A 132,745-nucleotide genomic window follows, 5' to 3' on the forward strand; every position below is an offset into this window, starting at 1 on the left:
AGCCCATGTGACAATTGAAACAGTGCGCCAACCCATTAGAGAGCACATAATGACCCTACGAGGAATTGTTGTCAACTGCGCACAGACGGAAACTTCGGCGATATGGTCAGGTGACAATATCATCAGGACTGACCAAGAGAAGTCTCCGGGGTACAGTCCAAGGGGATAAGAGGAGAAAAAGACCAGAAAGGAATGAATGTAATGGTACCAACTTTGCCACGCCCCAAAAAAAAAAACAGGCCAGGAACCGTCAACAGTAGAGAAAGCTGTCCTATGTTGCATCCTCATTAATGCCATGACGACACATGCGGTCAAGGGATGCGAAAACCGTGATTCATCGACAAAATAAAATCAACATTACACGAGTCCCATATTTTAAGGCCAGCACAGAGGGTCTTGCAGTCCCTAACGTCATACCTTTGCAGTATTCTAACAATATCTCGAATCCTGTGCAATACGACTGAAGTACGCGTACACTGTACGTCGTACAGTATTCTAATTATACATTTGCTTATGTATTTTGTAGTTTTGGAAAACTACTGAAGAGGGCAGTAGTACACAACGATTGACAAAAGATTGTCAAGCAGGCTCTACCGCACACATGTAAATCAAAGCACTTGAACTTTACGTCTATCGTGGTATTTTTTAAATCCCAGATAATATTTTGAAGTATGCTACCTGTATGCATTCATATATTTTATGGTACATTTACGAGGTTTATTTTTTGCCCTGAGTGTAACTTTGACACGCCGTCTTTGAGCAAACAGTAAGCGGCACCTCCCGCCCCCTTTCCTCCACGCGAGTGATTCTCCCTTCGGCTTCACTTCCGAGGAGGGACCCGGTGCTACCGGTTCACCGTTTCTTTCACAATGAGCACAATTCCGCAAATGGAAGCACACAGATGGCAAATCTTGCTCTTAGAATACAACTGCACCACCCGCAGTCTTTCATGACGCTTTTGACGGCCGCAGAGGGGATTTTTATTTTCTTTGATCATTTTAACCCCCTTTTAGAAATCTAAGAGCAAGCTCCAGGAGTCGCGGTCTGGGCAACCATGAGCTCCGGGGAAGGAGCAGATGAGACGCCGACGATGAAAGACGCCGTGGATGGAACGTTCAGGACAGGTAAAACCAAGCCGACCGTAATGAGCTTCATCGGACATGATGATTGTCATTTATCTCCGAATGTGGTGAATATTTTTGAGGGTGCCAAGCAGTTAGCAACCGGGTGAAGACGAGGAGGGCGAAGGACAGACTGTGTCATACCACTGTCATTAATACAAACAATAAATTCACTGTTTTTGTGTAAAACTCATAAGTGTGATTGCATTTGCTCGTTTTAAATGTTTAATTAGTGACACTAGCTTACAGTAGCACAACTAGCTACGCGCTAGCTTTAATGCTAATGTTTCGAGCTCCATCTTTTCCCAAGATGTGGGAACGTTTAACGATTCATTACAAAACGGGACACCACTAGACGCATACGGACTCAATTTAGACCAAATGTCTCCTTTTAAATACACTGTGAACGGTGTGAATATCAACCTAGTAAAAGTTGGAAAGCACGAAGTAACCGCGTGCATTGCACCTTCTAACACGGAGGAAAAAAGATCTTATTATTACCTTGCTGAAAGGGGGGTCCAGCTACATAGGGATGCGTTGACCGGTTATTCGCAATCACGCTGTTTATCAAGCCTGAGTTAACCAGAGTTGGCTCCCTAAAACCACCCAAACCCTGCCTGGGGAACAAATGCTAATGTAGCATCGCTAGTTAGCACGCCAGTGAGTTGACAAAGCCGGCGTGTCCTTTGATCGACTTTCCCCTTTGTTGATTTAAACACGAGTAAAGAAGGAATTGTTTTGATTCAACGTTTCCATGTGCAAGTTATGTTTGGATCTTTGTGCGCGTGTAGTGTCAATACGACTCAACACTGTGAGCAATGTAAACAATACATGGCATGGGCCGATTCGGCATACTGGGCGTGTTAGGCTAAGCTAAGTGGGGCATTGTACTATATTAAGGCTATAACACTGTATTTTCAAACTGTTACGATTTGGCATTCCGCATGGCAGGTGCAGGAAATCGATATCCAGGAGTTAGTCACATTGGCTTTGCATTATGCACACTGCCAATATATTATTTTGCCACTTACTGCATAAATGGCACTTTTTGCACTACTGGCAGTTTTTTTTTATAGCTTGCCACTCCTTGCACATTGCTCTCTGCACTATTGTAATTACAGCGTTATTGTTACAGTGTTAATGTTACTGTGTACCTGACTTGTTAACCTGACTGCCCATTTTGCACATCTGGTTAGCTACTCTTCTTGCACTATCGGCACTATGGTAAAATACTATACGTAGCCAAAATACAATACAACATTATTTATATCTGTACATTCAAGGAAACTGTGGGGGTCAGATGCATCGACATTTCGTTCTGTATACACGTGTACTAGAATGACAATAAAGTAGATCTGAATCTGAATCTGGAAAAGACAACAACTGTCCATAAACTACATTTCAAGCTGGTATATGTCCATTGGTAGTGTCAAAGTCAAGTCCTGTTTATTTGTATAGCCCTTAATCACAAAGAGTCTCTAAGGGCTGCACAGATGAAGTTAAATTCTATTTTCTGAACAAAAGGTGATAACTACTAACAAAGACGTGATGTGTTTACTTTGATTGCTCAAGTTATTCCACTGCCCCTCATATGCCTAACGAATAGGTCCACACCTTACAGCAGGGCTCAGGTACCTTTTTGAGCTATGATTTTTTTTCTTTTGACAACGCCATATATTTTAAGACATAGCTAGACAAAAGCAAATTCTTCAGCACTTCTTATTTCACTCTGTGACATTTGATGATTTGATAAAATCTATGAAATCATAATAATGCCAGAGCCTGTGTCCTATGCCAACAAATATATCACTTAAAATGTCTCTCTTTTGCAAGTACTTGAGATTATGAAGGCTCAATTGGACCGTCATTTATGTCTTAAATAATTGTTTGAAAAACAAGTGCGAGCCAAGTATCATTATATGCACCGCTTATTCTCAGGAGGGTCACAAGGGTGCTGGAGCCCATCCCAGCTATCTTCAGGCAGTGGGCCGGGGACACCCTGAACTGGTTGCTAGCCAGTCGCAGGGCACACAGAGACGGACAACTCACTCGCTCATTCAAATTTATGCATGTTTTTTAGGGGGGAATGTGGGAGGAAACCGCAGTGCCTGGGGGAAACCCACGCAGGCATGGAGAAAACGTGCAAACTCCACACGGGGGGGTGCTGCGGTAGCTGGACTTGAGCCCTGAACCTCTTCACCATGGGACTGGACGCTAACAACCCATCCCCCGTGCTGCGCGGACAGTTGTTTTATTAAAAAATGTCACAAAATACTGCAAACGGGAAGGATTCAAACGTATTCAGGCAAAGGCGCTCGCCGTGCAGAAAAATGCACGTGCCGACCGCTCACCCAATTAAATTGCTCTGGATGCTTGACTGGCATTTTCAGGTGTTCGTCCTGTGGAATTTCACCATGATGTGTCTCAACAGAGAACAAAGATTGTTTAATGAACTTCCTTATCAAGGATTCCTCAAAGACGTACAGTCAAAACGGGGTCTGTTGGTTCAGCACCGTAAGTGTAAACTGTAATTGATACTTGGCCCTATATATTCTGGACCGAAAGTAGAATATATGGGATTTGCATTGTCTTGCTTTGGCCATTCATACACTACAACCGTAAAGTCACAGAGAAGATACCCTCAGCCCCTATTTTATCTCCCAGCCAGATGTACTCATGAAAATGAGCCATTGCTGGCTCGCGAGCAAAATGTTCCTGACCCCTGAATAATGGAATTATATGGTGGATTATCTGAATAAATTGGTAGGTGTGGCTGAACTTTAATTTCCATGCCAAGTCACCCCCAGTTCCGGTGACTCTTTGCAGGTATTCAATTGCTTCCAGTCCCTGATGTCATGTCTGCTTGTGTCATTATTCCTGAGCTTCGGAGCTTAACTCATTCAATGCCATAACGTATAAATAAGTTTGCAAAAGCATTGTCCCTGATTGCTAAAGTGTAAAAATCTGTTTTTATTTTTTTATTTATGGAGAGTAAATACCGGCAGTTAACTCTTCATCAGAGCTTTTTCCTTAAAAGAAAAAAGATGATAATTTCCCATCACCATCGTCTGGTCAAAGAGAGATGACGGTGCATGCACGTCTGCAACAGCTTTCTCAAATTGAGAAGAACTTCTAACATTGAATGAGTTTAATGTGTTTGAAATATTTTCCTTCCTTTGTAGTCCAAGTAGATAATGGTATAGTCGAAAACCCTCATATAAAAATAGATAGATAGATAGATAGATAGATACTTTGTTCATCCCCGAAGGGAAATTCACATTTCCAGCAGCATCCCTGAGCTGAGAACAATCGAGAACAATCGAAAATAACACGGGAGCTGAACAATCGAAAATAACACGGGAGCTGCTGGAGTGGCTGCCATTCGTGACGGCGCCGGAAGAAAAGATTCAATTTGAATCATGTACAAACAAACAAACAATTGAATCATGTACAAACAAACAAACAAACAAAATATTCATGTTTCAATAAGTGGAGTGTTAAAAATGGGCAATTGTTACACCCAGAACAAAACGTCTTAAATCCTCTCTAATATTAGTCTTAAAAGTTGACTACTCGGCATTAACTGGTATTTGCAATAGTATTAGTTTTTTTTTTCTGCAGTTTGTAAATGAAGCGCGCAATACTGCGGTTGATTATACGGGGCACTAGTGCTGACAATCAGCCCCCTGCAATTTCTTGCCTAGTGTGATTATAGGCCACAAAGAAAGGAGTGCATCTTTTACAACATCCGTTGACTTCTGCTTTGCAGTGCCCTGTAAGCTTCACACTTTGGTTGTTTGTTTGTTGCTGGGCAGCTGTCGTTATTCTATGGAACCACGGTCATTTTTTTCTGTGATTAGACATGGTCACATCTATCTCCATTTGTTCTTACCACAAATAGGTGCAGTGTTATTTTTAATTCTTAGGTTACATACAGTACATAAGCCGTCACCCACCAATGAGGGGGCAAGGTCTTTTCATACGGCGTCTATATCACTGGTGGACAAGTGATTATGGATTCAGTACGCTCACCGCTGTGACCTGGGTTTGATTCCCATTGCATTCAATGTTTTGCGATTGTGTTTAGGGACATTTTGGTCTGATCAATCATTGTAAGAAATACATTAAAACCTTTGGTTTAACTTGCAAACAAACTTTTGAGTTCTTTTTTAGGTTAGAAAAATACGCAAATAAATATGGTAATTTGTCAATTGCTGAGTAGATTTAACCTGCCACAAGTTTACAATAAACACAAGGAATTCATGTTAGCTTATTTGAAATGGTGCACTTTGTCAAGGTTGATGCTTGATTAAAGAAACCGTACCAAAATAATAAACACAGTTGGGTAACAGACATTTGAGAGCTGTATACCAAATTCAATAAATGTTTTAAATGTAAAAAAAATGGAAAGGAATCTTGAGTTGAGTTGTATTTTTTATCAAAATACTTGAATCATTTTTTTCTCGCATTTTTACTGTATAAATTGTCCACAGAATTTGAGAATCATTTTGGCCAAATGCTTAGTTTGAGGCCCATGGTTTAAACGTCCTTCCTTTTGCTTTTTAATTAGAGTACAAACTCAATGTCACATATAGGCTCTTGTTTTGCACTCGTAGCTTCCTTCTCCATCTTGGGACTCATGTTCAGACTTGCAGTTTCGCTTGTCTCGCCAGAGGCAACGCACCCGTTGACGAACGTTCCCTACATCCTCTTCGTCCCCCTCGTCACCCTTTTCCCTTGGCATTGATTTGTCAATCCGATGTCTGTTTTTGTCCCTTTCCTTCCACTTCTTCTTGTTGCATTGTGTCAGAACAATTCCCATTAGTGCAAAAAGATGATAACAGAAAAAGAAAACCTTCCCTATCTTGTTTATATTCCCTGTGATTAGACTGGGATTAATGTTTTCTTGGCTTTGCTGCATGAAGACTGGAAGGTTTGTTGTGGCATTACATCAATCATCCACTTTTTCCACATTGCAATTGCCGATGTTTGTGTAAAGACCAAAATATTGATACCAAATGTTACAGTCGCTTCAATATTCCAGTGGTCCACATGAAGTTCCCATCATCCCGGATTCATGAATGGACATTTCCGGGGCCCGTTCACAAAATGGCCGTGTGTACAGTACATTTGAATGAACTCTGGTTTGTGTGTGTGTGCCTGTTTAGCCAAGCCGACAGGCCACGGATGGAAATTGGATCTCAAGCTTTCATTTATGACTCAGGCCGATTCAACCAGGAAGAGGTTTGCAAACATACTCATCCTCGCTAATGGGTATTGATCCTGGAGATGGAGACTTGATTTAGGTTTCCTTTCCGGCTCAAACCAACCACGTCAAAATGCAAACAAAAAATAATGGAACAAGGACATAAAGATCATTTGCGTCCTTTCCTATCACATGTTGATATGAAACAATGACTGGTCATCTCAGTCAGGTTTATTTGGCTTTGCAGTGACGTATGCGTCCTTAGTTTTTGTGTAGCTTTGGTAAAGCTTCACTCAAAGAAGAAGAAGTTTAATGTTCAACTCACTTTATCTTGACGTCGTAGTCTTGCGCAGTAATGACAGGGTTTGCTAAACCCCTCAGTTTTCTCCAAATGTTAACTTTAAGGCTTATGCAGAGATTCTTGGACAATTTTATTCTTCAATCTTTGTAGGAACATATTGTCTAATGCCCTTTTGTGTTCCAGCAGTTTCAAGTGTGAACCTGACAAAATCGTTTAAATTTAAATCAGGCCCCAAAACCGAAGAGGTACGGCTGGGCAATATGCCACAAGAATAAAACATGATTTTAACTATCACTCTCTACGATTATGTATTCAATGGACCAGAAACCAAACCGTAGAAATAACCTCAAAATATTTTATTTAGAGAAAGTAAATACCATGGTACCTCTACTTACGAATTTAATCAGTTCTGGGAGTAGCTATGTAACCCGAAACATTTGTAAGTAGAGACGCCTTTTGAATGTAAATGCGTGGATCCGTTCCAAGTCCCACAAAAGTACAATTTTTTTTCAAAAGTGCACCAGAACATGAAACAAATACATATTGAAATTAGATTACTGCACAACAGACTTGAAACAGGAGGCATATAATGTTAAAAACAAAACAAAGAATAAATGAAATAATAAAAGATAGTCGAAATTGGCCCTTCCACACGCTTTTATTTAATCCACCCATTCCAGTATTATGATAATTTTCGATTTTATTAAAGTATTAAATTCCTTGAATTCACAATTAGGCAAATTATTATTATTTTCAAATGACAAATTCACGAAAATAAGTTAATTTATTGCTCGGCCTTACCAAGAGATGCTTTCCCAATCACTACATCAGTTTACTAATTAGTTTCTTGGGGAAAAAAGCTGATCTGGTATGAAACTATAAGGGTTCACTAGCATTAGACTGAGCAACGGCTGTTGAATTATGCAGGCGTGTAAACGGCGACGTTGTCATTGCATTCACATCAAGATGCGACTGCTGACACCCTGATTTGGTCGCCGTGATGACAACGGCCGAGCAAAACGGGGGAAAATGTTTCGACCTCACAGATTGAGTTCCATAGCCCCCATCAAAAAAACAGTTGGAAAATTTTGTCCCACATGCCTGGCTGCGCCACACACTGTAATTATTCAATAAGAACATGATGAGCGAAGCCACACGGCGGAATGAGTGTCTGCTTTGGAGTCTCCAGGAGCCCGGAGCACTCGTGACGTCAGTGTGAACCTTTTGGCCCACCTCAACAATGCAAGCCTAAACTAGAAAGAAAAGCACATAGGATTGAATTACAGACCTCGGTGTGAACTATTTGCCATCCGCCGGATGTGTCCTACATCCTGGTTTGAGGAATGGCATCGTAACTCTGGCGTGTCAGGTGATGTGGACCAAAAAAAAACGGTGACTGATTTAGTAGGCTTGTCATTTATTTGATTTCCTCAAGGAAAGCAGTGGAGTAGCAATATAACTTGTGGCAGGCCAGTGTAGCCAAGCACAGAGAGCCTCCTGCTAGTCCGAGGTATGAGAGTTCATTGGATTACACACTTACCTGAGACAGACGGTTTGTGAAGTGGTTATGTGTGCTTTTGCGTGGATTTCAGGATCTAAGCCTGTAATGTGAATTTTCAGGGTAGATGACACAATGAGAAACACCGCTTCTGAAAAACCTTTTTGAAGTTGAAAATGCATGTTCTTGTTGTCATGCGTATTTTTGTGACGTAACCCCTATCTAGCGAAAAGGAAGCATATTCACAAGAGAAAAAATGAGCCTATTAGTGTGTAACGTCGAATTTATTTTCACCTAAAAAGAACTCAAAGTTTGGGTGCGCGCTATGCACAAGGTTTTACAGTACTGTATTTGTGGAGTGATTGATCAGTCGGAAAGAAAGTATCACGAATCACAGCAGCAAAACTTTGGGTGCAAAGAGAATTGAACCTGAGAGCGCTGAATCTTTACCACTGGTCCACTAGTGACTGAGATGACGTGGGAAAAGGCGTTATGTTTTATCACATTACCACATTAATGTAAGTCACGGTGCCAGAGATGAATGTTATAGAATGGAGAAAACACAAAGTCTTCCTTGGAAGATATAAATAACTGCTCCAATACACGACGAAGGAAACAACTCTTTTGTGTGTCTAATAGTAAATTGGACTTCCAGGCATATTTAAAAAAAAAAATGCATTGTAAACAATGTTCCCTCTAATTTTCCACGGGTCTGAGCGTTCACACAAAGTCGTTGAGCAACGCTTGAAACAACAGTGAGCAACAGCAATCCCAAGTGTGGCAACTAAGTCATTATCAAACATGTCCAAAACTTGACATCATGTTACATTTTGCTGAGTTTTCGGCAATGGCAAACATTTTTTTCACATTTGAATGAATTGACTAATGTATTATTGCAAAGGTTGTACGGCCTACAAATGTCATTTGTTTTCACAACAATTCTTTCACAAGATTTCCATTTCTTTTTTTTCCTGGTATCTTTTGTCGCATAATATTAACATTTTTGGGGGCTTATTTAGTTGGTTGCACGATACACAACTGTATTTAATCACATTTTCTTAGTGGAAGTACAATGTTGGCAACAAGATTGACTTGGTATAATTGGAAATTATTTGAATGCAACACAAACTTTTTCTTCTTTTTCCCTGTTTTTTTTCTATTTTTTCAATTCCTTTAAAAAATCTCATTGTGTTTATTTTTTCCTAGCTGTTACTTTTTTCTCTTTGTTCTTTATTTACTTTTTTTCCTTTGTTTCTTTCACTTCTTTTTTTGGGGCTTTTTTTCTGAATTTTTCCTTCTTTTTTTCTTCCTTTTGTTTCTTTTTTTCTCAGCTTTTCACGACTTTTTGTTCTATTCCCCCTTCCTTTAAGTCATTTTGTGCATATTTTTACATAATATTTGGTCATATAGGGATGAAAGAAGCAAAAACAACCTGAAGAGCTGTTTAGGACCCGAAAGAGCCGGTTCCTTTTTGTGAGCCGAGCCGAAGAAGGCGGTTCTCGAAAAACTCTACTGACTTTACTCAACTTCGTTCTACTTCGACCTTGACCTCAAAATACCGCATTTAGAACACAACGTCAGGGGAACCCTTGTATTTTTACCTTCATGCACTGTAACTTTGACTTGATTCGCTTCTTAATTAGCAATTTCGAGCCCTGATTTTTGTGAGCTGGCTAGATTTTCTTGTGCGCGGAAAAGCTCTGGGTAGTGCGCAATTGTGCACACACGCAGGTTAGAGGGAACATTGCGCTGGATAAATTTTCTTGTGCGCTGAGAATGTGCGGGCAGTGCGCTATTTCGCACGTGCGCAGCTTAGATGGAACATAGATTGTAAATGTTATGTTGGTACCATAAATAAAAATGGTGTGATGATGAGATAAAATGCTTTTTTTGTATGTCGTATCACTGGTGGTCCGGTAGATAAGATTTGGCGCTCTCTTTGCCTCGATCTGGGTTCGATTCCCGTTGCATTTACTGCAAAGTTTGAGCTGAAAAAAATGAAACAATATTTTACCATGTTTTTGATTAAGAAATGATGGGTGCACGTTTTACACGAGTTTGTGTTATACATAAATATGGTACCAAAATAGTTTGTTTATACACATTTAATTTGTCCTTCTTTCATATCAAATAAATCTCTGCAAAAAAGGCTGAATATTTAGCTGTGTAACACGCACTCGTGTATAATCCGCCCCCCTAATTTTTTATTACAAATCAATATGAAAAAAATAAATTCTCAGCTCATGCTTTAAATTAAAATCAGTGTGGTTCGCAAGGGCAGGTGCAGGTATCTGTCGGGTGGTGCAACCGTCACGATTCCCGACTGCCAAAGATACAGTTTAAGATGAATCAAACCAAACTTTTGAGCTTATGACCTTTTTAGCTTAGATGGAACATAGATTGTAAATAAATCGTAGCTCATTTTTTTAACCCCCCGCAAATAGAGTCACAAGTCACAAATGTGAGTCACAAATGTTGAATACATGCGGCCATGATTAAAATCATTCGTTGACAACGCGAGCTATAAACACAAGTGCAACATAAAATTTACAACATATTTATTTAATTCCCTTTAAAGTCTGATTCACTAAAGTTTTCACCATTATCTAACATTTGTCTCTGGTACTAGGAATAAAAATACTGTGATCACGAGATAAAATCAAATGCTTTTTCATCTATATCACTAGTGGTTAGAATCCAGCGCTCTCACCGACGCGACCTGTGTAGGATTCCCGTAGAATACAGTGGTATAATATTTGACTTATCAATCATTGCACAATTACAGTAGTATACTGTAAAAGTTTGTGTTTAACGCGCACCCAACTTGAGTTATTTTTGAGGTATAAATAAAAAGCGCCTTGGAAGGCTTTAAGGATTGTAATTGGCGTTGAATGAGTTCGTCAGTCAAGCTAGCTACAGTTTACTCCTGTAGTATATTTGGCTGATGATAAAATACATGCGTTAATGTCATCTGCTGTCCTCCCGTTAGCAAATTTGTCCTTCTTGGTCAGTAATTGGTGCTGGCTTGGAGTGAGTTTCCTGCCAAAGCTACATGTGAAATGAAATGATCTGCATTTTACATAGCGCTTTTCAAGTCAAGACTTCCCAAAGCGCTTTACAGTGTGCTTCACATTTCCCAATAGCGGCCGTGCAGCCATGTAAGGCGCTAACCTGCCTATTGGGGGCATTAGGGGTTCAGTGTCTTACCCAAGGACACTTCGACATGTAACACGGAGGAGCCGGGATTCGAACTGCGATCTCTTGATCCCAAGATGAGCGCTCTACCTCCTGAGCCACTGCCGCCCCATAATGTCTTTGTTAGATAACTTGGAAGGAGCCTGAGACTAAAATGCTAAAAAAAATCACACAGGAGGGGGTTGAGGAATGGAAGCAGGTGGGAACATGCTTCAAGGTGTCGTGACATCATGACTGGATAACACCTTATTTTCTGCACTATGAGGCACACAGCATTATAAGGCGCACCGTAGGAAAATAGTTATAGTTTTTTGTTATATATGTATATATAGGGCACACTTCACTATAAGTGTTGTACAATTTTCTTTACCGCATTTGTGCATTGTTTGATCAGTCAGAGTATGTCACTGATGACCATGGCATAACATTGAATGCAACAAAAATCAAACCCAGATCGCAATGGGGAGTGCGCAGGATCACAGCCACTATGCAACTACTGATAGAGACGACACATGAAAAGACATTGGGTTATATCTCATCCTTACACTATTTTTGGTCACGGTACCAATTTGTTGATGTTATTATTGGGCCGGGTCGCAACAATACTGTCAAACATCAATGCTTTGCAATTTTATGTACTCCTCTCCCTTCTCACCTTTTCAACCCCTGACTAATTTTCATGCCTGACATTTCCAATTTTGTCTGCATATAAGGAGCAGCATTAAGGCGCACATTCAAAATACTGGCCAGTTTAGGAGTTTTGGTTGAACCCCATAGTCCAGAAAATACGGTAAATTTCCCTTAGAATTCTTGTTGCTGAAGCATAAAGAAAAACTCAAATGAGCCATCTTCACTGTAGTTTTTTTTTTTTTTTTTTTATGTTCTTTGTGCTTTACTTGATTGTGATCAGGATTTAACTGTGAGGGTCTCAAAAGATTCAGTGAAACTAGAGCAGGTCCTGAAAGACCACTGTACTCATTTCCCTGTACACTAGCCTCTAGAGTATTCACAAGTGCAATGTCAGTGTTGCTCTTTACTCTCGCTGTCTCACTTCTTCTTTTTCGGAGGGTTCTGTACCTGATTATTTCTTACCCGTGACTACTTCTAATCCAAGAAGCGTAAATAAAAACTGTGGGTGAGGGTCCCTTACCTCCCACAGGGATGCTTTCTAATTGTGGCTTGTACGGCTTGTTCGTTTTTCCTTTTATTGAGATGTTTGTGGATAGTTCTTTCATTTAGAGGACACCTGCAAATAAAGATGATCTAGAATCGATGTGTAATGGTCTTAAGTGGTTCAGGGTAATATTAGAAAGATTTGTTCATTAAAAAATACAGCTTGTGCAAAATATTAAAGGGCTTCTGTGTTAATATTTGATCAGTAGATGTCACTGTATAGTTTCGTGCAACGGAGAAGGAGTTCTAAAATCACACGGAAGAATACAGACTACGGAGACTCAAAGTGACCAAACTGCACCATTTTTCTTCTAAAAATGTTTCTCAGTCTTCAAAAATTTCCTTGTGACTTCTCTCTACGTGAGCTTCATATTATGTCAAAGAAATAGAAATTTGTTGACCTACTAGTATTTTATTTTCAAAGCATAATTTTATGAAAGTTCATGCGATTTTGCTTATTATTCAAATCAATATTGTTTTCTTTTTATATGAAGTAATTTTATGACTCAAGGCGCAAGATAATTTCAGCCAATTAGATTATAATTTCGTTTTACTGCTAATGTAACTGGTGCTCCAGCAAAAAAAGAATACTTCTGTCTAACTTGCTTGCATGCCACAAACTAGTTAACTGGTTAGCATTTGTTTAATAATCAGCATCTTTAGCTGATTCAAAATCAACTCTTAAATTCCTACCATTAATATAACAATCCAGCAAGTTTTCAGTTTGTAATTTTTTAGAAATTAATTAAAATAAAAACCTTTACTGACATTTGTCATTTTAACAAACTGACATTTGTTTTTCGGACTGCATGCATTAAATTTTTAATATGTTGGTTTGGCACAGTGTAGCATATCACTTAAGCGCTCTATTATCTCGAAATATCTATCCATCCAATATCTTGACTGCTTATCCTCAGTAGGGTTGCGGGGGTGATTGAGCCCATTCCAGTTATCTCCGGGCAATGGGCAGGAGACACCCTGAACTGGTTGCCCGTCGCAGGGCACACAGAGACAGACACTCACTCGCTTATTCACACTCAAGGACAATTTAGACCGGCCAATTAACCTGAAATGCGTGTTTTTGGAATGTGGGAGGAAACTGGAGTGCCCGGGGAGAAGATGCAAACCCCGCACAGGAAGGCTGGTTGCTGGATTTGAACCCATGACCTCAGAACTGTGCCATGAACTCGCTAACCACGGCCTATAGCGAACCCTATAGCGAAATATCCATCTATTAAATGTACAGTGCATGTCATCAAAAATCTATTGGCTTGAATGTTACTCGAATATTACCGAGGCATGTGAGACTTAATTCTGTTCATTTGTCTGACTGGTCTCTTTAAATGTTTATTTATCACAGAGATACTGACATGATACACAAAGTTCGCTTAGTAAACTTTGCAAGTAGTCATTTTATTGGCTGTTTCCAGGCTAAAATTCCTCCCAAACTTTAGAAGTTTTGGTACGCGTACTTGATGTTGATGGCATTTCTGTATGGTACCGCTCGAACTGAGATACTATTGCGCATGAGCGACTCTCAGCCATGATTATGAATATGATAATGTAAGATGCCTCACTCGTTGGGGAAAAAGGTGTCAATTATCAATTTTTGACTAATTATTGCAGCCCTATTCAGTAGCAGGCCATTAGGTTTCTTTCCCCCCAGCCTCATATCTCATTTTAATCAGCGTGACAAAGACATTAGGTATCCACAAACGAAAGGGGATCGTCCATGCCTGCCTGTGAGTCAAGCGATGAGCTTGTCTGCCTAGAAGGGGCCCACAGTAAGGGTGGTCTTGTGCTCACGTGGGCCCCCAAAGAGTAAACGACTCCAGCGAGCGTCGCGGACAAGTAAGAGCGTTTGCTCATTTTGAGGCTACAGTTCCGCTGTCAGTGTGAGTTCACAGTATCTAAGAGCACTTTTCATACACACAAGACGTCCGGTGTTTTATGGCATCATGCTCGTTGGATTTTTGTGTCTGCGTTGTCATTTCCTCAGCGGTTGCTGTAAAAGAGTGTGATCAGTTACATTTTTTTCCAAGCACTTTGGCATGGTGTTAAAATGCGTGCGTGTGCACGCCTGTGTTTGTGGTTTGTATGAGAGGCCAAAATGTAAATCATACTTTCTCTCACATATAACATCATACTCTCACATGCTCAACTATTCTCTCATAAAGACATAGTCATACCCATGAACAAACTACTCTCATACTACTACTCTAGTTACTATACTCTCTCACACCAAATTTTATACTCTCTCACACACACACACACACACACACACACTACAATGCTGTCACACACAAACTACTATCATACTCACTCTACTCTCTCACACATACTACTATCCCCTTATACACACACTACTATACTGCCAGTATACTTCCGCACACACTACTCTAACCAACACACTATAATACTATCTTAGACATACTAGTGTAATCTCAAACATGGACAATTATAAGCAGTATTAAACAGAAAGTTTGTTAAGTCTGGAGTAGTAAAATTGTGCATTTTGATCTCCCTAGTTTTTATTCTTCCTTGCACTCGTTTTTGGTTGCACTACATTATACAGCAACATTGAATGGTCAAGTAATACACATTGTGCCTTTTAATGTAAGTAAATCCATGCATATTACGGATTTCATTTATACTTTTTCACGTTAAATTATTTATAGTTTCACCTTTGTTCCTTGTTTTACCAGATCTTATTTTGTGTAGGAAGTAAAAAATGTATTTGAACAGTGGAACGTTTTAATGCAGAAGTTCTCTTGTGGAAAACCTGATTTGGCCCAGTTTCACCCGGAACGTAGCTCCAGAAAAGTGCTAGGAATTAAATGGACAGAACTATTTCAAGGCAGTGGAGTATTTTAGATGCTGTGTTGTTCACATTTGTGTTTTGTGTTACTTTTTTATTTTTTCATCTAGCGTTTTCATCGGATTTAAGCTTATCTTGTTCTTTATAAAGGAAAATAAGAGTTTTAGAAATGCTATAATTTTTGGGGGTGCTTGGATTGAATTTGGGGGTCCTTAAGCATCCTCCCTAAAACAGGCTGATTATGCACATGGGTAAAAGTTCACTGTAGATTGAAAGATAACGCCATGGGGATTGCATCATTCAACTACTCTCCCGACCCCCCACCCCCAGAAATGTAGGAGCGCACCATGTTAATCATCCAATCAACTATAGGTGGCACGAATTAGAAAATAAAGTAGTGTTTGGGGAGTTTTACTGTCTCGTTGTATCCTGACTGCTTTTATAAAGAGCTCGGAGTGGCAATTTTTTTTTGCCTGAAAATTGCTTTACCAATAAAATGGAATTGATTTGAAATGTAAGAACAAGTAGGATCTACTTCTCAAACGGCCAAGAGGTTCCCCAGTTGAGTGGCTGAACCCTATGTCTGTGCTACTGTGTTTTATCTACACTGTATGCTTTGCTGTTGTTTATATAGTGATATCATGTGGTCAGTCGTACATGTAGTCCAGCATTGCCTTGTTGCACGCTGTGGCTTGAGAGGACGTTACGCGCATTGCAAATATGTAGAGAATGTTTTTTTTCCTCCTGTGCGCTGTCCCATTCTTACTTATGTATCGCTGACTTCCCTGAGAAACCTTTCAACTGTTTGACAATAGACTACACTTTCCAACACAGCGGTTGCGCGCCAATTTAAAGTTTCAGTGCTGTGCGGTTTTGAGGTAAACTACACCACGGACGGACAAAACCATAATGTAGATTTCTGGCAGTGCCCAAATGTGATTTGTTGAAAGTAATGAAATGAAGCCTACTTGGCATGTAGTTCAGCATGTTGAAGATCCATTATCAATTTTCTGAAATAAAAAAGAGCAAAAGGCCATTGTACTTTTAAAGAAAATATGTTGCCTCCTTAAATCCAATCCAATTTTCAAATGATGATGCACACCAAAAACAGTAACACAAATTTGCTGAAGCAAAGTAAAATCACCCCATTAATACCCCATTTATACACACACACACACATACACACACACAGACATTCGAGAAGAGTTGCTTCAGCATCCAAACAGTACATTTACATGCGTGGAAAAGTCGGAATATGATCTGTATTGCAGATAGTCTGGTTTTGTGAAGCAATGCAAACGCGCACAGAAATTAAAACAAGATTTGTAATAGTCCAATTAAAAAGGGTTGTATTTTTAATTCAAACAATGAATTCTCATTAAGGTAAGAACCAGTTTGCTTTTGCAATACGTGATGTGCATGCTCGGTCTCTCCTGCTTTTTCTTTTGCCCTCCTTTGTTTCTTGCAGTACAGAAACAAATCATACACGTTATCTAGTTTACTCTAAATAATCCTCATGAGAATTGCTTGTTTTTTTTTGTGTGATACTTTTTGTTATCTGTTGCTTTGTTGAGAATGCCACATTTGGATCCAATTGCATTTATTGTTTAAGTCCGTGCTTTTTTGCAAATCAGGAGCACCACTTGTAAATATATAAGTCGCAGTAACAAAGGACACTATTGTAGCAAGGAAGAAACAACTACAGTACTTGAATTATTGTTGTCAGTAAAATTTAAAAAATGGTCTGTTATTCAGGGCCGCAACAAGAAATCCATAAAATTGACTAAAAATTATGTAAAAGCGTTAGCACCGACTTAGATCATCGATTTATGCGTCGATCGGCACGTCAAGTCAATGCAGTGCCTGCTTGTAGTACCCTCTTGGTCCGGCGGAGCGCACCATATGACGGTATTTTGATGCACCAGGCCATTTTAGAGCCAAATCCAAATTAATTTATTAAGCATTTCTCAGATACCCCTCGCGACCCTACTGAGGATAAGCGGTGCAGCTAATGAGATGAGATTTCTCAGATACCGAAATTCAACTAAAAGTGCTGCATAAAAAATGTACAATAAGATGCAGACATTGTGGTTATAAGTAGATAAAGATATATTTGACCAAAAAAACCTTCATATACAGTTCATTAATTTGCCTTACGTGCGTTATTGTATAGAGATTTAGGGAAATACGTATAAGAGCAATATAGAATTTCATATGTGATTATAGAATAAAGCTATTTGGATTGTGTTTAACACTGGGTATGAAGAACACATAAATGGTTTATAAAATCTGACATATTTAAATTTGAAGATTTCATAAAACTTAAATCCTTGTTATTAGTATACAAAGCAAGTAAGCAACAAATATGCATTCTTTTTTGCTCTACAGAGCAGATACTCATCTTGTTGGAACAATCCACAACTTCAAGGTCCAATGTTCTCGCACAACATTAAAAAAAACAATGTGCCGTCTAAAAAGCTATTTATTTATGGTACAATTTAAGATGATGACCGTAAAAATGTCCTTTGTTTACATCAGTTTAACAAAAAAAATCATATGCCTAACATATTTTGAATAAATATACAAAAGAAGATGAATATATCAAGACTTTCTTTGGGTCTTATATGTTGTATGAGTAATAATAGTTTGAAAAAAAAATCTTAGTTTTCCAAATTTCCTTTATGGGGTAAAGTTCTTGTTTCGATTTTTAAATATGTCTTCCCTGCTTGGATAAAAAATTGAACAGGAGTAGGCATTTAAAAGTTTCAGCTTCAGCTTTACACCCTTAGGGCACATCTTTAAGTACTGTATTATTGTGATAAATAAAATGCCACAAACATACGAAGACATACTCTCATTCCCCTCCAATCTTGCCTCTCTTTTTTTTTTGTCTCTTTCTAAGAAAAATATCCTAAATATTTGCTCGTCTACATATCTTTACAAAAAAATCAGATTAATAAAAAAAAATTATTGACCGATTCATCGATTATTAAAGTAATGGTTAGTTGCAACCCTACTGTTATTTAGTTTTAAAAGTAAGGATCGACCGAAAAGAGCTATTCAGGGCCAATACGATACAAATTATTAGTATAAAGAGGAGCCTCATAACCGATATTTGAAGCCTATATTCCTTTCCTGTAAAAGCTCAAAAATTGTCATAAGACATTTTAATAATGCAAATAGAAACAAAGAATATTTGTCTTGAATATGAACAAATCTAATGGCTCTCTGAAACCTTTTACAGTATATAAATTAGAATTTCAACACAACTAACATGATTAATCTTTCGCTTTTAAACTAAAACTACAGTGTAGGATAGAAATTTAGCCTAAATAGCCCCCTGATTTTCTTGATTTTTACACTAATTAAATAAAAATATAAATACAACCAACATGACTTAAATTCTCTTAAAACAATAAGTGCATCGATATTCCAACAGAGCTTGCGAATTGAAAAATGTGGGCAGTCCTGTTTTGGATTTAGATTGACTAACTAATGTTATCGTAACAGCTAATCACTCAGCCTTCCATTTTACTGTACTTTTTATGCACTCTCTCATTCACAAACACACTCATTTGATTGCGGAACTAATGTTATGTTAAGAGCTAATATATCAGTCTCTAGTACGCACTTTTTAGAATATCAATATTATCAGCCGTCTTTACTAACACGCATGTCGAGACTCAGGAGTTAGCATTGATGCTGCTTTTTTTTTCCGCTCTAACACTATTCTTCCTGCTTCACTGGCTCTGCCCCCAGTCGCTTATCTAATTAGAGGGCGCGGGGTGGGTAGCGTGTGAGACAGAAGGCAGGAAAGGGGGAGAGAGAGGCTTGGCTGTGTCTGAGCCTGAATAATCAGCCCGCCCAATAATTGCTCGACCTCTTGTCAAAAGTTAAACGCGGAAACGAAAACCATTTGTGTAATGACTTCGCTTGACCTTGGTACCCTGTCCACTCAGGACGTTCCCAAACACTATGTATACAAGGTTAACTCTTCTCACTTTCGTGTAAGCGGAATATTCTTACATGTCTAAAGACTAGTGGTCGACCAATTATCTGGCGGGCCTATTATTGGTACAGATATTTTTGGAATTTGATGGATATCCACATCAGCATATTTTTAACCTGAAACTCAAACACACCGAGTAACAGCCGAGCCGGACCTTCCTCTTCCTCTCCTGCCTTCTGTCTCGGACGCTACCCACCCTGCACTTTTCGATTGGCTGAATGACTGGGGGCGGAGCCACTGAAGCAGGAAGCCCACTCCGGAGTCACAGGCTCAAGCAAGAGTTAGGTGACTCACTCCCCTTCACGTGAACTCCGATTTTCCTATGCTTCTTAGCGTTGCTCTTCCGATAGAACGGGTGTCGCAATTGTAGTCTGTACCATGTGTTTATTAAGAAATATTGATTAACGTGATTTAAACAAAAAAAAGCGATTTGTTGTTTATATCATGAATTTTAAGACATATTCCAGCAAACGTCACTAACACTAGAGGTGACCGAATTAAGCTAAACTCTATGATATTCACGGCCACGACTAGTTGTACACAAGTAGGCTTTATATAGCGTGCTGTAGTAACCATATTGTAAGTAGTTTTTCACTGATCGCTGTAACCAGAGAACTAGTGTGAATGAGATCCTGGTTTTATTGGATTTCCATGTGTTAACGAATGTTTGAATTGAATTCAAAATCTGACTATATATTGACTGTTTGCAAAGTACGACACACGTCAAGCATATTGTGTTATGTGGCTTTGGCAAATTAAAGATGAATACCACATTTTGAGTCATGTTAGTTGTATTTAAAATTGTATTCTATTGACTGTAAAAGGTTTCAGAGCATTAATCAAGTTTTATTTGAATTAAAGCAAATATTATTTGTGTCTTTTTGCATTTAAAAAAAAATACGACAATTTCTAAACTTACAGCAAATGAATATCGGCTCAACATCAATTACCGGCCTCCTCTTAATACTAATAATCTGTATCAGCCCTGAAATACCCATATCAGTCCATCCTTAACAAAGACCTGAAATTTAATCTCGATCTGACTATTCTCTGCCTGTGAACATAGTCTTTGTTCCTCTTTACCAGGAACTGTCAGATGTTCAGGGTATTGTAAGTAGTAGTACATCAAGTTCATTGATTATTCAGCAGCAACAATATAACGGAAGAGCTCATTTTTAATCAAATATCATTTTTTGTCCATTGACTTAATTTGTAAAGTTGAATTAATCTCTTAGGACAGTTTTAAGAGCTATTTAGGTGAAAATGGTGGACTAAATGTGTTGACATTGGACGACTGTCTTATGATGATCTGATGTTGATGCATGTGAGAAACTATTGTCCTCTCCAACGGTCAAATAGGAAGCAGACTGCGTCACGTCAGCCGGAGCGTGTGCCCCACTGAGTCAACCAACAGTTGACCCGCTTGACCAGTCACTGTGTTTACATTTAGACAACGCGTGACACTGAGACTTAGCACATCATTGCTCCGTCACATCAGTAATAGCCGTGTCTTGCTTCCACTATATATTCAACTTCAATGGGAAGATTGGACAGTTCGTTAGTTGAAGTGAAGTATTTGGTGGGTGAAAATACAATTCTTGCTTTTATAAACAAAAGAAGAAAACCAGAAATAATATTTAGAGAAGTACCTGTTAACTTACTTCCTTTTGCACCGTTTCTCATCAGGTGTAATCGGAGGGGGGCAGGCCTCTGCCTTGGCAAATTAGTGCTAAGAAAAACTATAACTGAGGGTCACATTAACTCCTCAAGAGTAGATTGATTTTATCATAATGTAGACAAATCTACTGAAATGAAGCGATTTAATTAAAGGTGCATTGTGTATCATTTATCACCTCCTAGTGGTTAAGAAACACAATTTGTTAAAAAATAAAACAATATTGATTCGAATAATAAGCAAACTTACATAAACTATCATAGATACATGCATTTTTAAGTACTCATAGGTCTAGCAATTTTGTATTTATCGACGTACCATGAAGCTTACCTAGAGGGGGAGCTGACATGATTGTCCACCAATGTTCCCTCTTAGCTTCCACGTGTCTGAGCAATCACACAAAGTACATTCAAATAATTTGTTAATTACTTTTAAATTAATTACTTTTAAATGATTTGAATGCAACACAAGAGCAATCAAAGACCCCAAAAACCGTGTCATTCTTCTGCTTTTTTCTTCTTTAAATTTTACCCTTTTTTCTTTTTTTTCGTTGTTTGTTTCTTTTTAACTTTTGCTTTTTAGTTCTATTTTTTCTTGCGTTTTTCTTCTTTAGTTCTTTTTCTGTCTTCCTCCTCATAGCTTTTTGCTCCTTTTTTACTGCTTTTTTTCAGTTTTTGTTAAGACATACCTGCCCTATATTCCTACAGAAATCTCTCAATTAAAATCAGTATCAGTTTAAGGTTTGTTCATTCTTGTGAATAAACATAACAACAGAAATTTCAACCAAACGGCTACCCAGCTGCCCATTTAGGCGTTCTCTAACAAAAGACGCTAAAAGCTAAATAAAAATGCTCTAAAGTTAGAAATTTAAAATAATTTGTGAATACTGTTTTATGACAGCTAGGTTTCGCGAAACAAGAAATGCATGTGCTGAGTGAGAATGGAGGATAATTATGTTTTTGTTTTCCCATTGATTGTTCTAGTTTCATTGTCTTTATTTTTTTTTTTTTTTTTTCTAAAGATATACCATGATTTTGACTGGACTCTTACCAAGTTAAAGGTGGGGTTTCCTTAAAAAGTTAAAAGGTAAATATTTTCTCAAACATGTATTAACAATGCCTAACTAAGTTGAAATGGCCCTACTGCTTTTTTCCACGGCTCCTGTATGCTTTTATCTTAGTTTAGCAAAGCTGTGCGGGGTGGAACGCATTGAGTTCGAGAAATGGGGGTTGGGTGGAGTGCTGGATCGTGATGTCATGCTTCTTTTCTATTTGTCAGTGTAGCACGAAAATGGCAAAAGTAAGAAAAGGCCTGCTTCGACTTGAGTCCAAATGCTAATCCAAACCCCCAAAAAGGTGAAAACGAGTTTATCTTGTACTTGTACTTGTACTTATACGCGCATCATAAATGAGCTGACTAAGGCTGCAATGATGACACAAGCCTAAAGACGTTTTGCACACAGACACAGAAAATTACAACATTTTAGTAAAATAAAACAAAAAATATTCAAAAAATAAAAGGGATGAAAAACGAATTAACTAAAATATAATATTTCACAAATTATCTATTTGATATAACTAATTTACACTTGAGACAAACAAAAGATTGTTGTGCACCTTAACACATAACAGCACAATCCTGACGGACCATCGTTAGATTAAACTTTGGGTCCAATCAATTTACAGTGCCTCTTAAATGTGCTATGAGACAACATATGTAAGATTGATATCCTGTTGTGTTACTGTACATGGCCAACTGACTTTTACCTTTCTTCTGTTTCCTAAAGATGGATCCCTCCTTAAGGAGCCAAAAGGAGATGTGTCCAGTCAGATTGCAGGTAAAACCAACACGCCCTAAACCTAAATCTAGTCTCTAATTTTCCAGTCCTTCCAACACGTGTCGAGGCCAGCATAACGAATGTCTATCTAATTTGTTTGTTGGACATTTTCGGAAAACTCTCACTGTAATTCCTTAACCACACCACTCCCCTTGACTCTCCAACCCTCATTGTCACTTCCCTCTTCCGATTGGCTGCCCATTGCCTTAGCGACAGCTGCTTCGCTCTGGATTGATTAAAGATGGATAGATGTGACCTTCATTTTTCTCCTTTTAAAACACTCTGCCTCGTCTTTTCCTGTTAGGAATTCAAAATTTTATGGTGGGTTTACTGTATGACAATGAATAAATAAATGACAGAACTTCCATATAAAGGAGGCCAGTGAATTGGCAGGTGGCACCAGGGCCCGAGGGCAACATTGGGAAAGGATCCCATTGACATCTGAAATGAAAACGACCCAGCATCACGGCCGCTGTGACTTGCCACCATTTTTCCCAAGATCCCCGTGCTCTCCAGTCATTGCTAGAGATTTGTCGGATTAACTCTCCCCATCTTCTGGCCCTCAAATAGAACTGGTCCGACTAGGTGAGTGATGAGAACAGAACAGTTATGTAACACATTTTAGTCTCACGTCCCGACAGATGGACTGAAAGCTTTCATGCACGTTCATTTTTATAGCTTCTGATTGATTATAGGAAGGCCCAGAACTGCACTACAAAAAATAAAATTTCCTGTTGAGGAGTTATTATATTCTTTTAAATGTGATGCCAGTTTCCCCTCCAGATGGCGTTTTTTGTGCCGTGTCTAATTTGTCAAAACTCAGTGCCATGCACAGCATTCAATGTCCATTAGTCATTCAAAGAGAATCAAAACATGCAGTCAGATTGTATTCACAATACCATAGCTTTGTGATGAATTAATTTTCCTGGATTGAATCAATGACATCCGTAAACCCTTAAAATTTAACATTTGCTATCGGTGCACCATCTTCCCCTGTCATTTCTCCCTGCCCCTCTTTCCTTTTCTTCGTCATCTCACGGTCACTGGTGCAACCTTGGCCTGATTCTTACTTGGTAAGCCTACCCTGCCATTAGAGGTCTGGACGAATGGATAGAAACACCAACATGGCAGGAGTGACTGAGGGACTTCTTTTGCTTTTTGAAAGGCACGCTTTTATAGCCAAAGATTGGATTGAAAAGGGTTCCCACTGCCCTGCTTGGAGCTCGGCATTTACAGTTGAACAGGTTTATTTATGCATCATTTTTTTCGCATGCCATTTCATTCATGCTTCCCCTTTTAGAACTGATGAAGAAGGTACCTGTGTAAGTGTAATTTGAAAAGTGAATGCTGTGTTTGCCGGCTCAGCAACGCCATGAAGAGCAAACTCAATTACACAACAGTAAAAAATTCCGATCACTCATCACATTTATGTACATGACGTCAAGTAACATTTCAGGTCGTTACTGCTTACGTGGCTGTGCGCATTGACCTATGTCCCAAGCGTTCCCAACTGGGGATCTGTGTGCTGTGCTCAGGCACGGATCGATTTTGCTCACAGTGCCTCTGAAATCGGGATTCAAGCAGCAAGCGTGCTTGAGGACAGTATGGTGGCACTTGTGTTAGTGCTCTGTTAATATTCAAAGCTTCTTACATACAGACAAATGTTGCAAATCGTAACGTGTCCACCCCACAATTCAGAGCTGTCTGGTTCAATTCCAACTACCAGACTCCCTGTGTGGAGTTTGCACATTACCGTTCGGCTGAGTGTGCTTCCTCCAGGCACTGCAGTTTCCCCCCCATGTACCCAAAACATGCATGGCAGGTTGTTTGGAAAGTCCAAATGGTCTCACAGTACAAATGAGCGGGTGAATGGTTGTCAGTCCAGGATGTCCCCTGCCGGAAGACAACCGGGATGGGATCCAGCAACCCTGTGACTCTAGTAAAGACAAGCCGTTGGAAAATGAATGAATGTTGCAAATTATGTAATTCACTGAGGGTTTGTACGTGTGCTTAAAATCCTTGAAACTTTTTGAATTTTATTGTTGTGTTTTCAAGGTTTGAAAACACAATTTTGGGTGAAGTGCTTGTAAATGCTTGAAATTGCTGCCGTGATTTTCTGCAGTCTGACTCGTTAGAACCAGCACTGAATGAAGAAAAATAAAGCATGTCTGCTTAAAAAATATACAGACAATGCTCTGGTGGCTTCGCTCTGCCATTGCATTTTTTCTTCTCTCGTGCTTTAGTTTGTACGGCATTTTCCTGCTAATCTTCATCAACCCCTACGCGTTGCGCCAAAAATGACAGGTACATGCTTCACCTAAACAGGGCTCTATGAAATGGTCATTAGTGCAAGAATTACGCATTAAGTATGGGTCATGCAAAAAATTAGCGTTGCGTTTCCGAGTGGTATATTGTTTCCTGCAAATTAAAGTTGAATCTACATATAACCATCATTTTTACACAATTATATGGGGATAGATGTGCCTCAAAAATACTTGCACACGTTTTGTTCAGTTCCACAAATATTTTTGGGACTTACTCAAGATCTATAAATCATATGTCTTGATTAAGTGTGAATAGAAGATATCTTTGTTTACTTGCAGAATAAATGATTCACACCATATTTCTTTTTTTATGGTACTCGAGAAATTAGAAAATTGTCTTTGAAAGTCTTTAAAAATGTGCTTGAATTTGGCCACGAAAAGGTGTAGGAACCCTGTTCACTATTCTCTCCATATCATACGCTATATTCAGCACCAAGCGTTTCAAATAAATCAATAAAATTCACGACTTTGATTTCATGAATTTTGCATATCTTGTTGATATGTAAAATTTGTTGTATTGACCTGCCTTAAGCAAAATATTTGCTGATTCTTAGTCTCTGTAATTTTGAGGCTCCAGTTTGTAGCTCACAATCAACACTGGCTCACTCGCGTCCCAATGAGGCAATTAGGATGTAGGTTAGAATTCCAGGTCACGGATGCTCTATTCCTGTCTGCTCCAACCCTCTCTAGAGAATTCCTGCTATTCTCACACATCACCCGGACAGGACTTTTTGGCAGGCAGTCTCTTCGTGAACTCGGCATTGATGTGTCAACGCACATGTGCAACCATTCTGGTTTCTTTTGCCCTGCAACAGCTGTGCCAAAGGCCGGCCATCCCAATCAGCTGCTAGGAAGCTGTCGCACAATTACACTACAACTCAAACACCGAAGTTCATTTTGTGGTATGACCCTCACTTGCCTTGACCCGGCCCATCTGTCCCGGTCATGGCATCCATTACCCTCTCTCTCGCAGTCGTCTTGTGGTAGTGTTGACTAATCTGCTTTGTTGTATCGAGCCCATCTAATGCCCACTTGACCTCCTGGAAGCCCCGACAAGGCTCCGACCATTGGAAAGCGTGTCAGCCTTTGATGTTTCCTGACACACACAACTCACGGGCACAGGATGTGACAGACAAAGTGCATCTATAGAATTTCTTTAATATCATTTGCGCTTTCTCGATGTGTGGGGTTTTCAGATATCTATTTTCCCACTCCCCATGCTGGGATTACGTGTAGGCACTCCAGAGGCTTATGTGAGCTTTTAAACAAGTATGTTTTCACATTAAAAGGAGTTAAAAGTACCATTATTTCTAATCTTATTTTGCGCACAAGATTATAAGGCCCACCCTTATAAAATAGTTCTTCATCATATACAGTATTTTTCACATTTAACCTGCACTGGATTATAAGGCGCATGGAATTACAACTGAAGTAAGAGCTTCTGTATTTGTTTGTGTGTAAAGTTGTGCATTTCATACACATCTGGCATATAGAAGTGTGCAATGATTGATCAGATGAAAAATGTCGCTGACCAAAATCGCAATGGGGATCAAAACCGGGTTGCGTTGGTGAGAGCGCCGAGATCTGTCCACCAGTAAGAAGACGTCAGATTTTATGTTATCACACTATTTTCATTCACATTTCCAGAAACGAATGTTAGAGAAAGATATAATTAAATGCAAAAAAGCTCGACGAGGGATACAACTCTTTGGTGTATCTGATAATGAATCAGACTTTGCGTTTATATTTTTCTATCTCATGAATTTTGCTGTTTTTTTATCTGGAGGGACGAAAGCATTACCAACTTGGGTGCAGAGGCGTTTAACTTGTTTGGGTGTTTGGGCATTTGGGTCGGCCGTGGTCAAATTCTTTGTGTTTTTTGCTGCTTTTTCCTTTTGTCTTTTCTTTGTTTTTCTGGATGTGTTTGTCCTGTTGTCAGTCACCCCTCTCTAGGGATATGACCAAGATAGGTAGGTAGATAGATCTTATGAATATGTTTTTTTTCCCTCCCATTTTCTAACATTCAATTCTGGTACTGTGAGTAAAAATAGTGTCATAACGAGAAAAAACTAATGCCTTTTCGTATGTCATCCGTACCGCCCCAACCATGTTTGATTCCTATTGCAAACAACGTTATGCAATTTTGGTCAGCAATGGTATTCAATTGATCAATCATCGCACGAATACAGTTGTATATCATTAATCCTTGTGTAGTAACGCACCCGTAAAAACCCTATATGCATTTCCAACCCTATCTACATCTTTTGGGGTGTACAAGGCACACTTTTAAATTTTAAGTCATTATGGAGTTTTAGGGTTCGCCTTATGGTCCAGAAAATACGGTAAATATTAAATGAGGTCACAATTGTTTGAGGGGTAATAATTTTATAATGGGACTCACAATAGTGTAATTTCTTCCATACCTTGGTGTAAAGCCTGACTCCCACCCCCCTTGTCCCTCTATAAGATTTACCGTATATCGTGCTTTTCCAGATACTCGAAGCACAAGCAAAAATAGTTGTTATCGCTGGATTACTGCTACGCGTTTTTTTAATTGAATTGTGGTTGTCATTGATGTCAACGTATCGTCCATTTAGGAGTCTCCGTATTTAGAAATTAATAGTGGTCTGTTTGACATACATGCCTTTAGTGTTGTGAAAGCAAGTGCAGTGTTTACATAAATGGCACTAGCAAACTATTTTTTGTACACTGTTGGGTGAATCTCCTAACAAATCCCAACCCAAGTACGAATGTTTTCTAGTTCTCATACACAGGATTCCTATGTCAGCCTCAAGTCTTCATTCTAAGCAGCTTGTCAGGATTCATAAATGCAATGCAGGCATGTTATAATGACATGCCGGGCCTAAAGCATTTAGGATTAGCTCCCGCAACCTGGCCTGACCAAAATACAGCATTGATGCACTGCGCTTTGTGTGGACAGAAGAAAAGGGAATGACAGTTTAGCTTGTCTCCTGGATTGGAATATGTTTGTTAAGGAATGCTGGGATTAGGTGCAGCTGCTGCGGCTGTGCCCACATTGGACCGGGATCGGTCAGTCATCTGTGCCTCCACCGCAGTGTTTTGGGGAATTTTTTTTCTGGAGTAAAATTAGTTTTGGATGCAGTGTTTAGGATGGCTTGCTGGACAATTGAGCAGACGCGACAAAAGTCTTCTGTCATATTTATGACAGGTACTTGGGTGCCCCGAAATAAAAATACTAAATTTTGTTTTATCTTTCACTTCCTGTCCTATTAAGGTGTTGCATGTGCGTGTTTAGCTGTGAGGCTTCTGATCTTTTTTTAGCAGCTGTGCTATTTAGTACCATCCCATCGCACCTTTAAAGGCAATATGTGATAAATTAGTGTATAACGCACACTTTTCTGTACCCAAAAATAACCTAGGTTTGGGTGAGCCCTATACACAGTTTTACAATAGTAGAGAACCGTATTTGACAAATGATTGATCAGTCGCCGACTGCATTTGTATAATATTTGATTTGATTTTGAATCACTAGATCACTAGGGTTATAGCTGACATAGGAAAAAGTTTAAGTTTTTATCTCATCATCACACTCTTTTTATGGTACCACGTTAATACGTGGGGCCATGATTAAAATGATTCATTGATGACGTAAACAATGAGCTCAATGCCAATGTAAAATTCACAATAAAGCCTTTTAAAGGCCAATACGGTGTCATTACATTACTTCAATCATGGCTTCGCGTATTCAGAAACGTGGTTCCATAGTCTAATGATGACACAAAAAACAAATGTTTTGGTGTCACAGATTTATGACCCTAGTAGATTAGTGGTTATGAATTGGCACTTTCAAGGCCGCGATCTGGGTTGAAATCATGTTGCAATCACGTTGCGATAGTTCTCGACACGCTTGTGACCTATAATGTTTAGTTTAAGAGAAGTGAAACAAAGTTATAAAGATTATTATTCATTTATTTTGAAATTAAAAGTTAAGCGTGTGCATTTTACATATTTCCGTGTTATTACCGGATAAATATGGTATGCCTAAATGTGGCATCTGTGTTTATGTGATTGATTCATTGTTTGGCTAAACACTTAACATAATGTAAGTTTAAAGCAGTGTAAGGGCTTCTTAAAACGAATCACTGTCTCTCCTTGGAGGTCTATATTATTTTGCAATATTCCCACGGAAATGAAACCATATTTCCTAAACTGCTTTCAACAAGAACAATGGATGTCCTTTAGTAGTGCAAGACAATCCCTGGTTTTAGTGCAATCCAAAGTTTATTGAATTCTCTCTGCAGTGAAATGACCGTTCGCTTTGTTTTCATCTAAAAAACTAAGCATATAAATTACCATTACATTCCTGTTGTTTTTCTCCCCACGCACGGTCTTTTTGGCGTCGCTACGCTATGTTGACCTTTTGATAATCCCGGCGCGTCTTGCACAGGCATCATGTACATCAAAGATGTTCCTTTTCATCTGAAGATGACTCACTCGGCGGTGAAAAGACGCTGACGTCGTCGCCATCAATTGCTGGCGTGCTCCCATATTACTCGTTCCCTCATAGTTTTCTCCCTTCATTACGCATGCCTCTTCTTAACTGCTGCTAATTTAGCCTGACTCCGAAGCGGATAAAGTACCTGGCTTTCAAAGAAAGCATTAACTACACAAATGCTCGCTCAGGGTCAGGGTTATGGGAAAAAAAAAAAATCATGATTATTTTTTTTTTTTTTTTTTTTTTTTAATTCAACCCTCGGTCTTGATTTTAGCATGATCTCAGTATCACTTGTCACCATTAAAGATATTACGTATTGTATTCATAGCTTTCTTTTAGGGATGGGTGATTTGGCTACAATTAACAACTTTTTTAATAGTCGTGTATGAGAAATTTCTTTAAATTATATTTATTTGGTTTAGAATTGAATTCGGTAGTTACAGAGTTAGCCAAAAGATGTGGCTGGCAATCCACCATAAATAGTCCAAAATGATCTTTCTGAATCTGCATTATAAAACAAGGAAGCAATCCTCACAACATATTATATTTTAGCTTTAAACTGCAAATTTTGTAGTTCATTGATAGTGATTGATCAATCTAATGGGAAAATTATGGACACAAAAAAATAATCTAAGCTTGGTTTGCTTCCAAACAAACTGTTTTATTTACATGGCAAGGACATTTCTGACAAAAGAAAGAAAAAGGAACCGAGTGGGGGAAGGGGAGAAATTGCATCGTTGTTGAAAGTACTGATCAATAAGTGGTTCTAAGGTGCTGTAATCAACTCATTTAAATGATCAGGAATCATTTCATAGCGTGTCGGAATGAAAGGCCTCTATTGGAACGATCAAATAATCGGGTTATCATTAATCATGTTTTTAATTCATCATGAAGTTCATTTAATTATGTGGCTAATCATAATAAACACAAGAAAAGATGGTACAGTGAACATATTTTGTTGAACATGACATTCGTACAAAAATTTGGTAAAACAAATTAGCCATAGTGTACAGTCAGTAGACACATACGTCAATAAAGAGATCGCTGTACATTTTTTAAGGTCAGGCAAATAAATGAGAAATGAAAATCAAGTTAAAATATTTTCATCCCTTTAAACCAAGAAAAGGTTCAGTAGAACATTAAGTAAAACAAATATGTATATTTTGTGGAGTACATTCATTGCATTTAATTCCTAATATGTTTGACAGGCACATTCTGTTTTGTATCAAAGTACAGTGCATCTGGAAAGTATTCACAGCGCCTCACTTTTTCCACATTTTGTTTTGTTACAGCCTCATTCCAAATTGTATTAATTTAATCTCTTATCTCAAAATTCTACACAAAATACTCCATTATGACAATGTGAAAAAGTTTTTTTTTTAACTTTTTTTTGAAATTTTTAAAAATAGAAAACCAATAAATCACATTTACATAAGTATTCACAGCCTTTGCTCAATACTTTGTTGATCCACCTTTGGCAGCAAATACAGCCTCAAGTCTTTTTGAATATGATCTCACAAGTTTAACACACCTATCTTTTGCCCATTCTTCTTTGCAATAAGTCTCAAGCTCAATCAGGTTGGATGGGAGACGTTTGTGCACAGCCATTTTCAGATCTCTCCAGAGATGTTCGATCGGATTCAAGTCTGGACTCTGGCTGGGCCACTCCAGGACATTCACTGAGTGGTTCTGAAGCCAATCTTTTGTTGTCCTGCTGAAAAATGAACCTTCGCCCCAGCTTAAGGTCAAGAGCGCTCTGGAGCAGGTTTTCATCCAGGATATCTATATATTGCTGCATTCATTTTTCCTTCTATCCTGACTAGTCTGCCAGTTCCTGCTGCTGAAAAACATCCCCACAGCATGATGCGGCCACCACCATGCTTCACTGTAGGGATGGTACTGGCCTGGTAATGAGCGGTGCCTGGTTTCCTCCAAACATGGCGCCTGGCATTCACACCAAAGCTGACCAATCTTTGTCTCATCAGACCAGAGAATTTTGTTTCTCATGGTCTGAGAGTCATTCAGGTGCTTTTTTGGCAAATTCCAGACGGGCTTCCATGTTCCTTTGACTAAGGAGTGGCTTTCGTCTGGCTACTCTACCATACAGGCCTGATTGGTGGATTGCTGCAGAGATGGTTGTCCTTCTGGAAGGCTCTCCTCTCTCCACAGAGGAATGCTGGAGCTCTGACAGAGTGACCATCGGGTTCTTGGTCACCTCCCTGACTAAGGCCCTTCTTCCCCGATCGCTCTTTTTAGAAGGCCGGCCAGCTCTAGGAAGAGTCCTGGTGGTTCCAAATGTCTTCCATTTACGAATAATGGAGGCCACTGTGCTCATTGGGACCTTCAAAGCAGCAGAAATTTTTCTGTATCCTTCCCCAGATTTGTGCCTCAAGACAATCCTGTCTCGCAGGTCTACAGACAGTTCTTTTGACTTCATGCTTGGTGTTTGTGCTCTGACATGCACACTCAACTGTGGGACCTTATGTGCCTTTCCAAATCATGTCCAATCCACTGAATTTACTGCAGGTGGACTCCAATTAAGCTGTAGAAAGATCTCAAGGATGATCAGTGGAAAAAAGATGCACCTGAGCTCAATTTTGAGCTTCATGGCAAAGGCTGTGAATACTTATGTAAATGTGATTTCTTAGTTTTCTATTTTTAATAAATTCAAAAAAAGTAAAAAAAAAAAAAACTTTTCACATTGTCATAATGGAGTATTTTGTGTAGAAATTTGAAATAAGAGATTAAATTAATACAATTTGGAATAAGGCTGTAACATAACAAAATGTGGAAAAAGTGAGGCGCTTTGAATACTTTCCGGATGCACTGTATATGCATATGAAATGGAAAATGCATGTCATAAAAACTGTATTGGATTGATTGTTACTTGAATTTTACAAAGGCGAGTCAGTCTGTTTAGTTTAACCTTCCCACTTGCTCTCTTTTTAAATGTTGTTGCATCATTGAGGTACTACCATGATATGCAAATATGTTTTGATAACTATGCAAGTAATCTTATTATTGGCAGTATACAGGTTAAAATGCTCCCAATCTTGACAACTTTTGGTAAACGAACTTGATGTTGAAGCCGTATTTTCTTTATATTACTACCCGAGACATATTGCGCATAAGTGACGTATTACATATTATAATCAAGTAAAATGCCTCACTCTGTTGGAGAAAAACAGATTCTGACAGCATTTTTTTCTATCATAAATTTTTGTCCATGACATCGAATAATTGCAGCCCTACACACCATAAGCCATCCAGCAACTAATAAGCGATGCCTATATATGGACTTCCCACAGCCACTGTAAATACTTGAAACTGGGGAAATGATTTATGATATTCATTGTGATTTAATATAGAAACATTGCACATGTTGCAGACAGATTTTTTTTTTATCTTTGAACATCTCCTGACAGCCGGCGGTTCCCTCTAACAGCGCATTAGCAGCACAGCGGAGGCTCTCTGTCAACAGTCATGAGATCCAAGTTGATGCTCACAGAGGGGCTGTTTGTTGTCGATGTTATTGCCGTGTTGGGATTCACAGCCATTCCATTTCATCTTCTATGTATTCCGGAAACAAAATCACATTTTAATCTGCGCAATGTATAGGTTTATTTAAAGACCAGAGGAAACATTTGAAAACACACCACATTGCATATTTTATAGGCGAGAACATCAGACTGCCACTCTGTGTTAATGTGGGCAAACCCATTCACTGCCTTTGATGGTTAGAGACGTCAAAGATGAATAGGTAATTGAGTAAACAAGCACTTTTCCAAGACCTACTGAGGAAGAGGCAAATTTAAACGTTCTATTTTAATAAAACAAGAATGGGTGTCTCAATCTTTTCTATTTTTCTTTTTTTAATTCTGTTTAGGTTTTCGGAGGAATGAGGACCTCAGAGCAATTGAGGTGCTACCCATCCTGAAAGAAAAAGTTGCCTTTTTGTCAGGTAAGAGTTAAAGCACAGAGGTGATTATGGCAAAGGACAACAGAAGGACTCCCTGTCAAGTTGAAATAGATTGTATCCAACAATCGTTTTTTTTTTCCAAAATCACAATCTCATTTCCCAAATTCTTAAACATGCAACATGTGAGGGAATAGGTCATGGTTTTTGCATAAAATCCATATCTATTTCATCGTTATAGTCCATTTATTTCACGAGATAAAGCATTTTAAAGACTGCTTGTCTTTGTCGTGAGCTTTGACGTCATCAGAGGAAAACCACGACGCTTGCAAGCCAGTCGCCATTTTTGTATTATATGTGTTGATTAGTTAAAGAGGTTACAAGTGTCTTGACCGGCGCTCACGTCAGGCTAGCAGGCCAAAAAACACACGGTGGGCAACCAACGAGCGCCAACCGGGGGCAAACAAAAAAGAAAAACCTTCGGCAGCCCTGACGCTATTAGGGAGTTTGTGGGACAAAATTATACCAACAGTGGCAAACCTGTCATAAACCACAAAACAAAAAGCCACAATTGACAAAAGAGGAACGCATGCTGTAACTTCTGCGGGTAAACTTATTCCACGCAGCTTTTAGAGGTAAAAGCATGGAGCTCCAACAAAAGAGTCACAAGGCCCCCAGCGACAGTGTAAGCAAACTTCCAATTTTTCCAAGCAGAAATGAGCGGTATGCAATTGCTGTTTACCGCGATCACGGTTCGGCCGGAGCTTCCTTACATGTTGTGTTATTAGGAGTTGCCATTTTAAGTGAAATGAAATGATCTGCATTTATATAGCGCTTTTCAAGTCAAGACTTCCCAAAGCGCTTTACAGTGTGTTTCACATTTCCCAATAGCGGCCGTGCAGCCATGTAAGGCGCTAACCTGCTTATTGTGGGCATTAGGGGTTCAGTGTCTTACCCAAGGACACTTCGACATGTAACTCGGAGGAGCCGGGATTCGAACTGCTATCTCTCGATCCTAAGACGAGCGCTCTACCTCCTGAGCCACTGCCGCCCCTTAGTGTTTTTTTTCTTTTCCTTCAATGACGCCACAGCTCTACAGGAAACAAGCCAGATGAGCCAACATTGAGTCTAAAATTTCTCGAGTTTGGCGCGTGGAATATTTCACAACATATTTGCATTATTGTGCAGAAGACTACCACCAATCTGTTTATTATGTAAAGAAAATCTCTGTTAGGGAATACCTTTATGATTACAATCTCTTTTAAGACATTAACAATACACTATCATCATTTTGACCACCCCTACCCAGCCCTAAATATTATGAATCAGTAACATTATTGGACGTTGCACTTTATAAGCAGCTCAAGTGTCACTATTTGGCCTTTTGCCTCGAAACCCGCCTGCATGCATGAATGCTTAGGTTCCCCTCCAGTTTTCTTGGCTGTGCAATGTTGCAGCAGCCTGCCCCTCTCTACACAGACATGAGCACACATGTTTGGCCCGTGCCAGGAACAACTGTAGCAGCGTTTAGGGATGAGGTTACAGATTGAATGAATGAATAAAGTTTATTTGGGCACAGCACTAAAATTAAAAAAACAACAGCATCAGCCACTAATTTACAAATGGGAACAATAAATATTCACACAAAAAAACTGCTGAATTATAATGACGATATCGGCAATCTGAGCACTTAGTGCCATATAGTGTCTTTGTATTCACATGTTGGCCAATATCTCTGTAAATATGAGTAGCTTCAAAAACGTACATTTTTATTCTTCGCACGCTGATGCAGGAAGGTCAAACCAAATAGCAATGACAGTCACGATGACTCAGAGAAACACTCAAATCCAGAGAAAGCAGGAGACAGGGCGGTGTTGCCATAGCGATGGCCGATCGTCAGAAACGGCATTCCCGACTAGTAATTGGTTTTGTATTGAAAACGCGGAAGGGGGATAAGAGAGAGATATAGGTGAAGACAAGATTTGGTATCATTCTTCTAATAACAATTTTTTTTTTGTGTTCGATTATGTCCTGCCAATGTACGCGCTCGCTGCATGCCGCCTTGACGGATGAATTTGTGGGCTGAGCACATTCATTTCATGCATATAAGCACAACCCCTATATATGCTCCCGCTCAACTCGCAACAGGGTCACTAATGTTTATGTTTTATGTTCCTTCGTGTTATTGCGATGCAATATCCTAGAAATTCCTCTAGGCAAGTTACCCGTTTTTTTTTGCAAACGATAAATTTGGGTTTCAGGCAGCGAATGGTGAAAGAGTGGAAAGACGTTACAGCAACTTGCCCACATGCTCACTCACTCTCACTCTCGCTTTTCCTTCTATTAAGTACCGGTCAAAATTAACAACTGTCTAAAAAAGGAAAATATCTATTTTAAAATACAATTGAGATTGCTGGAGATTTAGCAACATGTTTTAGTGACAGTTATTGCAAAACTTCCTTGGTCAAAAAGATCCCGTTAGTGATCATTTATGATAATAATCTAAAAACCTGTTGGTTCACGTCTAATCTGATTTGATGGTGCAGATAAGTACCTGTAATTAAAAGTGGATCAGACTTCCCAAACAAGTGGCTAAATTATTACTAACCTCTGTTTAATATCGACTAAAATAGTTGCACACATGGTTGTCACACCTTATAAGGCGGGTGCGTAGAATTTATGCCACACAAAGATGGGTTTTAAAACAAATGAATATTTCATAGAACGTTTTTTAATTTAATTGAAATATAATTAAGACAATTGAAACACTTTTTACTATCAACAACTCCACCACTAAATGCTAAATGCACTTTACTCACTGACATACGTAAATATAGTACTAAAATATATTATATTTGTTTTGTGTTTACACAGAACAATATCTTTTCGATCCAGGTAAAATGTGTTGTCAACTAAAAAGGACGGTGTGTAATATTTAGTGCCCCCTAGTGGTACTATATATATTTGTACTCATATGATTTCACTGTGTGCAACAACTGGACACAAATTTAACAAAATAAACTCAATCTGTCATTTAAAACAAGTTTTTTGTGTAGTTTGGCAGAGCTTGTTCCTAAACCACTTTAAAAACATTTTTTCCCCTTTTTTTAAATGTTTTGCTTGTTAGGTGGCAGGGACCGACGCGGTGGTCCAGTGTTAACCTTTCCTTCACGCAGCAACCACGACAGAATACGAACGGATGACTTGAGGAGACTCATTGCCTATCTGGCCGGCATTCCCAGGTCAGACTATATATTTTCCTTGAGAAAAATACCAATCAAATATGTGTGTAAGTACATATGTGAAAGTGCTGAGTTGGGCGGCAACTTACGACTATTGAAACGATAATCGGATAATTATTTATTCTATCATAATTTTAGCTTGAAGTTGATTTAATTATGTGAAAAACAATAATCAACTCAAGGAAATGGGTTTAATGAAAAGTACATCTTATATTTACCATACTGTGGATTTGAAAAACGTTAAATAAAAATGCATTATCCAATTAGGCGCGGTGCTCAGTCAATAACGACATAAATCCAGATATTTTTTTTATCCTTGTAAACAAAGAATGGCTCATTAGCAGCAGTAGTACAGTATCAAAAGTACCATATTTTCCCCACTATAAGGCGCACCTAAAAGCTTTTATTTTTTTCAAAAGCTGACCATGCGCCTTATAATACAGTGCGCCTTATATATGGATCAATATTAAGTCGCAAAGTCTTGCAACTAAGGTAAGCAGCCGCCGACTAGATTTTCCCCCGAAGGCGAAGTAGTCCGCGGTCTATGCTGGGATTTGTATACCGGCGTTTCATTTCCTAACCATGTGTGTCAATCATCATTTGAATCAGTCAATTCTGGCTAAAGTTATTCGGAGGTAAAGGGGGCGGATCCTTTTTATCATTTACAGGCTCGCATAGGCTAAAGCAGCGAAACAAAGCCTGCAATTGGCCGAAAAAGATGAATGTGAATCACACGTTGGGTTGCACTACGGCATAGGGAAAACATTTTTTACTATTCTGTATTTGTAAATATTTTACTCTCGTGGATTTGCTACACTCACGGTTCTAAGAAGACCATGGTTACGTATCATTATTGAAAGTGATGGCTGCAAGAGAACTTAGGTGAGCTATGCGGCTTTATATTTTCCCGGTATTTTGTTTTAGAATGATCTTGATGTTTCTGCGATGAGTCTATTTTTAAACTAAATTCAATTCAAAGTGTTTATTGTCATATGCACAGTAAAGAACTCCGTTTCCCTGCACAATAAAATTCTTACTTTGCTGTCCAAACAGTTGCCAGCAAAAAATAAAATGGAAAAAATGTTTGGCATTTCTTGAATCCCAAGACTTTAACCTTCCGAATGATATGTGGAACGATGCATTTGAGTGATTGGTGACATCGTACAGACACTGTTTCCGTACACGTCTGAGACACGTATTTGCTTCTTTGCAAGCTTTCGGAATGTTAAGGGGGTAATAAGTTTGACTGAACTATCTGACTGTTTTGTCGACGTTCCCATTGTGGCGCCTTATAATCTGGTGCGCCTTATGTATGGAAAATATAGGACCAAAAACTATTTTTGGGGGGTGCGCCCTATAACCCGGTGCGCCTTATAGTGCGGAAAATACGGTACTTAATGATTCTCAACAGTTTGAAATTAAATAAATTATGTTTGTTATTTGGACTGCATGCATTTAAATTCAAATATGATTGTCAGACACAGTCACGCATAGCGCTCAAGCTCTTTTTTTATTGAAATATGCGCGTGTAAAATGTACAATGCATGTCATCTAAACCTTATTGGCTTGAACATTACCTGTAACCTACCAAGGCGAGTTAAACTGTTTGACGTGCTCTTTAAATGTTCATGCATCATCGTGCTACCAGCTCGGTAGCTTAGATGGTAGGGCGCCAGGAGACTGGGAGGTCGCTGGTTCAAGCCTCGGCCGAGTCATATCTAAGACTTACAACATTGGTACTCATTGCCTCCCTGCTTGGCGCTCGGCATTAAGGGTTGGAATTGGGGGCTTTGGTCACCTAATGACTCCCAACACAGCAGTTGGGTCGAAAATGGCGGCGCCCTGTTTGGCTCCGGCTGCATTGGCTCGCTACAGTTTAACTGTACGGGTGAGGTGTATCGACATTTCGTTCTTTGTGCATGGCTACAAAGAATGACAATAAAAGTAAATTCATGATGCGCAGGGTCTGCTTTGCATGATTTTCAGGGGTTTTATTGGCCGTGTCCAAGCTAAAATGTTCCCAAATTTTGACGATGCCATTTCTGTATGTTTATGTGAAGATAGTCTATTGCACGCCAGCGACTCCCAGCTGAGATTATATTCATATAGAGATGCCTGCTTGTTGTAAAAACATGTCTTGCAATAAGGGAATGCATTGTCGACTATTCCTTTTTATCAGTTTTTCTCAACAATGTCGCCTAATCTTTGCAAAAGTGTAAATGTGAAAGTGCTAAGTGGGGCATGCGATGGGTGAAAGAGGGGATATATCCATGAACAACGTTAACTTTCAGAATTTTTTTTCAATGCTGCAAAACATCGGAAGAAAGTGAGAGAAAGCCTTGATGGATATCAGCGCGCCAGCTAGTGAGGAAAGGAGTTATCTGTTGGGAGAAAGCAGCAAAGAGGGGGGAGGATTAAAAATCCACAGAAACGGAGCGCGCATGTGTGAGCTGGCGTGTGAATGTGTGTGTGTGTGTGTGCGCGCGTTTGAAGAAGCAAAACAAAACGTCGCAGTAGCTGAGGCAGTGCAGCAGCGATAGTTGCTGTGGAGCAGTCCTTACCGCGAAGGTAAATCCCTCCATCACTCTGTATTTCATCAAATGCATCAATGTTTTGTAACATTCATCCTGGTCATCATTGGGCCAATTTTGGTTAAATTCTGCAGGCGTACGTTTTGTCCTGTTCTATTTCAGGAGTGCGCTCTCGTTATGGACGACTGTTCTAATCTTTGAGAAGTTGAGCGTAAATGAGGGTTGAGAAATGGTTCACACTATAGCAGATTCACAGATGCTTTTATTTTTTTATTTTATAAAAAAAATTAGTGAGGGTTTGTTAGGTTTCACAGGTTGAGTGTGTGGGCAGCTGTGCATCATTGAGTGTGTAGGATTCATGTTTTGACTGCGTAGGCATGTGACGATATAGCTAATGGATTTTTTTTCCCCTCCTCCCTCAACATCATCCTTTGGTCATCTGTCCTCGCTTTCTGGATTACCTTCAATCCTGTGCCTGCCTCCAGCGAGGAGGTCTGTAAACATGGCTTCACTGTCATTGTGGACATGCGTGGCTCCAAGTGGGATAGCATCAAGCCACTGCTGAAGATCCTTCAGGAGTCGTTCCCGTCTTGCATCTACGTCGCGCTCATCATTAAGCCCGACAACTTCTGGCAAAAGCAAAGGACCAATTTTGGCAGCTCCAAGTTTGAGTTTGAGGTAAGATCTAAGTATTTTCCTGGGGTTTCGCGTCCTGGTCTACAAAGTGATGTCCTTTAGCCATATCACAATTATATATTGTTTTACAATAAGAGCTAATTGTGTGTAGAATTTCAAATGCACCTGTGGCTGAAAGTTAAAGACCGTCTAATAGTAATAACTATCTTTTGGGATTTATTTCTCACCAGCTTCCTCTCTTGCATTATTAGAGCTGCATTGAAAATGGCAATGTACATCCTCTTCTTGTTTGTCTGTAGTTGCACATCATCCAATAACTGCAACAATAAAGAAATTGCCTAATGTTCACTGCTGCTCACTCTCCGAAATGCTGCTTTCGGACGTTTGTGTCGATATTTTGGGTCTCAAAGTCTAATGAAAGTTGGCATTGCAGCATTGTTAACTACACAACAAAAAGTAAATTTAGAAAATTATAGTCGGTTGGTTAATTATTCAAAACCTGTGGTTCCACGGCCAGATTATATTTGTTTTTATTTTAAGTATTCAATAATTATTATGAATAATTATTCAAATAAATTGTAAATGAATCCAGATTTTTTTTCTCTTTTGCATAATGTTTTATCGTACAGATATACTGAAAATAACTTTAAAAATGAATAGTAGATTTAGATAAATCTGCCATAGTCACAGGGGATGGACTGACATAAAATCAGAATGTGACATGCTCAGCTGAAAAGCTGAAAACAGAAATAACATAAATATACATATTCATAATATTTTTAAAATAATTTGCACACACTTCCTAAGAGGGCACAATACACGATTATGATTAATTTAGAATAGAATATAATAGAATATACCTTTATTGTCATTGTTACAAAATGGGTTAACATATTGTGACAACGAAATTGGGCATGACACTCCAGTTTTACACATTCACAGTGAGGTATGAGCCAAGAAGATAAAGGAACAGAGAAGATAAGGTTATAAAACAAGGGGGATAAGGCTATAGTTATAATTTACATGGTATTTACACAAGAAATGTCGGCATGTGGGATGTTACATACAGTGTTATCGTGATACCGTTGGTATCGTAAGGGTTGTGCAATATTGCATTTGGTGCAAGGTCATCATAGTGCAAAAAAAAATAAAAATAGTCAGCATATGCATTGGTGCAAACATAGACATCATAGTGCAGAAAAAAGAAATGGTCAGACATTGTGCAAGGTGAGCAGTAAACGTAGTGCAGTCGACATGTGCAAGAACATAGACATGAGTACCATTATATTCGTATGAGGTAGTGTTAGCATGAGTTTTAAGTTTTTTTGTGCGGTGTCTGTTTTGATTTACTAGTAAAATACCAGTTTCTAATTTTAAGTAGGTCTTTTATTCTCATAAAAAACAAAAAAGGCATTTACGTCCTTTAAGAATATACCATCATGCAACAAAGTGCCGCAGGTGAAGTAATACTGCTGAAAGGTTTAATATGCAAATAACACAAGTTTATATTTCTTTTATTCAAGTGGCTTTTTATGATTGAAAATAGGTTGTAGCTGCTTAAATGAACAGTTTTTGTTTTCTTAATTCACATTTTGGGGGCATTTTAGCCTTTAAGGTACAGTGAATAGTAACAAAAGAACAGGAGTAGGGAACTAGTGACGATGTAGTGCACTAGCATAATGCAGTAAAACGAGTGGAACTCGCATAATCACCTAATTAAGATAACCTTAACAGTAAATTAAACTCTTCCCCGCATATACCTTAGCGCCAGCCAAACAACTTTGGGGATGAAACAACTGAATGTCACTTATTGAGTGGCTGTTTATAAAATAAAACCGCAGAATTGTACAGTGTTCATTTTACCTCTGAAAATTGATGGTTCCCGGGAACTCGCATGCTCAAAAATCTATGGGTCCCAACAGAGATCTATGGGTCCCCAAAATTTAGTGTTATCGAGGTTGAAATTGTAAATCGGCGACAAATACATAGTGTCACGTTGATTTGACACTATGCGTCCCCAGCAAAAATGATGCGTCTAGGACGCAGGGACGCGGGCAAACGAGAACACTTATTGTAGTGAGTTAGCTATGTATTGTTAACACTTAAAAATTAGCCATTGTCAGGGTAATGGGTATGAAAAAACATGGGGGCCGATGGACCTAGAAATTTTCGTTAAAAACTTCTTTGAGCTCCTGTTTTCATAACGTTCTCCATCTCATTCCTTCTCTTTTTTTTCCCTGCAAAATTCAGCAGCCACTTTGTTATTCAAGATGTGAGCAACGTGGGCTCGTCGTGTAAGGTGTCCGGCAAACTCTCAATGCACTCCGGTTAGAAAAACCTTACATAAAAATTAGATTGTTTTAGATTGTTTGTGCCCTTATTTTCAACACCAGCTGACATGAAACTTATTTATTAATTCTCAGTGTGATGGGGAAAAAGTGAGGCTCATTTCATCTCTCACATGCCCTCAAATCAATGAACGTGGCAACAATGAGCACAACACAATGGTGTCAGCCCCCCACCCATGGATTTGTTGGCCTGCAGCGAGCAATGTAGCCTCGCTTCTCTGCCCATGCTTGTGTGGGGGTGTTTTGCGGAGGATGATTATTTGCAGAATACCTGGCAAGATGCTCAAGGATTTTCCTCTCTCTCTTGCGTACAAAAATGCAATGTTGTCGTTTGTAATTGTTGCCTTGTAAGCTGTTATATTGTACTTGTAGATGAGCAGGAGGAGTCACTCCAAGTGGGGGGTGTGATTGGTGCATCGAGCTGTGAGCGATCCTCGGTTTGAAGCTGCACTGTGCTGCCGGCTGACATAATTGGGAGACAGCCAAGTGTTGAAATCCCTAATGAGTATAGTTGAGATTAGTGACGAGTCTCACTAATTAGGCTCCATTAGAATCCTTTCATTGGTAGTTTGGGACGGTAAATGTTAGGCTCAAATTCGTCGCTTCTCAATCGAGCAGATTAAACGAACCAATTTAAAACTGTTCAACCAAAACAGCCGTAAATCTTAGCTCTGATCCTTCTCCCTTTTTTCCCCAGACCACTATGGTGTCCCTGGAGGGTCTGACAAAGGTGGTGGACCCTTCGCAGCTGACGTCCGACTTTGAAGGCAGCCTGGACTACAACCATGAAGAGTGGATTGAAGTGAGAATCATACCTTCTCTTTTTAAATCAATTTTATATAACAGCCTTTGAGAACAATTCATGATTTCCTTACTATAACGCACACCGAATTACAAGGCATACATCCAAAAAATAGCCTTTCGTCATATATTTTTTTATACATAAGGTGCATCGGACTATAAGGTGCATGACATTGAGACAACAGTAGGAGCTACCGTGTAACCATTGGGCTCTTCATACACGTAAGACATATAATAATGCAATGATTAATCACCGATATGTAAATCTTTAATTAAACCCAAATCGACGCGGAGAGGGTACCGACACTTTACCACCAGTGGTGCAGATGACATATCAAAAGGCATTAGAGTTTGTCTTATCATCACACTATTTTTACTCACGGTGTCCAAAACAGAGTTTATATAGCATTCTGACAATTTAAGCATTTTCTCCACTTTTTCACCTGTGCGTCAATAACCTCTTGGTTTAATATCTGTAAAATAGCTTGTACATGATTCGTTGAAAGACTTTGGTTTTGTCTTTCACAATATTATTGATGCAAACACTATTTCTTTTTGTTCATGGTAATCGGGTTTTTGACTTACTTCAATACAGGTCCGCGTGGCGTTTGAAGAGTTCTCCGGTCACGCCACACAGATGCTTGCCCGACTGGAGGAGATGCAGGAAACTGTGTCACGTAAAGACTTCCCCCAGGACTTGGAGGGAGCACGTAGGATGATTGAAGAGCACGCAACACTAAAGAAAAAGGTCATCAAAGCGCCGATAGAGGAGCTGGACACGGAGGGACAAAGGTAGCCGTGCACTGTTCAACAAAATATATTATATTGAGCCAAAATAAAAAAGATCCAAAAAATGTTAGACAAAATACAGATTAATTACTGTTGTACCTCTTCATACAAGCCTCTCTAAACACGATAATCATGCATAGTATACAGTACATATTATATATACTTATTTATTTTTATTAACAAAACTCTGGCTCGCTAAACTTTGATTTGAGTGTAGAAAGAGTGCATACGTATCATTAACAGTCTCTCGATCTCATACCTGTCATCTCCGCCAATTGATCCCCTTATTAATGAGTGCAAATCCTCCTTGTGGAGCAATAATAAACCTTACCAACCAAATGAGACCCCTATTTACTTACTGTAAGACCATTCCAAGACTATTTGGAACACCACAACAATAATGGCAATCCATGCTGACGTTGATGTCTGCTACTTGTGACCGAGACGATCCAGATCAGAATTGAAATGGGCAAGACGAGATCGGTCACTTTTAATATTATTTTTTTCCATATAAAAATTGTTATACAACGTACACCATGCAAAAGACCAAAAAAACATAAAATATGGGAAACCCTATTAATTGACAGGAATGTGATCTCCGTGATTCCTTCTTGCACCCACACTTTCCCGCACTCATTCATTACTGCTTTTATAATAAACTCTTCATGCGGCCACTCAGAATTGATGCCGGCTTTTTTGAATGCTCTAACAACCGTCCTAGCAGACACGTTAGCCCAAGTGTGGACAATCTTTTGCAAATTGTGGCGTATCATTTTTTCATTCATCTAGCCCTTTTCATTTGCCTTAATGATCACGCTTGCAGGAAAGGGCTCTTTGGAAAAGACTTTCTCTTAAAAATGACCATAGGCGGTAGTTTGTTTATCAGCATGGCAGCCAAGCTCAAGAGTAAACGAAGACTTTTCCGACCCGGTTGTGTGTATCGCTACGGTGCTTTTCCCCGTGTGCTTTATCGGGATGTCCAAAGTCAGCGGCACCTCATTCATTCATGTTAGTAATGTGGCTGGGCTGGGTGTGTTTTTCGGCAATGTGTTTGCCTTACTAGGAGCAAGAATGGCCAGCTTATCATTATAAACCGCTGGAACTTTCTGCGCTGCCATATTCCTGGTCAAGATGGACCTCGTTAGAAATGTTCAATTTTTATTTCTTCTGCTAGAGTTGCTGCTTTTAGCCAAATGGTGACCATCGAAACGCTTCTACCACTTGTTCTTTGCTCGATCCACTGCTCGAGTCTTTCCTCCTCCACGGGCCACCTCACCTTAGTTCTGCGGGAGCTCAGTTGCGTTTTCTTTACTTGTCGGACTTCGTTTTTTAGCTTTCTCCACTTGCGCAGCATCGATTCATTATTATTCAATTCTCACGGCTGGTCTGTTCTTCTGTGCAGCTGGTGGCCGCCAGTTTGAATTGAGCTTTCTAGGGGTGTCTCGTTGCCATAGTCAGGGCTGCTAAAACAACATGTTCTGTATAATGCACGTGCCCGTTCTGTCATATACACGCCCACACATCACCCTTTAGCGGTGACGCCCACACTTCACCTTAGCAGCCTCATGGTGTCCTTAGCTACGTCTGCCGCCTTACATCACACACACACACACACAGCGCACTGCACAATAGGGCGCACGGAACAATTTGAAGAAAATCTGAGACTAATGTTTGCGCTTTATGGTCGTTAAATTACTGTAAACTTGTATGAAGAGGTACCTCGGTATATGACTTAATGGTGGACTTGTAATGTCAACTCTGACCACTGACATGAGTTTGGATTATTGATGGTTAATTTTTGCCAGGCTTCTGCAGCGGATTCAAAGCAGCGAGCCCTCGTCCAACCGCAACGGCAGCAGTAGTGGCGGCGGCAGCAGCTCGAGCAGTAGCGGCGGAAGCAGAGTGTCCAACACTGACACCCAAGGCCTGGTGCCTCGCATCAGCCAGCTACTGGACAAGCTACACTCCACCCGCCAGCATCTCCATCAGGCCTGGCACGTACGCAAACTGCAGCTGGACCAGTGCTTCCAGCTCCGCCTCTTTGAGCAGGACGCAGAGAAGGTTGGTAGGCCAAGTGAAAGAGGATTTTTGCGAGAGGCAGCATGATGGCGCTAATTCAGAACAACAGCGGCCGATCACTGCGGGGCAAGCTATATAAACTCAACCTAATTACTGATGCGGTGAATCCATTTTTCCTGTGTAGGCCGAGCACATCAATTCAGGAAAGCTTTTGTTGCCCTACAGAAAACAAGCACCGCATACTCTGTTTTCGGGAAGATATATTCCTACTACGGAGCTTGAGAGATTTTTAAGTGTTTATGAAGGGTAGCTTCCAATGCAACGTGACTAAAATACATAAGAAGGAGATATTGAATAATAAGCTTTTGATGGCATTTTACATACAAAAAACTACAAATATGTACAAAGAATATTATTTGTGCTCAAATCTAAATAAACATTAAGCACCAAATTCAAAATGCTAAATTGTTGATGAAAGGCCTCCAGCTAAATTCTTACGCATAAATCAAATAGACTCATGGAAATTGTAACTGCTCCCGAAACACAAACAAAGTATCAACCACATAAAGTAAAAAAAAATACCATGTTATTCACTGGGATGCAATCGCTTCACTCAATTTTTACCACTTGAAATTTAAACAGCTATGTAGCACCACAGAGTGTTAGCTGTCCATGGGAGCCTCATACTTGACAACTTGTAAAAGTCCAGGTGCCCAATAAAACAGAATGAGGCAAAATCAGAAGATGAATTTGAATCAAACTCGGTATCACATATAGCTGCTGTGTTATAGTCTGCAGTAGGAAAAGCTTGTTGCTAGGACACCATAGGCCACCATTTGTACTGTGGAAGCGGCTAAAACCTTATCGGCTCATTTTTCTGAATGCTGACCTGGAAATATGACAGCTCTAAAACTGCTTAGTACACTAACTCGCCTGTTCTGCTTATCCTACCAGCATGAAGTTTAAAATAAATTGTAATATTTTGCCCCAACCTTCCGTAGATGTTTGACTGGATCATGCACAACAAAGGCTTGTTCCTGGCAGGCTACACTGAAATCGGCAACAACCACCCGCATGCTGTGGAGCTGCAAACCCAACACAACCATTTCGCTATGAACTGCATGGTAAGACCACACTGTGTGTACTTGTCCATAGATAAAAGACGCTTTTGTTCTTGAAAGCTAAAGCAGAGCGGTTAGCACAAACCTTGTTTTAGTCGGGGTTTTCACCCTCTTGTTACATAAGCAGTACGAAACTAGTGAGTCTCTGGAGATTCCCTCCGCACTTGAGAAGCGATGCACAAGTCGAAGCTGCACAAGTTTCTCGAGCGTATGCGTCTACCCTGCAGAACGTCTACGTGAACATCAACCGCATCATGTCGGTCGGCAACCGGTTGCTGGAGTCGGGCCACTACGCCTCGCATCAGATCAAGCAGATATCTGGTCAGTTGGAGCAGGAGTGGAAGGCCTTTGCTGCAGCGCTGGATGAGCGCAGCACCTTGCTGGAAATGTCTGCCAGCTTCCACCAAAAGTGTGACCAGGTTCGGAAAACACACTCGCAGTTGTTTTTATTGTTCACAATATGTTGTGTGGAGAAACTAGACTTAAAAACATAGGAGCATAAATAAGAATATATCCAAACAACCTATGTCCAGGCAACCAGTCGAATTAACTCAATTACTTCCTCATTTTAAAAATTTTCAATGTAATTTTATTGTGAAGTGCTTGTTGGGTGAAGTGCTCGTTAATACATAAAATTGATGCCTTGTTTCTTGATTGATGTCTGTTTAAAAATGATGCAGACACTGCTCTCTGGTAGCTTCCTTTTGCCATTCAATTTCTTTTTTCCTCGTGATTAACGGCAACTGGCATTTAAATGTATGGCCTCGTCCTGTGAAGCGTCTTTGCCTCTTACGAGTCTGGCAAAGAGGGCAGGTGCATACTACAACTAAACAGGGCTCTATAAAATGTGTATTAGTGCAAGAGTTACCTATCAATTGTGGTAAATTCTTTGTGGGCCATGCAAAAAATAAGGTAGCCTTTCCCAGGAATAATTTGTAAAAAAAAATAACTTATCTACAGACTATTTGTCATTGTCATTTTAACTCAACAACTATATGGGGCGAGATTGGTCTCAAAAACCATCCATTTGCAGTTCTCTCAAGATCTAAAAATCACATGTTTTGATGAAGGCACCCGCAAGATTAAAGACAGATATGTAAATTGCAGATAGATTTGTGGTTTTGAAAAATACATGATTCACACCAGATTTCTTCCTTAAATGGTACTGGTGAAATTTGAAAATTGGCCTTTAAAGTCCTTAAAAGTGCTTGAATTCGACAGTGAAAAGGGTGTACGAGCCTGAACAGAGTAAGGCAATTTGAATGAACCATTTTGTAAGTCACCTTTCCTTATTGTGATTTCCTGGTAACTGTATTGTCTTTATGCAGTCCAATATAATACACTAACAAATGAAACAAAAAAATGGTGGATGAAAGGCAAGATGTCACTCTACACCACTTTCCTGTACCCCCATTCGTCCTACCTAATGTGTACTGCTCTGAACGGTTTTGCTCAAAGTAAGATAAAGGAAATAAACACAATGGCGGAAAAAAGCAACAAGGAGGGGTTGGTTTTGAAGTTGAGCAATATTAACACATACTTAATAAATTAAATGTTCAACTTTGTTGACTATTAAAAAAAAAACTGTTAGGACGATGCCACCCGCCTTTAAAGCCGTAAGCGTGCTTGGGCACATTACAATTACCTTAGTGTAAGTGCGCATTTTCATCCACCGCAAGCCAAGGAGCATCCATAAATAGAGTAGATAAACCTCAAATGTTACGCTAAACAAAATCCCCAAGATGTCACCACTGTCTGACTAGCATGTGACAGCAAGCCTGTGCTTCATTCCTCCCCCCGTCCCCCATGCAGTACATGAGCAATGTGGACTCGTGGTGCAAAGCATGCGGGGAAGTGGATTTACCCTCAGAGCTTCAGGACCTCGAAGATGCTATTCATCATCACCAAGGCTTATATGAGCACATCACCGCTGCCTATTCGGAGGTTAGAGATTCCTTGGACAGAGCTTCAAAGTTGGAATATTTTTCACTACAACCCAATTTTTTCTTTATTTTGAAACAAAGGTGAGTCAGGACGGCAAAGCACTCTTGGACAAACTGCAGCGGCCGCTTACACCAGGCAGCGCCGATTCGCTGACGGCATCTGCCAACTACTCCAAAGCGGTGCATCATGTTCTGGACATCATCCACGAAGTTCTGCATCACCAGAGACAACTAGAGAATATCTGGCAACATCGCAAAGTCCGCCTGCACCAACGGCTTCAGCTCTGTGTCTTCCAGCAAGATGTTCAGCAGGTATACTTCACACCAAAAGTTATGAATGTTGCTACGGTTCTTTGAGTCCTGTACGACCGCCCGAGCATCTTGTCACCTGGAACTATTGTGCTCACTGTAGGAAAGAAACCTGTGGTGAGAGTGGAATCGATACACATTCCTGGGTCTCGGGTGTCACGAATGACTGATTTGAAATGCATTTTTCGAATTGCGCATGCGCGAAGGGAACATTCTGTGCTTTTTAGTTTTTTGGTGACCAATTAGAACCAGATTTTTTGCCTATTATGTACATTTTATTTAATCATGGCACCACAAAAAATGTTGTTCCAGTGGCGGATATTTTTTTTGCTGTAATTTTAAGTTCAGTTTGTTTTTGGGACTCTAAACCAGGGGTCGCCAATCTTTTTGTTACTCATTAGCGTGGAATGTATTTCTGAAATAGGAACTTACACCTCCTTGTTCTATGTTGAAGTGTCCTTGGGCAAGACACTGAATCCCTAATGCTCCCGATAGCAGGTAGTTTGTTGCATGACGTTGTTATTGGTTAATTAGTGTGTAAAAGGGAAAAGTGTAAAGCATTGTAAAGCACTTTGGGAGGTCTTCATTGACTTGAAAAGCACTATATACTATATTACATTTACATAAGTTATAATTTTATTATGTTATTACCAGGTTGTAATTATTAGAAGTAAGGTCAAAATGAGCACAGTCAACCACTAAAACATTGTTTTTAAAGTAAATGATTTCTCATGCCAGTTAGAAGTCAAATCTCTAGAAAATAAATATGACCCATAACTGATCTATTTTCAGAGCCAGTTTGCAGGGGTACTCAGTTGCTCTTAGGTGGAGCCACGTTGGAGACCCCTGGCCTAAAACAATAAATACACAGTATTCTTCCCTTGTCCTTGCAATAATATGCGCTTGTGATTTTTGTAGCAAATTTTTTTTTATAAAACCCTCCCAGCAGTTAAAGGTCTCGAACACAAGCAATAAATAATGAAATGTGCTGATATGAAAAAGTCCAGTATGATAATGTGCATATAAATCTTCCAAAAATATCAGAGGCATTCCGCACTCTGTTGACATGGCAACTGTTGCCATGGAGAGTGCATGCAGATGCTGCAAGACAGGCAGTGAAAGGCTCAATAGATAACGCTGGTTTTAATAATAGCTGCAGTGTTGTCATTTCGCGCATTTTTACAACTGCAATTTAACGCCAATGTGCGGTGCCGCCGTCGTTGATAGCTCTGTGCGTTGTCAGGTGCTGGACTGGATAGAGAATCACGGCGAGGCTTTCCTGAGCAAGCACACCGGCGTGGGAAAGTCACTTCACCGAGCCCGAGCTCTCCAGAAACGACACGAAGACTTTGAGGAGGTGGCCCAGGTAAACTGCTTCATCAAAGCTGTCTTAAAGCAGAAATGGTTGTGCAATTCCACAATTCAGATTCAGATTCAGATCTACTTTATTGTCATTCTAGTACACGTGTATACAGAACGAAATGTCGATACATCTGACCCGCACAGTTTCCTCGAATGTACAGATATAAGTAAAAGTTGTATTGTATTATGGCTACGTATAGTATTTTACCATACCATAGTGCCGATAGTGCAAGAGGAGTAGCTAACCAGATGTGCAAAATGGGCATTCAGGTTAACAAGTCAGGTAAACAGTAACATTAACACTGTAACAGTAACGCTGTAAGTACAATAGTGCAGAGAGCAAATGTGCAAGGAGTGGCAAGCTATAAAGAACTGCCAGTAGTGCAAAAAGTCAGATTAGCAGCCGTTAAGATTTAGGTTAACTATATGTTAGATTGACCATTTAACAGTCTAATGGCCAGGGGGACTAGACTACTGCGGAACCTGGTGGTACCTCTTCCCAGAGGCTAGCAGAGTGAACAGTCCATGATGGGGGTGAGAGGGGTCCCCGATAATGTTTTTAGCATGGGATAGGCAGCGCTTCTGGCCAATGTCCTGAATGGAGGGAAGTGTAGTTGTGTAGTGTAATTGAGTGGACAAGGTCTCAAGAGAGCAAAATATTAATATATTGTTGGTTGCGTGTTTGGTTGGTTTGATCCCCTAACCACTAGGGTCGTATAGGCATCATTACCTATGGTGGGTCTTGGGTGGCCTGGTGGCGCAAAAGCCAATAAAAAGTCAATTTTTTACAATTTGATCCCATTGACATGCCATAACCAGGGTTGCAAATAACGGCCAATTTCATACTCGCCTAGTTGAAACAATTAGTTGAATAATCAGATAATTATTCTTTTTTTTTTTTCTTGAATTAAGCATGAAGTTGGTTTTATTATTTGGAAAATGATAATAATCACAAGTAAAATGGGTACAGAGAAAAATGTATCTTATTAAATATACTGAGAATTTGTTAAAAAAAAATTAAACCAAAATCTAAAACTAATTAGATGCAGTGCTTGGCCTGTAGGGACATAAATGCATAACTAAACCTGTACATTTTTTAGGGATAGGCATAAAAATCATAAATTTAATTCAAGTACCATTATTTTATCCTTGTAAATCAAGAACAGACTCATGAGACCGATACGCTAATGCGCATGAGCACCCCTTAGCAGAGATTATATTCATGTAGCGATGCTTCAACTCTGTAAGAAAAGTGTGTGGCGACAATAGTCGGCAATAAATTCCATTGTCGACTATTTTATTATTGATCTTTGTCAACAACGTTAACTAATCGTTACAGCCCTAGCTACAAGAGCAACTTTCTTTTAGATTGTGTTAATTATAATGATTTTTTTTCCCTGTAAACATGATAATTACAATATATGTGACTTGTAATCAATACTTCCTAGCTTTTCCTCCAGGTCTAAAATGCTCACCTCCTCATGTTGCTCCCTTATTGTGTAGAACACATACACTAATGCAGACAAGCTGCTGGAGGCGGCCGAGCAGCTGGCCCAGACGGGAGAGTGTGACCCGGAGGAGATCTACCAGGCCGCCCACCAGCTCCAAGACCGCATCCAAGACTTTGTTCGCCGCGTGGAGCAGCGCAAAGTCCTGCTGGACATGTCTGTCGCCTTCCACACGCACGTCAAAGAGGTGGGCAAGAGGAATGGAGGGAGCTGCGGTTGGATGGAGAGGATTGTGGGTTGGTGACGTAATACTGAAGTGGATGGTGGGTTGCCTGCTGAGAGTGTTTTATACTTAAGAGGCAGATAATTAACACACTTTAATAGCCATGCCATTAGTTGTGTAGCAGAGCTGAAGAGGCTGAAACTTACCGGTTTTGGATCAGTAGCAAAATCAAACATCTAATAGATTCTCGGTTCACGGATCCTTTCAACATCTGGGTTGTGGGGGCACCACTTGTGGTGTGTCATGGGCAAGTACATCCTGGTGGAGCTCACCCCTTTACAAGCCGATCTTTTTGGTTAGGGGTTTGCTCCCCCACATGAAACATATAGTACTGAGTTCCATGGTTACCAGTCGTGGGAGAAGCCTCTTGATCTGACTCGGATACAGCTCCTTCATCATCTGTTTGTTGATTTACATATGCCTTAACTCAGAAATACAAACATGGATACAATAGCTCTAAATAAAACGGAGAAGAAGTAAAAAGTTTTGATGTGCAACAGTGGTGTCAAAACTATGCCCTGGGGGTCATTTGTGGTCTGCTGTATATTTTCTAACAGCCCTTGACATATACAACAAATACATGAATAAATAAAGTCGTATGTGTACTGTAAAATTCCGACTTTAGAGCGCACCTGATTGTAATCCACACCCAGTACATGTCTGAAGGAAAAAACATTTTGTACATACATAAGCCTTATGTGCCCACCTTAAAACATGAGATATTTACTTTAAAAAAAGACTGGACACAGAAAGAGTCTTAATAATGTAAGGTACCTTAACCTCTGGTGGGCCACCGTACTTTTGATAAACAAATAACGTGTCTATAACGATAAATGGAGGTAACAAGAGACGACGAGTGTCTGCTCTGTAGGGGAACAACTATTAAATATTTTTGGGGAGTTTGTGCTTGTTTTGCATACTATAATAAAAAGGATTTTTTAGTTTCACTATATCTTGAACAGCAATCATGGTTATAAGAGACCAACACTTTTCCTATTATCCAAATAGTCTTCTTTACACTTTTTAAAAGGCAAATAGTCTTGGGACCGGCGCGAGAGCGTATATAATAAAACCATAACAAAAAGTCCCCAACACTTTCTTTTATCTATTTTAACAGCTGAGAAACAAAAAAGATTGTATTATTACTTTGATCGTGTTCCATTAAGTACAAAAATGTCATGCCCACGCATCTCTAAAACTTTGTGGGTCTTACAGGAAAAAGTTGGACACCCTTGATTTAAGGAGTAGGTGAAAGGAAAGGAAGGAAATCAACAACTCTTGACAGAGCATCAGAGATTAAAAAAAACTTGGCAAATAAGTCAAAAAGAAGAAAGCAAAAAAGGGATAGAAATAAGGATGCTTGAATGCAAATAAAATAAAGGAAAGAAGGTGAACTAGACTTTTGAAAACTCATCTATGGGCGTTGCAATGAATCTGAAGTCTTTATACACTTCTTGACATTTTCTGTTGGTGTTCCCCTGGTTGCATAGCTGTGGACGTGGCTGGAGGACCTCCAGAAAGAGCTGTTGGATGACGTATACGCCGAATCGGTAGAGGCCGTCCAGGATCTGATCAAACGCTTTGGGCAGCAGCAACAGACTACACTGCAGGTCACCGTCAACGTCATCAAAGAGGGTGAAGATCTCATCCAGCAGCTAAGGTATCTTGCTGTCACAAAACTGATAAATTAGTAGATATTTTGGAAAGAGCAGGAGGGAAGATGTTAACAGTTGACTCTTTGCCTCAGTTTCTGTTATTATACTCTTCCTCCATCTCTTTGTGTCCACATTTCTTCCTCCCTCCTCATTTGTTCTGTTCCTCAGCACCCTATCACTAGTGTGTTTTCTCTTTCATGTATTACGTAACTCTGCTTTTAAGAGCTCACATCTAATTGTGCGTTGCTCCAGTCTCCTCCGCACGTCTCTCGGGGATGTGCGCGTGGGAGCGTTTGTGATTATCTTTCAAACGCCAATCCTGTCTCCCCTTTTTTCTTATTTGTCCTTTTTGTTTAATGATGTTTAGTTTTTTTTTTTTAATCCGTTACTGAAATGTATCTTAATAATGAAATTAATTTAATTTAATAATGAATATCACTTTTTTCTTAAATAACTATTATTATCTTCTTAAAACTACTAATAATTAGCATAATGATTTAAATAATACTAATCATATTTGCTAGTGGGCAGCACGGCGGCGCAGTGGTTAGGGCGTGTGCGGCACAGTTCTGAGGTTGTGAGATCAAACCCTCTGCTTGTAGTTTGGCATGTTATCCCCGTGCTTGCGTGGGTTTCCTCCGGCCACTCCGGGTTCATCCCACATTCCAAAAACATGCATGTCAGGTAAATTGGCCAGTCCAAATTGTCCCTAGGTATGAATGAGCGAGTGAGTTGTCTGTCCCTGTGTGCCTTGCGATTGATTGGCTGGCAACCAATTCAGGATGTCCCCTGCCCACTGCCCGAAGATAGCTGGGATGGGCTCCATCACCCCCGCGACCCTACTGAGGATAAGCGGTGCAGATAATGGAATGGAATATTTGCTAGTTTTAAAGATATTTTATTAAAACAGTTGCTGCAATTTTTTCATCTGCTAAACCATCACAGCATCATCAGCAAATGGCAGCAAGAAGAATTAAAAAGGCGTTCAAATGTTATGACCTTCAACCAGTTTTGTCTTTGTGCAATGTAAAATACAAATATGACATTTTACAAAAATCTAATTAAGCTCACCTATACAGATTCCCCACATATCATGTCTATAATACTGTTTCTTTATGATTCATGTTTTAGGGACTCGGCCATCTCGAGCAACAAAACACCGCACAACAGCTCCATCAACCACATCGAGAGCGTGCTACAGCAGCTGGATGAGGCCCAGGCACAGATGGAAGAGCTTTTCCAGGAAAGGAAGATCAAGCTGGAACTCTTCCTCCAGCTCCGCATCTTTGAAAGAGACGCCATCGATGTGAGACTCTTATGAACACAAACACTGCTCAACTCTCCTGCACCATTCTGATGTCACCTCGTTCGCTCCCTTAGATTATTTCCGACTTAGAGTCGTGGAACGAGGAACTGAATGGTCAAATGAACGACTTTGACACAGAAGACCTGACAGTGGCCGAACAGCGACTGCAGCATCATGCAGACAAAGCCTTGACCATGAACAACCTCACCTTCGACGTCATCCACCAGGGACAGGAGCTGCTTCAATATGTAAATGAAGTCCAGGCCTCTGGTAAGTCTTTATAAAGTTAATCCCAAATTCTTAAACATGCAAAATGTTAGGAAAGATAGTACCGTATTTTCCACACTATAAGGCACACCTAAAAGTCTTAATTTTTTTCAAAAGCTGACCATGCGCCTTATAATACAGTGCGCCTTATATATGGCTCAATATTAAAACGCAAGGTCTCGCAACTTACGCAACAGCCGCCGACTCGATTTTCCCCCGAACGTGGAGTAGTCCGCGGTGTATGCTGGGATTTATATACCGGCGTTTCATTGGCTAACCAATGTGTCAATCATCATTTGAATCGATCGCTATTGGCTAAAGTTATTCGGAGCCTCGGATAGGCTAGAGGGCCGAAACAAACCCTGCAATTGGCCGAAAAAGATGACTGAATAGCAAGCTTACTCAGGGATGTGATTTTTCCGCTAATTCGCGGAATTCCGCTTTTTTTTATCTCCAAAAATAAAATTTTAAGATTTCCGATTTTTTAATTGGTAAAAAAAACGATTTCGTCTCTACAGCATTCCATTTTAGTGTTTCCGTAACTGAAATGAAACGTACTTGCGATTGGTTGAAGTCTCCGTGTTGACCAATAAACGCGCTTGTTATAAAGGCGTAGGAGTATGCCATTGTTCATTTCTCACACGTTTTTGCCGAGTGTTTAAAGAAAGATGTCCGAGATCGAACGCAAAGATGCTCCGCGAGGTAAAGAAATTGATAAGATCGTAAAAAACAAGTTTCAATCGGACTGGTTGGAGAAGGAATTATCTACAAATGTTGGAAAAAAGACTGTGACGAATTTGTTCAGTGACTTTATTCGGAAGATCGATCGTGCCGGGAAAGCGCTTTGCATTTGATGCCATGATACCATTGTCTATGGTGGGAGAGGTTTCAAAGCTCTTGAAAGTCACGCAAAGAGCAAAAAACACGTGAAAGAACTCCAGTCAAGAACAACAAATTATTCCATCGCTGGTAGTTTCGGTGCCCAAACGAAAACTCCAAAACTTTAAGGCCTCCATCCCTTATTGACACCACAAACGGAAGCGGTAATAGAGAGACGTGATCCACCCCAAAAACCTGTACCAGTTGCTGATAGAGTCGTGAATTTTGAGGTAGGTGGTAAACTTTTCAAATTTATTTGACAGTTTTCCCCTTTTTTTCGAAAATATTATAACGTAATAAAAATGGCCATAAATATTTAACAATTACAGTAATAGATTTTCATGTGTACATTACACCAACACTTTACTGTAGGGCCTATACTTATTGTACTTTCATTTATAGATAACATCTTCTGCTATAACAAAGACATTTGTGGTATGTTCTAATATGAGTTACTTTTCATTTGGTCATGATACAATTATTTCTTCATGAAATTTGAACTCTTCAACATGATTTATGTGTTAACTTAGTAATCACATGAGTTAGATATGATGATATTCTCAGTGATAGTTTTTAAAAGCAAAGGCAGTCCAATGTTTTTTAATGTGACTGATTTTGAGTTGACTTAAACTGTAATTTTATATGGGATAGTTCAAAATACATTGAAAATTGATGCTGTTGTTTTGTCTATTTCTTTGTCATCTGAGTGCATTGAAAGTACTTAAAAAAAACGTAAAACCCATGAGCTCCGGGGGGCTTCGCCCCACTTGTCCCCCCACCAGGGCACTGCCCTGGACCTAGCTGGGTGCCCGCGGCCCCCAGACCCCCGCCTAATTTTCAGATAATTTCACTTTGGTCAAATCACATCCCTGCTTACTTAACTACGCCATAAAGAAACATGTTTCATTAGTCTGCATTTGTAAACATTTTACTCTCCTGGATTTACTACACTCACGGTTGTAAGAAGACCATGATTGCGTATCATTATTGAACGTGAGAACTTAGGTAAGCTATGCGGCTTTATATTTTCCCGGTATCTTGTTTTAACCTTCCGAATGATATTTGAGTGACATTGTACGGACACCGCATCCGCACGTGTCTACGACACGTATTTGCTTCTTTGCAAGCTTTGGGAATGTTAAGGGGGTAATCAGTTTGACTGAATCATCTGACTGTTTTGTCGACGTTTCCATTGTAGCGCCTTATAATCCGGTGCGCGTTATCTATGGAAAATATAGTACCTAAAACTATTTTTTTGGGGTGCGCCCTATAACCCCGTGCGCCCTATAGTGCGGAAAATACGGTACCTGCTTTTTGCATAAAATCTATATATATTTCTATGGGTTCAGTGAGTCGGTCTCAGGGGTTTGGTGGAGCTTTTGGTGGAGCCTGTGCAGCCGAAGTCACCTGTACGCAATGACATCACTGGCTGCAGATGATCACTTGACATTGTTTGGACAATCAGTGTTGCATTGAATTTAGCGTACTAGGAAGTAATCGAATATGTGAATGTTATCGTAAGTAGTAAATTTACTTTCTTAAAATATCAATCCATTTTATGTCACGCAAAAAATAAATGATAAATTGTGCCTTAAAGTAACAAAACCGTCAAAATCATCCTCCATTTCTGAGAAAAACAGCTTTGCAAAATCTGCATAATACGGTTGACTTCCTTTACTTTCAGGGTCACTTTCTGAAAGCTCAATTAACAGTCCTGGCAGACACGTAAGCCCAAGCGTCAACAATCTATTATTTTTCATTAAAATCCACTGTACGTTTCTGCGCCAAACATACTCCTGGTCTAAGTGGAAACATGACCCTGTTTCATGAAACGAAAGCTCCTGGACGATAACAATATCTTTCAAATTGCTTGATATCCTACAGCTTTTGCATCCATGAGTACTTCTGCAAACAATGTATTGCGTGTGATGTCATGTGTCCTCTTTTGCCTGTGGTAGAGATCGCATTCAAGTCGCATTTAGCTGGAAATTTGAACGATGTCACAAAATACCGGATTTCACCCAAAAATGTAAGTTTTAACTCGGCCAAGGCTTGAACCTGTGACCTCTCAGTCTCGTAGTGGGCACCCAACCCTAAGGCCACTGGGCTGTTCTATGTCCACTTGACACACAGGGTAGGGCGCGCCTCACAATTTGAAGAAAATCAGAGACTTTTATGTGTGCCTTATGTTTGTGAAAATACTGTACACTAAAAAGTGAAAATTGTAACACAATAGGGAATAACCAATGCATCTACACAAGGTTTAAGCAGTATTTACAGTGCAACATCTTTCTTTTACGTCAGTAAACATACTCATTCCGTCAGTCTTTAGTATGTCCCGTTTCGACTGGTGTGTTCCCGACTGACATTCGACATTCGCTTTACAACAAAAAACTGCAAAATGTTCTTTATGAAAAAGGGATAGAAAACTGGGAATTGTATCAAACACTGGCTTTTAATATTTTAAAATAATATGATATATAACAGACAGTTCTTTCATCATTTTTGGCCATGAAAATAGGGTTACGGAGCTGGCCTCATATGTTTTGTTAATGGAATTTGCCATTTTGTAAGTGTTGTGTTACTTCAATGACGTCCCCACTTTACAACAAACCAGATAGGTCAATTTAAATGTATCGAGTCCCAACATATTTGCATGATTGTGGGAGGGACACTAATATCCCTGTGCTTAATTGAAAAAGAACTGTTCAGGAATACTTTTAAACAAAAAAAGATGAAGAATCAAGTTTGTTTTCAGTTTGAAACAGGAGATACAGATGGGCACTTTGCTTTTGTGCTGGAGTTCAATTTAGAAAGCGCGGAGGTGTTTCGAGGTTATGTTGGGTCAGATTTTGTGATGAGAAGCACCCACGTAAAGCATCAAAATTCACCTATGCGCAAACGTCTTAATGGCTGCGCAAGAAGCACTTACTTCACATTCCTTGGTTAGAGTTTGCAGCCTTGTGTTTTCCATGTTGGTGTACCTGATAATAAATCAGACTTTGAAGTACATTAAATAAATACACTGTGAATGTCATGTTCCTATTGTGTTCATAGTTTAAGTTGTCAATAGATTGTGTATTATTTAATTCTTTATAGCCGCCTGTGTTCAACAATTGTTACTTAGTTTGAGCTGAGAAAAAGTTACTTTTTTCCCTGATTTTTAATTTTAAAAAAATACAAGTGCGCGTTACACACAAATACATTCTGTAGTATGTTTTAAGTCCACTAAGGTTCTCAACTTTGACTAAAGTTATGATTTTAAGATTTACTCCATGTTGTGGCTTATTGGTGATAAGTGAATATGTTGAAGTCAGTTGAGGAGTTATATTTAGATAACAATACTGATCACTCGTGCCATCGGTTTTGATATATCTGGCAGAGTTTGGGTCGCTATCGTCATAATAAGGCAGTGAACAGCTATTTGAATAATATTTGCCAAATAACAAGAGGAATCTCATGTGAGATTTGAGATTTGTGCTCTCCACAACCCAAGCTTTTGTAGTATATGATCCGTTTTGACAGCTCAACCACAGAGCTCACATGACTCGTGTTCTTCCTCCAGGCGTCATCAAGCTTTGTCCTAGAAAAATGCCAAAGACGGACATCCTTGTGTATCATAGCTGCATGCATCTACTTGTCAACAATACATTATTTAGTTTTTCTTGTTGTGTGCGAAAATAAAATCTATATCCGAATTGATGCCAGCTCACATCAACAATAGTAATAGGCTAATTGTTAAAAGTGAACTTACTACGGAAACACCATATCGCTGATGCTGAATTTGCAGCCGAACTTACTTTTAATGTAAAATAACTTTTTAAGTTGTAAATAGTAAATGTATGTTTTTACTCCAGGCGTTGAGCTGCTGTGCGACCGTGACGTGGACATGGCAACTCGCGTTCAGGATCTCCTCGAATTCCTCCACGAGAAGCAGCAGGAGTTGGATGTGGCCACTGAGCAGCACCGCAGGCACTTGGAACAGTGTGTCCAACTAAGACACCTGCAGGCCGAGGTCAAACAGGTAAGAGATCCTTATTTCCAAGAGTGGTGCCTTGAGGTTTTGTTGGCATTTAGTTTAAATTAAAAAAATATTTGCAGGTTCTGGGTTGGATTCGTAATGGCGAGTCGATGCTAAACGCGGGTGTCATCACTGCCAGCTCACTGCAGGAAGCTGAGCAGTTGCAGAGAGAACATGAGCAGTTTCAGCACGCCATTGAGGTCCTTTTTTAAATTCATAGTAATAATTGTTAATATGTTTATTAAATTTAATGTCTGACCTGGTTGGCATTTCACTATTCTATTAAACCGCTTTTATCTTTACAAAATGCCACTCATTGCCTATGTTTTCCTTTTCATGCCTGCAGAAGACCCACCAAAGCGCCCTGCAGGTCCAACAGAAGGCAGAGGCTCTGCTGCAGGCAAACCACTATGACATGGACCTGATCAGGGACTGCGCTGAGAGCGTGGCGTCACACTGGCAACAACTTATGCTTAAGATGGAGGACAGACTTAAGCTGGTCAACGCGTCAGTGGCCTTTTACAAAACATCTGAACAAGTACGGCGCGCAATAGACAATTTTGGACAATTAGTTGCATATCGAATTTGAATTACAACTCTTTCGTAATATTTTTTAATTACATGCCATTACGGGAATTTCCTAGTAAGGTTACTTATGTTTATACAGGTATACCCTCAACCTTTATTTTGATGCATGGTATGTTTGTATAAAATGTGTGAACAGTTTAATCGATTAAGGACCTAGGCGCCTGGCGCATCATGCGTCTAAGGCTTAAGAATGGCTTTGTACACACCCACTAAGCGAAAGTTCCAAATGTAACTACGGTTCTGAGTCCCCAATGATCGCCAGAAGCAGTTCTTCAAGCACTGAATATTATCTTTGCATGCCAAAATTGACACCTGTGACGGATTGTGAACACGAGGATTCAAAGTGACAAGATGATTTGGCAGGAGAGACAAAATAGAACACTAAACTCACCACTTGATTCTTAATAGTAGGAAAACAATACAGCAGACTTAATATCCTCCTTGCAGGTGTGCAGTGTGTTGGAAAGTCTGGAACAAGAGTACAAGAGAGAGGAGGACTGGTGCGGAGGAGCGGACAAACTTGGCCCAAACTCTGAAACAGACCATGTGACCCCCATGATCAGTAAACACCTGGAACAGAAAGAAGCCTTCCTCAAGGTCAATTTAAAACCATGAAATGGATAAGCCAAGATCCTGCGGCTACACCCCTCTTATCCCGCTTTTGTCTTTTTTTTCCCAGGCTTGTACTCTGGCCAGGAGAAACGCCGACGTCTTCCTCAAGTACATGCACAGGAACAGCGTCAACATGCCAGGAATGCTGAGTCACGTCAAAGCACCAGAGCAGCAAGTTAAAAGTCAGTTTGTTGGGTTAAAATTGCTGTATTTTCCAGACTATAAAGTGCACCTAAAAACCCCAATTTGAATGTTCCTTATACACCTTATACATATTAGATTATATTTACACACAAGTGAAGAAGTGGAGAGACTGTTTAACCCCTTAACAATCCTGTGAGAATTACCTAGAATCCCAATCCAAGACCTACCCTACGTAAATTGAAGCTGTTGTTGAACCGTTGAGAGAATCTGGACGGTTTTGGTCCCTTTTGAAAGGTATCATTCCAAAATTTTGTCCCCAACTGAAATCATAAATGCAAGTACTACTAACATTGATTAATCTAAGCTGATGATTTTTTTTTTGCAATCATATGCCTGCATTTGAATGTAGCATGGGGCATCTTAGCTGAAAAACAGCTGGGACAATAACATGAAGCCTTACCTGGTCCCAAGTGAAAGTTGATCACAATCTGAAAAAACAAACATTAGTGTATATATATGATAGTATTTACATATTTTTAAGGTTATGTCTGGGCGTTCCCAAAAGTGGCTATTTTGAGACTCCAAAAGGACCAGTGACTGGTGACATCATACAGACATGTCTTTGCCCGTCAACAGACTGAGGGTCTTGCTGGTGATTCGGGAGATCTTTAACGGGTTAGCCTATCGGAATGCAATATGCTCATCAGTGTTGTGGCCCCGTGAGTAAAAAAAAGTGTAATAATGGAATAAGATTTATTGCCATTTCATCTGGACCCATACACACAGAAGCTCTCATTGCACGTTGTGTTCCCTAAGAACAGATGAGGTACCTATACACCTCTTATGAAAATAATATGTAATAATATGATAACTTATTTTTTTGAGAAATGTAATTGAACTGTGTGCCCTTTGCGCTAATTAATAAGAAAAATTAGTTCTCAGCTTGAAAAAGCTTGGAGAACACTGCACTATGCAAATCGGTGTGGGCACCTTGAGTAAAAACCGTGTGATTTCGTATGTCATCTGTACCACTAGTGGTAATGTGTTGGCTCTCTCACCACTACAACTCTGGTTAAATTCCGATTGCACACAATGTTTCTTGATTTTACTCAGTAACATTATTAGTCTAAATTTAATGTGCCTTATAAGTCAGTATGAAAAATATATGACGAGACTGTTTTTGGGGAACGCTCCTTATAATCAGGTGTACCTTAAAGTGTGAGAAAACATGTTATATGGTATTAACTTGTATGGCATTGAATGAAATTCTGGGCCCTAATGGGCTTCTTTTTTTGTTTTGTTTTTTTGCTTCCACAGACATCCTCAATGAGCTGCTGCAGAGAGAAAATCGCGTCCTCCACTTCTGGACCATGAGAAAGCGACGTCTGGACCAGTGTCAGCAGTATGTGGTCTTTGAACGCAGTGCCAAACAGGTAAAAAGGTTCAGACGCACATGATCACAACTCTTTTCTGGCAGGGGCCAAAAGTTTGTTCAAAAATATTTGTAGGCACTCGAGTGGATTCACGATACGGGTGAGTTTTACCTTTCCACTCACGCCTCCACCGGGTCAAGCATCCACCACACGCAAGAGTTGCTGAAGGAGCACGAGGACTTCCACATCACTGCCAGGGTGAGTCGCCGCGGTCATTTTCCAGCCTCAGTATGCAGGCTTGCAACGGCAATATTCTCTTGCCATCCTGCACAGCAAACTAAGGAGCGTGTGAAGCTGCTCATCCAGCTGGCTGACGGCTTTTGTGACAAAGGTCACAGCCACGCTGGAGAAATCAAGAAATGGGTGACTGCTGTGGATAAGCGCTATCGGGACTTCTCCCTACGAATGGACAAGTACCGCTGCAGCCTGGAGAAAGCTTTGGGCATCTCATCCGACTCTAGCAAGGCTGTGAGTCCACTTCAGCAGTGTTTCCTGACTTGGGTTCAGTGAATCGGTCTCAGGGGTTCGGTTGAGCCTCTGCGGCCGAAGTGACCTGTACGCAATGACATCACCGCTTGGCCATCACTGGCTGCAGATTATCACTTGACATTGCTCGTACAATCAGTGCTGCGTTGAATTTAGCGTACTAGGAAGTAAGCAATCCATTCTATGTCATGCAAAAAAAGAAAGTTGAACGAATATGTACAATATGGATTCTCATGTATCACGAAACCGGATGGTAGTCGGCGTCCGATCTGCATGATTTGCAATGTCAAGTTGAGCAATTATAGCCTTGCACCGGCGAAGCTAAAGGAACACTATTGCAACTGTAAGGGTTTGGTAGCTTCAACAGGGTTAAGAACCACTGCACTGCAGATATTTTGTTTTTCATTTGAACCTTTTGGTTGCCAGCTTACAGAAAAATGTATGATTGGGCCATATAAACACAGAGCCTATAGATTGGACCCTCATAATTGATCAGAAAAAAATAGTTCTTTTTCAAGGTGTTGCGTTTAACAAATTTGTACAGAAAAAAAAAACTTTCAAAGTAGCACTTACATTCACTTCTACTGGGTCTGATGATTTCAAAACGCTGTTTGAATTTGAGTATTTATGATAGGATTGCTCAAACACGATTCGATGGACTTAAGGTCTTAAGATGTTGAATTAGAACTGTGCAAAATGTTTTGTCAGGCAATAATCGTCTCGGGATGGACCTCACAAACGTCTGGGATTTTGTTACTCTGCCACTAGTTTACTAATAATTACAATTTTACATCAACTTTTGATTCAATGCCATCAGTGCTAACTATTGGGAAATTACAAGTAGGTTTTGTTGTATGTAGGAATGAGAGTAGAGGTGTTGTAAAAGGATAGTAGGATGTTTAGACGTGTTCTGAGGGGCAGGGCACCCGTATGATGCGGCAGGGGTAAACCAGTGAAAGCTGTCGGGCCTTGCTGTTGAACAGAAGAGTGTGTTGTGTCACTCGACCCGAGTGACACAGCAGCTTTCTTGTGTCCCGTTTCATCTAGAGGGACGAAAGCATGACCGACTTGGGTGCCGAGGTGCTTAACTTGTTTGGGCATTTGGGTTGGCCATGCTCCACAAAATTTTGTGTGTTTTTTGCTACTTTTTCCATTTTTTTTGTTTTGTTTTTGTATGTGTTTGTCTTGCTGTCGGTCACTCCTCTTGAGGGATATGACCAGGGTAGATAGATAAATAGACAAGTAGATTCAGCGTGGGAGGGGGGATCTATGCATTATCTGCTTGTACTTACTTAGAAACTTGTCTACAGTGTTCAAGCTAGTTGATTTTTGCAGAAAGTGGCGTCACTGCCAACTAGTGGCTGGAGTTGGTCATATCTGAACATCTTGATTTTCACAGCAGAGATGGCCAAGGCCATCTCCAGTTATAAAAGGTAATTGACAATACTAAGGTGACCCCTTGGAGCTACAGACTATCAATGGAACTCAAAGATGTAAATGCAAATTGGAAGTCTACTGAAAAGCCGTCAATTCCACTGAATGAGAATAAATGACAATGCCTTTCTCTCCATATTGTTCGTCAGAGCAAGGACCTCCAGCTGGACATCATTCCCGCAACAGCCCCAGGCTCAGACGTCAAACTGAGGGAAGCCGCCCATGAGCTGAATGAGGACAAACGCAAATCTGCACGCAGGAAAGAGTATGTGCCCACTCCAAAATGCAGTCTTGATTGATTGTGAGGCTGATTATTGATGAAGACACACCCCTCTCACAGATTGTGGTCTAGTTGTTAACAGCTGAATTCTGATTACTATATGACGTCAATGCAAAGGCGAATGCATTATACATTTGCATGATTTAATGGGTCCTTTGCCTGGCTTGGTCTAAATCACCACACATGTTGGTCAGGCACCTCCCATACACACATAGGAAAAGAGTGTGTGTCATTTTACGAGACTTGCAAATCACTGTTGCTATGTCCATTATTTACGACTGCTTTACAACGGTGTTTTATAGCCTCAGATAGTATTTTATTCGAATAAAATGTTCTTTGTTCATTGGCGGAAATGTTCAAAGCTTAGGGGAATGGTAGTTAAAGTCTGGGATCATTGCAATCAATTGTGCCTTGCTTGTTTTGTTTAGGTTCATCATGGCAGAGCTGATCCAAACAGAAAAGGCATACGTGCGAGACCTGCGCGAGTGCATGGACGTGCGTTTCACTTGAATTTACGCACATAAGTTCTTCCTTGAAACCTCGATGAGAAAAATAAGTAAATCGTTGTGTGAATTTTTGCAGACTTACCTGTGGGAGATGACAAGTGGGGTGGAGGAGATCCCGCCTGGAATCCTCAATAAGGAGCACATCATCTTTGGGAACATGCAGGATCTTTTTGAATTCCATCATAAGTGAGTCTCAGACATTTTTTAGGATCAGCGTTTAACGTTCTAGCGCCCAAGTGGTTAATTAGCTTTTTGCACCAATCTTTACAAATTTTTACCATGTAGTTTGCTACAGTCATTTTAATCTATTTTATTTTATGTTAGTAAAACAATACCTGATACCAGTACAATGAATTGAAATGTGTTTAAATTTTCGTTTTTCAGCATCTTTCTCAAGGAGCTGGAGAAATATGAACAGTTGCCTGAAGATGTTGGCCATTGTTTTGTCACATGGGTATGCTGCACTTTCTCATGAACCATTATCGATCTGATAACCTGACTTTTTTTTTTTTTTTTTTTTTTTTTTTTTTAAAGGCTGATAAGTTCCAGATGTATGTGAACTACTGCAAGAACAAACCAGACTCCACTCAGCTCATCCTGGAGCATGCTGGGAATTATTTTGATGTCAGTAAAATGTATCCGTGATCAAAATATTGTCATCTTTCTTGTCTTACCTTTTTTCACTTTGGTGTTTACAGGAAATTCAGCAGAGGCACCGACTCGCAAATTCAATCTCCTCCTATTTGATCAAGCCTGTGCAAAGAATCACAAAATACCAGCTCCTGCTAAAGGTAAACACAGGATTTTCTTCTTTATTTGATGAGATTTGCAGTGATGTCCCATGTTTTTTAGGAGCTTCTGACATGCTGCGAAGAAGGAAAAGGTGAAATCAAGGATGGCCTTGAGGTGATGCTGAGCGTTCCTAAGCGAGCCAACGACGCCATGCATCTCTCCATGTTGGAAGGTGTCTAAACGCACACAAGATTGCATACTTGAATTTTCACTTTTTCGATGCAAATCATTTTGGATCCCCCCTTTCCTGTCGCAGGTTTTGATGAGAACATCGAGTCGCAAGGCGAGTTGATCCTCCAGGACTCCTTCCAAGTGTGGGACCCAAAGACTCTAATCCGGAAGGGGCGCGAGAGACACCTGTTCCTCTTCGAGATGTCGCTCGTTTTCAGTAAGGAAGTCAAGGACTCAAACGGCCGGAGCAAATACATCTACAAGAGCAAACTCTTTGTGAGCCTTCCCTATTAAGCTACACTTATTAGTTTTATTTCCAATACAGGAATCATTGGTATTCCGCTTCTTTCTCCTAGACTTCTGAGTTAGGGGTGACAGAGCACGTCGAGGGAGACCCGTGCAAGTTTGCGCTTTGGGTCGGACGTACACCGACCTCCGACAACAAGATTGTTCTTAAGGTTAGATGCTCTTTTTTCCCTAAAAGATAAACCATTCAAGCACACTGTTTTAAACCACCAGTTTTTGGTATTTACCATCTTCTCTTTTTGCAAAAAGTTTCACATTTACCAAACGTTTGATTTTTTTCATACCAAATGAAGCATTGTTTTGGGGTTTTTTTTTAAGGCGTACGCCTTGTTTGCACTCTGCGAAGCCCAATGATTATTATTTATTCGTGATTCCCTCTTTTGAACATTGGGAAAAAATTACAATTAGTTTAAAGCAAAGGTGTATAATACACAATACAGTTTAAACCACATCTAACAAATTTTAAATGAGCTGATATTGCAAAAATGTGTTCAATACTTAATGCCACTGGTTTCCAAATATTTCTTTTAGAGGTCATATACCAAAAAAATGGCATGAAGTGACCAAAGATTATTATTTTGACTATAATTTACCAAACCTGATTCAAGTTCATGTTTTTTTTGTTTATAATTTAAATCAAAACAACTTTCTAAAAGGTTACTTGAGAATTTTATGAAGACTACAATAAAGTGTAATTTTTTTAAATAAACATCTGTAACATCTACAAAACAGTAATTACTGTAAATGTCATGTTACTTACCAATGTGCTTTATTCTAAGAACCTGCGTTGTTCCATGCTTGGTTTGTCTGCTGTTTTCATTATATTTGCTGTATTCTTTCTTGACACTTTGGTCGCATAAGCAGCTTTAAAGGCACTGCTAACTTTTCTGTTGCAACCTACAGTGTACCTTTTCCCCTGTTTTAACATCTTCTGTTTGGATAGAGCTTTGTTAACACTTATGTCAGTCTATCTATGTTTTCTGTGGATGTTTGTCTCTCTGTGGGCCGACGTGCTTCCACCTACGCGCCTGACACTTGTTGGACTTCTTTACACCCACAAACTGGCTGCATGCTGTTGTTTTGAGTCAACTGCTCAACTTTTTATTGATTTTTAGCGGAATTTTCTTATAATCCCCATCTTGAGTATGAAAAGCGTGAAATTTGTGTCATTGTCTGTGAAGCATGGAGCTTGAAGAAGATTTTTGTCAAATTGCAGTTGTCTAACTAACAGCTAAGCTGAGTTGTTGTTTTTTTTTTTTTTTTTTTACAAAATGTCTCATCATTTCATGAGCAACATCACACTAAATGGGCTACACTGTCAAAGCAGCTTGTTTTTTTAATCATGTCAACAATATCTTTTGAGCAAATTAACCCTTGTAAAACAAAACCAGTGAAATTGTTTATCTTATATTTCAAATTTAAAGCTAAGTCAGGGATCCAAACACGGAGCCATGGTGAGTACAAAATATCCCACAACGTAGCCCTACAACTTTGCACAAGTTTGAAAATGCAACTCTGAAGTGCTTCCAAATGCCAGTCCCCATTAAAAGAGAAGTATATTTACTTGCTTTTTCATTGGTATAAAAAAAATGTATTGTAACCACAGGATTGAATCCATTACATTTCAAGTAAAGTCTAGCTCTCAAGTTGCTTCCGTGTTTCATTCAAACTTGTGTGAAAGACAGTGCAACATCTCAAAAGCAGTTGATTTCCAAATGGACGTAACCTTTGACGTTCCTTCTGTTTAATAGGCGTCCAATATTGAAAACAAGCAAGACTGGATCAAGCACATCAGGGAGGTGATCCAGGAGCGCACCATCCACCTAAGAGGAGCGCTCAAGGAACCTATTCATATTCCTAAAGCCAGCACAGCCAAGCACCACAAGGGCCGAAGGTAACCAATGAAGCTTTTGTAATAAATGGAACATGTAGCACTCATTTGTGAAGCAGTTATGCAAACTATTTTATGCACCCAGAGTCATTATTGCAAACTGAAGCTGAATTTGAGAGATTATTGTTTTGTTTTAGGGATGGGGAGGATCTTGACAGTCAAGGGGAGGGAAGCAGTCAACCAGACACAATCTCACTGGCCTCACGCACTTCCCAAAACACACTGGACAGTGACAAGGTGAGTCACACTCCCCTAAATTAAAAACTGAGGACACACCATCCTACCCTAATTACAAGCTGCAACCCAAAATTACGTTTTTTCCGCCTAAATTTACCAGATCCTGGCAATTGTCATCTACTAACTCCAGTCAACTATTGCTACTTGCAGGGTCTGGTAGAGTGCATGTTATTGAGGGGAGGGCTATTGGTTAAATTTTTCATATCGCGGGTTCTGATCTCCATTTAATTGTGATGAACAGATTACAGTATCTGAGTAGACAAACCACTAGTTTTTATTCTGTGGTGTGTAATGGTGGGTCAGTGTTTCCCGTAGAATTTTGTGATACCCACAGTGCGCGGACAGTCTAGAGGGGTCCTGGGGCATGCCTTGCAGAAGAAAACTGTACATTTTAAATTCAAATGATCGATCTGGATTTGTAGAGCAGAATCAAGAAGCTAGAACTATGATAAATATGTTCTCTTGTAAACTATTAAACCATAAATACACTACAGCTGCAACCAAGTCACCCACAAAGCATGGTTAAAATAATTAATTACTTTGACTCGTATTTGTATTTCCTTTCCATCCTTTTGTCCTCAGTAGTGCACTCTCTCCTCTCTTTCACAATTCCTGTACTCGCTTGTGCTGCTGCTGCCGCAGGGCCCCAATGCATGTCCCCTCTGCACGGCACACAAATTAGCGCGGCTTCGAAGACAACAGCACGCATAATTACCAATCAACCAAATAATTAAGTTCGCATGCATTTTGGGTTAAATTCATATTAATAGAAACTTTAAAATATTAATCTATTTGTTAATAATACAAGTGTATGAGACCCTGGCGGTCCGCAAAAGACTTTCTATGGTATGGAAACACTGCGGTTGTCGACTCGTATTTGTAGAGCTGTGTCGCCATCTACTGTCAGCGTAAAATTGACCCTCAGTTATTTTTGTTTCCTTGGTAATTTTTGCCAAGGTTAAGCCTGTAACCCACTTTTGGGGCCCTTTCCACCAGTTGAAAAACAGTCTTAACACCTTTTGTACAACCAACCTCTCACCTCTTCAGCTCTCTGGCGGCTGCGAGCTAACGGTGGTGATTCACGACTTTGTGGCAAGCAACAGCAACGAGCTGACTGTGCGGCGCGGCCAGACGGTGGAGGTGTTGGAACGCTGCCATGATAAGCCCGACTGGTGCCTGGTGAGAACCACTGACCGCTCCCCTGCCCTTGAGGGCTTGGTGCCTTGCTCCATGCTGTGCATCGCACACTCCCGCTCTTCCATGGAGATGGAGGGCATCTTCAACCACAGAGGTAAACCCCAAATCAATTAGATAGCCAATGGCAGTTAAATCATTTCCCAATATATCAAAGCATAGTGCAGTATTACCTCGTTCACGTAGGTAAATGGGGGGCAGAAGCGTGAACATCTGCGAAGTAGCGATGCCCCTTCATAAAAGAAGGTCAAACTTCCCGCGAGATGACATCCTTACAGACTGAGAGTATACGACTGTAACAAAATAACAACTATTGTCCTACAAATGAAAACACCGAAATGCAGAGTACTACAAAATTAGGGGGGCTTTCCTTTCAGTGTAAAAAGGCAAGTTAGAGTTTTTGCACTCTGTAACTGAAAAGCTCACTGCAAAAATCCCAGTCGAAAAAGGGAAAAATATATATTTTAATTTAAAATGAGCAAATTGTCTACAACAATTTTTGCATTTAGAAATTTAGATAATTTAGCTTTTTTTTTAGCCAAATGTTGTGCGAGTGATTACAAAATAAATTATAAAACATGTTAAATCAGTATCATTGTAAAGGTTCACCTGCATTTAACATACCTAAATTTGAAAATGACAATCTTTTTTGACCAGTGGACATTTATGTACAGACACTTTGTCAGTGTGCAGCAATGACTCCATCATTCCCGGATCATCTACACTTCAGCCTGGTCATGGAATGGGCTTGCATACTTCACCAGGGCCAAAGAGACCAGGTAAACAAGAAGAAGAATGGCGTCAGATAATATTGTGCATTTGCTTTTACGAGTTCTTTAAATCTTTGAAAATTCTTAAATTGAAATGTTGTGTTTTTCAAGTTTGGAGTGTGCTTGAATTATTTGTGAAGTGCTTGTAAACGCTTGAAATTGTTACCATTTTCTCAACGAGTCTGCTGATAAATAACGCTGACACTGCTCCCTGGTGGTTTTTTCTTTGCCATTGCATTTTTTCTTCCCTCGTGACCAACAATAGCTGGTATTAGTTTGTATGGCATTTTCCTATGAATCATCATCGCCCCCTATTTCACTCTTAATTATATTTACTCAAGATCTAAAAATCATATGTCTTGACAAAGGCACACCCAAGATTAAAGATCGTATATGTAAATGGCATATATCTTTGTGGCTCTCCAAAATACATGGTTCAAACCGGATTTTTTTTTAGTACTGAAGAAAATAGAAAATTGGCTTTGAAAGTCCTTTAAGAGTGTTTGAATTTGGCCATTAAAAATGTGCACGAATTTTGATTTTTTGCCATATCCCATAGGTAACACGTTGCGAAAGTGGCTTACCAGCCCTGTGCGACGGCTAAGCAGCGGCAAGGCGGACGGCCATGTGAAGAAGCTGGCCCACAAGCATAAGAAGAACCGCGAGATGAGAAAAAGCGGAGAGATGACGACAGGATCTCAGAAAGACTCGGACGACAGCGCAGCCACGCCTCAGGACGAGACCGTTGAGGAGGTAGGGACCTTCCCTGCGCCTTCTACTGGCTCCCGGCTGCATTCTGAATTGCTGTGCCTCTCTGCTGTGTCGCAGAGGGTCCGGAATGAAGGGCTGTCGAGCGGTACGTTGTCCAAGTCCAGTTCGTCAGGTATGCAAAGCTGCGGTGAAGAGGAAGGGGAAGAAGGTGCTGACTCTGTGCCGCTACCGCCGCCTATGGCCATCCAGCAACACAGTCTTCTCCAGCCGGACTCGCAGGACGATAAGGTGAAGCCGCAGAAAGGAATCAGGAGTGCTCACACGTTCACATATACGGATTATTAAATCACCTTCCTTTAAATTAGCATTCTATTTTAGCCAGACATAATCTGAAGGGGTGTTTCTCAACTGGTGTGCCGGGACCCAAAAGCGGGTCGGGCCTTAGCCTTGGCGAAAAATTGTCAAGAAAACAAAAATGACCAAGGGTCAATTGCACTCTATCAGTAGATGGCCACACTTCCCTGCAAATGCAAGTTGACACCCGCCATTTCACACCACAGAAAAAGACTTAGTAAAGTTTGTCTACTCAGATACTGTAACCTGTTTGTCGCAGAACCCCGCTCGCAGAAATACTCGCCTGAAGATAATGGATCGCAGCGGGAAAGGAGTGGTGGTCCATTTTAGGCGGAAGAGTGGAAAAAAGAGCCACCATGCATGACACACATTTGCTCTCTGTCTCCCCTCTCAGCAATAGTCGATAGGGAATAATGGACCGCGGCTGCACTAGTACTGTTCAGTTCAGCGGAAAGAACAGAATAAAGAGGCCCCCCCACATAACACAAATCTGCCTTTTCGGGCCCTGCTTTCAGTATTAGTCGATTGGGGGTTAATGGATCGCGGCCACTATAGTGCATTTCATTTTTGGGCAGGCAAAAACAATACGCGTCTCAACAAAAGTGCCTCGTGATTGTCCTTGCTCGCAGCCATCTGGAATTAGGGATAATGGATTGTCGCCGCATGAGTGCAGTTTATTTTGGGCGGAAATATAGTAATGGCAAAAAAGAGACACGAGGCCCGGCAAAAGTACACTGAACTGGCCCTGTTCGCAGCAATATGCGATCGGGCAAATGCATTGCAGCCGAATGAGTGCGGTTCACTTTTTGGTGGAGAGAATTCATAAAAGACCAAATGTCGCACTTCTTTGTTTCATATTTTTGCATGCTGAATTTATTTGGGTTTTATTAAAATTGAGGTAATTGAGAATTTAAGGTAATGATAATGCTTGAAGTCGTTTTGCTTGTCATTTAGTTTTTGTTATTTAGCTGTGAATCTATTCTACAATCTCTGCTTTAAACTGCCTTTCATTCAATAAATTAGAGAAGAATTGTTTTCTTGATATGGTGGAATGGCGGGTCCTCAAGTCAGGAGAGTCAGGAAAAAAATCTAGTTAAGTGATATTTAGTAATATATTTTACAAATTAAAATGCAGTAAGAATGAAGTACTACAAATGCTCAAATTAGCAAGTAAAAATCCAAAGGTAAACGAAAAAATGTACAGTAAATATGTAGACTAAAACACCAATGAATTGTATAGAAGAAATACCAATATTCCATTAGTTTACTACGCCAGTTCATATCAAATTACAACAAAATACACATTTTTCAAGAAAACTTCGAAAAACAGAAGGAAAAAAAAATCAAGCGATGCCTATTTTTGTTTTGACAATTTTGATTGTTCCTTGGTCATTTATTTTGCTTTAGTATCATCTGCTGGACACCTGCAGGAACAGGACATTGGATGTGCAGTTTCTTAAGTCTAAAAAACTTTTTACTGAAAAATGGCATTTCTTAATGTTACTATGAAGGCATCTTAAAAATCTGAAAATTCTCTGAATTATTTTTGAAATATAAATTTCAGTGTATGCAGTTCTATAAATTAATTGATATCTGTGAAACTAAATACAAATAGAAAAGAACTTTGAAATCAAATGAAAAACATGCATGAAAAAAATTAGGATTATTACAAAATATTTTCAATCCTGTCTTTTATTTGTTTTTTATGTTTATCTGTGTGTGTTAATATTATTGAAGATTTTTTTCTATATTTTTGTTTTTGGCATTCTTGGTCCTTCATTTTTATCATGTGTAAGTAAGGTGTGGAGCTCTATATAAAAAAAGTGGGGACACTGGAAGGTCAAACTCGACGTTTTTTTTTTACCGAATTAATTCAGTAGTCGGTTTATTATTCTTTCAAAGAGCATGTCATTTATTATCATATATAATTTATCCAGGTTTTAATCTTATTTCAGAGCAAATACCCTCTGATAGTTTGAGATTTATCTTCTTGTGTTGCATCCTATTTTTTCCTCTCTGAAATTGTTTCTGGTAACAGAAAGTCTTTCTCCTGACACTAATTTTTGTTTCTCTTTTGTTTTGTTTTCTGGTTGTATTGTTTGCCATAATGTAGCATTACCTTGATTTGTGTCCTGTCTTTGCTTTGTCTCAGTTTCCATACCTGTCCATCTGAAAAGCCTCGTCTTCCTCCCTCTTTCTTCCCTCACTTCTCCTCTCACCCTCTTGGCACTCTTCGCCTGTAAATGCTCTTTTCCGATTTTTTGATTTGCTTTTGCTTTTTCTAACAATGTACCGCCATGAATTAAGACCCCCTTTTTTCCAAATGTAAATTTCTTGGAATTTTTGTCCTTTTGTATTTTTTGTTCTTACAAAATTTACTCTGTGAATGTTCAAGCCGGTTCATCTACAGTTTTTATTTGTCACGCGTGCTGACTTCATGTTTTTGAACACAAGTGTATTCAGGCAATAGAGAAGCCTTACGTGCGCCAAAGTGCTTGCAAGTTTTATACCGCAGCTTTTTCTGCACGCTGACAAGCATGAAAGGGTTTCAAGTAAAGCATGATTAACTTTTGAAGTCTAAATAGGAGCCAAGTCCAACATTGAGGTGAAAAGTTCAAAACGCCCCCCTCCCCCCTTGTTGCCATCACCACGTCTCCCTCCCCTCCGCTCGTCCTCATCTCCCTTTTTTTACCCTCTGTGCGTTGAATCTCATAATTGGCATCTGTATAAACGCCGGCGAGGCCACAAGAGCACACAAACTCACCCTGAAAACCCAATTGGGGAAGCACAGCAGCGCAAGGGTGAGACTCATGGAATATATATTATCTTATATTAACATCAACGTAAAACTACTCCATCTCCCTTATTTCCTTTTTAAAAACGTTATTGCCTTGATAATACTACGTTCAAATACTGTATACTCATTGTTTTTTCACTATGACATGACCCATTTTCATGAATACACTTTCAGAATTGTTTACCTGTGATTGATTTTGATTGCAAATTTTATGATTTTAGCTTATACAAAGATGTAAAATGATTAACAAGACATACACATCAATTAAACAACAAAAACACATTCATCACATCAGGCATTTAAGATGGCATTCCATTTGTAGTTAAAAAAAAGTCCACTTTTTTGGGGGGGGTGCTTTAGGGTTGGTGTTCACCATAATGATCTTAATCAACAAGTAACAATAATAACAACAAAGTGCATTTTCCTCGCTAATGTTAACACACGCATGTGTCTGGTGGACAAAGGCCCTAAAGGAGCATATTTATACCGAAGTAAAGCTGATTTTTACTGTTGTTTCCATATCTGCAGAACTCTTCTCGCCTGTCCGTCCGCCCTTCCAGCTCAGAGACTCCCAGTGCTGCTGAGTTGGTGAGCGCTATTGAGGAGCTGGTCAAAAGCAAGATGGTAGGAAATATGAGTTATGCCCCACCTAGTCTGACCAATTCAACGCCAAGAAAAGGATTTTGATTTTGACTTTGCATCAAATCAAACTGTTCATTTTCATTAATCTTGCAGGCTCTGGAGGACCGTCCCAACTCACTTTCGGTAGAACAAGGAGACAGCAGCTCCCCCTCCTTCAACCCTTCAGACAACTCCCTCCTTTCGTCTTCCTCACCCATGGAAGATTTGGACGAGCGGAGGGGCAGCCTGCTGAAGAAGAGACAGTATGTCATTGCCCATTTGGAATACATTAGTACCTTTTAATACGAGCTTGTGCTCATAGCTCTAATTAAAATAATGAAAAACTATTTGGCCCGTTAACAACCTCCTAAAAGCATCCAAGTTAAACAAAATTGCCATTAATCATGTATTTTTGATCACTTAAAACACATTCAAATAGTAAATATAAAAAATACAGTTATATGATAATTAAGATGGTTTTAATAAAATAAGCTGCGAGTTCATTATGAGCACTTACCATGGAGGGAGTTGCCGGTTGCTAACATCACAAAGGTGCAGAAAGACTGACGTACAAGAGAGTTGATTATTGATTACTTTACACTTAAAATTAAAGTTACTGTAATTATGCATAAACCTTTTGTTGACGCTGCCCCAAGTTTTCAGTCTGTGTAGAAAGCTGTCGATTTCTGCTCTCCGTGCCACTCGCTCCCACTAGTTCCTTTTAGTATATCCTTGAAAATAAGGCTCCATCTAGTCATGAATAGTGGTTCACAATTTTGAAAGAACAGTCACTCTCCTGGTCTGTTTTATGGCCTTGATGACATATTTCTGTTTCACTAGTCTACAAAAAGGAGATGTTGACTGATCTTACTCTTAAGCTAGGTCATTCACATGAACACCAAGCTCATGTTTGTTTAATATTTCCTGCTAAGTTTCAACTTCCCTTTCCAGGACGCAAGGCTATGGTCACACAAAGCCACTTCAACAAAATGCAATAAGATAAAAAAAACTTGTTGGGTAATATTAACTAGTTGCATGAGATCAGGTGTCTGATAGTGGAAAGCGCATGCGCAAACAAGGACGAATTGATGCTGGTAGTCAGCGGTCTCTTGTGGTAGCCTCTGGGACTGCTCGTAGCTTGGATTTAGCCTCGGGACGTAGAGCAAGATTTTGGTTTCAAATAAAACACGATTATCTTAGTTTTTTTTTGTGTCAAGAGGTGCTCGTATAAAAAGTTACCACTGTGTTTCAAAAGTCCGATAGCCTCATTTGAAAACGGAATATTTATTTTTTACAAGATACATTCTTATGGATTTGATGGAAACGGAGAGGGATTACATCAGAGACCTAAGCCAGGTGGTGGAGGTGAGAGGAGCTTTGTGTGTTCTGCATTAATCGCATGTGTGTAGATTTTACTGTGATTTCTTATTGAGTGTTCAATTTAGGGTTACATGAGCAGGATGAAGGAGGAGGGCATCCCTGATGACATGAAAGGCAAAGATAAGCTCGTGTTTGGCAACATCCATCAAATTTTCGACTGGCACAAGGAGTGAGTTAAGAGATCACTAAGTAAACTCTGCAGTTCAATGCCCACTACATATTGTTTCTTTTTTTAGTTTCTTCTTCGCAGAGTTGGAGAAATGTTTGGAGGATCCAGATAGACTGGGAACCGTCTTTCTTAAACAGGTTTGTTGTCAGTGTACAGGGTGAATGAAAAGGAACTCCCTTGGCTTATTTTCAGTGCTTGGGGTCTTCAGAGTTAAAGATTTGATTTTCATACAAGATTGAGCACGCACATTGTTTTAATTTGTGAATGGTTAAATGCTGAAATTCCTGGAAGATGAATGTTGGTCGTTGTGCTTAACTCAAATGGCCTGCCAGAAAGTCCGTTTTTAAGTGTCCTCAACTAAACCATGACATTTTGAAAAACTTGAATACATCCCTCTACATGAAGTTAGAACTTCCATTTTGCAAGATTTCCTTTTGTAATAAGTTGAAGCGTATCCAGGTCGACTTAAGAAGCTGCTGACAAATGATGCTGCCATATAAAATTTGGAATAAATGAAAAACCATAGTGGCTGTGCGCCATCAGAACATCACCCGTGTTGAAACACGAAAACCATTTACCTTTTTGGCAGGGTCATTGGCACATGAGAATTGAAAACCCATAGAGCAAGACCAAACCCAGATGAGGTCTGAAATCCCAAAATGGGGGTATGAACATATGTAATTGTGTATACACATATATATATAGGGCAGCACGGCAGCGCAGTGGTTAGCGTGTGTGCGGCACAGTTCTGAGGTCGTGGGAACCTCCTGCGTGGGTTCAAATCCAGCTACCTGGTAGTCAGCAGTCTCTTGTGGTAGCCTCTGGGACTGCTCGTAGCTTGGATTTAGCCTTACTGTGTGGAGTTTGTATGTTCTCCCCGTGCTTGCGTGGGTTTCCTCCCGGCACTCCGGTTTCCTCCCACATCCCAAAGACATGCATTTCAGGTGAATTGGCCGGTCCAAATTGTCCCTAGGTGTGACTGAGCGAGTGAGTTGTCCCCGTGTGCCCTGCGATTGGCTGGCAACCAGTTCAGGGTGTCCCCTGCCCACTGCCCGGAGATGGCTGTGATGCCCCCCACCCCCGCGACCCTAATAAGGTACGGCTGATGAGATGAGATTATATATATATATATATATATATTGGTATGGAAAAGATTAACCTAGGGATGCAAAGAATTCAAAAAGAGGAAACTGCTGCTCCGTCATCCTCTTGCTCTTTTTTGCTGAAAAAACGTTGAGTCAACAAAACAAATGTGCTGAGTCACCATTTTACTAATTTTTCACATCTAGGGTAACCCACCTAGCTACCTGTGAAAGAAAGTGGTCGTTTATAGATACAAGATTCCCTTTGCTCTGAGATATTTTTCAGTCACTCTGCAGTAAATTGTTGTTTTTTTCATCTCTCGACTCTCAATTTGATATTTTTGTGTAGGAGCGAAGACTTAACATGTATGTGGTGTATTGTCAAAACAAGCCAAAGTCTGAACACATTGTGGCAGAGTACATCGATACTTATTTTGAGGTAATGTAAAAAAAAATTAAATTGATTGAACCACATTGCATTCAGCGCCCGACTTATGGACGTTTGTCTCCAACAGGACCTGAAGCAGCGGCTCGGCCACAAACTGCAAATTACAGACTTACTTATCAAGCCTGTCCAGAGGATCATGAAGTACCAGCTCTTGCTGAAGGTTGGTGTAATCCTATCTAGTTGGGGGGCACCAGAGTTAACCGACGCACACTTATACGTATACAATTCTCCCAAGCCTTTTCTAAAAGTACAGTAATTTCTGGATTCTGAGACGCACCTAAAAACACAAATTTGGCCAGAAATTTGAAAGTGGGCCCTATAACCTGGAGCGCCTTATAAACGACAGATACATTTGGAAATGTGAACAAAATAGGTACCCTTTTGCCAAGTTCTAGGGTAAAAACGTATATGAGCAATGATTGTGCAATGAATGGTCAAATGGTTAAACATCTCTGACTCTAATTTCAAAATATTGTATGCAATACGGCGTCGTATAAGTGGTTAGCGCGTCAGACTCTCGGAACAGAGGTTTAATTCTAGCTACCGGTTTCCCCATACGGAGTTTTTCTATTCTTCTTGTGCCTTCATGGCATTGGCAGGCTATTATTGTCCCAAGGTATGAATGATCATGTAAATGGTTTTCTGTTTCTGTGTGCCCTTTGACTGGTTAGTAACCAGTTCAGTTACTTGGATGGTCTCCAGCACCCCCGCAACCCGCATTGCAGGAACAAATAGATTAGTGGATGGCCGTATAGAAGGACGGACAGACGGGAATCAAACCTTAGTAGTTCCGCCAGAGTGCTGAAACTTTACAACTGGACCGCCAGGGTGCATATGACATATGGCTAAGCATCTCAGGATTTAAATTGTGCATCCTTATACAGTCTCTCCACTTCTTCACCAACGGATGGTAGAGAATTGGGAAAACAATCTTTCTACAAAAAGCTATTGAATACACAACAAACATAGAAGTTATTGGTGCACGGATGAAGAAATGGAGAGACTTTAACTAATCAAAATGCACTTTTCAAATCGGGATTGTGGCACCGTGAGTAAAAACAGTGTAATAATGGGATAAGATTTAATGCCATTTCCCTCCCCCTTTATGAATGAAAAATAATGCAAAATCATAAGGTGCGCCTTATAATTCATTGGCCTTCTAGTATGTAATGTATGGTACAATTGAAGTATTTTCTATTCAAATGATTACTATATTGATTTGGTAACCTGCATTAATTGTGAATTAATTAACCTAAAAGTATGGATGGATATGAATAAATTATCTTTAAATTTAAAATAAAACCAAAGTAATGTTCTTTGGTAATCACAAGGCAAATCAATATTTAGAAGTAAAAATGGATGGTGCTACAATAGACATTGTATCAGAAATCAAGTTTTTAGGGGTCATAATAGATAATAGATTAGGCTGGAAAACGCACATCAGACACATACAGACTAAAGTATCTAAAAGCATTTCAATAATAATAAAGCCAAATTCATTTAAAACCATCATGCATTGTATTTATTATATTGTTCACTAATTCTGCCATAATTAACATATTGTGCAGAAGTCTGGGGCAATAATTACAAGAGTTCACTACAGCCCTTTTTATCCTCCAAAAATGTGTAATTAGAACCACACACAGGGTAGGATATCGAGCTCATACTAATATTTTATTCCTGCAGTCCAAATGATTAAAATCGGATGATTTTGTATTCTTCTCTGGCCAACTGGTATTTAAGGTCAACAAAGACATATTGCCAGGAAACATCCAAAAATTATTCACTCGGAAAGAGGGAAGTTATAACTTAAGGGACTGTAGTAAATTCATAATTCCAAAGGTGAGAACAACCAGGAAAAGTATGTATGTGTGTGTCTGTGTGTGGAGTCAAGCTTTGGAACAATTTACAAGACGAGATCAAACAATGTCCAACTATTCACTCGTTCGAATTTAAAAACAAAAAACATTACTGGCGGAATACATAGATGAAGAAAATGGGGTATGAGTGATACGAGAGATTGGGAAATACAGTGGAACCTCGGTTTTCGACCATAATCCGTTCCAGAACCCTGTTCGAAAACTGATTTGGTCGATCACCGAAAATCGTTTTTGCCATTAAATGTAATGTAAAATCATTTTAATCCGTTCCAACACCCTGAACGCTTAACATGAACGTAAACATAGAATAGAATAGAATATACCTTTATTGTCACATGAAGCTAACCTAGGGTAATCGTACGTTCACGTTAGCGTAATCTTCCGTACGAAAGATTACGCTAACATGAACGTGTACAACTAAAAAAAATCAGGTCGTTTACACGTCATTTAGCACCCGGGTCTCCACAAAAAGTGGTGAGAAGTTAAAGGATAAAGAAAATAATTATGAATAGGATTTCTTACCTTTGTGGTGCTCAGCAGAAGCCATGCTGTATGTCGAGCAAGATCGGAAACTCGCACACCTTCTTCATACTTTGCTATTATTTCTTTCTTAAATGCAATAGTTGTACGCACTACCCTTCTTTTTTCACCTGTAGCAACTTTGCTTCTTGCACCGACCTTCTTCGGAGGCATAATTAGGGGCTAAAACACTCCGTTCACCGATATCTAAAGCGAAAGCAAAAAGAAGTACGCGCGCACGTCATAACCGTTCTTCACGAGGGGTGGGGGCAATCTACACCCGTACGCCGCTCAGCATCGCACCCCAGCATACCGGCGTTCGAACTCCAATTTTTTGAACGAAAAGCGAAGCAAGAATTTCTCGAAATTTTTGGTCGAGAACCGATTTGTTCGAACTGAGACGCTTTCGAAAACCGAGGTTCCACTGTACTGCGTTTCCAACTATGGTTAACTTTGTTGTTATTGTTGCTATTGTTATATCATAACTGTTATTATAAATATTATTACTATTGTTGTTATTATCGCTGCCGCAGTGGTTTTTGGTGACTAATGGCATTATGACGTTGAGGGATGGGTACTACGAATATTAGTGTATAAAATATGTGACTATTGTTATTATTATGATTATTGATATCTTACCTATGTAATAAGTATATACATGAGACTTTGTTATATTAGACTCAAGAGGAGAAGAGGATCTGTAAAATGTATTTAAGGGAAGATGAAGGGGTAGGGAAAGTAAGCATCTGCTTCTTACTACCCTTTTTCAAACATGTTATGTAACATTATTTTGGTGTTGAGTAATTGTTTTTGTCCTGTTTTTATTTTAATGTTCGATATAAAGTTTTCATTCATTCATTCAAGCATTTCTTCTGTTTTATTTTTTTTTCCTTTTGTTTTCTTAGGACTTCCTGAAACACTCCAAAAAAGCAGGGATAGAATCAGAGGAACTAGAGGTCAGAAATTTAGCAAATTATTAGGTTATCATTCTCAACAATACCTCTAAATAGCAGTGACTGTTACAGAAAGCAGTGGAGGTCATGTGCATCATTCCTAAAAAGTGCAACGACATGATGACTGTTGGCCGACTTCAGGGATTTGAAGTAAGACATGAAGTCACAGCTAAAATACCGCTTGTATTCATAACTGATCAAATTTAAAAGTGAGCTACTCGCTGTATTTTGCAGGGAAAAATCGTAGCCCAGGGACGCCTTCTGCTGCAGGACACATTCATGGTGACTGATGGAGAGAGCAGTGCGCTGGGAATAGCCAATGAGAGGAGAGTCTTCCTCTTTGAGCAGCTGCTCATCTTTAGTGAGCCCATGGACAAAAAGAAAGGCTACTCGTTGCCTGGATTCCGCTATAAAAATAGCATTAAAGTAAGATTTTAAAGTTTTCTTGAAGGGTGGGTAGGCATTATGATAATGAATTGTTAAAGACTTAGCAGAGCGTGATCTGAAAGTAAAAAAAGATCAATCGACCATAGTCGCCCTTCTATTATCTTTTTCCCACAAGTCATTTATCAATTGGCTTTTGTTGAGGCTTTTATTGCATATTTTTAAAAATAAATCTTTACATGTAAGGATTGTAATAAAATTGAGATTGTGCTTTAATTAAAAAAAAGCAGGCATGTATTTTTTTGCCATATCGCTCAGGCTTAATCTTCTGTCATCTTAACTCAGGCGTGTCAAACATACTGCCCGCGACCCGTTAGATGATTTAATCTAGCTCACCACAAATTTCTGAGTGTGTCTAAAAAAGTGAGTGTCTAGGTAATTTGTATCAAAGGTTTTGATTTTTAAGATGAATGCAAACCAAATGCTCTCTACAGCCGCTAGAAGGCAGTGTTGAGTTTTGATTACATGGTGAGATGGTTCATGTGTAAAATAAACCAGTTAACACATTCCAATGCCAAACATTAAAATATTTTCCCCATTGTTTTTGAATAACTGCAAGGTGTTAATAAAAAGATCCATTGTCATCCATGTTTATAATATGTAGGGTAGGTTACTAATGTAGGCTGAACAATCCTGAAAAAATAAAGGTATAAATCGACCTGCCTCCGAACAAAAAGTCTGGATCCGGCCCCAGAGTTGTACATCCCTGTCTAAAAAAGCGTATTTATTCTCTCCCTTCTAGGTTAACAGTTTGGGTCTAGAAGATAACGGCGAGGAGGATCCCTGCAAATTTGTTCTAACTTCCCGCTCGACAAATGGCGCCGTTGAGTCTTTTGTGCTGCACTCCGCGCATCAGGGAGTGCGGGAGGTGTGGACTCTACAGATTGGCCAAATATTGGAGAGCCAACGAAACTTCTTCAATAGTAAGCTGACATGAAGATGGACGAGGAAAGCAATGATGATAAATACCAAGTTGTCTTTTTATTCTCATTTCGTAGCTCTAACGTCACCAATTGACTATCAGAGAAACAACGTTGGGGTGATTGGATCGCCTGCTTGCGCAAGCAGTAGTGGGCCGAATGTTCCCGGAAACTCCCCAGCAAGTGGTGCAGTCCCCTTGGGTTCCCAAGGTGGCTGTCGTCGGGCATCCAGAATACCCCAGCCCTCTCGTCTCCCCCAGCCTCTCCGCCACCACCCCGGGGTCGATCCCGACGGCCCCAATAAGACCACAGGTACATGTCCATGTCCGAGCCGCCTCCTCCGTTTGTGTCGTCAAACATGTACTTGGGCAGGGTTTGGACGGGTGCTTGAAATCCTTAAAAATGTTAGAATTGTAACGTTGTGTCTTCAAGGATTGAATTTTGGGTGAAGCGCTTGTAAATTCTTGAATCTTTTGCCATGTTTGACAACCAGTCTGACAACCAATGATATAATGCACGTAGTTGTGGTATTCTTCATACTAGGATGAAAAAGGTTAGGATCATAAAGGACTGTTTCAAATGCAGTCAAAATGCCAGCTCAAACCCCCCAAAAGATGAAAAGGGAAGAGTTTATTCTAGCGCATCTAAGGATTTCACGTGGAACAAAAGGAGCTGCAATAATGATTTCAGCCAGAAGATGGTGTCAGCAAGTAGAATATTCTCAAGTTTATGGTGGGTAGGTGGGTGTATCCCTTAATCACTAGGGTTGTAGGGGCACCATTCTCTGTGTCGCCCATCCCTCTCTATTCCAACAAATAGCCTTCATGTAAAATTTGAATGCAAGATAATTACATTAATGCAACATATCAAGTCCATGGAAATACTATGAAAAGCATTGATCTTTCAATGCGATTGACAGTAGTATAATATTAGCCTGGTCAGGAGCAGGAAAGCTGTAGAGATTAAATCACCACAGTAACTAGGCTAAGCTAAATTTAACTTGCTTTCATGCAACGGACTTGAGGCTAGTTTCAGACAGTATAACAAACATATCCAGGTTTGATCTCTTATCTTGGTTTTCGTGCAATACTCGCATGGTGTATGTGTGTGTGTGGTGCCTTTTGCAGATCACTAAAACACAGTGTGGGCCATCAAGTTTCAATCTCTTTGGGTTTTACAGTGTACCAGAACATTTTTCCTTCTCAGCTTTTTAACTTCTGACCCATTTTCATGCCTGTTATGATCCAGGTCCAAGTCTCCGCCCTGTCCCATCCCCCACACTTCCCACAGGGGGTAGTCTACAGGGCAAGCGCCCTATCCAGAACCAAGAGGACCAATCACAGACCCCCACGAGCGTAGTCGCTCCGGTGCTCCGTGCCACAATCGGAACATTGGCATCCGTTCCTTCCCCTCAAAAGCGTCCTGGAGCCGTTCCCCCTCTTGTGCCCCCAGCTCATGTCAAGGACATCCTTCCGCCGGCACCGGCCAGCCCCAGTCAAAAGGCCGGATTCTGGAGCTCCATGCCGGGCTCCCCTGCCAGCCGCCCCGGTTCATTCACCTTCCCGGGGGAGGGAGGCGAGAGCCCGGCGCGTCCCAATTCGAACCAGAACCCAAATCTGAGCCACAGACACTCTACACACAGCAAGGACGCTGACAGGATGAGCACCTGCTCGTCTGCCAGTGAGCAGTCAGTCCAGTCCACTCAGAGTAATGGGGTAAGACCTAAAACCGACTGATGATCCAACTAACACGGAGGCTGAGGGAGTCACATCGCCTGTCACGCCGCAACCAGCGCTACTATTCTGTCCACTAACTTCACTTCTACTTTCTTGAGCATCATCCACTCTAGCTTTGATAATCTCTGAAGACTCTACCAGCCCCTTTCCTGGTTCTCACTTTCTCTAGTGGACCAAACACTACTACTGCCTCTCAATTTCTGACTCCTAACCACGCTTAACTAACCCCTGACCTGTATTCTTTTCTTGCTGTCGTCATAGCGGTCGTTAAATTGTCCTCTCTCCCTTCAACTCATTTCTGAAGTTTGTAGGTTCACTGCAAATTTACCAGGCTGTCATCTTTTCTGGAGCTGCCGAATCAGAGAACACGTTCCCTTTTCTAACTTTCATGCATACTTTGCTCTTTACCGCTTCAAATGATCCAGTCATTGATTCCTCCATTCACTCAAATAGCTTGAACTCAATCTGAGATCAAACATATTCAGTCACATAAAACCCCAATGTTACTTTTTATTGGGCATCAGAATTTTTTTGGTGGCCATTCTTTGATCAAGAACTACCAAATTTAAAAAATAATCGGATTAATTTCAAGTAGTTTTAAAGGGACAGTGTGTACGATTTAGTGACTCCTGGTGACATAAAAACGTCATTCATAAAAATCAATGTTACTTAATAATAAGCAAATATACATCACCTCATACAAACATGTCAATTTTTTTAAAATACAAATTTATTAAGTAATTTGCATTTGGTTGACACAATATGAGGCTCACCTTGCGTGAGCCGACATGATTGTACGCCAACTTTCTGCTATGCGTATCCCCAAAGACCAAAAACTTTGTAAAAGGATGGGCAAAAAAAATGACACGACACATTGTGCGGTTTGGTTATTTTAAATGTGTTGATTGTATTCTTTGTGATTTTTAGCACTCGTTTTGGGTTGCATCACCCAATGCAGCCACATCTAATGGTCAAATAATACACACTGCCCCTGTTTGTAAAATCTTAAATTGGGATATAAAGTTATTTGATATCTTGTTTTTTGGGGAGACAATTTATTAAAAAACATACAATTGACTACCAAAGAATTGAGTTCAAAAGTGATATCAAGCATCTCCAACTCTTACAGTGGTAGTCAACCTAAAGAGATCTTTATATTTTCTGTATGGCTGCCATTTAGTTCAAATGCAGCATTCTAGTTATTATACATTAGTGGAATATTTATTTAAACAGCACAAAAGATTCGTCTTGCCCATCTCAAGGCATATTCATAATAACTCTTCTCTGGAAAAGGACATCAAAGTTAAGGATCAATTATGTTTTGAAAAATGGCTGAACACTGATTGTCATTTAGCAATCGGGCAAAATGGCCGCTCAGAGATGGAATAAAGTAGGTGGATTTTGACCATTTTCAGGCCATTATTGTGTTATAACATGTAACCAAGAAACTGGCCGGTGTTGTGCCGAGAAATGCATCCCTGCCGAGATTTGCATCCCCTGGCTACTATAACCACTTTGACCTGGTTTTATCTCACTTTTATATCACTTTTCAGGAATGTAATAGCGGACATATAACCAAAACCACTTTGTCTTGCATTTGTTGGGAATGTAATACAACTTAAACCGTTCCGTCTTTGTATTTGTTGTGAATGTAATCGAACGGTAATGCACACCGTATATAAATCACTTTTGAGCAGGTAACATGTTTATTTTGCCCTTTTCTATTCAAATCGCTCGTATTGAAACTGTTATGCACTCTACCATAAAGCTTATTTCAGCATAATAAGCTTTATGGTAGAGTGCATAACAGTTCTCAAAAGTGATTTATATACGGTGTGCATTACCGTTCGATTACATTCACAACAAATACAAAGACAGAATGGTTTAAATTGTATACATTCCCAACAAATGCAAGTCGAAGTGGTTTTGGTTATATATCTTCGCCATCACATTCTCGAAAAATGATATAAAAGTGAGATAAAACGAAGTAAAAGTGGTTATAGTAGCGAGGGGATGCAAATCTCGGCAGGGATACATTTCTCGGCACAACACCGGCAACCCAAAATGTCAACCAAAAATTGTCTGATTAAAAGCCTTATAATGAATGCAACACATGCTGTATGTAACTATATTTTCTATATTAGCCTACTTCCAAAATGACTTAGTTGGATATACTGCACATCCTGTGGAGAATGATGCTCTGTTGTAGGTTAGTGCCTCAAGTTCAACTTAATTACAATAGTAATGAATTATAGTACGTATGATCGCTTTGATCAAATGAACTAAATGCAATAAATAAATCCAATATTTGGATATCATTTTTATTCCGAGCATTCAAAAACAACAACAAAAGAGTGCAACAAAACATAGCATGCATTTATAAAAAAGATTAATTGGGCAGCCTTTTGTAAAGGTACAGCAAATAAAATTCAGTTTTATTTTTGGGCAAATGTCAAACAAGTCATGTTCCTAACCATTTAATTTGACTTCTGTGTCGAAATTAGCATTGTAGTGTTAGATTGTGATGCTGTCCCTTTGAAAGCGGCAGTGCTTGCGCTCTGCTCGCCTCTAACACAGGAAACACGAGAGAAAAAAACAGCATGGGGGATCTACCAAAGTAGTTGAAATGTAATATTTATTATACTCGTTTTTACAGCATTGGGAAACGTTAAAATGTATTGTTTCACGTTTCTCCTGCTACAGAAACTATATTGAAAGATAAATAAATTTCCCTCTTGGGAAAAAGTTTGGGAAAAGCGCCAGGGGGCCCCTCCGCAGGCGACCCCCGAGATACTGTGGTATGGCTTCTGTTTTTAAAGATAAATGAAATATACTTAGGAACCTTGCTTCTTCCCTTTGACAGAGTGAAAGCAGCAGCAGCAGTAGCGTCTCCACCATGTTGGTGACGCAGGACTACATGGCGGTCAAGGAGGATGAGATCAGCGTCAACCAAGGAGAGGTAGTCCAGATTTTGGCCAGCAACCAGCAAAACATGTTCTTGGTGTTCCGGGCGGCAACCGAGCAGGGTCCTGCTGCCGAAGGCTGGATCCCCGGATTCGTCCTCGGTCACACATCAGCTGTTACGCCCGACTGCTCCGAGGGATCAATCAATCAGTAAGTTGGAATTGTCAATATGGTCACATATGAGTTAGGGGCTGCAACAATGGTCGACTTTTGTTGCGGGACATGTTTTTCCAACAGAGCGGGGACATCTTTCATGATTATAATTTCTGCTGAGAGTCACTCATTCTCAATAGAGCCTCTGTATTGAGCGGTAACAAACAAAAAGGACGGCATCGCATACGCGTACCAAAACTTAAAAAGTTTGGGAACATTTTAGACTGAATACTACAAATAAAAAGACTATGGCAAAGTCTGCAAAGCAGACTTTCGTCGGACATTTTAACGAAACTGAATCCGACTCGCCTCAGTAAGATTCAAGGAACATTCAAACCAATCTGCTTTAAATTACATTCATTACACATTTGTATGCGTATATTTCACAATAAAAGCAAGCTTGTGCGTTATGCAAAACTGTAACAAAACAAACATGTTTGAAATTAGGTCATGTGTATGTAGGTTTTTAAAACCATTTAGTTTCAAACTTTGAGTAGCGTTAATTTCTTTTGTTGCAGACTTTGCAATTGACCACTACCTGTACTTTCTTAAAACCACATATTTGTTGTTTTCTTGTTTTACTGCCGCAATTAGGCCTGTTCTTGGTCTACAGGGATAAAGAATGTTTGCTTGATTTTGATGTATTAAATATTTGCCTGTCCCCAAAATATTTATAGAATTAACAACTTATTTATGTTTTTATTGACAGACTACTGTGTCCAGCTGAATGTGGATTGGCCAATTCTTAAAAAATATTTGTATTAAAACATAGAGTATGTGCACTAAATTATGTATTTTTCACAAATTCTTCATCACTTGCCACATATTTTAATCAATTTCGTGCTAAATTTAAGCAAAACAGTAATATTTGTCCAGTAATTCGACTAATCGTTTTAATTGTCTCTGACTTGTTGGCCAATAAAATGGACGCTAGTTGCAGCCCTTATCTGGATGTTTGTTTAAAATGTAAAAAAAAAATTCCACTTTGCCAACAAATATTTTTCCAGTAGGAAGTCTTCCTCCTGGCATACAACCTTGCGCATCCGAAAGAAATCTGAGAAGAAGGAGACACCAAAGAAAGACACCAAGCTTGAAAACGGTTACAGAAAGTCCAGAGATGGCAATAAAGTTTCTGTAAAGGTGAGGTGAACTCGATAAAGTCTTCTGCTCACCTCACTAGATCATCTGGTAACATTCCCCTCCTTATTATTCCCAGCTTCTAAATCCCAACTACATCTACGACGGTAAGTGTCCCCCGCTGCAACCAGTGTTTTCCACAGAATTATCTGAGACCCTGGCGGGACCAGTCAAACCCTGGCGAAACACTGGTCAGGCATTTTGAACATTTTGAAAAACGTACACTCCCTTGTTTCCAGTCCCGCCTGAGTTTGTCGTGCCCTTGAGCGACATCACGTGCGACAGCGGAGAGAGCGTCACCTTGAGGTGTAAGGTGTGCGGTCGACCCCGCGCCACCGTCTCGTGGCGGGGACCCGGCCAGTCCATCCTCGTCAACAACGGACGCTTCAGCATGGCATACAGGTACCACAGCGTCAACACTTTTTAAGACAATTTTTTGTGAAAATGAAACCAAAAAGTAACCTTGAGAAGGGGCCTCACAAGTGGTAATCCCCCTTCCAGGATGACCAGGGTGCAATCGATTTAGCATCAGGTTAGCAATTGAACGTACTCTTTTGCAGTGACACGGGCGAAGCGACCCTGCGGATTGTCGGCGTGGCCTCGGATGACGACGGCGTCTACACGTGCGTCGTCGTGAACGAACTGGGCAGCGCCACATCAGCCGCCAGTGTCAGGGTGCTCGGTGAGTCCAAGCCCCTGCATTTTTCTACTCCTGGTGACGCTTGGTTAAATGCACGCGTTTTCTGTTCGTCAGATGTATCCACTGACGGCTTGCGTGTGAGCTGGAAGGACAATTTTGACTCGCACTACATCGAGGTGGTCGAACTGGCCAGGTAACATGCAAGACTTACGCATATACTTGGCATTTACACTAGACAGATGTAGTCAAAACTACTAAAGCATAACTTATACGTCTTCTATTCCAAACACACACGATTACTTTCGCCTTAAGGTAATCGAAATTGTCATTGCAAACGGTGCCTAGTAGGGATCGACAGATATGGGTGTTTCAAGGCCGATGCGATTATTAGTATTAGGAAGAGGCTGATAACCGATATTTGGAGATGATATTCATTTGCTGTAAGATGTTCAATAATGCAATGAGAAACAAATATTTGCCTTGATTAAAAAAAAAAAAGTTCTCGGAAAGCTTTTACTGTTAATGAGTTGGTTTCAACAGAATTCAAAAGGCTAATCTTTCACTTAAACCAAAAACTAAAAATGCAAGAAAAAAATAGGCTTAGCAGCAACTTGTACGAAGCTACATAAAAACTTAAATAGTTCACTAATACTTTTTACAGTAGCCTTAATAAACGAAAAACAATACAACCAACATGACTTAAATAAACTTAAATAAAAGGTTCAACGAAAATTCAAGGAAGCTCTCAGATTGAAGTGTTGGCATTACTGTTTTAGAGACGGATTGACAAACTAATGTTATGATAAGAGCTCATCACTTCCACTTTAGCATCCTTCTTAAGCTCTCAATCACCAACAGAAATTCTTGCTTGATTAATTAATGTTATGATAAGAGACATAATGCACTATACATAATCGTCTACTTCAAATGAAAAGAAATACCTATACTGATAATTGTCAAATTCCCAAATATCGGTGCCGATAATCAGCCCGCTTGATAATCGGCCCGCTTGATACCCGGTCAACTTCTAATGCTTAGCGAGGCCCCACCAATAATTTCTTTTCATATTGCCACATTTCGGGCTTCAAAATTAAAGCTAAACTGAAAATATTTTCCAAGTCTCACAATCTTGAAGTAGAACCAGATTATTTCAACATTTTATATTATGTTTACAATAGGGGGAATAAAATGACATCTTGCAAAAATATTGGCCCCCTGTTCTCTAAGCTCAGCCAACTGACTCCAGAAGTTCCAAAATAGGTGATTCAAATTGGGGTTTTTTTCTTCTACTGGTACTGGAGAAAATAGGAAATTGGCTTTGAAAGTCCTTAAAAAGTGCTTGCATTTGACCAGGAAAAAGATGTATGAATCCTTCACATAAAACAATACATTATGTTCCACTTCGAAATGTTTTCTGAATATAAAAAATACAAGGATATTTCTAAACTGTTAATGCTACGATAGTAATAAATAAAAATCCCATAAGCATGAGACATATTTACTTTTATTCTCTACCAGGGGTCGCTTTTCAGTCGTGAAACGCTACGACCACCGATCCACCAAGCGTCCGGTGGCTGTCAAGCAGGTTAACAAAAAGCTGATGAGGCGGGACCGCGTCACGCAGGAGGTCAACCTGCTCCACAGGCTGCAACATCCAAACATTGTCAACCTGGTGGACACGTATGAAACCCCCAGCAGCTACGTATTAGTCCTGGAAATGTAAGTAAAAGGAATGTCCGTGCATGGGATGAACCCTTGAGTTAAGCGTTCAAATTGTTCTTTCCCCTTTTGGGTTCAGGGCCGACCAAGGCCGTCTTCTGGACTACATCATCAGCTGGGGCAATCTGACCGAGGAGAAGGTGGCCCACTACCTGCGGGATCTTTTAGATGCTTTACATTACTTGCACAACAGCAGAATCGCTCATCTGGACATCAAGGTAAGTAAGAGTTAACAAAGGTTTGAACTTTCTTCACCTGATTTATTACATTTACCGGATTTTCCCACTATAAGGCGCACCTGATTATAAGGCGCACACCCCAAATTAGTCTTTTGTCATATTTTTCATAAATAAGGCGCACCGAACTATAAGGCGCATGAAATTAAGACTACAGTAAGAGCTCCAGTGTAACCAACGGCATATAATAGTACAATTATGACTCAGTTGATACAGTCATATGCAAAAGTTTGGGCACCCCTGATCATTTTCAAGATTTTCCTTTATAAATCATTGGTTGTTCGGATCAGCAATTTCAGTTACATATATCAAATAGTAGACAAACTAAGTGACATCTGAGAAGTGAAATGAAGTTTATAGGATTTACAGAAAATGTGCAATAATTGCTGAAACAAAAGTAGGCAGGTGCATAAATTTGGGCACCCCAACCGAAGAATTGCATCAATATTAAGTAGATCCTCCTTGAGCAGAAATGACAGCCTCTAAACACATCTTAAAGCTTCCAATGAGGGTCTGGATTCTGGTCGAGTATTTTTGACCATTCTTCTTTACAAAACATCTCCACTTCAGTCAGGTTTGATGATTTCCGAGCATGGACAGCCCGCTTTAAATCACGCCACTGATTTTCATTCATATTCAGGTCTGGGGACTGAGATGGCCATTACAGAACATTGTACTTGTTCCTCTGCATGAATGCCTTTGTAGAAATTGAGCAGTGTTTGGGGTTGTTGTCTTGTTGAAATATCCAGCCCTGGCGCATCTTCAGGTTTGTCACTGATTCTAGAAACTTGTTCGCAAGAATCTGCTGATACTGACTGGAATCCATGCGACCTTCACCTTTAACAAGATTGCCAGTACCTGCACTGGCCACACAGCCCCACATGATGGAACCACCACCAAATTTTACTGTGGGTAGCAAGTGTTTGTCTTGGAATGCTGTGTTCTTCTTCCGCCATGCATACCACCCCTTGTTATGTCCAAATAACTCAATTTTAGTTTCATCAGCCTACAGCACCTTATTCCAAAATAAAGCTGGCTTGTCCAAATGTGCTTGAGCATACTTCAAGCGACTCTGTTTGTGGCATGTGCGCAGAGAAGGCTTCTGTCGCATTACTCTCCCATACAGCATCTCTTTGTGCAAAGTGTGCTGTATATTGGAACGATGCACAAGCTGCAGCAAAATCATGTCGTAGGTCTTTGGAGCTGGTCTGTGGGTTGAGTTCGATTGTTCTCACCATCCTTCGCCTCTGCTTATCTGAGACTTTTCTCGGCCTGCCATCCCGGGCCTTAACTAGAACTGTGCCTGTGGGCTTCAATTTCCCCACTATCTTCCTCACAGTGCAAAATGACAGCTGAAATCTCTCAGCTAGCTATTTGTATCCTTCCCCTAAACCATGATGTTGAACAATCTCTGTTTTCAGGTCATTTGACAATTGTTCTGAGGGTCCTATGTTGCTACTCCTCAGAAAATGCAAAGAGGAGAACAACTTGCAACTGGCCGCCTTAAATACCCTTTCTCATGATTGGCTTCACATGTGTATGTAGGTCAAGGTTCAATGAGCTTATCAAACGAATGTTTTGTTCCAATAATTAGTACTAAAGTTATTCAAATCAATAAAACAACAAGGGTACCCAAATTTATGCACCTGCCTACTTTGGTTCAAGTAATTATTGCTCACTTTCTGTAAAGCCTATGAACTTTATTTCACTTCTCCGATATCACTGTGTTTGTCTGCTATATCATATATTTAACTGAAATTGCTGATCCGAACAACCAATGATTTATAAAGAAAAATCTTTAAAATGATCATGCGTGCCCAAGATTTTGCAGACGACTGTAAATATCTCTAATTAAAATATTGTTTGGAACGAGACTCAACACACGGACCATCGTGGTGAGGGCTCTGACCACTAGACCACCAATTGCATATATATAAAAAAGAAAATACATTACAGCTAATTTCATTATTAAACTATTTTACTCATGGTGCTAGAAACACTGAATTGCACAGTGCATTCTGATCGGTTAAACAGTCTCCACTTCTCCGCCTGTGCCTCGATAACCTCTCAATTCATTGTGTATACATACGCAAGAGAGCCAGAAACCGCTTCAGTTTTCCCTGGTTCACTGACTAGCCGATTTTCATTGAGCATCGTGATCGGCTAAACAGCGGAAGAGGCTTTCTTTTTTTTTTCTTTTTTTTTTTTTTTTACTTTTTATTTCTCACACCAATTTTTCCAGAGGTTTGATTCCACCATCTTACATCAACACAAAATATATACACTTGACACACTCATAAATAACAGAAGGAACAACAAAGAAGAAAAAATACTATTAATAGAGAAGAAGAATAAATGTTCATACAATACATCCATACAAAAAGAAATATATATATATAAAAAACTAATAAATGAAAATATACACCCCAAAAAAAAAAAAAAACATAATAAATAGGGGGAGGTGTTTAGACATCAAGTAAAATTTGTGTGATAGGTTTCCATCCGGAAGAGGCTTTCTATCGCCAACAAAAATGAACCGCTCCACCCGCTAAACCTGGTCAGGAGCCACATGCAGGTCTTTGGCGCTCTCTAGTGGCTCCTTGGCTCTTTTTCAAGAATTTTTGGTTTCTGTAGAACAGAATCGGAAGGTTTTCCATAAAGGTCACTTAATGGCGGCAAAGTATCATGTTAAGTGACTTGGATCGGGTCTTTTAATCAAAAAGTTCTGCAATAAAACGGAAACATTATTTTTTAAATTATTATTTAAAGGTACAGAAGTTATTTGTAAAATATATATATATATATATATATATAATACAGTACTTTGATTTGTTAAACAAATAATTAAGCCTGTGAACAGGGTTTGTAACTGAGAAATAAATCCATGAATAAATGTTTTTACTTCGCGGATGTTATCATTATCATTGAGGGGTTCTGGCTCCCATTAACCGAGGGATGACTGTATAGTATTTTGTTGAGAAACATGATGTATCCTGTTCCTGTCCTTTGCGATGTTATTATTTTTGGGGTTAAAAAAGTGTATGTTATTCACAAATGAATCAGTTTCCTATTTGGGGAGGTTCAATTCCCCGCTCTTCCAAGTTAAATGTCGAAGTGTCCTTGGGCAAGACACTGAACCCCAAATGCCCCGATAATCGAGTAGGTACCTTGCATGGCTGTTGCCGTTAGCGGTGTGTGTGCGTGTGTGTGTGTGTGAATGAGTAATGAATTTAAAGCCATATGGGAGGACTGCAGTGACTTGAAAAGTGCTGTATAAATGCTATTTACCAATTGTTCTTTCAGTCGGTAAATTGTCAGGTCCGCTTTAATGAAGGCGTGCCCCAAAAAAAAAAATCGGGTAATTTTGAATTCTGTTCACCTTTAAAAGTTGGCAGGCCTGTTCTAATGAAGGCTACCAATAACGAAGGCGTGACACTACAAATTGACACGGGTGGTTCTGGTCCCCGTTAACCGCAAAAAAACGAGGGGGCGCTGTATATATTTTCTTGTGGATAAAGGTCTGGCGTTCTTCTTGTGCTCAGCCCGAGAACCTGCTGGTGGCGAACAACTCCGGCGGCCATCCATCGGTCAAGCTTACCGACTTGGGCGACGCCGCGCAGCTGGGCAGCGCCCCCTATGTGCACCCGCTTCTGGGCAGCCCTGAATTCGCCGCCCCGGAGCTGGTCTTGGGCCAACCGGCGGCGTTGACCTCGGACGTTTGGGCCGCGGGCGTGGTGGCCTACGTGCTGCTGAGCGGCGCTTCGCCTTTCCTGGACGAGAGCGCCGAGGAAACCTGCCTCAACATCTGCCGCCTGGACTTCAGCTTCCCCCGAGATTACTTCCACGGTGTCAGCCAGGCGGCGCGAGATTTCGTCCGCTCGCTCCTAAGAGGCGAGCCTGCCGGTAGGCCGCCCTCGGGCTTGTGCCTGCAGGACCCCTGGCTTCGGGCCGATGGCGCTAGCGTCGGCGCCGAATGCTGCCTGGACACCTCGCGGCTGGTCTCCTTCATAGACCGCAGGAAGAACCAAACGGACGCCAGGCCCATCGGGACAGTGCGGGGGTTCATCCAGAACCGCCTGCAGAATCAGATCTGAGGGGAACGGCTGTTCTATTTCTTCCCTCCCGACTGCCTCCAAGTATTGAGAGTTCCCTCCGCGCATGTGCAGTTCAAGAAATGCCTACCAAATTAGTCATTGGGGACACCCTTGGCCCAGGAAGGCGTACAAATTCCAGTCTCCCCGAGGATTCCGAGTGACAAGATGCTCTGGCGCTCGTACGGGACTCCTAGAACCGTGGTTACATTCGGAATATTTGCTGTGCCAAAACAAAGCAAATACGCTGAGCTCATCCTTCACAAACAAAAAAAACATGTCCTCTTTTACTGCTGCTTGCTGCTTTCCTCTCCCATTTTTAAAATATCAAAATATATATATATAAAAAGTAATTTATTTTTTTTATTGAAAGGCAACCACTAGAGAGCCTTTTTATTGAACACAACACCATCTTGTGCATTTCCTTAGTTAGAATCCTCCAACAAACATTTCCACTGAGGACACGCAACCGTGGGAACTTACAGCCTAGACAGGTTTTGTTTGGGTGCTTGAAGTCCTTGAAAATGATGGGATTTTAATGTTGTGTTTTCAAGGGTGGAAAAGTGCTTGAATTCTGGGTGAAGTGCTTGTAACTGCTTGAAATTGTTGCCCTGTTTCTTAACAAGTCTGCTTAAAAATGATGCTGACACTGCTCTCTGGTGGCTTCGATTGACCATTGCATTTCTTCTTCCCTCGTGATTAACGGCAGCTGACATTAATTAGTTTGTATGGCATTGTCCCATAAGGCGTCATCGCCCACCAACTGGTCCTGCCCAAGAGGACAGGTACATACTACACCGAAGACAGACCACTATGAAATGTGCTTGAGTGCAAGGATTACGAATCAATTAATGACATTTATCATTGGCCACGCAAAAAATGAAGGTAGCGTTTCCCGTTGGCAAATTGTAACGGGAAAAACTTCCTGCAACTGAAAATGTAAACTACATATTACTGTCATTTTGAACTTAACTATATATGGGATGGGGAGGGATTTGTGGCAAAAATATTTACACACAGATTATTCAGATCCCAAAGTATATTAGCAATTTTCTCAAGATCGAAGATGTCTTGATAAATGTACCGGCAAGTTAAAAAAATTGCGTTTGTAAGTCGCAATTATATTTGTGACTCTACAAAATGCATAATGCTCACCGGGTTTTTCTATTAATGGTACCAGAGAAATTAACTTATTGGCATCGGTTTGTACAGTCTCGCATAACTCGTTACGAAAGACGGGCTTTAATTTGTTCAACTAAATCTCCTCTCCTGCTCCCGTGTCCTCGCAAATAAAATATGACATTTCTGGATTACTATTTTTTTAACATTACCTCTACTACAGTTAGACTTTGTTAATGAAGCAAATGTCCATGTTGTTTGTTTTGTAGAAAAAAAAAACTATGAATGCTCTCATGGTATGTTCCGTGTAACATGCTTTAACTTTTTATGCAACTATTAATCGAGACTTCCTTTGTTATGTATACTTAAATGCCAAACTTTTGACATTAAAAAGGGGTCGATGGTGTCGGGCACTCTATTTTTATGCGCAGAACACAATCCGTCTCTAGAATTTTAATAGAAATAAATAACGTGTTTATTTAAAACCTCAACTGGCAAAACACCAATACGATGCGATGATCCGAGCGGTTTAAGTCTTGCTTCAAAATACAGCAGCCGTAGATTAAAAATGCTAGTGTTTTGTTTAAATTTGAAAAAGTGGTAAAGTCGGCCGGTTAACAACACCTAAGAAATAATTGTCCGGATGAAAAAAGAGGAAGTATAGTAAAATAAGAACAATTATGCCAACAGAACATGAACATTGGTAAATGTTTTTCTCAATTTTCTAACCTAACAATTTGCGGTATGGGGTAAAAGTATTTTATGAGAAGCCGTTTGTGAAGTATATAATACTTGCTCTTACATATATTATACTCTCACGGATGCCATAGTCTCATACAGACACAGTCATACCCATGCACAAACGCTACTAAACTCTCACATTTTACTATACTCTCATACCTACCACTATACTCTTATACACACTCTTCTATACTCATACATACATACTACTATACTCTCAAAAACACTAGACTACTCTCACACATACTATGATACTCTCCAACACTACTATACTCTCATACACAATACTGTGCTGTCACACATGCTACCTTACTCTCACATATATTTATATCCCACCCACATACCACTATACTCTCATACACAAACTACTCCATTCTTTCTCATATAATATACTCTCTCACACATACTTCTATAACGGGAGAAACTACTTTGACGTCAAACTGTACAACATACTCACAGGTAAGTGAGTATCGCCATGGTTACCAAAAGTATCCAAAGTAAAACAACATTAATAGGTGAGGTGATCATTAGACTATGTTTGAAAAAAAAAAAATCCCTATACTAATAGCTTTTTCAATGGTGTGTTGAATGTGTAAAATAGTATGTGTGAGTAAAATAGGTATGTGTGACAAAGTATAGTCGTGTGTGTGAGAGAACAGTATTTGTGAGAGAGAGAATATGATGGTGTGAGTGGGAGTATAGATAGATACTTTATAGATAGATAGTAGTATCTACTATAGATAGTAGTATGTGTGTGAGATAACAGTAGTATGCGTGGAAGTATAGTGTGTGTGTATGAGAGTATAGTATTGTTTGCATGGGTATGACTGTCTGTATGAGAGTATAGTGCGTGTGTGAGAGTATGATGTTATAAAAGAAAAAAGTATGATCTACTTGGCAAACAGCCTCTCATGGTATTTAGTACTACGCAAACTGCTCATAGTTGTCTGTTTCTAGCTCCAATTGTTTGAATTTATCGATTTTTTTTTTTTTTTTTTGTACTTTCTGTCCTGTGTAGTGTCGGTACGCCAAAGTTGCTAGCATTTTAGCGTGAATGATTGTTGACGAAAAAGCAATGTTGGGGGGAGAAAGAACAAAACGCAGAAGTGGAGCTGAATTTATGGAGCTGTTTTGTATATCGTTTTGTGTACATATACTGTTTGTTTTGTGTACAAATACTATTTGTTCCCACCAAAATCAGTAAGCGCCTAAAGTCCTTCTGTGTGACATTTATTTATTTTTGTGCAGACTTGATCTGAATACCTCAGTTGAGGATTTTTTTTTTGTTACTTGTCCACATTTCAGTACTTATTTGCTATGTTTTTATTTTGTACTTTGGTATGTATATTACTCTGTACAGATCATATTTTTCTTGTAAATAATGTTTGTTTTGCTGTCCGTTATTTGAAAATTAAAGATAATGGACACAAAGAGGTTTTTGTTTTTTTTTCCATCAGCAGTTGGTTAACATGCTCAATGCCGAGAGAAGAGCAAAAGAAAATCAACTGAAATTTTAAATGTGGACCGCTTTGTCGCTGACCAAGGCACTCACGAAACAACTGGGCCTGTATTACTCTCTACCTTTTTCACGCTCTCCTTGTCTCTGTCTCTGTCTTTTTCTCTCTTTTGCTCTATAATTTTTTCTCGCTTGTTCTCTTTTTCTCATTTTCCCCATCATTTATTCTCTTTCTCTTTTCTCTTGTATTTTCCCTCCTCTTTCACTCTGTCATTCTCTCCTTCTTTCTCTTATTGTTGTTCCTACATTTTTTTTCTAATTCTATCTCTCATAATCTATCTTACTATGTCTTTCCCATTCTGGTTTTCTTCCATTCTTTTATTTCTCAAGTTTTTCTCTTTCTCTCTTGGTTTATTTTTCCTTCTTTCACTCTCCCTCTATTTCTTTCTTCTTTTCCCTATTATTCACTAGCTTTTATTCTTTTTATTTCTATTTTCCTATATTTTTCTATTGTACTTTCTCTGCCTTTCTTTTCTCTCACGTCTTTATTGCTCCATGTATTTGTCTTTTCTTCTCATTGTTCCTTTATTTCTCCCTCCTGTTTGTTTCTTTTCTATTATCCTTTTCTATCATATTCATTTTATTGCTCTTAATCTTTGTTTCTCTCTCCTCTTTCTCCCTTCATTTCTCTCCTCACTCTTTCTCCACTTTATTTCCTTCTCTTTTTCTTTCGCTCCAACTATGCACCTCACCTTTAATATACACGAGCAGCAGAAACGGAGGGAACGACTTCAGCGATTAATCAATTGTGCTGAGTGACAAGAATAACACCGTTTTATTATTTTAATTTCCATCGAATATTCCCAATCTATATACGTAGCCCAGTCCAGCAGATGTCCGTATTGAGCCAAAGTGTGTCCTGTCAATACACTGCATGACTTTTCATCGACCAATCACTACTTTCTGATGAGAGGGAAACAGACAATTATAAGAAAATGACTACAGTCTTTCACTTTATAGGACGTTTTCAAACCTTTTCATGACAAGTAATTTGCAAAATCTCTTTCTGTTCGAAGTGCGACCTAAATACTGTTTGTTTCCTGTCAGTTGATTTTACCGTCGCACATACACAACATAGGAACCTTTTACAAGTAGTTGTTTCCTGGGGAAGATGCTATCAAGACTGTTTTTAATGCTTTATTGGACAAGACGCATACATACTTCCGAACAAAAATGTCACCGAAATGTTAAGAGAATATGAGAATCACAACTGACGGTGAAAAGTGGGTCCAGGACTGCCGAGAGGGGGAATCTTGTGAGAGAAACTTCAAGAGGTAGTCTTGAGAAAAAGGAACTAATATATTTGTGTGATGTAGAGGAATATTTTGAAAAGAGTACAGTAATGATCCAACAATATGGTGTGGGGGACAAGAGTATTTATATCAGAGGGTGGCTAATGATGATTTGGAGGACCCGGAGAGGACTGTAATAGAGTGGCAATGTTGCCCTCTTGGACAGGGGAGGGAATGCAGGCGCTGCACCGTGACAGTTTTCACCCAAAACAGCCTGCCAACCAATGAATGAATGCTATACTATTACTAATATTATTTTTGAATGCTAGTATTTTAGCGTTTCGTAACATTGAAAGGAAATTCATCAATTAAATCGTACTCTGAGGAAAGTTAGAAGAGTGCAACGAAATGGTAATCACCAGTGGGTGCTCTGTGGATTGTTATTGGGTTTATTATTATTTTTTACTTTATTGCTGGTATTTTAGCGGCTTTATCTGACCCTGAGGAAAGTTAGAAGAGAGCTCCGTGGATTGTGAACAGGTTCGTTCAGACTCAGGCAGCGTCGGGAGAAAGGTATTAGCAGCCTCCCAGGTCCAGCTTATTGCGATGAGGCTACTTAAAAACTCTCACAAACTACCCATGCCGAGCCTGTATCTCACCAACGCCAGATCTATTACCCATGAAACGGATAACCTATAACTAAAATGTGTGTGAAACTGCTACATTTGGGATGGTTGTATTGTAATCATCACACCGACCTGGCTCCATCCAAGGATACCTGATGCTAGCGTTACATTATGGATTTTAACCTATCGTGGGAGATGGGGGGTCTGGTCCCCATTGATCTTGATAACCAAGGTAGTACTGTATTTATTAAGATAAATATCAATGTTCAAAGGATATCACCGCTTTGAAACACCCAATATTTAAAAAAAGTGATTTATTTATGTGTAAATTCATTTATCTGGCATTTTTTACACGTTGGCCATAAGACCCAGTCTTCGACTCAGTTTTGACGGGGCACAAAGTCGGCTCGAACTGCAGATTAAGATACGATCGCAGGTTTTTTTGCTGGATATGCGATCATCCAGACATCAAGCGCTCGGTGCTATGACCATTAAACAACTGGAAGTGGCATCGAACCGCGAGATGACGAACTGCTGCGCTAAAATTCTGACAAAAGACATGGTTAATCTTATCTATCCCGGCTGACATTCAAAGTAACTGTGCGTGTCAGATGTATCGACATTTCGTTGTGTATACACGTGTATACGAATGACAATAAAGTAAATCTGAATCTGAAGTATTTTGGGCTATATTTTCACATATGGTAAGAATGGTCCGCCATAGATAGGAAACATGATTGCAGTTCAACTTTGTCACAGACTCTTTGTCTAGCGTTTCCTGTTGCTCTCCACACATAAAAACATGTTTTTTCCCGCTTTGATATTTATGTAGCCAAGTGAGGGAAATCCTGTCTGACCCTTTCGGACACACTTGATGACGTCCAGGGGAGGACGTTCAGTTTTTATGCGAGGTGAACCTTCCATAACCCATGAGAGGTCATTTGAGAGGTAAATCATACTTGCTCTCACATATAACATCATACGCTAACGCCTTCACAAATACACTCTCATACAGAAACAGCAATACCTATGCACAAACGATAATATACTCTTTCATACATACTACGATAGCCTCATACACAATACTATACCTTCTTACACATATCAATATACTACTATGTTGTCACACTCATACTACTTTACTCTTTCACATATACTTCTATTTTCTGACACACATAGCACTATACTCCCATGTACACACTCCTATACTCTCGCACAGTTATTACTATACACTCATACACACTATTATGCTGTAACACCCATTCTACTACATCATACTCCTTCATTATTACTGTACTCTCTCACACATACCTATACACTAAACACACTACTATACTCCATCACACAAACCACTATACTGACACACACTACTTTCTTACACGTATTACTATACTTACATTCTACTATGCTCTCACACTTATACTACTATACTCTTTCACATATACTCCTATTCTTTTACACACATACCACTATACCTTCATACTATACTCACTCATTATCGTTACTATAATCTCATATGCAGTGAAATGCTGTCACGCTCTTTCTACCACTGTTTACCCTTTTACATTTACTACTACTGTATACTCTCTCACTTGTACCTTTTTACTCTCATACACACTCTATTTTACTCCCTCACAAAAAACGATAGACTCTCGTGCAGACCCAACTCTCTCATCTACTATACGCTTTCACATTTACTACTATACTCTCTCACGCATACTACTACAATGTGAGCAACTCCCGTTTGACGTCAAACTGTTCAACAGATACTTGCATCAGTGTGCATCACCACGGTTACCAAAAGTATCCAGGGTAAAACAACACAGCGATGAGGTGATCATTATAGTAAGTATTAAAATCCCTTTTAGGGAGGTATAAGTGTGTGTGCGAGAAGGAATCGTAATGTGCCTGAGAGAGTGTGTGTCTGTGTGTGTGGGGGGGATATCAATAGTAGTAATTGTGAGATTATAATAGTGTGTCTGAGAGTCAATATTAGTTTATTTTGACAGAGTATAATAGTGTGTGTGTGAGAATATAATAGTGTGTGTGAGAGTCAATAGTAGTCATTGTGAGACAGTATAATAGTGTGTATGAGTATAATAGTGTATGAGAGAGTCAATAGTAGCCAATTTGGGACAGTATAATAGTGTGTGTGTGAGAGTCAATAGAAGTGTGTATGTGCGTGCGTGTGAGAGAGAGAGTCAGTAGAAGTCATTGTGAGAGTGTAGTTGTGTGTGTGAGAATCTATTAGTGTGTGTGAGTCAATATTAGTTTATTTTGAGAGAGTATAATAGTGTGTGTGAGAATATAATAGTATGTGTGAGAGTCAATAGTAGTCGTTGTGAGACAGTATAATAGTGTGTGTGAGTATAATAGTGTGTGTGAGAGTCAATAGTAGTCATTGTGAGACAGTATAATAGTGTGTGTGAGAGTCAATAGAAATGTGTATGTGTGTGTGAGAGAGAGAGAGTCAGTAGAAGTCATTGTGAGAGTGTAGTTGTGTGTGTGTGAGAAGGAATCGTAATGCGCCTGAGAGAGTGTGTGTCTGTGTGTGTGTGGGGGGATATCAATAGTAGTAATTGTGAGACTGTATAGTGTGTGTGAGAATCTATTAGTGTGTGTGAGAGTCAATAGTAGTCATTGTCTCATCTCTCATCTCATTAGCTGCACCGCTTATCCTCAGTAGGGTTGCGGGGGTGCTGGAGCCCATCCCAGCAATCATCGGGCAGAGGGCAGGGGACACCCTGAACTGGTTTCCAGCCAATCGCAGGGCACAAAGGGACAGACAACTCGCTCGCACATTCACACCTAGGGACAATTTGGACCGGCCAATCCACCGGAAATGCATGTCTTTGGAATGTGGGAGGAAACCGGAGTGCCCGGAGGAAACCCACGCAAGCACGGGGAGACCATACAAACTCTGCACAGGAAGTCCGGTAGCTGGATTTGAACCCACACCTTAGAACTGTGCCGCACACGCGCTAATCATTGCGCCGCCGTGCTGCCCCTAGTAGTCATTGTGAGACAGTATAATAGTGTGTGTGAGAGTATAATAGTATGTGTGAGAGTCGATAGAAGTGTGTATGTGCGTGTGTGTGCGTGTGAGAGAGAGAGAGTCAGTAAAAGTCATTGTGAGAAAGTATAATAGTTGTGTGAGAGTCAATAGCAGTGTGTGTGTTGGATTATAGTAGTGTGACAGTATAGTCGTATGTGTGTGAACGCGTAGTGGCCTGTGTATGAGAGCGTTGTACCGTTTGTGCACGGGTATGACCGTGTTGGCACGAGAGTATAGCTCACGTGTGACAGCATGATGTAATACGAGAGAGACGGTATAATTGACTTCTCAAACGGCCTCTCATACACACGCAGATGGTTGCAGTTAGAGTGAAGCTGACGTTTTGTGTTTCGCGTGGAAAACGTGGTTCAGTCTTTTTTGACAAATGATCCCCGACGTCGTTTAGTCCTTGTTTAATCGAGCTAACATGCATTCAAACGGGCTCGTACTGTACGTGGAACAGATGCCGGGGAGCCCATCCGTCCTCGCCCTTCCTGGCGACCCCTTAGTGTGTCAAACTCATGGCCCGCCACTTCATTTTACAGTGCCTTGGAAAAGTATTTCCCCTAAAGAACTTTTTGACATATTTCAAGAATTGGGTGGCGAATGTTCTAAAAATGTAATCCGCGACAGTTACAACTACTGTTACTTCTCAATTATACATTTTTTTGGGACTGGTGCGATTCGATGTCCGGAAAATACGGTAACTCTGTTTACATGACTCGCCTTAGACGAGATAAAATGTTGGATATCGAATTCCGAGTCTTTTGATATCTAGTGTTAGCAATTTCATATCACTGAGAAAATTACTAAGAGGCTTTAGATCAGAGGTCTCAAACTCAATAAACACAGGGGTCGCTGGAGCTGGGGTCTGGATGACGTTGGGCCAAATCGGGTTGTCAACGATCGCACCTCTGATAATAATTTTCCAATGGTGGTCTGATACTCCTTTCATTTTTATATTATTATTGCTTGCACAGTGCTCCTTGGAATGTTTAAAAATTAGTAAATCTTTTTGTATCCAAATCCAGCTTTAAACTTCTCCACAACAGTATCTCGGACTTGCCTGGTGTGTTCCTGGTTCTTTATGATACTCTCTGCGCTTTAAACAGACCTCTGAGACTATCACAGTGCAGGTGCATTTATACAGAGACTTGATTACACACAGGTGGATTCCATTGATCATCGTAAGTCATTTCGATCAACATTGAATCATTCAGAGATCCTCACTGAACTTCTGGACAGAGTTTGCTGCACTGAAAGTAATTTTGCACACCCACTTTTTCGTTTTTTATTTGTTAAAAAAGTTTAAAATATCCAATAAAATCTGTTCCACTTCATGATTGTGTCCCACGTATTGTTGATGCTTCACAAGAAATTACAGTTTTGTATCTTGATGTTTGAAGTCTGAAATGTGGCAAAAGGTCACAAAGTTCAAGGGGGCCAAATAGTTTCTCAAGCCACTAGAAACAAAAGAAAAGTAAGAAAAAAGGAAAACAGAAGAAGTCAAATCAAGTTTATTTGTATAACCCTTACTCACAAGAAGTCTTAAAGAGCTGAACAGACCCCAAACTATTGCAAACTACAGGCTATTATTACACCATCCCCTGATCTACATGAGGTAAAAGGAAAACCTCGGTAGAAACCTCAGCATGAAGACAAGTAGGAACAGGCATGAAAATCTCCCATTTTGGAAAAATTCACCGCCATAAAATGAAAAAATGTGGCCTGTGAGAATTGTGCAGATCCAAGTCAAGTCATGCTTATTCGTATAGCTCTTAATCACAAGGCGACTCAAAGGGCTGCACAGACCACAGATTATTGCAAACTACAGACGATTATTACACCATCCCCTGATCTAAAACCTGCATGAGGGCAAGGAAAAACTCAAAAACCTCAACATGAGGAAAATGAAGAAACCTTGAAAGGGGACCACACATGAGGTAATCCCCCTTCTGGGATGACCAGGCTGCAACGGCTGTTGCATTAACAAACATAAAAATAGAAAATTAAAAACTTCTTTATTTTCAGGTACCCTTGTCAGCATGATGGCCGACGATTAGTTATCTCAAATGAATGAAGATTTGTAAACCTACAAGTATTTTAAAGCATCGATCTTTACTTCAAAGTTAATGTTTTTTTTGCTTATCTCTAAATATCTATTTCTTAAAATGAATGACTTTTTACCACCTGGAGGCTCTTAGTAATACACACTGTCCCTTTAAACTTTCATATCAAAGCGGGGGCCTCAAACTATCTGCCGCAACTGGCCCCCGGGCTGCGATTTTGACACAGTTGCTTTAGATGATTTCATGTCCTGTGTTTATTGGCCGCCAGCCAATAACTGGGAGATAAGCCGGTCCACATCGCCAAGTTGCCCTCCGGGTTATCGGCGCTAATGTTTACCCAACCCTGGTCGCCACATGTTTTCAATTTATACCCGCTGGACCCCCGCCTACACCCCCACAGCCCCCATCTGAAATGTTTAATATGCTCTGTTATGATTCACAACATCTGTGAGTGACACAATTTACGATTAAAGAGAAATTCCTTTGACTTTTTGGCTAAGATTGCAAACGTAGCTCCGTCTGGTCGGGGACTAAACTCACTTCACGACAGCATTTCGAGGAATCTTAAAACAGAGGTGTAGGTTTTGTAAACAAAACAAGGACCATTATTTTTCTAGAAAATTCGGCTTTTTTAGAGTTCAAAAGGCCAACACCCATAGACAGGATGTCACTGTGTTACAAACCTTTCAACGAACGATGATCGTGCAAAATGGTGCCGCAACGCATATAGACAGACAACATGTTGCTATCATACAAAATCATGCATGGAATTGCTACCTCATATCCAGGGTTGGGTAGGGTTACTTTAACTTGATTACTTTCAATTACTTTTGGATTACTCCAATACCATATATGCTAATAAAAGACAAAAGAAACTAAATATGAATAAAATTACTACATTTTGTGCAGGCTTGGGGAGTAACGGAACACACGGAAGGGCAAAAATGATGTTGGCAAGCTGTTTGGATTTATTTTCATTTTGTTTCTGTCGCATTTTATGTTAGTTTTGCCGGAGATCGAAGAGATCAAAGCCAGGAGAGAAAGCTTACCACGTGTTGTGAGTCATCATTTTATTCATATTTACTTTCTTTTGTCTTGTATTAACATATTTGGTATTGGAGTAATCCAAAAGTAATTGAAAGTAATCAAATTAAAGTAACCCTACCATACCCTTCTCATATCTTTTGGGTTGAATTCCTGCTCGGAGGCCTCGCTCATAAAATGCTGGCGTACGAGTGATCCCAAGAGCCAAGAAGAAATTCGCAGGTTCAAGAGTGTTTTCCATTTGGGCCTCGGTGCTGTGGAATGCTTTGCCTTCTGAGATTCGATCCGCAACCTCAGTGGAACTGTTTAAATCTAAGTTTAAAACACACTTCTATTCTTTAGCATATGAATAACCTATATTTTATGTTGACAATATCTGTGTATTTTATGTGATTGCAACATCCGTTGCAGCCTGGTCATCCTGGGAGGGCGATTACCTCATGTGTGGTCCCTTCTCAAGGTTTCTCAATTTTCCTTATGTTGAGGTTTTTGAGTTTTCCTTGCCCTCATGTAGGTTTTACATCAGGGGATGGTGTAATAATAGTCGTTTGCAATAATCTGTGGTCTGTGCAGCCCTTTGAGACTCTTTGTTATTAAGGGCGTCACAAATAAACATGACTTGAAAAGAAAAGTCACATGCATAAACTGTTTTTGATGGGGGTGTCCTATTTGTTTGCGGCTTCTTTCGCCGACAGAAATTGAACAATCGGGAACATTGACGCTAAGATGTTTAAGCCTCAAAACAAATGATGATTGTGCATACAGCATAGTGTGCAATGCTTGGTTCTGACGTTGTTTCAATGATTTTTGACATTGCAACAGGTCATATATCAATGGTAAGTGCGTGAACTCGACATTGTGGAGTACAGATGGGGAGAGGGAGAGAAACGTGAAGGGGCTGGGGGGCTTAGAGCAGGGCAGTTCACGTCCGTGTCAGCCCCCATCCCCCACTTCTACAATCCCCCCCAACCCCACCACCTTGCTGTCCCAAAGTTGATGATCTAACATTAGTTTTGATAATATTGATATTTGCATACCTGTCAACCTGTATGTTTTTGGCGTAGAAAATACATTGTTATATATTTTAAGACGTGTGCAACGTACGAGAAAATCTGTACGGAAAATCACAAATTTGTCGAATATGGGTACCATCCGGTAAACACCGACTATCACGAAAGGGCAAATCAATCAAGTCAAACGAGTTCGAGCGGTAACCTCTATCTCTGTAGCTTTTTTTTTTTTTGTCGCTAACAAAGCTAGCGGTTTGATGCTACTGTGCGCATGCGTTTGCCGCCTCCGATTTCATGTGGTAGTTATGTAGTGAAAGGAAGTCCGTCTCTTTTTGGAAAACCGGCTTTTTCGGCTCAACTCATTAAAGAGAGCCGGCTCTCATACGGCTCACTTGCTTTAATGCATTGTATTACGAATTATCATATTGTATAAAGAAGTTAAGAAAAAAAGGAAGTATAAAAGGAAAAAAGACAGGTTTGTGGTTATCCCTTTAATCAGTATATTACCAATAATAATTGAATGCAGAAAATGAATTGATCTAATGTATTATTCTACTTAATTCTATTTGCGTGTATTTTTCCTTCTACAGTGAACGTCCAAGCTACTTCATTTTTGAACTTTTTTTATAAAACCTCATTCATGTCGAGCAACTCAGTATCTCACAACAAAATGTTAATCAACAATGTATATGATATAACGAAACACACGTGCAATATGACATGTTAAACTACATAAATAAACACGTTTGAAAAAAAACTATGGTGTAAGATTATTTTGTATTTTGTAAGGGAAAATACGACAGTTTGTAAGGTCATGGAGCCCTGGAGCTCGACAGGTATGTATTTGGGTTGATCAGCCCACCGTTACTTTTCAAGTTTCATCCGCTGCTGGACGAATTCCCCACACAACTCAGTAATTCTTCAACTTGCCAAGACTATTTGGACGAATTGATGTTTTATGGGAATAGTTTTGCGTGAGGAATGTGGATGATGCCTGAAAACGAATCCTATCAAACACCTTTTAAAGAAACTGCGACGGACTTAAGGGGAGAGACGAGACGGCGTCGTCAATTCCTGTCTCGAATGTCTCTATGACTGGTCGAATAATTTCCCACAAGTGCTCTCCAATATCTTTTTAAAAGGTCTTCCCGGAAGAGCTCGGAATGAGGACCAAAAAAATGGTGCAATCTGGGTTTGATATTAAAGGGAAACTGTAATGTTTTGACAGCTAGATGGCACTATATTGTCTCGTGCCGCAGAAAATGAGTAATGAAAAACACAAATTGTTCGTATTTTTGATTGCACAGCCCGATACAGCAGGAGTGTTAAAACTCATTTTAGCTGTGGGGTCACATGCTGGATAAAAACTCTCACAGGGGTCGGACTATTGGATTAAAATGAAAGGGAAAAAGAGAAAAAGAAAGAATAAAGAGAGGGGAGTGAGAAAGAAAAGAAGCTAAGTAGGGAAAGAGAGAGAGAAAAACAAAGAGAGAGAAAGAAAAGGAGAGATAAAGAGCACTATAAGGAGAGAGAGAGAAAGAATGAAAAAGAATGAGAGAAAGGAAAGACAGAGATTTAAAAGGCGTCTCTACTTACAAATGTTTCAGGTTACAAAGCTACTCCAAGAACGAGTTAAATTTGCAAGTAAAGGTACCATTTTATGACTGTAAAAATCTTTCATGATAAGTATTATTTTTCGGTCAAAAACGGATCTAATTTGAAATGAGCAGATTCGTCAGGATACAGGGTCATCTTCCGTCCTCGATGTACTAGTTTAAGGCCTTCAAAATATGCGCGCACGTGCCCCAAACCACCCCCCCCCCCCCACACACACACACACACACTTCCTGTTGTATTTTGTTCTTGCTGTTCTCAGAAACCAAGTCTTGACTTTGGAAATGGAATGTTCTGGACCTCGTCAGAAGGCTTTTTGGACCAATCAAGCAGCCACAGTCCATCAGGCCAAGGTCCTTACAGAGTCTGGGCTGCCCAGGTTAAAGCCTGTTTGACTTTCCCTTACCACTTTTCAGGGAAAGTCCTTCGTCGTCCGAAGTCAAAAGATTCACGGTGAATCCGTAATACTTCACAATGTATGTCTTTGCTGTGTTTTTTAAGAAAAAAAAACAGGCTGATCAAAGTCTATTAAGTCTGACATGAAATGCCTGAAAGAGCTTTTGGCTCGTGGGTCTTAAAGTTGACATTTCCATTAATCACCCTCGCTCCCGCTTGGCTGCCGTTCAGCGGCAAGGCTCCAACTTCCCGCATGCTAGGGGTGGGCGATACTTTGAGTTTTGGTATCGATCTGATCCGAGTAAAAACATGGTAGTAACGGTCGATACTATTCTGATATTTTTCTCTCGGAAATCTCACAAGCATTGAATAATCAAACCCTCCCCCTTAGTCAGTTTATCGGTCTATATACCAAAGCCATTTACTCCTAGTGGAAGGTAGCTAGACTCAACAACACACTCACAATCACCAAACAGGCATTCCACTTCGCTCTTCCCAACCTGACACCGAAACATTAAGCCCACAGTACAACAAGGTGTGACTTGCTGTGTAGTTAGTTTATTAATATGATAAACACAGCACAAAGGTTTTTATTCACAATGTTTCATTGTTGATTAATTAACTACTTTGCAAACTGTAACAGTATTAAAAAAACAATGGAAATATTTCTATCACGACTGTTTTAGAACAAAAGCCAAGACAGTCAAACCAAAAGAGTAGCAATGTGACAAAAATACAAATACAGTATTACCTTGGTGATCTATGTTAATGGGGGGCAGAACCCCCTGCAAAACGTGAAAATAGAAATAGAAAGTAGAGATGCTTCTTTGTGAAAGCTCTCAAGGGTCAAACTTACCTTGAGACAACCCTTATTGAGAGTACAGTATAGGACTGTAACAAAATAACAACTATAAAAAAAAAAAAACAAGGAATCACTGTTGAATGGTCTTTAGAGAGCAGCTGGCTAGCCGCAAGCTACCATCAGGTATCCTCAAATTGAGGAAAGTCTCCGTGATGATTAAAATAAAACCGGCCCGAATGTAGCGGTTTCCCACGAGTTGTAGCTCCTGGTTTTTTGTTTCTTGGGTGATGGATCCGGCATTGGTGAGGTACAGGCTCGGGAGGTGGCTTGCTATGTAGCTTTAGCTGTAGGCTGAACCTGCAGCATTACTATTGCTTTCTGTCACGACGCCGTCTTAGTACCTACACGGAGCCGATAACAATCCACGGACCACCCGCTGGTGATCACCGTTTCTTTGAGCTCTCCTGACTTTCCTCAAAGTCCGATTTAATTGATGAATCTCTTTTCAATGTAAAGAGCCGCTGAAATATTAGCTGTACACAGCTGTTAGACCGACAGCATATCACAGCCGCACACACGGACAGTCATGCCCACCAAACACACATAGCCTTCCCCAACCTGCCCTGTGATAGCATTTGCCGTTTACTGTCTGCAGCAGAATACAATGCACGATATCAATGACAGTAAAGACAATTTCATTCAAACTCCATGAAGCAGTGCGCCAGCGATAACCGAAGTGCGAGGTAGCGAGGTGTCTTTGTACAGTAGTGCAGTAGCTCTGGAGGTAGAGCGCTCGTCTTGGGATCAAGGGATCCCTGTTCGAATCCTGGCTTGTCCGTGTTACATGTCGAAGTGTCCTTGGGTAAGACACTGAACCCCTAATACTCCCAATAAGCAGGTTAGCGTCTTACATAGCTGCAATACAAGGCTGCTATTGGGAAATGTGAAGCACACTGTAAAGCGCTTTGGGAAGTCATTGACTTGAAAAGCGCTATATGAATGCAGATCATTTCATTTAATTACAACAATATCATCTAAAGAACTAAAAGGTCTTCTACTGCACAATATTTTCAAAATTAAGTAAGTAATACCACTAAAGTGTCAATTGGTTCTCATTGGCGCTGTCTTAGTGGCAACCGGTTTATAAGTATTTGTCTAGGAACAGCAACATGTTTAGATTTTTTGGGTGCAGCACTGCAAGGGGTCTTTTTTATCATGTGATTATGTAAATGTTTAGTGTTGCCAAAGTAGTAGTCCACCTAACTGCACAAATTCCACCTGTCCTTTTCAGTAGAAAATCTAAAACTCCACACAGGGGTTTGCTTCCTGTTCCCTTCTGACATAGCTTTTGGAAGGACTGGGCACATAGATTTGTCACTCTTTTTTGCCTGGCAGGCAAGATTTAGCAGCAGGCCAGGTAAGGAGAGGTGCTAAAATATGCCTGTCAGCCAGTCACCCAGGCACAAATGCACATATTGGATTTATTTAATGCTTTACTGAACATGTTCTTGGTTTAAAGGGATAAAAAATGTTAACTTGATTTGTATTTAGGATTTATTTGCCTGACCTTTAAAAATGGAAAGAGGTCTCTTTATTGTATTTATGTGTCTCCTGACCGAGCACAGTTGTATGAGAGAGAGAGAAGAGCTGCTCTATCTAGGTGTAGAAGCATCGCTTCGGTGGAATCGCTGGAGGAGTGATGTATCGATACCGGGACAGTAGTACCGATACGAACCGGCGGCTTGATTAGCATCGATAATATCGATATTTGGATCGCTCCCCCCCCCCTACCGCATACACTCCACTCGGGCCCACTAAACAACTGGAAACGAGCGCGCTCCTCCGTCAGCCGGGTCGCCGCCAGAGAACTGTTTGCTTATCTCAAATTCCTTCTCGTGCAGCTCGAGTCATTCGAGATTCCCCCAGATTGTTTTAATGGACGGTAAGCTCAGCCTTGACCTAGACAAATACGGTTTGGAGATCCTCGGAGAGAGGCTATATATAGGCTTGTCTTTTGGCAGGTGATAACTGATATCCAAAGTGGGCATGAAGGGGAGATCTGGGAACTGTCTGCCTCCCTCTACTCAATACCTCGACTTGGATGAATTTGACATTTTTAACCCTTAATCAACCAAGTAGCAAACAAACCCCTGGAATTTTGTTGTTATTTTGGCCTTGAAAGAGTCAGAATTGTTGTTATGAGTTATTCTTTTTGGCCCCAAACTTTCAATATCCGGCAGTATCCACCCATAACTGTGGTAAAACAATGTAGAAACGGAAATGAAAAAGAAAAACAAAAACGGACTTGGATTTTTCAGGATTCGAAGTAGATTGGAACTGAACATGAACACATTGTCACGGATCCCTTCACCGCAAGGGTCGTCGGGGCAGGACTTCTTGTGGTGTGTCATGGGCACTGTAAGGTTTTAACATTTACTAAACTGCAATCTGACTCCTAATACACTTCACGACATTCTGTCAGAGGCCGGACTAGTAGATTAAAGAGAAAGAAAGAGATAAAGAAATAAGAGAAAGAGGGAAAGAAAAGAAGGAGAGGGCGGGACAAAGAAAGAAAAAGAGAGAGGGAGAGAGCGTGAGAAACAAAAGATAAAAAGTCGTGAGAGAGGGGGGAAAGAAAGGGAGAGGAAGAAAGAAATTCAAAGAGAAATAGAAAGACAGAAGGAGAAAAAAGAGAAAAGAAAGCGCGAAGGGTATGAAGAGAGAAAGAGAAAAGAGAGAAAAAGAAGTTAGAGAAAAAAGAGGTTAAAAGACACCTCTCTGTCTCTGTGAAAGAGACAAAGAGCAACAAAGGAATAGAAAAAGAGAGACACAGAAAGTGAAAACGACAGAGACAGAGTGGGAGAAAAGGGGTGGAAAACAAAGAGAGAGAGAGAGAGAGAGAGAGAGAGAGAGAGAGAGAGAGAGAGCGAGAGAGAGAGGGAGAGATGAATACAAGTACAGTGTCTTTGTGAGAGGCACCTGGCTTTGGCAACATCAAGTTGACATATTTCAACCTGCAGCTTGTTTTTCCCTTGCACTTCTCTGAGTGTTGTCTTGCGGGCAGGATTCAATCCCTTAGCGGGCCTGATTTGGCCCGCAGGCCGCCTGTTTGACACCTGTGTTCCAAAGTCAGGGAAATTATTGAGCCGAGCGCCGCATATAGTCCACATATTAATTCATTTATCCGAATCACATCGTTGAAGAAATCAGGTCTCTGTCCGTGTCAATTTCAATCGTGTGCAGGAGACATACTGACGAGACTCCGGGGGCTCCTCTGTTATAATTCTTGCCGATGGAATGTTTACGCCCCATGACCAAGCCTCTGGCTGATTGGTCCGCGCCGTGTTGGTGCAATTATCCCAACAGTCCTTCGAAGCATTGGGAGAAGGGTGATAGGTCATCGCCCTTGCCCCTAGGCGAGGTGATAAGTCGTTGTTATCTACACAAACAGCTTAGAGTTTGCCCTCAAACACTGAAGTCAGATTTTAGAACAAGTATATTTGACTTTATGTAAGATAATACACTGTATAAAATAGTATATAGCTTCAGCACTCATGCCTCTATTAGGGTTTGCTCCCCCACATGAAACAGATAGTACAGTGGAACCTCGGTTCTCGACCATAATCCGTTCCCGAACCCTGTTCGAAAACCGATTTGTTCGATCACCTAAATCGTTTTTCCCATTAAAAGTAATGTAGAATCGTTTTAATCCGTTCCAACACCCTGAATGTTTACCATGAACGTAAACATGAAGCTAACCCAGGCTAATCGTACGTTAGCGTTAGCGTAATCTTCCGTCCGAAAGATTACGCTAACATGAACGTGTAAAAATAAAAAAATCAGGTCGTTTACACGTCATTTAGCACCCGGGTCTCCACAAAAAGTGGCTAGCGCTTCATTGGAAAAGGAGCTCCGTTCCAACACCCTGAATGTTTTACGCAAACAAAGCTAACCCAGGCTAATCGTACGTTCGCGTTATCGTAATCTTCCGTACGAAACATTACGCTAACATGAACGTGTAAAAATAAAAAAAGGATTATGAATAGGATTTCTTACCTTTGTGGTGGACGGTGGGGAGAGAAAAATCATCAAAAGTTTTTCAACCTCTTTCAAAACTTGCGGCAGTTGCTTGCTTATAGCGCTAACTTCCTTAGCCGCATCACTCGATTTCACAGCCTCCTTATTCTTTACTATCATACTGATAGTAGATTTAGCCACGCTGTATTCACTAGCAAGATCGGAAATTCGTACACCTCTTTCATATTTAGCTATTATGTCTTTCTTAAAGGCAATAGTTGTATGAACAACTTGTTTTTTTTCACCTGTCCTGCTTGTACCGACCTTCTTCGGAGGCATAATTAGGGGATAAAACACCCGTACGCCGCTCAGCATCGCACCCTAGCGTACCGGCGTTCGAACTCCGATTTTTTGACCGAACAGCGAAGCAAGAATTTCTCTAAATTTTTGGTCGAACACCGATTTGTCCGAACTGAGAGGCGTTCGAAAACCGAGGTTCCACTGTACTGGTTTCCATGGTTAGCAGTAGAGGGAGAGCCTGATCTGACTCAGAAACAGCGCCTTCATCATCTGGTTGCCATTGTTGTCGGTGTAAAGCAGTGTTTCTCAAGAAGTGGGGGTGGGCCCTGCGTTTGATCTGGGTTGTTTTTCTTTTCTTTTTTTCATTTTTCAACTGTCCTAGAATAAAGTACAACTGGACCTCCATTACACTGGGAAGCAATAGCACTCTCACAGTGGCAAGAGCTTTTCTTCTTCCTAGGGGGGCATGATAGGAAATAATTGAGAAGCGTCATACCCTTAGCAGCAGCGTGGCACATACTGATACTAGAGCCTACATGACTGGGGAAAACTGCTTAGTAAATCTTTATTTTTTTATTTGACGATTTTTTTTTAATTTAGGTGACCCAGAACTTTTTGGCAAGTTCAGGCGACCGATTACGTTTTTCTTAAATTGATTACGAGTCAGGAGGTCACTGCCCAAAATATCTTTCTTTTTACAAGTCATTAGATGAACAAAAATCTTCTTTTTATTACTATCGTAAGACAAGGTAAACTGGAAGTATGAACTGTTTTACAAAAAACTCTTGCTTTCTAAGTTATCCATATATTGTCAACTATTTTTCACTATGACTAGGCATTTTATGGGCTTGTGTAGTGATCGTGAAGCAATTCCTCTGGGCCCACAGCTTATATCACCTATCAATACCCCGATTCATTGCCCCTTTAACAATCAGAACTAATAAAGTATTTAAACGATTTTTTTGATTAGTTACAGATAACAAAAATATGTTTGACAAAATGCATTACTTATTGTGCCCTATCTGTGTCATTTCTTGCCTGTGATTGGTCCGTTGCCACGCGTGGATGCCTGTACAATACCATTGTGGGAAGTTGCTACCTCGTTGTGGGTGTCGTGGAAAACTAATTTGATTAAATTGTATTTGTTATTTTTAATAACCGTGGCAGGGTTAAAGTAATTTAAATAGTACCTGCACCCCATGGTAACGAGAGCGTTAAAAAAAATGAGGTGAGGCTTAAAGGGAACGAGAAGGTCGGAATAAGGACTGTTCTTTAAAGCGACACTATGCTAATAATTAACCACTAGATGTTGATGTATTCTGTAGTGGCACCAGAAACACAAAAATGAATACAATCAACGAAGACTCAGAGGGACCAAACTCCAAATTTTTGTAGCCTTGGCAGCAGAATGGCAGACAATCATGTTGGCTCCAAATTGGTGCGTCACGACCAAAAATTGGGACGCAGACCCTTTTTCAGCTAATATGAAGAAGAAACTGAGGGTCAATTACACAGTTGATGGTGATAATGCCCTGCTTGATCTCCTGTACAGTCAAATGGCGCCATCCCAATCGTGTTTGATAGGGATCGCATCTCATTTTATTTGACTATGTTTGTTTTATTTCCTTTATCTTCCCATAATAAAGGGTCCCAAGAAGTTGAGTGATAAGGGGAAGGAAAATTGTAAAACAGTGACATAAGGTAATGATTGCAAAATATTATACGAATGTCTTCCATTAAAGCATTGCTTGATGTTACAGTAAATGTTTTTTTTTAAATCAATTTCTAGCTTTTTACTAGTATAACGATCCTTATTATTTACACACTTAAGTCATTGTCATTGTTTAAGTACACGATTTTCTAATATTTTCGGTATGATTTTCTTTCAATATGTGGCCATTTTAAAACCGTTTTAGGGGTCGCTTCTATGTGATGTAGGTTTATATGTGAGTATATACTGTGCTTTGGTTTTGCTGGTTATCTTAGTTTAAAAAAAAAGAATATACATTCTATTACCTGCTTTAAACTGGGACATTTGTGTAATAGTACATGTATCTTTGCTTATTATTCAAATCAATATGAGTTTTTTTAATTAATGAAGTTTTTTTTGCCATTAAGAAGTGCTAAATAGTACACTTTGACTCTTTAAGTGTCTTTTCCCATTTTACTAGTTTTTTTAAATAGAAAACTAGGAAAAAATATTTCATTTTATGTTTTTTTTTTCATTTTACTAGTGATACAAGTTAAAATACAGCAACATGAAAAAAAAATAAATCACTTAAAATAAATTTAAGTATTTTTCTTACTTGAAAAACTATTCAACGTTTTCAATGCTTTGAAAATATTTGGAATAAATATAAAATTACTTTTTACTTTTAATATAGGAATAGGTTTATACAGAGCTTTTTGCTTTGTGGTTGCTTTTGGGTCCATTATGTCTCTTTCAACGTTGAGTTGCCGACCCCTGGGTTCAACTAAGCTAGGGTAGCTAGCTGCTAAATATACTATATTTCAGCAATGTCTCTCTTCTCAGGTGGGCCAACTCCGAATTTCTAGCTTTGATTTTCCATGTTACGCTTTAGCATTTAGTCTTTATTCTATGGCAAGGATCTTTTCTAATCACATATGTTCAAAAACATTAGGGAAGAAAATATTTTCATGTGTGGCATTGAATTATTAGTTGAGTAAATGCAGTTTTACACTTGAACCAACTCACCATGTTACCAAAACTCAACACTGCCCTCGTGCAGGTGGAGAGAGCATTTGGTTTGCATTTATTGAGAAAACACAACTTTTGATATAAATGACCTAGAAGGGTGCTCCTTTTTCTTGATATTTAGAAATTGCGAACCGGACTAAATCATCCAACGGACCGTATCCCATACCTACTTTGAACCTGTCTGTTGTTTTACTTGGCTCTTCATAATGCTGTCTGTTCTCCAGTGTCTCCTTTCGCAGACCTCTGAGCCTATCACAGAGCAGGTGCATTTCAACTGACACAGGTACACTCTGTTTGTTATTTTTAGTCATTTAGGTCTACGTTGGATTATTTAAAAGTAATCGGGGAACTTCTGGAGTAAATTGGCTGAGCTGAGAGAACAGGAGGCTAATATTTACGCAACATTTACTTTTCATTTTTTTCATTGGAAAGATACAATAAAGATTTAGTTCCACTTCTGCATCGTGTCTGACATATTTTTAGAAAATATTTTCAGTTTTTTAGTTTTAATTTTGAAGCCTGAAAGGTGGCAAAATGATTTAGAGTTTTTTGGGGGGTGGCGATACTTTCGCCACGCACTGTTCACGCTGATAAGAAAAATGCTGAAAGGAGTAATTCCCTCTTTACTTCATTTCTCCTTAGTTGGCAAGGGGGTTGGGTGCCAGGTCACCGAGGATTTATTTATGCGTGCAGCGAGTTATTGAGTTGAGGAGAAATTAAATTCCTCAAACGATTATTGCTCGTTCCACCCCCCTCCCGACACTTCCTGTATGCTCATAAAAGAAAAGACTTGCAGGTGCTGGTGGAACATTGCTGATGTTTTCCTTAAAAACTCAATCCGGGTACCGATGCCAAATGGAAGGGTGGCGTTCCATCCGATTTGCACGGCCAAGCCAAATATCTACCTGGCGAAATTTATGACAACCCTTTAAAAATTTCTGCCTTTGATTTGGAGAAAAACATCTCGTGGTTGGTTCACGCAGACCTCATTTGACTTGCGGACGTGACAAAGACGAGACTTCAACAGCTGCTTGGTTAAAGGGTATATTTCCCCCCTAGATGTCGCTGTAGTGTGCCGTGCAACCGAAATGTGATGTTCAAATGCACAAGGGAAAATACAAATAACATAAATTAAAAGTCAGCAAACCAGATGATTTTTTTCTTCATTTTTAGCCCAGCCTTTCACAAGGTTTCCTGGGTTTCGAGTACCCGTAGCAGCAAGATGGCAGAAGATCTAGGCAAGGCTTATGTTATGTAAAATAGATACAAATTCCTCAACCTACAAGTAATTGAAAATGCGCGTTTATAGAATTTCATTTTTCTTTTCAAGTAATTTATTATTTATATCAAGATTGCTTTATTAACCATAAAATATTACACACTGTCAACTGAAGTCATGTTTATTTGTATAGCCTTTGATCACAAAAATGCTTATGTTATACAGCGGTACCTCTAAGTTTAATTCGTTCTTGAAGTAGCTTTGTAACCTTAAACATTTGTAAGTAGAGACATCTTTTGAATGTAAATGTATTAATCTGTTCCAAGCCCCGCAAAAGTATGATATATTTTTTAATAAATGGTCAAAAGGCAACAGAACATGAAACAAATGCATGTTAAAATTAGATGAGCGCACAATAAACGTGAAACGAAAGGCACATAATGTAAAAAGACAAAGAATAAAGGAAAAAAAAAAAATGTTCATTTACCTTTAACTTTGACTGGGGACACGAAGAGCATGCAGGGATTCACGCATATGCACCGTTTTCCAGGTAGAACTCTGGGATTGGTGAATGGCAGCGCGCATTGTACTATACTTTTGACTTTGTATCCTGAAACGCCTTTGAAACTAGAGGCAGTATTTTCTCGTCAGGTACTTTGTAACCTGAAACCTTTGTATGTAGAGACATTTGTAAGTAGAGGTACCACTGTATTACACCATCCCCGGATCTGAAACCTACATGAAGGCAAAGCAAAACTCACAAACCTCAGCATGAGGAAAACAATGAAACCTTGAGAAGGGACCGCACATGAGATCATCCACCTTCCGACAAACAATACACGGACATCATCAACATGATTTCCTGTTCCGAATCTTGAACGGTGCAGCAGGTTTTAGATGATAGCGTACATCGGATTTTGAATATAAGTGTATTTGAAGCCTCGATGAAACACTTCCACTGTGGTTGCAGCTCAACTCTCAGAGGGACGAGCATTCCACAGCACCAGGACTCGAATGGAGAACGCACTTCTTGCAGATTTCTTCTTGGGTCGTGGAATCACTAGTAGACCAGCAGTTTTTGAGCTAATGCTTTGACCAGGAACATAGGGGGAAATTAAATCAGAAAATATGAGGTGGCAAGTCCTTGCAAGTTTTGTATAATACAAACAGAAACTTAAAATCACGTCTTAAACGAACAGGAAGCCGGTGCAGGTCAGCTAAAATCGGGGTGATGTGATCAACCTTTCTTGTCCAAGTTAAAAGCCTGACTATTGTCTACAAATTAAAGACATCTTACATACTAAATTTCTTCTAATCAAAATTTGGCTGTAAATAATTAGCAAATTATTCAAAATGACACAAAAAAATGTAGTTTTTCAGTATTATTTTTGGGGATGCATGATAACCGTTTTTTTCCTACGGGCCAGTATAAAGCGGCAAGATCGTGCTTACGAAGATTGGTACTGATGCTGATGACCAATGGCTTTTTTGAAGGGCGGTAAAAAATGTCATTCATTTCATATGAAGTATTACCTCGGCTATTGCAGTTAATGGGGGGCTTTGCTGTTAAATTATAATTTTAAAAATACTTTGGCTGTTTTATTGCACAACTTTATGAATTAAGGTACTGATCCACTTCACTATATATGATACTTTGCCGCCATCTTGTGGATGTTAGGGAAAACTGCATGTTCCTTCCAGTTCTGTCCTATCAAAACCGTGAATTGTTTGAAAAAGCACCATGGAGCGCCAAAGACCTACATATTGCTCCTGAGCAGGTTTAGGTGGTGGAGAGGTCCAAGTTTGTTGGTGATAGGAAGCATCTGCCTCTCTTTAGCCAATATAGAGTGCAAAACACAACGCACAATGCGAATCCTTCAAGCAGTGGACCAGCGAAGTAGCGAGGTGTCTGTATATTAATACAAATCTTCACGTATGGTGTTTGAAAAATGCACAATTATACAATTGTACGTATATTTTTGCTTATTATTTACATCTTTAAAAAAAATGGGTTTTTTGTTTTGTTTTTACCACAAATCATACACACTGTCCCTTTAAGGATAAATTGAGGGACGAATTGCTTTTCTTCAATTTTCCCCCTTTTCTTCTTTTTTTCTGCGGACAAACGACAATCGAACACAGGCTTGCGTCACACTTGAGAGGTTCTGTTTTGAGATTTTGTATCAGAGCTTGGTCAAATTGACACATTCTCCATATGCCTCCGTGCACTAAGGCTTCCTCCCACATTCCAAAACATGCATTGTAAAGTTAACACGTTGCCTGCCAGCCCCGGAGAAATGCATCATTAGACTGAATGAGTCAAAAATCTCAGAAGTACATAAGTGTGACATTTATTGTTGTTTGTCCCCGTTGAGCGACTCAAAATATGCAAATAAGACGTTTATAAGTCCTTTCATGCTCGTGCTGGAAAGGGATTGCCTCATGTGTGGCCCCTTCTCAAGGATTCCAATTTTCCTCATGCTGTTATTTTAGCTCTTCCTTGCCCTCATGTACAATGCCTAGCAAAATTATAGGATTATAGTTTACGGCCCCTGTCTCAATTTAAAAGTTAAAGGGACAGTGTGTATTATTTACCCACTAGATGTGATCGTAATTTGTCGTGCCACCGAAAACCGGTTCTAAAAGCACAACGGAAGAGGACAAGATACGGAGTTTTGAAGTAACTAAAGCACACCCTAATTACTTTTGAAAAGAAGACAAATAGGAAAAGAAAAAAGTAAAGTAAAAAGAAGGCCATTGTCCTTTGTTGTTTCCATTTACCCCACTTTTCTTTGGATTTTTCTTCTTTGCCTCTTTTTTCTAATTTCTTCTTCCCTATTTCTTATTCCTTCAAAAAAATATTCCCTTCTTTTTGTCTGCTTTGTGAAAGGCTGGGTAGAAATTGGAAGAAAACGGGTGCTTTTTGCTCACTCTTAGGCTCCGTGGTTGGAAGTCTTCCTTGAACTTAATCTTGGTTGTACTACACATTACAGTGACATCTAGGGGGTGAATATAGAACACTTTAACATTAAGTGCGATGGAATTTTTTTTAATCCACGTTGTTTTTGTGGTACAACCTTAACTGGACCCTAGCATCAGCTGCCACCAACTTTATTGAGTTTCAGACGAGTGCTCTACATTTTCGGCCCAAACAAGGAGAAAACTAATCAGAGAAGCAACCAAGAGACCCATGATCACATTGGATGACTTGCATGCATACACAGCTTAGGTAGGACAATCTGTGCATAAGTCAACCATTAGTCATACTCTGCATAAATCTGCCCTTTATGGAGGAGTGCCAAAAAGAAAGACCTTTCATTTAACTTTTGCAAGAGGCCACAAGGGAGACACAAATAGCATGTGGAACAAAGTGCTTTGGTGAGATGAGACCAAAATTGAACGTTCTGGGCTCAATACAAAGCATTACCTTTGGCGTAAGAGGAACATTGCACATCAGCCTGAAAACAAATTCCCCACTGTCAAACATTGTGGCGGCAGCATCATGGTGTGGGGTTGCTTTTTTCAGCAGGGACTGGCAAGATCGTGGAGCCAAATTGATGGAGCCAAATAGAGGATGATTCTGGCAGAAGGTCTGTTGGAGTCTGCAAGGGACCTAAGAATGGCATGCAGGTTGACCATCAAACAGGACAACGGCCCTAAACATAAAGCCAAATCTACAATGGAATGGGGTACAACTAACAACAGTGTTAGAATGACCAACCCAAAGTCCAGACCTAAATTCTATGGAGTATTTGTGCTAAGGTCTAAAAAATGCTGTGCCCAAATGATCACCATCAAATCTTAAAGGGACAGTGTGTAATACTTAGTGCCTCATATTGGTACAAAAAAAATCATTCAGTAGAAAAAAAACATTGATTTGAATGCAAGGCAAAAATACATGAACTATCATACCGATGTTATAATGTATAAATATTCATAGGTTGAGAAATTTGTATTCCTTTTACATAGCGGGATCCATACCTAGTAGTCCCTGCCAAGTTTGTCCGGCATCTTGCTGCTATGCTGTGCTTATATGGCAACTGCATCGATCCCCACAGGCAATACAGTGCCATATAGTGGTTCAATATTACACAATGTACCTTTGAGGAACTTAAGCTGTTTTTGTAAGAGAGAAAGGGCAAATATTTATCTTTTAGGATCAGCAAAACATATAGAGAGATACCCGAGAAGACTTGTGGCTGTGAATGCAGCAAAATGATGATGCGCAAATTATTAACTCAAACGGGGCCAATACTTTTGCTGAGACTACTTTTACTTTTTTAAATCTTTTAGCACAATATAAAATGTTGAATAAATTTGGTTTCTTTTTCACGATTGTGTTTCACATGTTAGTGATTCTTACCGATACGCAGGTAGGCCTTGCATGGCTGACGTCGCTATCGGTGTGTGAGTGTGTGTGTAAATGGGTAAATGTGAAACACATTGTAAAGTGCTTTTAGAGGTCTTCAGTGACTTCAGTGCAGCCCGGTCATCCTGGAAGGGGGACTACCACTTGTGAGGCCCCTTCTCAAAGTTCCTTTTTTTCCTTATATTAAGCTTTTGAGTTTTTCCTTGCCTTCATGTTGGTTTTAGATCAGGGGATGGTGGAATGGTGGTCTGTGCGGCCCTTTAAGACATTTTGTGATAAAGGGCTCTACAAATAAATGTGACTTGACTTGAAAAGCGCTTTATAAATGTAGTCCATTTACCAATTACCATTTTTCATCTGGTGTATCAGTTTGAAGCCTGGAATATGGCAATGCGTGAATAAGTTCTGGGGGGAAGAAACCCCCAGTCTATGCAAAGCTTCAGGTATGATCCCAAAAGGTGGGAGAGCATGAATTTATGTCACATCACCCTATTTCTTCTCACCCTTGCGGGTGCGGGTCGAGCGGACCTCCCACGGCCTTGGAGGTCGCCTATCTATTTCCCAATGAGGTGCCTGTGGATTCTCTTCTCTTGTAAACACAGTCGCGCTTCTCCTTATGTTTTGAAAACAAAGTGCCGGCCCCATGTGTTTGCGGACCGACCCATTTCGGTGGGAATGATCGAGCTGTTTCTACCATTGCGTAACATTTTATGACACTTGGCCCGTGAACGCAAACAGGCGGAGTAGTGGGACGCTGCAATCAGTCAACAAGAGTGCAAGGCAGAGGGGGAAATATTGCTCAAAAAGTGAGATTTTCCTGGAAGGGCACTGTTGTCTCAAGCGCATTTAAGCACATTGGTCAACTGGTCTGACTTCGGGATCCATCATTCCGCCATAATGACAAGCTGCAACCCAAATCGAGAAGAAACTTCTACTTCTCATATGTATCCATATAAAGCAGAGGTACTAGAATATAGTCACTTTTTCTTAAAAACAAAATGACCGGCAAAACCAAAACGACTTCAAGTACCGTATATACTCGCATGTAAGCCTACATCCCACATAAGCAACCCCCTAAAAATGCTTTCAAATATCCACATACTTAAATAAATTCAAAATATGAAAAAGTGCGTACCTAACATAACTATCCGACTATGTAGTTAACAAAGACAAGCAGAACAGTGCGGCGTTGTGGGCAATGTTCCCTTTTAATTTTCCTTACGGGTCTGAGCGTTCACACAAAGTCGGTGAGCAACGCTTGAAACAACAGTGAGCAACCATAATCCCAAGTGTGGCAACTAAATCATTATCAAACATGTCCAAGACTTGACATCACGTTACATTTTGCTGAGTTTCCGGCAATGCAAAATGATTTTTCTCTTTTGAATGAATTGACTCATGTACTATTGCAAAGGTTGTACGGCCTATAAACGTCGTTTGTTCTCACAATTCTTTCACAAGATATCCATTTCTTTTTATCTCCTGATATATTTTGTCGCATGATATTAACATTTTTGGGGGCTTATTTAGTCGGTTGCAAGATACAGAACTGTACTCAATCACATTTTTTAGTGGAAGTACAATGTTGGCAACAAGATTCACTTGATATAATTGGAAATTATTTGAATGCAACACAAACTTTTTCTTCTTTTTTCCGTATTTTTTCTACTTTTTTTTAAATCCCTTTAAAAAAAAATCTCATTGTGTTTAGTTTTTAGAGCTGTTAATTTTTCCTTTTTGTTACTTTTTTCCTACATTTCTTTCTTTTCTTTTTTTCTGGCTTTTTTCTAAATTTTCCGTTCTTTTTTTCTCTTCCTTTTGTTTCTTTTTTTTCTCAGCTTTTCACTACTTTTTCATTTTGGTATTTTTTTCTTTTTTGTTCTATTCCCCCTTCCTTTAAGTCATTTTGTGCATAAATTTACATAATATTTGGTCATGTTGGGATTAAAGAAGCTAAAACAACCCGAAGAGCCGTTTAGGACCCGAAAGATAGATAGATAGATAGATAGATAGATAGATAGATAGATAGATAGATAGATAGATAGATAGATAGATAGATAGATAGATAGATAGATAGATAGATAGATAGATAGATAGATAGATAGATAGATAGATGGATAGACAGATATTGAAATTTAGATGAGATACATTTAAATAAGATACATTTAGATTAACGTACTGGTAAATAACTAAAAGTATAATATTTTAAACCATCTACGGTACCTTCCAGCAAAGCTTCAATGGCAGACAATCGTTTCCTTCTTCGACTCAATCAATTGTGTTACTGTTTTTGACTTTTCCTTACCCATCCCACTACCTTTCCTGCGGCCCACTATTATGGGCAGAAAAAGGAAACAAAACCAACAAAATCATAATAAAATGAGATGTGGTCCCTCTCAAGCTTGTTAGAGTTATTGTACCAAAGCAAAGGCCTGACCCACATGTTAAGAAACACTGCTTTATGATATCATTGTTCTAACCTCATACATTATATTCCATGACGTTAGAAAATCATTAGCTTTTTTTTTTACAAGCCTAGCTCGTGTTCGCACACGGTAGGGCGGAGGGTGCTGCAAGACTTGTGATTGGCCCCTGGAGAAGGTCCAATGTGACCACTCGATGATGTGTGAAAGGGAGGAGACAGCGAGGATTAGCTATCCTAGTTACCGTCCAAACCATTTTGGCCCTGGTTAGATTTACTATGACAGCATCTATCTATCTATTAATCTATCTATCTATCTATCTATCTATCTTCCTATGTTCTCACTTCTACTTTTTCTCTATCTTTATATATCTGTTTCTCTTTGTTTCTCTTTTTTTATCCCTATCTTTTTCTCTTATTATCTCTCTCAGTTTATCTCCTTTCTCCTTTTTTTTTTCTTCCTTCCATTATCTGCGCCGCTTATCCTCAGTAGGGTCGCGGGGGAGCTGGAGCCCATCCCAGCTATTTTAGGGCAATGGGCAGGGGACACTGCGCGATGATTGCTGGGATGGGCTCCAGCACCCCCGCGACCCTACTGAGGATAAGCGGTGTAGCTAATGAGATGAGATGAGATGTTCGAAAAGGGGTAGTCAGAAGCAAATGCTTATATTCCCTACCCCTTCATCTTCCTATTAAACACACCAATGATATAACAACAATAGTAATAATATTAATAATAACAATTATGATATAACAATAGCAACAATAACACAAAGTTAACCATAGTTCTAGACGCACTATTCCCAATCTCTCGTATCACTCATACCCCATTTTCTTCATGTCTGTATTCTGCCAGGAATGTTTTTTTTTTTGTATTTAAATTTGAACAAGTGAATAGTTGGACAACGTTTTGATCTCGTCTTGTAAATTGTTCCAAAGTTTAACTTCACACACTGTCACACACTGTCACAGACCAGAACGGACACAGGACTCAATAGCGTACGTTTCTCAGTTTTTATTTGTAAAGAGAGGGAGAGTGGGGCTTGCTTGCTTGATCGGAAGACTGACGGAAAACAGGAGCGAGAGAGGCGGGAGTGACACTTCCGTGTCGGACGGAGACAGGCGGGAATAGATAGTCGTTGGCCGGGGCTGGAGATCAAAGGCGAGGTCGAGTTTGTAAGTAAGGTCTTAGCTAGGAGGCAGGCAGGTAACGGGGCAAAACGGGTCAGGTAACAGGAGGCAGGCAGAACGGGCGTAATCAGGTCCAGAAACAGGTCAATAACAAAGATCAGGCAGGAAAAAAGTTTAGCAGAAACGGAGTCGGCCGGGAATGCTCACAAAGTGGAATACAACAGTTCGCAACGATCTGACAGTCACTGAAAGGAAGCCGGGGTTTAAAAAGGGAGTGTCCACCAATCAGCTGTCCGGGCTGTTGGCGCCAAACCAGCCGCCGCAGGTGCTCCAAATTGGCAATCACGACACACACACACCTTACCTGGTGGTTCTCACATTTGGGATTATGAATTTACTACAGCCCCTTAAGTTATAATTTCCCTCTTTCCGAATGAATCATTTATGGATTTTTTCTGGCACTATGTTTTTGTTGACCTCTCTTGTTTTAAATCTCTCTCTTGATTTCTCTCTCTCTCTCTCTCCACCCCCTGTCTCTTTTTTTCCTCTCTCCCTTGTTCATCTATCTATCCCTCCTTCACTTCCACCCCACCCTCTCTCTCTCTCTCTCTCTCTCTCTCTCTCTCTATCCATCCATCTCTCTTTCTCTCTCACTCTCTCTTGTTAGGTCTGCTGATGAATGATAAAATGTCGGTTTATTTATAGGAAAATCTGACAGTGCCTCACCAGACACGAACCTCACCGGTAATAATTAAGCAGGAGTGGTGATTTATCAAGCCTGAGGTGCAATAAAGGTTGCTGCAGTGCAAACAAAACTCCGTCCTTGTGGCTGAGCGTTTAGCATGACATCATACTATTGCATTTCACATCTCGTTTGCTTGCAGGGGAAATTTGTTACTGGGGTGGTTTGCGTTGCTTTAGTGCAAGGTTGTCAAGCATGCGGCCCGCAGGCCGGATCAGGCCTGTTAAGAGATTGAATCAGGCGCGCATGACAGCGCTGAGAGAAGCGCAAGAGAAAAATGAGCTGCAGGTTTCAAAAGGTCCGCTCTCTTTGTTTTTTTTTCTCTCTCTCTCTCTCTCTCTCTCTCTCTCTCTCTCTCTCTATCTCTCTCCCTCTCTATCTCTGTGTGTCTCTCCTTCTTTCTCTTTTGTTTGCTCTCTTTTCTCTCTCTGTCACTTTGTTTATCTTTCTATTCTCTCTATCTCTTTGTGTCACTTTTTCTCTCTCTCTCTCTCTCTCTCTCTCCTCTTTCTTTCTCTGTCATTTTTTAATCTCATTCTTTCTCTCCATATTTCCTGTTTTCTTTATCTTTTTCTTTCTTTCTCTCCGACCCTCCTTTTCTTTCATTTTCTCTCTCTTTCATTCTCTCTGATTTTTCTCTCTTTCTCTCTGATTTATTCTTTCTCTTTTTTTGCTCTGTTCGACATGTAACACGGACAAGCCGGGATTCGAACTGGGATCCCTTAATCCTAAAACGATCGCTCTACCTCCTGAGCTACTGCCGCCGCTACTACGAGTTTAGTTGGTAACTAGTTACTTTTACTATACAGGGAGTGCAGAATTATTAGGCAAATGAGTATTTTGACCACATCATCCTCTTTATGCATGTTGTCTTACTCCAAGCTGTATAGGCTCGAAAGCCTACTACCAATTAAGCATATCAGGTGATGTGCATCTCTGTAATGAGAAGGGGTGTGGTCTAATGACATCAACACCCTATATCAGGTGTGCATAATTATTAGGCAACTTCCTTTCCTTTGGCAAAATGGGTCAGAAGAGGGACTTGACAGGCTCTGAAAAGTCAAAAACAGTGAGATATCTTGCAGAGGGATGCAGCACTCTTAAAATTGCCAAGCTTCTGAAGCGTGATCATCGAACAATCAAGCGTTACATTCAAAATAGTCAACAGGGTCGCAAGAAGCGTGTAGAAAAACCAAGGCGCAAAATAACTGCCCGTGAACTGAGAAAAGTCAAGCGTACAGCTGCCAAGATGCCACTTGCCACCAGTTTTGCCATATTTCAGAGCTGCAACATCACTGGAGTGCCCAAAAGCACAAGGTGTGCAATACTCAGAGACATGGCCAAGGTAAGAAAGGCTGAAAAACGACCACCACTGAACAAGACACCCAAGCTGAAACGTCAAGACTGGGCCAAGAAAAATCTCAAGACGGATTTTTCTAAGGTTTTATGGACTGATGAAATGAGAGTGAGTCTGAGTCTTGATGGGCCAGATGGATGGGCCCGTGGCTGGATCGGTAAAGGGCAGAGAGCTCCAGTCCGCCTCAGACGCCAGCAAGGTGGAGGTGGGGTACTGGTATGGGCTGGTATCATCAAAGATGAGCTTGTGGGGCCTTTTCGGGTTGAGGATGCTCAACTCCCAGTCCTACTGCCAGTTTCTGGAAGACACCTTCTTCAAGCAGTGGTACAGGAAGAAGTCCGCATCCTTCAAGAAAAACATGATTTTCATGCAGGACAACGCTCCATCACACGCATCCAAGTACTCCACAGCGTGGCTGGCAAGAAAGGGTCTAAAAGAAGAAAAACTAATGACATGGCCTCCTTGTTCACCTGATCTGAACCCCATAGAGAACCTGTGGTCCCTCATCAAATGTGAGATTTACAAGGAGGGAAAACAGTACACCTCTCTGAACAGTGTCTGGGAGGCTGTGGTTGCTGCTGCACGCAATGTTGATCGTGAACAGATCAAAGCACTGACAGAATCCATGGATGGCAGGCTTTTGAGTGTCCTTGCAAAGAAAGGTGGCTATATTGGTCACTGATTTGTTTTTGTTTTGTTTTTGAATGTCAGAAATGTATATTTGTGAATGTTGAGCTGTTATATTGGTTTCCCTGATGAAAATAAATAATTGAAATGGGTATACATTTTGTTAAGTTGCCTAAGAATTATGCACAGTAATAGTCACCTGCACACACAGATATCCTCCTAAAATAGCTAAAACTAAAAAAGCCCCACTCCAACTTCCAAAATATTCAGCTTTGATATTAATGAGACTTTTGGGTTCATTAAGAACATGGTTGTTGTTCAATAAGAAAATTCATCCTCAAAAATACAACTTGCCTAATAATTCTGCACTCAGTAATTCAGTTACTAACTCAGTTACCTTTTGGAAAAAATGGTAAATGGTCTGCATTTAAATAGTGCTTTGACCTCCCAAAGCGCTTTACAATGTGCTTCACACTTTTCCCTTTTACACACTAACTAACCGATTGCAGCGTCAGCCATGCAAGGGGCCTACCTGCTTATTGGGGGCATTAGGAATTCAGTGTCTTGCCCATGGACACTTCAAGAAGTAGTGAGTAACTAGAACTGTCGCCTCTTTGGATGTGTGAGTGTGTGTGTGTGTGTGTGTGAATGGGTGAGTGTGAAGCACATTGTAAAGTGCTTTGGGAGTCTCCAGTGACTTCAAAAGTGCTATAAAAAATGAATAGAATAGAATAGAATAGAATATAATAATAATAATAATAATAATAATTTCCTTTGTATTGTCATTCTTTGTAAGAACGAAATGTCGATACACCTGACCCGTTGTAGCGAGCCGATGCAGCCGCAGCCAACAGAGGGAGCCGCCATTTTTACCAATGTTATAAGTCTTAGGTATGACTCGGCCGAGGCGCGAACCAGCGACCTCCCAGTCTCAAAGCGGGCGCCTTACCATCTAGGCTACTGAGCTGGTATACCTTTATTGTCATTGTTACAAAATGGGTTAACATATTGTGACAACGAAATTGGGCATGACACTCCAGTTTTACACATTCACAGTGAGTATGAGCCAAGAAGATAAAGGAACAGAGAAGATAAGGTTATAAAACAAGGGGGATAAGGCTATAGTTATAATTTACATGGTATTTACACAAGAAATGTCGGCATGTGGGATGTTACATACAGTGTTGTCGTGATACCGTTGGTATCGTAAGGGTTGTGCAATATTGCATTTGGTGCAAAGTCGTCATAGTGCAAAAAATAGTCAGCATATGCATTGGTGCAAACATAGACTTCATAGTGCAGAAAAAGGAAAAGGAAATGCAGACCATTTACCATTTAAAGTAACATGCCCAGCACTGATTATTACTCTTATACAACACAACTTTAGCATAATATTATATCACTTTGTGTAAGGCAAAGTTTAATTAGTTTAGACATATGTCCTACAAGTAAAGTTTGTCTGGTTGTACCTCTACTTACAAATGTCTTTACCTACAAAAGTTTCAGGTTACAAAGTACCTGACGAGAAAATATTGACTCTAGTTTCAAAGGTGTTTCAGGATACAACGTCAAAAATACAGTACAATGTGTGCTGACATCCGCCGGTCCCAGAGTTCTACCTGGCAACAGGTGAATATGCGTGAATCCTGGCATGCTCTTCGTGTCCCCAGTTAAAGTTAAAAGGTAAATTAGTATTTTTATTAATTCCTTGATATTTTTTTTTTTCATGATGTGCCTCTTGTTTAATGTTTTTTAAGCGGCAATATGATTTTAACATGCATTTGTTACATGTTTTGATGCTCTTTTATGATTAATTGACCAGCCGGGAGTGACGGGAAACTAAGTCGTTGCTGTTATGGACTTTTTGGACATTTTTTTTTTACATATTACCTATGTTTTATTTATTGATGTTTTGAGTGCGAAATTTATTGCACCCTGGTCATCCTGGAAGGGGCATTACCGCTTGTGAGGCTTCCTGTCAAGGTTTCCAAATTTCCTCGTGCTGAGGTTTTTGAGTTTTTCCTTGCCCTCATGTAGGTTTCAGATCAGGGGATTTAGTAATTGTAACCTGTGCAGACATTTGAGAAGATCTGTGTTTAAGGGATATACAAATAAATGTGACTTGACTTGACAAGTCTATTAAAATATGGTCAGACTTTTGCGTGGCTTGGATTGGCGCATTTACATTCAAAAGGTGTCTCTACTTACAAATGTTTCAGGTTACAAAGCTCCTCACAGAACAAATCAAATTCGTAAGTAGAGGTACCACTACCACTGTACTTTAACTAAAGCCAAGACAAGTCCAGGTAA

At 39.9% G+C, this 132,745-nt stretch overlaps 1 protein-coding gene across 2 annotated transcripts; it reads left to right on the plus strand.

Moving 5' to 3' along the window:
- Positions 1–721: 721 nt before the first annotated feature.
- LOC148371055 (triple functional domain protein-like) lies at positions 722–99,599 on the plus strand. Of its 2 annotated transcripts, XM_088328927.1 has the most exons (63): positions 722–1,124; positions 22,783–22,833; positions 33,521–33,595; positions 36,678–36,792; positions 39,809–40,001; positions 43,005–43,109; positions 43,704–43,900; positions 45,703–45,958; positions 46,918–47,040; positions 47,265–47,456; positions 48,850–48,981; positions 49,062–49,292; positions 50,533–50,655; positions 52,155–52,346; positions 53,873–54,042; positions 55,169–55,343; positions 55,418–55,613; positions 60,347–60,513; positions 60,591–60,710; positions 60,857–61,048; positions 61,546–61,695; positions 61,778–61,892; positions 63,172–63,287; positions 63,363–63,485; positions 63,561–63,755; positions 65,357–65,472; positions 65,916–65,982; positions 66,070–66,179; positions 66,378–66,447; positions 66,528–66,617; positions 66,692–66,784; positions 66,846–66,957; positions 67,042–67,232; positions 67,313–67,414; positions 68,687–68,716; positions 69,014–69,156; positions 69,291–69,390; positions 70,438–70,681; positions 71,259–71,363; positions 71,914–72,107; positions 72,183–72,353; positions 75,745–75,840; positions 75,952–76,100; positions 77,136–77,202; positions 77,283–77,386; positions 77,454–77,523; positions 78,818–78,907; positions 78,984–79,076; positions 82,221–82,271; positions 82,341–82,418; positions 82,503–82,694; positions 83,455–83,635; positions 83,711–83,944; positions 84,881–85,347; positions 88,232–88,482; positions 89,496–89,625; positions 89,702–89,729; positions 89,862–90,024; positions 90,183–90,304; positions 90,377–90,455; positions 91,781–91,981; positions 92,061–92,199; positions 95,760–99,599. In XM_088328927.1, the coding sequence occupies exons 1-63, from the start codon at positions 1,055–1,057 to the stop codon at positions 96,309–96,311; spliced, it is 9,249 nt and encodes a 3,082-aa protein (XP_088185053.1). In that variant the 5' UTR covers positions 722–1,054; the 3' UTR covers positions 96,312–99,599. The 2 variants fall into 2 exon arrangements, with proteins under 2 accessions (XP_088185053.1, XP_088185054.1); XM_088328928.1 differs by lacking the exons at positions 722–1,124; positions 22,783–22,833; positions 33,521–33,595; positions 36,678–36,792 and adding an exon at positions 38,989–39,360 and having other exon boundaries at positions 89,493–89,625.
- Positions 99,600–132,745: the final 33,146 nt, after the last annotated feature.

The sequence above is a fragment of the Urocampus carinirostris genome, chromosome 2, assembly GCF_059441175.1.
Source record: "Urocampus carinirostris isolate Australia breed hairy pipefish chromosome 2, RoL_Ucar_1.0, whole genome shotgun sequence".
NCBI classification, from domain to species: domain Eukaryota; kingdom Metazoa; phylum Chordata; class Actinopteri; order Syngnathiformes; family Syngnathidae; genus Urocampus; species Urocampus carinirostris.

Excerpts from the sequence above, each read along its gene's own strand:
- LOC148371055 (XM_088328927.1), top strand. The coding sequence starts at position 1,055 with ATGAGCTCCGGGGAAGGAGCAGATGAGACGCCGACGATGAAAGACGCC. Across the intron at positions 54,043-55,168 it reads GATCTCATCCAGCAGCTAAG|GGACTCGGCCATCTCGAGCA; the intron begins GTATCTTGCTGT and ends TTCATGTTTTAG. Across the intron at positions 61,893-63,171 it reads ACCAGAGCAGCAAGTTAAAA|ACATCCTCAATGAGCTGCTG; the intron begins GTCAGTTTGTTG and ends TTGCTTCCACAG.